General features: G+C 40.7%; 2 protein-coding genes across 3 annotated transcripts; one reads left to right on the top strand and one right to left on the bottom strand.

The window, feature by feature from the left end:
* The first annotated feature begins 40,043 nt into the window (after window positions 1-40,043).
* RUBCNL (rubicon like autophagy enhancer) lies at window positions 40,044-67,843 on the top strand. Of its 2 annotated transcripts, none has more exons than XM_061170851.1 (14): window positions 40,044-40,201; window positions 44,201-44,475; window positions 47,684-47,766; window positions 48,225-48,435; window positions 52,145-52,246; window positions 52,703-52,763; window positions 53,336-53,465; window positions 55,139-55,284; window positions 56,759-56,823; window positions 61,936-62,174; window positions 63,249-63,310; window positions 65,506-65,659; window positions 66,634-66,724; window positions 67,669-67,843. In XM_061170851.1, exons 1-14 carry the CDS (start codon window positions 40,107-40,109, stop codon window positions 67,788-67,790), a joined length of 1,836 nt encoding a protein of 611 aa, XP_061026834.1. In that variant the 5' UTR covers window positions 40,044-40,106; the 3' UTR covers window positions 67,791-67,843. The 2 variants fall into 2 exon arrangements, with proteins under 2 accessions (XP_061026834.1, XP_061026833.1); XM_061170850.1 differs by lacking the exon at window positions 40,044-40,201 and adding an exon at window positions 42,261-42,460 and having other exon boundaries at window positions 43,845-44,475.
* Window positions 67,844-76,985: 9,142 nt separating this feature from the next.
* Window positions 76,986-141,445, bottom strand: LRRC63 (leucine rich repeat containing 63). The gene is made up of 15 exons (XM_061170919.1): window positions 141,361-141,445; window positions 134,452-135,129; window positions 133,906-133,974; window positions 130,613-130,773; window positions 124,523-124,621; window positions 119,275-119,411; window positions 113,109-113,192; window positions 111,318-111,557; window positions 101,353-101,547; window positions 94,512-94,570; window positions 94,079-94,223; window positions 88,328-88,505; window positions 80,933-81,157; window positions 80,763-80,843; window positions 76,986-77,264 (listed from the first exon to the last, which is right to left on the bottom strand). The coding sequence occupies exons 1-15, from the start codon at window positions 141,443-141,445 to the stop codon at window positions 76,986-76,988; spliced, it is 2,715 nt and encodes a 904-aa protein (XP_061026902.1).
* Between the last annotated feature and the right edge of the window lie 2,734 nt (window positions 141,446-144,179).

Below are 144,179 nucleotides of genomic sequence, written 5' to 3'. Positions count from 1 at the left end.
AGGGTAGGACTCAAGGCACTGATAAAGAACATGGGCTCAGAGGTTAGGCTTGCCCTAAGTCACATGGCTTATGAGTGATGGAGCCAGGACTAGAACGTGGCCCCGTGACTCCCAGTTCCACACTCCATTCATTGCATTGCACGGTGCTTCCTCTTGACAGGGAGCTTGACTCCTGTGCTTGATATTTCGGCTGTCTGTGTACCACATACACACAATATTTCAGTAAACATTAAGATAGTATTTAGATACTACAAGCAACCCTCACTGACCAGGTGTCCCCACCCCCAACGAAAGTAAACTAAACAAAACAAACCCACCAATGAAAACAAATGAACAAAACCATCAACCACACTCCCATAGGATCAGTACAGTATCAGGAATATTATGGAGGAATCTAGAGTCTAGGGGTTGCATTTGGATCCGTGCTCTGCCATTTATCTGTTTATGGCCCTTGGCAATTGATTCCCCTCTGCCTTCACTTCTTCATATACAAAATAAATGAAAAATTCTGCGTGTTGAGAGAATTCGATGAGTTCTGGTATGTAGTCAAGTATTTGATTAATTTTATCTATTATTGTTATTATTTGAAGAATTATTTCAGTTATCCAGATTGGACTGTCTACATTGGTGAAATTCACTGCACAATTTAAAATGTTTCTTTGCATTAGCTATAATCTTTGATAGGTGATTTCTTTAAAGTAAAGCTTATTTCACCTACTATGCTATATACAGCAGCAAAACTGTCTGGTCCCTCTCTTTCTCTGTCTCTGTCTCTCTCTCTTTTGATTTCAAAGTTAAAAAACAGTTTCAATACCATCATTCCACGTAGGCTAAGCCCTTCTGTATGTCCCATTTCTGAGGTTCAGAGGCTCAAGGTAAGAAACTCTTTAAAGAACTGGCTAAGACTCTTGTCAATACAGAAAAAGGAAGCCCTGCCTATTTGCTTCTCAGAGGTTCTCTAAATGGACTCACCCCAAAGGGAAGCTGGGTCTTGGGGCATTATTTGGCTTTGATTACTTTTACTTCCCTGCTCCATCCCTGTGACCTCTTGTCTCCTTTAATACTGACTCATGATACAAATACCCCTTGATGGATCAGAGAGCTAATAGTGCCTTCCGGCCAACTAGCTTCTATAGCCAAAAAGAGCCAATAGCAATCACAGCTCCCTGAGCTCCTGGATTCTACTTTTCACTGTTGGATGCAGTGGTACTTCTCCTTTATCTTAACACACACATTCTCCTAGTCCAGTGGGATTTGCCTAGCCCTTAGACAGTGGTTCCATCAGACAGTGTTTGCTTTCTCCCCAGAAAGCAAAAAGAATGTCTCTCTCCCAGAGCAAGGGATTAAATCTTTATCTGGAAGAAGTCAACAAATAGATTTGTAGTGAGATCTTTGAACTAAGTCTTAAAAACATCTACCCTTAAGACACCATTTGAAAGCGAAACTCAGCTGAAAGTTTCCTAGAAAAAAGCAAATGAAAAATTGTGTGGTACTAAACAAATCTGACTGTTACCCAGGACAACCTTGAGTTTAGTAAAACAGAGGAATCTCAGAACAGGCGCCTGTCAATACCTAAGCATGTGACTCCTACAAGGATTAGCAACTGTGACCCGGGTGTGTAGACAGAAACTTGGGCTGATATTTCCCGACTTTGCACTACAGCGTCCTGGTAAAACTGCAGATCCACAGTCTGGTAGACTTCTCTTAAATTCAAACCACATGTAGAGACATTAAATAAGCATATGTCATAACATATTTGGGTAACTATAGGGCAAACCGAAAAGTTGGCAACAGATCTTAAGAAAGTTACTCAATTGTCTGGTAAGGCAAGGCGGCTTTTGAAAGCCCGGCCACTTGCCATTTCTTTAAGCCCTTGATGTGAGCAGCTGCAGGATGGATGATGACTGAAAATGCTGCTCTTCTTTCCTGAGCGGGTGAAGATGGGGCCTGGGGTCAAGCCAGGGATATGTGTCTGCACTGCATCTAAGAAGAATGAAGCCCAGCCAAGTCCCAGCCTCTGCACCAGATATGTTGGAGCGAAGGGTGAAAAGCCAGACAGCTCATCCAGGCAACTGGGCCTCAACTCCTTCCCTCTGCAGCTTTGAGGGGCACACTGGAAGGCTGTTGGGTTAATTGGGAGCCGGTTCTTGAATCTCTCGTCTTTCCCGAATTCATTATTTTACAAGGGTAGTCATTTACATAGGATGAAAAATACCAAATATCCCCCAAGCACACTAACCCATCCCCCTTCCTGGTGTCATGGCAGCCAGGAAATACAAAAGTGTTTATTGAGACATTTGGATTTTCAGGTTGATTAGAAGTTTCTCTGCTTTTCTGTGATTGCTGTGGCTGCTCAAGGTGATGATAGAAAGATAGGTATATATGTTTAAAGTCAACAAGCCAGACTCTAGTCTCATCTGTACAGCTACTGCTGTGGCCACTTCCTGTATGTGTGGTTCGGCAGGAAGAGATCAGGGGAGCCTGGGAAGGGAAGTATTTCAAAGAGAAGGATATTGTCAGATTTCCCAAATACCGCAGATAAATCAGTAAATATAGGACTGAAATGTGTGCGTGGGGCTTTTTAAAAACAACTTTTTTGAAGTTTAACTGGCATACAATAAGCTGCACATATTTAAAGCACATAGTTTGATAAGTTTTCGTATATGTACACACCCTAAAACCATCACCACAATCGAGCTAATGAACACGTCCATCACCCCCTAAACTTCCCTCTGCTTCTTTGTAACCCCTGCACCCCACCCTCCCCTATCCATCCTCCCCAGGAAACCACTAGTTAGCATTTTCTGGAATTTTATATAATTGAAATCATACAGTATGTACTCTTTTTTCATCTGGTTTCCTTATTTTGGGAATTGGCCTAATTGTTTTGAGATTAAGACTCATCCATGCTGGAGCATATATCAAATAGTCTCCCTCTCTCTCTCTCATCCCCCGCTCCTGTCTCTCTTTCTTTTTGCTGAGTAGTTTTCCATTGTGAATATACCATGGATAGATGGGTATATCACTATTTGTTTATCCATTCTCCTGTTAGTGGACATTTGGGTTGTTTCCCATTTTCAGTTACTACAAATAAAGCTGGTTTGAATATTCATGTTCATGTCTTTGTAGGAACATACGCTTTCTTTTCTCTTGGGTAAATACCTAGACTGGCTCATATGGGTATGTGTATATTTAACATTTTTAAGAAATGGTTGCACTGTTTTTCAAAGCGGTTGTACCATTTTACCTTCCCATCAGCAGTGTTTGAGAATTCCAATTCCTCCACGCCCTTACCAGCACTTGGTACAGCAGGCTTTTTAACTTCAGCCATTCTAATATATGTTGTCCATGAACTCTGACGATCGAATGTTCTGATAATCTTCAGAAGCATCTGCATTATGGGACTTCCCTGGTGGTCCAGTGGGTAAGACTCCGTGCTTTCAATGCAGGGGGCCTGGGTTCGATCCCTAGTCGGGGAACTAGATCCCACGTGCATGCTGCAACTAAGAGTCCGCGTGCCGCAACTAAGACCCGGTACAGCCAAAAATAAATAATAAATAAATATTTTTTAGAAAATGAAACCATCTGCATTATGCCTGTGGGTCCACAAACCAGACAGCAATGGAAGGAGGAGACAATGAATACAGGCGATTTTCAGAGACTTCTGGTTACAAGGGAAGGCTCCAAGTTCATGTGAAAGTCATGGTTATACACTCAAAACAAGTCCACTCTACATCTGAATTACAACATTTTAAGGTTTATTATTTGCCAGTTCACAGTGTGGGCAGTTAGGTGGGGCCTTAGAGGATAAAATATTTCTTATTTAATTTTACCAAATCATAAGGCCACGCTGCTTCTTGAACAGTTACCAAATCATAAGGCCACGTTGCTTCTTGAACAGTATCTAAGTATTAAGGTTGGATAAAACTCAGCTGGAGTTCCTCACGGTCCTTTAACCAAGCTATAAATATGTTACATGTGTCTATTCTTTTCAACAGGGCACACCCAAACAGAAGACAAAACAGGGAGGCTGGAAAGGAGAGAAAAAGACAGAATGAGAAACAGGGTGACTGACCATCTGTCCCAGTTTGTGGGGACTGTCCCAGTTTTAGCACAGAATGTCTTGAGTCTGTGAGTTCCACTTTAGTCAGAGCTAAAGCGAGAATCAAATCAATACAGCCTGAGGGCTTGAATGGAGGAAAGAAGATGTCACACAATCTCAAATTGGTTTAGAGAATATTTCTCATTGCTCCCTAAAAATGAGAAACGTCACTTTCACAAATCACCAATGCACTGTGTGTGGAAGTCATACAAAAGCTAGGGGTTCATAAGGTGGAAAAGGTTTCAAACCAGTCAGTCAAGTGAATAGACGTAGTGGGAGCAGGGACAGGCTGAGTTCAGGGCTCCTCCCCTGCCCACCTCCCTCCATTCTGTGACCACCAGCTTCTGCCCTTTGGGATGTCATTGTGGGTTGAACTGTGTCCTTCCCCCACCTCCAAATATGTCCAAGTCCTAACCCCGGTTACCTGTGAATATGACCTTATTTCAAGATGGGGTCTTCACTGATGTAATCAAGTTAAGATGAGGTCATACTGATTAGGGTGGGCCCAAATCCAATGACTGGTGTCCTTATAAAAAGAGAGAAATTTGGACACAGAAACACACACAAGGCGTGACAATAGTGGCAGGGATTGGAGTGATGCATCTAGAAGCTAAGGAATGCCAAGGATTGCTGGCAGCCACCAGAAGTTAGGAGAGAGGCATGGAGTAGATTCTCCCTCAGACTTTCCAAAAAGGAAGCAGCCCTGCCCAAAACCTGGATTTCAAATTTCTGGCCTCTAGAACTGTGAGAATAACTTTCTGTTGTGTTAAGCCACCCGGTTCTGAGTACTTTGTTATGGTAGCCCTAGGAAACCAATACAGATGTGCTTCCACATGTGAACCCCAGTGATCATTTGTGTCCTGAACATTTATTTAACAGTGGTTTATTGAGTAACTACCATGTTCCAGGGTCCATGTGGGCATTACAGGAGGAGCAAAGTAGAATACCAAGGCCTACCCTCCTCCTTTGCCTGAATTATCACGTGTACTTTCCTAGTCTCCATGCAGCTGTTACCTCTGCTAGAAAGTGATTCCCCCATTTTATCTCCCTAGGTGGGTTCCAATGGTTTTCAAGCATCTCTGGGCATCAGAATCACCTGGGGAGCTTTTTAAACACACTCATGCCCTGAGAGCTGAGATTCTGAGTCCCTGAGCTTGGGAGAGAGCCAGGGCATTTTGTAAATTCCACAAGTGCTTCTAACATACAAGGTTGAGACTCTCTGGAAGGGTGCTTCGCCTCTGGGCTTTCACAGCACCCCAGGACTGCTTCAGCCATAGCACTCTCCACATTATATTGAAATGATGTGCTTCTTTTCATCTACTAGAAGAACATTTCTCAACTTGGGCCGCACAATCAAGCCAACTAGAAAGTTAAGATTCCACATGTGCCTGACCAATCCCAGACCAACTGAATCAGAATCTCCCCAGGTGACTGCAATTTGCAGCCAAGTTGGAGAATTACTGCACTAGATCACAAACTCCTTGGGGGCAGGTATCTAGCCTTCTTGATCCCAGTAACTCCATTGCCAAAACACTGCTGGTGCTTGCAGCTGCCATAAGCACACCAACAGATGTTCCTTAAGTAACTTAACTCTGCCAGAAAATGAGTTTATAACCTAGCAGGGAGGCTAAGTGACCCTCCCAGAATGCATACTTGAATGGCTAAGCGCTCATTTTGAATATGTAAAGAAGCAGGCCATGAGGTAGACAGGCTGTAAGAGATCACCAACCCTACCCTGCTTGGTTCCATGGCTTTCCAAGATCAGTGTTCTAAAAATGTCTTAGCAGGAGACTCTGAAAGTAGGCCACTGACAAATGTGTCTGGGCTTCTCTGGAGGCTCAGGGGCTCTACTCTGCTCTTGTCTGTCTCTGTGTGCTCAGGACAAGTGGAATATGGCAGCCATCCCAAGCTAAGAAGAGAGAATCCAGTAGCATCCTCCAGCTTTCAGGTGCTTTGATGTACTTCAAGCGGTATGCGATACAGCACAGTGAACGCTCCAAACCAGAGATCTGAGGTTTCCTTGGGGAAAAGGCAATGGGCTCAGGAAACAGAATCGTGTGACTTCAGTGGAGAACTTTCTGGTTGTGTTGGCCTGGATCTGACCTCTGACACGTCCCTGGGATCAAGCTCCAGGTCGACCCCCCCTTGGAGTCACGTTCTCTGCTGGGCTCAGCCGAGCCTGGCCCCCTGCCTTGATAATGGGTCCGGTAATCTCAGCCCTTTAAGGACCAGGCTGTTCCTGATCTTTCCAATTTTCCCAGGTGGATAGAGTCCTGACCCTGAGCCAAGTTCAACAGCTGAACCTCACTCAACCGGCCTCATCTCTGCTTCTTTTCTGCACTTGACAACTCCTTTCAGAACACGGGTCACGTCTTATCTTGTGGTCTTTCTACTTGCTCCAGGAGAGCATTTCTCATCATTCTTGAGTACTGCCCCCTCCCCAAGCCATTCTCTATCATCCTGTCTTATTTTCTTGATAGTACTCTGTGGAATTACCTGCTTAGTTGTAGAATTACTTACTTATCATCCGTCTCTCTTGCTCCTTCACTACATCCTAGAATATAAGTTCCAGGAATGCACGGACTATTTTGTTTACACTAGATTTCTCAATAAGCATGCTAATGAGGGAATTCCCTGGTGGTCCGGTGGTTAGGACTCGGCGCTTTCACTGTGGTGGCCCGGATTCAATCCCTGGTTGGGGAACTAAGATCTCACAAGCTGAGCGGCCAAAAAATATATATATAAGTATTTTAATGAATCCTTAGGCTAAACTGCCGGTCACTCTGTTATTTCTTACAGAGCCTGTCTGCGACCCCAAGTGCTGCTGCCATGACAGTAGGTGTGTAATTTCCAGTTCCCACCTCTCTCTCCCTCCCCAGCTCAGTTGGCCCCATGCCAGGAGGTTCAGCATCACATCTCCTGAGCACTAAGTTTCCATTCTGACAACTTGCCAATATTCATAGATGTCTGGACCTCTGCTTGCCTGCATAGCCTTGTTCTTACCAGCAATAGCTCTGCCCACTGGACCTTCAGCCCCCATCATGACCTCTGGTCTCCCTGGCTGCACTGTGCTTTCTGCCTCACTCATGTTACTCCCTCACCTTGCTGCCAACCCTCCTCATTCCAGCTCCTGCCCTTGCTGCCTGGGGTCCCAGGATGGCCACGGAGAAGACGACATCAAGGTCAGTGTCACTCTCAGCCTCGAGTCCTAAATATGAAGGGCTTTCAGAGATCTCCAAGTGAGAGCTTCCCTCTGGTACAACCCAGAGTATGCCAGTCACTGAATAGTCAATGGTCTCATCCTTGAGAGAGTGTTTACCTTCCTAGGGATGATTAAAGCAGCCATCTGTTTCATATTCTTTTTCAAAATTGTGAAGTAAAACACGCACTCAGAAAAAAATGTATAAAGCACACATGTGTCATTTAATAATAATTATATAGCAAACACCTACATGGCTACCACCTAGATTAAAAAATAGAACATGACCAGCAATCAAGCAACCCCCCGATGCTTCTACCCAGTTGCAACCTGTCCCCACCCCAAGTCCTAGTGGGAACAACCACACTGACTTTTGTGTTTATTTCTTCATTTTCCTTTGTAGCTGTACCACTTATGTATACATCCCTAAAAAATAAAGTTGAGTTTTGTCTATTCGGAACTTTATATGAATGGAAACAAAACATATGTATTTTTTATGTTTACTTCTTTGATGGTCACAATTTTTTCTGAGAAAGTTGTTCTTAAAACACATTTTCCTTTTTGGCCATTCTGCCTGTACTAGCAGAATCTAGCAAGAATCACTATTGCTATGTTCACCCTTTTCTCAGTCCAGGCTTCCTTGGAATGTGACCTGCAGTTTCCAGGCAGGGTTTATTGCTATGTTTTCCAGATTGCTTGGTAATAGTAAACCCAGTTCTGCACCACAGACTCTAACTCCCTCCTAGCTGCCTACTACTCACCCCTTCAACCAAACAAAGAACATAAGATGCTCTCTTATCTCTACATCTGCACATTTGTAATAGAGATCCAAATGCACAATGACTTGCATTGGCACCTAGTATGTAAATATACAAGCTCTTATTCTGTAGACAAAGAAAGAGAATTCCTGAGGCCATTGTCCTGAGGTAGGAAAAGAATATTGAAGAGTTAGCCAATCTTGGATAAAAACAATCAACGTGGAGCAGCTAACAATTAATCTCTTATAAAGAGAAGCTTTTCTCTAGGGCTTTCAAAGGGAACACACTAATGAATTTTGAAGTACCCCAATTCTAGAGCACATTCATATCTCTTAGAATTGAGATCGTCTAATTCTAGAGTATAACGATTTTTTAAAAGTAGTGATGTTAGTGAGTTTTTTTATTCAAGCTAAATCTTTTGGGAAGCCTGTTTTGTGCAGTGGTATTTATGTCACACAATCTTGTAAATAGGACCTGAGTGTATTCTCTGGGTTGCCGTGAGTAACGAAAGTCACGCCTCTTGACCTTGTTCCAAACGTGGCTTTCTGTATCAGTGGTGTCACCCAGAACTGACTTAAACTCTGAGTGTGATCATTCTGAGGCAAAGAATGAATGAATGAATGAATAAATAAATAAATAAATAAAAACCTCTTATGTTGGCAATCAAGTCAGATGCTTCCATTGTGTTTCCAAGAAATTGTTGCATAAATCCACCCACTGCTCTGAGCTCATTCATGCTTTGCACTAGGGTAGTCTGGCCAGTGCGTGGTGGTTACAAAGGGCTGCATCAGCAGATTCTATTTCTTACCCAGGCTCCCAGCTGCTGAAGAGGAGTTGGATTTATGCAATCTTAGCGAACTACTCTTATCCTCAGGCAAACCCGCACAGCCCGGTTGCCTCTGTGTTTCTACCCCTCGCACAGCCAAACATTCTCCTACCAATGAGTTAAGGAATGGGTGAGATTAGCTCTCACGTGACCATTTGCAGGATATCAAATACAGGAAAAAGGAGGAAATGAAACACGAAGTTTAGACGACCTCTTGGTGCTCAGCCAAACTTCCTGTCAAGACCTCTCCTTCCTGGAGCGAAGGCACTTGGGTAGCTCCATGCGGAGGGAGATTGGGTGACTGCAAAAAGCAGCTGAAGGCTGTCTCTGGCAGCCACAGGTCAGGGTGCCATGGCTTCTGGAGACTACACGCGGCAGAGTTTAGCGTAAAAATACCCTTCAAAGAGTCGATGCTGGGAGTTCAACTTCGGAGCTGATTTTACCTCTGCAACCCGGGAACATACCCAAGTGGGGCTGGGAGGTGTGTTTTCTCTGTCCTCTCATTTGCTGCCAACAGATTAAAAAAAGACAAATCCCGGACTTCCCTGGTGGTCCAGTGGTTAAGACACCACGCTCCCAATGCAGGGGTGGGGCGGGAACTAAGATCCCACGTGCTGCGCGTCTAGACCAAAAAAAAAAAAAAAAAAAATCCCAGCACAAAGTAAAGTGATTAGACGTCCTTCCTTGCCTCCTCCTACCGCCTTCTCACCCCTCCCCCAAAGAAAGTCTCCCTTTACTTCCGTTTGCCCTGGATAAAATCTAGTCCATGTATTATACATCCCCGTTCCACCAGAATGTAGTGCGGCATTTTTTTTTTTTTCTTAATGAAAGATTCCTTAAATTCTGCAGTGCTTTATAAGTTTCGAAAGTAGTCAGCTTGGTATATGACTTCCTTTTAGTGTTTTGGATAGGATACTGAGATGTTTGTAGTTATTACGGTTTTAGGGTCAATTCTCATCCTCAGCCGCTCTGTTAATAAGAGACGACTATCAAAATGAGACTAGCGGTGAACAGAGGGTTCCTCATAAACCCATCCCCAGAGGGCCAGGCAGAGCTCACAGCGGAGGGTGGCAGGTATCCGGGGCTGGCTTGGGCCAGAGAGTGGGGCTGGCTCAAGGGCAAAGCTGGGCAATGCAAGAAGAAGAGTTTTTATGGAAGACAATCAGTCGACACCTCACCTTTTGAAAATAAAAGGAAGAGCTAGATATGTTTAGGATTTATGGGAAGAGTTTACATTTAACTTAGTTTTTTTAAAGTTTTGCATTGCTTTTTTAAAAGATTTTAAAATTTTTATACAATTTTTCAAGGTTACTTTCCATTTACAGCTATTCCAAAATATTGGCTATATTCCCCTAGTTGTATAATACATTACTGAGCTTCTCTTACATTCAGTAGCTTGTACCCCCTACTCCCTCCCCCCATCGGTACCTATTAGTTTAAGAAGATGTGGTATATATACACAAAGGAATACTAGTCAGCCATAAAAAAGAATGAAATTTTGCCATTTGCAGCAGCATGGATGAATTTGGAGAGAATTATGCTCAGTGAAATAAGTCAGAGAAAGACAAATACTGTATGATATCACTTGTATGTGGAGTCTAAAATATACATTTCACTTAGTTTGAATATCCCTTTCTTTCAACTGTAAATACAAATCTCCTCTCACATTAGAATTCATTCATCTACAACTCGGCATGGCCAAGAGGAATAGCAACACATGGTAGGAGTTAGCTTATCAAATGAACAAATAATTCATTCACCATCAGGGCTTTTATTCTTTAGGATCCTCTAGGAATATGTGAGTGAAAAGCTAAATATGGGAATCAATGTAAAAACTTACCAAGTGTTTATCTCCATAGACAAACACATCAGTCATCGTGTGACCCCCTTCAAGGCAAAGCTAAGGGGTTGTGAAAAAATGGAGACCCAGTCAAAGTACTTATCTGCTGTCATTTCTTGTATATCTTCCACTTCAGATATTTAAACCATTAAGGTATCCTTTGGTCTCTAACTATACAAATAGAGCTTGACCCACCCTTTGCATTAGAAGAGCAAATTATATCCCCAGAAAGAGAATATATATTAGGCAGTACCTGAGATGCATTTCATTCTTTCTATAAGATTCCCTGTGGTAGAATGATAATTTTATCATCTGAAGCAGTGAGTGTTGGTTAAATAAATTGTGGATCAGTCATGTGATGGACTATTACCCAGTCACTGAAAATCAGGTTTTTTAAAAGATATTTCATGAATTGTAAAAATGCTGATGCTATAATATTACTTTTAAAAACTGGATAATACTGTATATACAAGATAAGTTCCCATTTTGTAATATGTGTGTATACATATGCATATGTAATATAACATATATGTACATATAGATGCAAAAATATAAAAGGAATATAACAAAATACTTAGAGTGGCTGTCTATAAGTTGTAGGATTATGTATGATTTAGAAATTTAGAATATTTTTCCATTCCAGCTATTCTACAATGGATATATTTTACTTAAATTTAGGGGAAAAAATCCACGTTTTGAACATTTCAAAGAATTGTAACTCCCAAAGTGTCTAATCTATTTTCTGGAACACTAGTGAAGGTGATTAAAGTAGATGTTGATAAGGCCAGGAAGATAAATTTGATAATTTTGCAAACTATTCCCTTTGGTTTCTTGGCCACATGCTACCCCAAATCTGCAGAGTTGTCTCTAAAAAAAAGCTACCGAAAAGTGCTGGAGAAGCAGCTCGAAGTCCTTTTCCTTTAGTTGGTCAGTGGCATTATCACTGCCAGGAGGTAACTGATGCCCAAGAATAACCTGAAGGTGCTCACTTGCTTACAACTCCATTGAACACCCTCTGTAACTGGTGAACCGCCATGTGCTGGCATTGAGGGGATTCCTCCCAGGAAGCCTAGAGATCTCAGACTTGCACCGACAGTGTGGGCTTAGACAGGAACTGCAGGGACCTGGTGGCCCTATGCTCTACTTCAGCTCTACCTGGATCTACACAAAGGATTGCAGAGTGCTGGAAATGGAGACCACAGGGACAAATGTGTGTTAACTCTATGGGAAATAGGAAGACTTTTTTTCCTATGATTTAGATGCCTTTAATAGATAATTAGTCATCTAAAGCAAAAACAGGACTGTACTAAATATTCATACTATCTATTTTAACTTTCAAACTGAGGTTTAGAGACCTTAACCATCTCGCCCAAGATCAAACAAAGACATCATTTGTACTCCGTTGCTTTGTGTCATTGACACAGAACACAGTTCCTTTCCTAAAAGTATGTGGAGGGGAAAAAAAATGTATTGAGTAATTACTCTACTTAGCTGCTTAAACAAATGCTTCTTTGTTTAAAAAAAAAGACATTTATTGGGACCCATTACCACATTACCAAGTTACTCATAAATCTAAATATAAAAGTCTATGAAAAAGGATGATGTTGATTCACTAAGAGGGAAGTGACCTGAGGTCTGATGGACTGGGACAAAGACCACACCAGTTGGGCTTTATGAGAAGTTAGATGGGAAGTGACTGGCTTTTTATGACAATGACTCGAGGAGAGAGGACAGCACTACAGGGAAATGTGTGTTTCAAACAGATTATGTGGTTTATGATTTCCATTTGGATTAGGGAAAAAAATCAATGGACACAGGATAAATAGCTCTAAAAGAGGAAATCGACAGTAACACAATAATAGTGGGGGACTTTAACACCTCACTTACACCAATGGACAGATCATCCAAAATGAAAATTAATAAGGAAACACAAGCTGTAAATGACACAATAGACCACATAGATTTAATTGATATTTATAGGACATTCCATCCAAAAAGAGCAGATTACACTTTCTTCTCAAGTGTGTACAGAACATTCTCCAGGATAGATCACATCCTGGGTCACAAATCAAGCCTCAGTAAATTTAATAAAATTGAAATCATATCAAGCATCTTTTCTGACCACAATGCTATGAGATTAGAAATCAATTACAGGGAAAAAAACATAAAAAACACAAACACATGAGGTTAAACAATACGTTACTAAATAACCAAGAGATCACTGAAGAAATCAAAGAGGAAATCAAAAAATACCTACAGACAAATGACAATGAAAACACGACGATCCAAAACCTATGGGATTCAGCAAAAGCAGTTCTAAGAGGGAAGTTTATAGCTATACAAGCCTACCTCAAGAAACAAGAAAAATCTCAAATAAACAATCTAACCTTACACCTAAAGGAACTAGAGAAAGAAGAACAAACAAAACCCAAAGTTAGCAGAAGGAAAGAAATCATAAAGATCAGAGCAGAAATACATGAAATAGAAACAAAGAAAACAATAGCAAAGATCAATGAAACTAAAAGCTGGTTCTTTGAGAAAATAAACAAAATTGATAAACCCTTAGCCAGACACATCAAGAAAAAGAGGGAGAGGACTCAAATCAATAAAATTAGAAATGAAAAAGGAGAAGATACAACAGACACTGCAGAAATACAAAGCATCCTAAGAGACTACTAAAAGCAACTCTATGCCAATAAAATGGACAACCTGGAAGAAATGGACAAATTCTTAGAAAGGTATAACCTTCCAAGACTGAACCAGGAAGAAATAGAAAATATGAACAGACCAATCACAAGTAATGAAATTGAAACTGTGATTAAAAATCTTCCAACAACAACAAAAAAAAATCTTCCAACAAACAAAAGTCCAGGACCAGATGGCTTCACAGGTGAATTCTATCAAACATTTAGAGAAGAGCTAACACCCATCCTTCTCAAACTCTTCCTAAATATTACAGAGGAAGGAACACTCCCAAACTCATTCTATAAGGCCACCATCACCCTGATACCAAAACCAGACAAAGATACTACAAAAAAAGAAAATTACAGACCAATGTCACTGATGAATATAGATGCAAAAATCCTCAACAAAATACTAGAAAACAGAATCCAACAACACATTAAAAGGATCATACACCATGATCAAGTGGGATTTATCCCAGGGATGCAAGGATTCTTCCATATATGCAAATCAATCAATGTGATACACCATATTAACAAACTGAAGAATAAAAACCATATGATCATCTTAATAGATGCAGAAAAAGCTTTTGACAAAATTCAACACCCATTTATGATAAAAACTCTCCAGAAAGTGGGCATAGAGGGAACCTATTTCAACATAATAAAGGCCATATATGACAAACCCACAGCAAATATCATTCTCAATGGTGAAAAACTGAAAGCATTTCCTCTAAGATCAGGAAGAAGACAAGGATGTCCACTCTCACCACCCTTATTCAACATAGTTTTGGAAGTCCTAGCCATGGCAATCAGGGAATAAAAAGAAATAAAAGGAATACAAATTGGAAAAGAAGTAAAACTGTCACTGTTCGCAGATGATATGATACTATACATAGAGAATCCTAAAGATGCCACCAGAAAACTACTAGAGCTAATCAATGAATTTGGTAAAGTTGCAGGATACAAAATTAATGCACAGAAATCTCTTGCATTCCTATACACTAATGATGAAAAATCTGAAAGAGAAATTAAGGAAACACTCCTATTTACCATTGCAACAAAAAGAATAAAATACCTAGGAATAAACCTACCTAGGGAGACAAAAGACCTGTATGCAGAAAACTATAAGACAGTAATGAAAGAAATTGAAGATGATACCAACAGATGGAGGGATATACCATGTTCTTGGATTGGAAGAATAAATATTGTGAAAATGACTATGCTACCCAAAGCAATCTTCAGATTCAATGCAATCCTTATCAAATTACCAATGGCATTTTTTACAGAACTAGAACAAAAAATCTTAAAATTTGTATGGAGACACAAAAGACTCCAAATAGGCAAAGTAGTCTTGAGGGAAAAAAACGGAGCTGGAGGAATCAGACTCCCTGACTTCAGACTACACTACAAAGCTACAGTAATCAAGACAATATGGTACTGGCACAAAAACAGAAACATAGATCAATGGAACAGGATAGAAAGCCCAGAGATAAACCCATGCACCTATGGTCAACTAATCTATGACAGAGGAGGCAAGGATATACAATGGAGAAAAGACAGTCTCTTCAATAAGTGGTGCTGGGAAAACTGGACAGCTACATGTAAAAGAATGGAATTAGAACACTCCCTAACACCATACACAAAAGTAAACTCAAAATGAATTAGAGACCTAAATGTAAGACCATGCACTATAAAACTCTTAGAGGAAAACATAGGAAGAATGCTCTTTGACATAAATCACAGCAAGATCTTTTTTGATCCACCTCCTAGAGAAATGGAAATAAAAACAAAAATAAACAAATGGGACCTAATGAAACTTAAAAGCTTTTGCACAGCAAAGGAAACCATAAACAAGATGAAAAGACAACCCTCAGAATGGGAGAAAATACTTGCAAATGAATCAATGGAGAAAGGATTAATCTCCAAAATATATAAACAGCTCATGAAGCTCAATATTAAAAAAACAAACAACCCAATCCAAAAATGGGCAGAAGACCTAAATAGACGTTTCTCCAAAGAAAACATACAGATGGCCAAGAAGCACATGAAAAGCTGCTCAACATCACCAATTATTAGAGAAATGCAAATCAAAACTACAATGAGGTATCACCTCACACCAGTTAGAATGGGTATCATCAGAAAATCTACAAACAACAAATGCTGGAGAGGATGTGGAGAAAAGGGGACCTTCTTGCACTGTTGGTGGGAATGTAAATTGATACAGCCACTATGGAGAACAGTATGGAGGTTCCTTAAAAAACTAAAAATAGAATTACCATATGACCCAGCAATCCCACTACTGGGCATATACCCAGAGAAAACCATAATTCAAAAAGACACATGCACCCCAATGTTCACTGCAGCACTGTTTACAATAGCCAGGTCATGGAAGCAACCTAAATGCCCATCAACAGATGAATGGATAAAGAAGTTGTGGTACATATGTACAATGGAATATTACTCAGTCATGAAAAGGAACGAAATTGGGTCATTTGTAGTGACGTGGATGGATCTAGAGACTATCATACAGAATGAAGTAAGTCAGAAAGAGAAAAACAAAAATCGTATATTAACGCATATATGTGGAACCTAGAAAAATGGTACAGATGAAGCAGTTTGCAGGGCAGAAGTTGAGACACAGATGTAGAGAACAAACGTATGGACACCAAGGGGGGAAAGTGGCCGGGGGGGGGGTGGTGGTGGTGGTGTGATGAATTGGGAGATTGGAATTGACATGTATACACTGATGTGTATAAAATGGATGACTAATAAGAAAATAAATAAATAAATAAACATAATTAAAAAAAAAAGAGAGAAACCATAAAGTAAAGTGAAAGGAACAATTGCAAAAATGTAAAAAAAAAAAAGAAGAAGAAACTGCCCTTCCCCCCCCAAGTATAATTTTTTTGTTGGTTCCAGGAATTAATTAACTAATTAATTTGTATTGAAGTATAGTTGATTTACGACGTTGTGCTAGTTTCAGGTACACAGCAAAGTGATTCAGTTATATATATATATATATATATATATATATATATATATATATATATTCAGATTCTTTTCCCTTATAGGTTATTACAAACCCCCCAAGTATAATTTTATTCAAGGAAAAGAATACATTAAAAAGAATTTTCATTTTTATCTATCCAATACGTTTGATGGCACAAATCACTATGACTGGACCTAAGCCTTTCCAAAGACTTCAAGCATACACAGGTTCATGAAACAACATACAGATTTTTCCTCCTTGCTCAACAGTATCAATGCTGACCAGGGGAAATGTGCATACAGGTGTGTGTGTGTGTGTGTGTGTGTGTGTGTCTACATGGCTAGTGAAGCAAACAACTAACAAAAATTTGTTTTAAAGAGCTAACATTTATTAAGTTCTTACAGTGTATCAGAAACTGTACCATGCATATTTTAAAATATTATCTCATCTAATAATCATAAAAACCTATATAATAGGTATTATTATCCTCTTTTACAGATGGGGAAATTAAGTTATAATGAAATTATCATCATTAGGAATCAATAATGTTTTGAATGTTTATTATATGATAGGCTATACTAAATAGTCATATACCTATTTTAATCTTCATAATCACCCTATTGAAGTAGATACTCTTCTCATGTAGTACGGTTTACAAATAAGCAAACGGAGGCTTAGAGACCTTAAATGTCATGCCCAATGTCAAATAAACATACATCATTTTTACTATTTATTGCTGTGTCCTTGATATAAAAAATTTAGTCCCCATTAGTCCTTAGCCTATCTCTGAGAAATACATTCCAATACCAGATAGACAAATTTGGGCAAGTTACTTTTGCATTCTTGATAATCAGTGAAAGGCTGGGATAAAGAGGATCCCATGTCTTCAAACTTGCATCTCAGTCTATTAAGGCTGCCCATTTTTCTTTAGTTTCCATAATAATGTGATATACACTATTGTTTGGGACACTGGGAAGCATAGATTCTAGGAGTTAAGGAGAGCCTGATTAAACATGAAGCATTTGGGGGGTTGAATCTTAAGGAGTATGAGTGTAGGGCAAAAATAGAAACATAGCTCTGGTGCACAAAAGAGGTATGATCGGGCTTCCCTGGCGGCGCAGTGGTTGAGAATCTGCCTGCCAATGCAGGGGACACAGGTTCGAGCCCTGGTCTGGGAAGATCCCACATGCCGCGGAGCAACTAGGCCCATGAGCCACAATTACTGAGCCTGCGCGTCTGGAGCCTGCGCTCCGCAACAAGAGAGGCCGCGATAGTGAAAGGCCCGCGCACCGCGATGAAGAGCGGCCCCCACTTGCCACAACTAGAGAAAGCCCTCGCACAGAAACGAAGACCCAACACAGCCATAAATAAATAAAAAAAAAAAAAAAAAAAAGAGGTATGATCATCATACGAATAGTTAACTCCCCCTTGCTGGACCCTGTGCTACGATCTGGATGTCTAATGCTACATGCTAGATGGTATTAGTATTACGTTCATTTTGCAAAGAAGGGAAGTAAGCCTCAGAGAGAAGTATCTTGCTCAAGGCACGTAACTGGTAAGTGGCAAAGAGGATGGGAACCTGTAGATGTCTGTCTCTGAGGCCCAGCACTAAACACCCAGCTTAGCATTTCAGAAACTGAACTGAGGGGAAGGCTGCTGGCTGAGGAAGAGAGACTGGGTTTCTATACCAATCCTGTTCCAGCTTGTTCTCATTGTTAACTTCGAAAAGATTTGAGTCGGGAACCAAAAACCATAAGAGGAAGATGAGGATTTATGGAAGAAAATAAAATGGATAAGATGGTAACTGAAGTCAATGAATCAAATGTGTGACATAAATTTTTAGCTTGGAAAAAAGCAGTTAAAGTAATAAAGAATTGGACTTCCCTGGTGGTCCAGTGGTTAAGACTCCACGATTACACTGCAGGGGGCACAGGTTTGATCCCTGGTGGGGAAGTTCCATATGCCGTGTGGTGTGGCAAAAAAAAAAAAAGTCACAGGGCTTTCCGAAATTATCTACCTTATTATCCTCTTTTTCTGATAGGGGAATCCAAAGTACCATTGCACAGATGATGGTCTCGCATTTTATTTAAAGACTTCCCCAGAACTACCAACCTTTAATGTCAATAAGTTCATCCTTACGTCTGATGGTGAATCACCTGTTGAAAAAAGTTTGAGAAAATCAAGATCATCACTCCAGTAGGTGGGAGGGTCCCATGACTCAAGTTATGCTGACACTTTCATCAAGAGCTCTATGCACTGAGAGCCTGTTTTCTTCCTATCCTGTGGTCTTTTTAGGGTGATTCTAAAAGCACAGCTGATTCCTCTTGTTTGTTCTCTCTTGTAAATCATGAGTTGGGAAAGGGTCTGGTATTTTGCAACTGTAATGCAGCCACAAATGTGGCTGCAATCAATGTGAAACATAAGGCTTTGTGTGTGTGAGCATCTGGGTCCATCTGAGTAGTCGTTCACAATACATTGTGAATCTCTAATAAATACAAACCATAACTAATATAAAAGACAGCTAAATTGTAGGTATTATTGAATATATTATTTCAAATACCAATCATATCTTTTATGATTAGTGCTTCTTGTGTCCTGATTATGTAATCTTTGTTCACTTTCAAATCATGAAGGTATTCATTCTCCTATGTGTTTTTTAAAAGAAGGCTTATTGTTTCCCATTAAGGTCTGTGATCCATCTCAAGCTAATTTTTTGTGCATTGTGTGAGGTGGAGGTCAACGTTCAGTCTTATTCCACATGCAATCAAATTGCCCAGGCACCATTTATATTTATCTGAAAGGACCATACTTGCCCCACTGAACTGCAGTGGCACCTTTGTTGTCAATCAAGTGACGATAGATCTCTGAGTCTGTGTTTGGACTTTCTCTTTTGTTCCCTTGATCAATTAGTCAGTGAAAGCCTTTAGCATTCACTAGTGAGTTATACTGTTTTTCTGAGGTTGGAAGGAAAAGAAGACCTAAGTTTAATAGAGTTTAATATAGTAACTAAATTATAAAGCCACATAAAATTTTAAGAAAAGTTCCTGGGAGGTGAAAAGGTGTATTGAATACAATAATATCTGATGGACCAAAAAATTATCAGCATGTAAGTATTCTGGTCTTTCCTCACCATATGCACCCTGTAAAACAAATCCTGTATTTGCCTGTTTAGTTTCTCCCACTTTGTCACTTATACGAAGAGTCTTGCTTGTTTGGAAAGTGTCTACAAAGGTTTATATAATATAAAAGAGAGAAGCCAAAAGTTGTTCGACTTGTGTGTTGAGAGAGAGTTTAGGTGACCTTTGGAGAGAGAGCGGGATGCTTGGGAGTAGATTCTGGGTGTAAATGAATTGTGGGAGGTGAAGGAAAGCAGTGAAGTGGGTGGATAGTTAATGAGTAGGATTACCTTTGATGATCCTCAAGAAATGCAAAGAAAGGGTTTTTGTTGCATTATAACTTTTGTTGGTTGTTGAAATGTGTTGAAGTAAATTTAAAGCCATTTAAATTTTATAAGAAAGAAAAAAACAGAGTCACAAACATATAAGCTGATTTAGGGAATTTGAGCTGCTTTTAGAATTATGCCCATTGGCACTTCAACGAAACTCACATGGGCAAGGTAGCCTTGTTTCATGGATATTCCAGACAAGTGCGATTAAATTCTATTGTTTTCTTTAGAATAAAAGCAAATTAGTAAGTGTTTAAGCAAGTTTAGCACAATTTTTATAACTTTATGAATTCTATGATTACAAATCAGAAAATGTTGTTTATCAGACTGTAACTTGATTTTTGTTACCACCATATTTAAAGGGATTGTAAACCTCTCTTGAAGTTCAGAATAAGCTTTTTTCTTCTTTTTTTTTTAGAAGTGTTATCTAATAGCCTACTATATTTGCCTTAGAGACAAATGCCTCTGAGGATTCTGCTGCTGTCATGTGATCCAAGGAAGCAGTGACAGGAGCCTTCTCTCACCAGAATAGCGAGAGTAGGTGTATATGCGTATCTGGGTTGACAGAGGTGAAGAGAGGTTAATTTGCACAATGGGATTCAATTCCCCTTGGTAAAAACTAGGGGAAAACTAGGTCGTGCACTTTGGGGGAAGAACATCTCATTCCATCCTAAGGAGTTAGGAGCACTCCAGAGCTGGAGAGGAGCACACAGCACCCTGACTTTCATTGAGGTCACTCCCTGGTCCCTGTCTTATTGAATTAATCTAATAGGATGATAGAATGGGGAAGGACTGATGTGTCATTTTGTCAAGGAGACACCCACGTCCTGTTCCTCATGGTCTTTTCTGTCTTGGATGGGTGAGAGAGGTGACTGAAGTTGAAGGGTTTTTTTTTTTTTTTTTTTTGGTAAGAAATAGACATTTACTCTAGTACTTTTGGAGTAAGAACTCTGTATTCTGATAAAACTCCATTCAATTTTGTAATTGTTTGCTGAGCCCTCACTGTATGATGCGCTCTGTGTCAAATGAAGGAAGCCACAGTGAGTTGAGTAACTCGACGCAAAAAGTGGCATTTGGAGAGAGAGGGGGATCCTTGGGAGTAGATTCTGGGTGTAAATGAATTGGAGGGGAGGGGGAAAAGGAATGCAATGAAGTGGGGGTGGAGACTTATGAGTGGGATCACCTTTGATGATGCTCAAGAAATGCCAAGAAAGGGTTTCGGTTGCGTTGTGATTATTGTTGGTTGTTGAAATGTGTTTAAGCAAATTACCTTACTTCCTTAATCCTCCCCAAATCTCATCCTAGGGAGGTAATTCTACTGACAGAAGAGGGAACAGAAGCCCATCATCTTCATATCCTCTTCCTTCTCGTTATCCTCATCATCATCACCATCATCATCATCATGTGATTGCTATAGTGTGATCGACATCTACCTTGTGCTGTTCTAAGCGCTTTTCACGTGTTACTTTACTTAACTCTCACGACCTATCTATCAAGTATATATTTTGATAATAATAGCTACCATAACAGGGAACTCTACCTAATGCACTGTGGTAACCTAAATGGGAGGGAAGTCCAAAAGGGAGGGGATATCTGTATGTATATGTTTCATCTTGTTGCGCAGTGGAGGCCAACACAACATTGTAAAGCAACCACGCGCCAATAAAAATTAATAAAAAAAATAAACAAGCTCCATCCCCCACTCAGAGAAGAAAAATACTCCAACTCTTATGGTCACTACTCACTCTTAAAAGATTAATTTAGCAAAACTGAATACCCACCACAGTAATGAATGTAATTCAGCGGGAGAGTGGCTTGAGAAAGCTAGCCACACTGGAAAGCATTATGTCTTAAATTAATGACAGATCTGAAGATTATTTTCAGATTTGGTCAGCATTTTTGAGAAGTAATGATTAGCCAGGGTGGGAAAAATCCAGATTAGTATTAAGTGTTTGCACGTTGTAAGGCAGAATAAGCTAAATCCAAGGCTGGGACTTAATATTCAGCCTCTCACCATCCGCTTTACTAGCCAAAATGGACACACGAGGTCAGACTGTGCTGTAAAACTTGGAGAATTAATAGTGTTGGTACGTTAAGGCCTCAGTGACGTTGGATCCATCACAAATAAGAGCTAATCATAAGAGCTAACATTCATTAAGTGCTTACTATGCTGAGTCAATGGAAAAGCACTTTGCATGTATTATTGCATGTATGCCACAAAACTATACAATAAAGGAGGTATTATTACTATTATTATTATTATTCTCACTTTTAAGATGAGTGAGGATATTTAAGAAAAGAGAGGTTGAATAATTTGCCAATAAACACAGCTGGTACATGTGGATCCAGAATTTGATTCTGAACAATATACCTACAGAGCCCACACCTTTAACCACTATTCATTGCTGTGGCGAGGACCAAACATGCACACACCCACACATATACACCTGAAGCTCCTCCTACATTTGTGCAATGTGACAACTCATTTTCACAGGCGTTATCATAGCTAATCCTCCCCTAATAATAATAATGATAGTCAACATTTACAGAGCCTGACTTTGCTTCAGCCTCTGCTGTAGCACTTCACATCTATTCATTCACTGAATTCTTAAAACAACTCTATGAGATACCTATTCTTATTAGCCCCATTTCACATATGAGGAAACTGAGGCACAGAGACACTAAGTTTCTTGTCCAAGGTCACAGAGCTAAAAGTAGCAGAGCCAGAATTTGAACCCATGAAGTTATATGAACCTGAAGATGCAAGTATTATTATGCTTATTTTACAGTTGAGGAAACAAATTCGATAAGACTGGATGTGATTTGTTTCAAAAAGGTGGTGTTAATCTATTGTTGCAAAACATTGAATAAACTAGTATGTTATTTTGTAAAAATAATAATAGCTACCATATATTGGATGCTTCCTTTGTGCTAGATAGACACTGTGCTGAAATACTTTACATTTATCATTTCATTTATAGTGTACAATGGTGTGTATATATACTATAATGACCAAGCAAAGGCTCTAAGAGTCCTGTGTTTCTCTCTGTGATGTCAATTTAAAGGAACCTAATTTATTTATCTGCAACCTTCCTTCACATCCCTAAATTATCCAAACCACAGCACAGTGGTCATTTTTGAAGAATGTGATGTTCTTGGCTTGGTGTCATCCTCAAGAACTGGAGAAACCTATCCTGCTAAAGACAGCAGGAAAAAGGAATTTCAATGCCTATTTGGTAACTAAGCACACAGACGGCAAGATGAGACAGAGAGTTCTGAGCTAAAAGTGCAGAGAGTCTGAGCAATGGTCCAGAACAAACGAAGCACTCAGAATGAATGACCAAGGACATTGCCACAATGTTCTCTGCCCGGGCTATTAGGTCACCCCAGGAAAACACACAGCCATTTTGAGGATGGAAAAGAGCTTTGTGTGTGCCCTCCAGCTGCCCCCTCGCCTTCCTGCAGGCTCTGAAGAAAATCAGTGGTGGATGCAGACAAGAAATTCTGTTTAGGCCTTTGCTACCGAAAGCGTGGTCCATGGCTCAGCAGCTCTGGCATCACCCACGAGCTTGTTGCAGCATCTGGGGCCCCACCTGAGAGCTACTGGATCCGAATCTGCATTTTACGAAGATTCAAGGTAATTCCTATGCACGTTAAAGTTTGAGAACTTAAGAAATATTAGATCACCAAGGAAGGAAAATGCAAACATCAGTCCCACCATTCAGAACCCTTTAGTAGCTCCCACTGCCATCAGGATAAGGCTCCAACTCCTTAATGGGGCTTTAGACTCAGTCTCCAGGCACCTCTCCCTCCTCTTCCCTCTTATATTCTACCCAAACTCAGCTTAGAGCAGCTGTGCGAACCAGCCAGGCTTTCTTTTTCCTCTATGTGCTGCATATATTTCTGCAAACTGAAATAGGAGCGTTCTAAAGCCAAAGAAATATAGTACCAGTTAGGAACAATGAACATACAAAAAAGCTCTCCTGGCCCGTAGGAGCCTGGCGAGTGTGAATGTGGCCAAATCAGGGCGTCAGCTCCGCACACAGCTCCATGTGAGAAGCTCATCTCTTCCCAGAAGGGTTCTTGAGTCAGCAACTTTCAACTGATGGCATTTTCCAAGGGACCTTTTTATTCACACTTGCTTTGACTCTCTGGCAGCAGCTCCAATACCAGAGAATGACAACAGGAGTCTCGGGAGCTCTTCTTAGCTCACCAAACGTTGTCATGATTCATTGACATGCTCTCCTTGCCTTTCCTTCTTCAAATAGGCCTAGTGTTTGGTGCTGGACATGATATGGGTGTCAGCTGTGTGGACAAGAATGTCACAAGCTCTTTCACCAGCCAGCCTGAAGAGCTTCCACACGCCTCGGAATAGAAACGAAGCTTCCTCTCGCAGGAGGGAAGTTACTACCCGAGGCTAAGACTAGGCATTGATTTTTTTTTTTTTTAACATCTTTATTGGAGTATAATTGCTTTACAATGGTGTGTTAGTTTCTGCTTTATAACAAAGTGAATCAGTTACACATATACATATGTCCCCATATCTCTTCCCTCTTGCGTCTCCCTCCCTCCCACCCTCCCCATCCCACCCCTCTAGGCGGTCACAAAGCACCGAGCTGATCTCCCTGTGCTATGCGGCTGCTTCCCACTAGCTATCTATTTTACGTTTGGTAGTGTATATATGTCCATGCCACTCTCTCACTTCGTCCCAGCTTACCCTTCCCCCTCCCCATATCCTCAAGTCCATTCTCTAGTAGGCCTGTGTCTTTATTCCCGTCTTGCCCCTAGGCTCTTCATGACTTTTTTTTTTCCCTTAGATTCCATATATATGTGTTAGCATATACGATGGAATATTACTCAGCCATAAAAAGAAATGAAATTGAGTTATTTGTAGTGAGGTGGATGGACCTAGAGTCTGTCATACAGAGTGAAGTAAGTCAGAAATAGGCATTGATTTTTAAATTGAATTCACATTTTCCCTGTAAGTGGAAAAGAGAGCTGGGTATTCTCATCCCAAATTCTCTGTTACTTCAAGTCCATATAATTTAACTACCAATTTCTTGATAATAGAGGCATTCACTCACAACTAGTTATAGAGAGATGGTTAAGCCTTAAATTTTTCAGACTATCAATAATACACCAGTTATGGCTCACGGTCTCTATATTTTGCCCAAAACTCATTGATTCAACAAATATTTTTAAGGGTCTATATTATGTTCAGAGCACTTTGTTGATCAGAGAGAGGGAAAAAAATTGAGATATTTTCAGGGGAGTGCAGGAACCCATTTGGCACGGATACGAGACTGCAGCTCCAGAAACTGCATTTCATCAGTGCAATCAAAATCACTCAGTCTCTTGCGGTCTGTACTATCGCTGTAGTAGTAACAATTCTCTATCGTAGAGGTGTAGCAGTCTCCTATTGCTGATTCACAATATTAAGAATTTAGTGGCTTAAAACAATACAAACTTGTTATTGCACAGTTTTGGGGGTCAGAAGTCTAAAATGGGTCTCACGGGGTTAAAATCAAGGTGTCAGCTGGGCTACATTCCTTCTGGAGGCTCCAGGGAAGAATCCATTTCCTGTCTCTCCCAGCTTCTAGATCTTGCCTGCAATTCTTTGGCTCATGGCCTCCTTTCATCTTCAAAGCCAGCGATGGCTGGTTGAATCTTTGTCGCTTGCATCACTTTGACTCTCCTGCCTCCCTTTTTTACTTATAAGGACGCTTGTGATTACAATGGACCCATGGGGAATCATCCAAGTCAGCTGATCAGCAGCCTTATTTCTATCTGCAACCTAAATTCCGCCTCCCTATGCAACGTAACATAACTACAGGTTCTGAGGATCAGGATGTGGACATCTTTGGGGACCACTGTTCTCCCTATCACAGGATCTGATTTAATCTGATGAAACTCACTGGAGATTTATATATAAGCAAGAATGATAATTTATTACTATTTACTGTGAGAAATATGACTCTGGGGAAATGGAGTAGGTGGGAATGCCCATATTGGCTGGTCAGCATCTCATTTCCCTGTAGGCAAATTGACACAGAAAATCAAGTTTTAAATAGAAGATAGCTTGGAGAGCATGAAATCAGAACATCAAATAAAGCTGAATGATTTTAATGGCTGCTGAAATGAATCAGTGAGAGAGAAGCTGTTGGTTGGATCCATCTATGTTATAGAGACGTAACTTCCGTTCATCCATTGGTATTCATTGTACTGGCACGTCAAATTTTTAAAATTTTTTAAATGTCATGAGGCAAATAATTTCTTAAGAAACTCAGTTGTTTTGTTCTTACTGCTTTGCAGAAAAATCTGACTGAATGAGACCACTTTTCTCTTACCTCCCTGGAAAGGGCCAGCAGGGCTTTGAGCCTCCCAGGTCAGAGTTAAGAGATTTTTGTATTTGGTGTAATTGTGGTTTTGTCATACGATAAGCAAAAAGGCAGGAGTTGCCTGAGTGGGAAGTAGCTTCTTCAAGTAGGAGCTAAGGAAAAGAGATTCTTTTTATTTACTTTTTACTTTTATTTTTTTATTTTTGATGGGAAGGACAGAGAGGACCTGTGAGAGAGGCTCAGACTCTCTGAAGGGACATTTGGATGCTGAGTAAATGCATCCCTAAGAGCTTGGCGAAGGATCCTTGCACCCACGTTTGGCACAGAGTGATGGAACTTCCCAAATTAATAGACTTCAACAATGAGAATCATGCAGTGACCATGATGGAACAAAGACCAGAAATCTTTCCTCGGACGTTACATAAGCACCTGGGCTCTTGAGAAAATCTAGGGAGGGAGCAAGGCTCTCTAATACACGACAGATTTTTCTTGCCACTTATTCAAGTAGAGACACCAAGTTAAACTTAATTTAATTTAGAAAAAAAATTTAGAAAAATAAGGTAACTTTGTTATGGTAACAGAATTTTGGAGAAAAATTCAATACCAGCCATACAGGATTTTATTTAGGTGTTTCAGCCTTTCCTTGTCAAACCGTCCATGTGGAAAAGAAGGCTCCCACAGAAACTAATGAAATGTCAGGCATGAAACACTGAAGGGTCAGCTCTGGGAAGCAGGTGTGAAAAATATAAGACGTGGTTAATGGCTTGAGTTACAAAGGTAGGAAAATATGAAGAATTCTCCCAGAGCAATTAGTGGGCCATTGTGGATCTTAGAGTAATTGAGGCAGGGGTGAAAGAAGAGACTGAAAATTGGGTTGAGACCACAGTAAAGAACACTTTAAATGTTGACTAAGACACTGAACTTTGGACACACTAACTGTCCCCAAACATGGGATAATCTTAGCTGAATGTCTTTCTCTTTTGTAGGACGGCATTCAAATCACACCCCACAAGCCACATGAACAGTTGGAATTTTAATGAAACACCGAAAACATATGAAGTACAGGACTAGGTCCTGGGGAGCAGGCATCGTGGGGGAAGGAATTCAGAAATAAGTAAGGTCCTCTGGGTCCACAATCTAGTGGGCAAGACAGAATACAAACAACTTAATATTTTTAGTTCTAACGCAGATAACTGTTTACCATTGCACTCATGCGAGACCTCAGATTTTTGTGCATACCACAGTTTTCATCACGAAAATAGACCAGAGAACAGGTGCAGCTTCTGGTTCTACTCCTCCAGCTGAGAGCATCTTCAAAAAGGAAAAGCAGGAATTGTGTGTTGAAGAGAGAGAGAAGGAGGACTAAGGGACAATATTTACTCATTATCTGTCAGGCCAAGGGCACAGGCCCCTCATCCTGACATCTCCATGGAACAGGCTGACCCTGGGGATCGGGGTTTGCCTGAAGCTGTGGGACTGTCGTGCCTGGTATTCCTTGAAGCAAAGAGTATTTTCACCCGGGGCCACAATCCTTTTGTTTTAACTGCCTCTGTCTCTTACAAGTAAAGAGGCTCTTTCAGGGCATGGTATCTCTGAGAATGCCACTAACAAACCCCAGGCTACCTATCACAGCAGAAGCAAATAGTAAAATGGCAGGACTCTTCTTCCTTCCAAATGGGAGACGTGCAACAACCCAAAAGCTGGTCTCTGACACCCCTAAAGGAAAGCAAAAGAGAGCAAGATTTATTAAAACTTAAGAAACTAATCCCCAGAGGTCGGAGCCCCTCTCTTATCATAGTGCTTTCACTTGGGCTTTTACTCCAAAGAAGTATCACATCGGGATAGTAGATTTTCAATACGTACATATGTATTTATTATAATAAAATACATATATATTTCATTATGGTAAATATACATAACACTATTTTAAACATTTTTTAAGAATATAATTCAGCGGCATTTAGTACATTTGCAGTAATGTGCAACCATCACCGCTATCCATATCCAGAACTTTCTCAGCATCCTAAACAGATACTCTGTACGCATGAAACAACTCCCCATTTTCCCTCCTCCAGGACCTGGTACCCTCTATTCTATTTTCTGCCTCCATGAATTTGCCTATTCTAGCTTCCTCATGTAAATGGAATCATACAGATTTGGGGTTTTGTGGGTTAAAAAAAAAGTGGGTATCTCTCAGACAGACAGACAGGAAGAAAAGAAATGGAGACAAGCCAAATGCAGCTTCCCTTGGCTCTTCCACTCCCTGGTGCGTGTCCTGGCTTCCCTCCCACACAGGACGGTCCCTGCTTCCCTGCACGTCTGCATGGTGACCATACCATTAGGCGCCTTCTTTTTTTTTTTTTAATTAATTAATTAATTTATTTTTGGCTGTGTTGGGTCTTCGTTTCTGTGCGAGGGCTTTATCTAGTTGTGGCAAGCGGGGGCCACTCTTCATCGCGGTGCGCGGGCCTCTCACTGTCGCGGCCTCTCGTTGCGGGTCACAGGCTCCAGACGCGCAGGCTCAGTAGTTGTGGCGCACGGGCTTAGTTGCTCCGCGGCATGTGGGATCTTCCCAGACCAGGGCTCGAACCCGTGTCCCCTGCATTGGCAGGCAGATTCTCAACCACTGCACCATCAGGGAAGCCCTAGGCGCCTTCTTGAAGCTCCTTCTGCCGTTCATCTCAGCTCAGTTCCTTCCTGTTCTGCACAGAAGCTGATTTCCCCTTTGCTGGCTCTGTCAGCTGAGCTCAAAAGCAGGGTCGCGTCTCTGCTCCTGGCACAAATAACTTCTTGTGCAGCCTGGCTGGGTTTGGACGGGCAGCTGCCAGGCTTGTCATCTCCTACAAGGCCGTCCCGGTCACAAAGGAGCTTTGTGTGTGACCAGCGGGTGCTGGGCGGGAGCCCTGCTGGCTGAAGCGCTAAGTTCTTCCTGGTACTTGCTCTCACTGCCCTTGAGACCTGGGGCCTGGAGGGCACTGTGACCTGGCAGATGACCTTCCCCATGAAAAATAAAACTTGCCTCTGCTTCTCCCGCATGGTTCTTGGTTTGTAATTATCTGTGACTTCTCCAGGACTGACCAATCAATAAGGCAGTCTTGGAAAGCCTATCCCTCAGCATTTAGTGACTGGAAAATTCTACTTCCAGATCCCTGAGGGGTCAGGGCAGATTTCCAGTGAGTATTCCTAATTTGAAAAACCTGTCCTCGAATTTTCTTAATTCTAGAGATACTCCTCCAGAATGTGGGCTTCCTTTATCTGTGATTAGATGTGGAATGTGTACATTCAAATTCATAGGCTGCCCCACACAACAGTGCATAGGCCAGGCTACTTACCTCTTTACCTGTTAGTAAAGATGATTTCAAAGTGGCTTCAGAGGGAACTGACCAAACCTTACCGTCTTGGTCCAGAATCTCCTAGTCTCCCTACAAGAATGCTTTTCTTGCCTGAGACTCTCCAGTCTAGCACCTACTCAGTTTTTTTGTTGTTGTTGTTTTTTGTTTGTTTGTTCGTTTTTGACTAGTAGACTCTCTGATTTACTTTGCATGACATTTGCCCTTGTTTTAAGATTCTTTCTCTCAGCGTCCTCCTGATTCCTCCTTTAAATATTCCTTAAAAAGGCTCTGGCTTGGCCCCTTCTGTGTCATTTCATTCTTCCTCTGTGTCTTGCTAGTGGCACGGTGGCAACTGGACATGGGGTTTTGTGTTAGATACATCTGCTTTCAAAGCCTGACTGTGCTACTCCCTGGCTGTGTGACCTTGGGCAAGTAACTTACCCCCTCTAAGCCACAGATCCCTCCTCTGTGAAATGGGAATAAATGATTTGTTATTCTCGGGGATGTTGATACGACTGCTGAAAATAATCAGGAAAAGTACCTGGCACGTAGCAGAGACTCGGCAAACGTTAGCACACATCCCATGCCCTTTTCTTTTTTGATCTAGTTTAGTGTAAGCCCTTCCCAGTCGGCCTTCAGCAGACTTGAATTCCTGAGACAGAACCCCAAATGTCCAGAGCTCTTTCAGGTCTAAGCCAGTCTGGGCTCCACACCGGCTGCCCTCACGGAAGCGGGTGATTGACAGCTAGCGTTCACCCGGCCTGTGGTCCTGGTTCTCACTTAGGTCTCCATCTGAAGAAGCAGCGTCTACGCGGCGCCGCCCCTTCACTAACTCCACGCCAGGCTGCGCCAAGGAGGGGTATGTTTCAGAGAGACCCCCGGCAAATAAAGCCAAAAATACCTCTGACATGGTTCCACAACCTGGAAGTGACAAAGGACAAAGCCAAGGAACCAAAAGTATTGCGGTGCGGGTTTGGTTTTACCGAGCAGAAAGGCCAGGACTGGCTCTCACCTGCGTGTTGTTACCGGGGCAGGTAACTGGGAGATTCTTTCCCCTAGAGACGTTAGGGCGCTGCTGGAGCGCGCTGAAGCTCCCTAGGGGCCGGGGGACGTCGTGCACTCAGCCGTACTGTCAGGGCTTAGGTTTCTATTTGTGAAAACTTTCTGTATTGGTTGCTGCTTCTCGCCAGCCTCCACCGCGATTTGCGTGCTCTGCACGGCACAGCTGTGATGGGTTTCCAAACCCTCGCTGCAAGCGGACAAGGACGATTAGGTTGGACGAACGCTGGCGGTGGCGTCCTCGGAGTGGGGTTCCGCGGGGAGCAGCCCGCTGAGGTCAGAAAGACGCGGCTCGCGCTCCGGGTAAGTTGCAGGTCCCCGCTGGGCCCATTGATTGCAGTGCAGACTTGAATCCAAATTACTAAGGAAGATCATCATTTCAGGCAATTGCACTGACGCTGAAGACCAATGCTTTGAGCTTTGGGGTTGGACATTTAAGTCCGCCAGGTGTGTGATTATCTCGTTTCGACCCCGGAAAGCGCGGTTCCAGCTGGGCCCCCAGCGAGGGGTAGGGTGGGATTTCCAGAGGGAACCGAGGGAGGAGGGAGCACAGCTGCTCCGGCGGTCCCCAGCTCGCATCACCCAGGGTCCGGTGTCGGGGGGAGCGCAGGGGGCCCGAGTGGCTTCCAGCTCGCCTCTTTGGCGTCTCCCCGCGAGCAGCAGGCCGGGGAGTGGCGCTTCGCTTCCCTGGGGAGCTTCTCGGATTGCTGCCAGAGCCCCGGATTTTTTGGTTGGCGCGGGGAGATGGGGGTGGCGGCGTCAGGGCGCCGCTTCCCCCCTCCTCGCTCCCTCTCTCGGCCGCTGGGGGGCGCAGTGACCGCGCCACGCGGCTCGGAGCCGCGCCAGAGAGGAGACGCCGCGCGGCGCCCACATGGTTTTCCGCCGCTTGGTTGAGTCGGGCGGCGCCGGGGACGCGAGAGATGCGGGAGGCGGGGGGAGAGGGGGAGGCAGCTGGAGGGGGGCGGGGAGGGATGCCAGATAGGCGAGCGCAGAGCGGAGACTCGGGGGACCCCAAGGTAGGTCAGGGCAGTGCCGAGTCCCGCCCGCCCCGCCTCCGGGAGAAAGTAGGAGGGGGCATCTGGGTAAGGGTGGCGGATTTTTGTGGAGTTGCCTTGCAGGGGGTGAGGGTGGGGACGACCCTGTGCTCGGCTTGGGGCCGGAGGGGCGCAGGACCGCATCACCAGGCACTTTTGCGCAGGGCGACTCTCAGTAAGCGCGAATCCTGCGCCCTGCGTGGTCCCGGACGCTGGGCTCCGGACTCGGTGGCTTTTCCCGGTTCCACAAAAAGCGCCCACACGGCAGGCGAAGGCCCGCGGAGGAGCACCCACCCGCCTAACACGCCCAAACCTGGTGGCAAGCAACTTTTGGCTGCTTTAACTGAACTAGGTTAGAGCGCGAAAGCGCCGCGCAAGGTTTCGTCCGGGCGCCAGGTGTGACATCCACCTGCTGAGATTGCAGCGGGGAAAGCGGATGCTGCGTTTCACCCTCACCCCGCCTGCCCGTGGCCGCGCGGGAGGTTTGCTACCGACCTCCTGCGAAATTGATACTGTCGGCTTGGAGAAGGTAGAGCACCTTCAGAAGAGGGGTCCTTTAGCCTTAATGGGAACGAAGACTCAAAGGAAAGGGGATATTCGAGAGCTGCCCTGTGTTATGCCAGTGCAATTTGGAAGGATCTTTAAATTGAAGATGTGCCGGCAAAGTGCAAAGGACTGAGGGTCGGCAGACTTGGGTTTCTTGGACCCTGTCCTGAGGCCGAATAGCAGTGAGGTCTCAGCAAGTCAGGAAACCTCGTTGAACTTCAGTTTGCTTGTGTGAGAAGCGTGGGGATGGTTCCTGCCCCACCTCACCGGGTGGTTTGGAAGAGAATTGGAGGCAGGGTGGTATTTTGAAAAGTATAAAGTGTGGTTTGTACAAATTAAGCATTGCTGCCCACGCCTTTTTCCTGGCCACCAACGGAACCTTGCTCATAGCCGAGTTAAGGCAGGAACTTCGCGGCAGTGCGGGCGTTTTCCTGGTTACCTGTCAGAGGGGCGAGATGTGTGTTTCTCAATCTCTTGTTGCAGTTCCTCTTCATGGCACAGCCATCGTGAAACTGCCCAGCACAGTGTGACATCAGGGCACAGGAACTTTGCCTTGTTCATCAGCTTCTTTAGGGCGGGTACAAAGCGGGGGAGGTGCTCGGAGAGTGCACGAAAGTTGAAAGTCTTTGTTCGAGCGGCTGGGGGTTAGATTTGATTGGACATGTTCTTCGGGAGGTCAGGTTTAGCTCTGAAAGCATTGTTGGCTTTCTGAAGTTGGAGTTGTTTTCTGACGCGGGAAAAATTCTGTCAGAGCCAAGGATAGACATCCAAGAATAAGCATTTTAATTCGAATGCCTTTAGAGGAATCTAAGTAAAGAGCTCCGGAAATGCTTCCCACACAAATCATAGCACATAATAGCAAGGACAAGTTAGGATAGTTTCTCTTATTACTAAATTTAGATTCATATATCTAATACTGAAAGGAGAGATTCGCATGGTTGGTTGTGTTACTGTTAAAATTTAAGCAGTCCATTTGAGATAAGCGTGTCCAGCCTTCCAGAGGCTATAAACGTGGGCAATACTAGAGCCTGTATGTCATATTGTATCTTTTCATGATACCAAACAAGACCTCTGACTGGCTTTTCCATTTTAACTGAAAGGAGTTGAAAGGTGACTCATTTAAGAGATTGGGAAATAAAACTAGATTGTCTAATACAGAACAGTAAATCTTTATCAAATAACACAAAGGGTGATAATAAAGCTAACTTTTATAGACTATTGTGTGCCAGACTCCAATATGCATGTTACAATCCATTTAGTTCTTACAAAAGTCTGTAAAGAAACTGAAGCACAGAGACGTTGAGTCCCTTGCCCAAGGTCACACAGCTAGTAGTGAGGAATTTCTCTCAGACTGGCATAACAATTACATTTGATTGGTACTCTTGTGTTTGTTTCTTAACTTCTGCACTGGGTTTTCTCCCACACATACAGGCAGTCAGGAGTGAGACTAAGGGCTCTGGAGCAGGGATCCAGGACCCTGAGCTTGCTGCCAAGTTGCTGTGTGGTCTTTACTTTCTTTTTCTGAGCCTTGGTTTTTTCATCCACAAAATAGTGATAATAATCCCAAATTGAGTGAACGCTTTATTTCTCACCTGAACATGGAGTGTGAACTGTGAAAGAAATACTTCTCAGCACGTAAAGGGAAATTTCAGAGTCAAAGTGTTTTTGTCATCGGTTAACAGTAGGCTGGCAGGTGGCAAATGAGTAAAAGCTGGAGGAGACTACACACAATGTGATTTACCCAACAATTATGTTTGAAAATTGTTTTAAAAAATTCTTTAGTTCTGTTCTTGAATCCTTAGCATTACATTTATTAAAAGAGATAAATGCAAATCAGATCTCAAAGTTTTTCTGGCAAGTAACATTGAATAACACTCACAGCCAGCACATGCTTTTCTCTGGTTGAGTTCAGGTGATGAAAATTGGAGGGTGGAGGGTTTTTTTTGTTTGTTTGTTTTTTAATCCTTACATTCTACATCCTTTTATTCCAACAAGCTATAGTGGGTCAGAGAACAACCGAGTCCTGAAAATATATGTAAGTTACTTCCCTATCCTCTCTTTCTTTGTTTGGAAATTGTTCTTAGAAGACAGCTTTTGGGACAGCCAGTTTAAATCTGGTAGGTGAGGGAACTTGAACTTCTGTATATGCTTATATTAAGGGTATTTTAAACAATACGGTTCAGTTGTCAAATCATTTGAACTGTCCTGTGACCTATGTAAAATATTTTTGGGGGGCGGTTCTCACTCTTAATTTAGACTGTGGTCTTGATGGAGATTTGGGCTGAGGGAGGGAACCGTCTCAATGTTACTGATGTGGCCAGGCTCACAGCAGCCAGTCCGCGCTCGGTGAATTTTGATGATCTGGAGTGATGTTTGGATCTGTGCTATTTAAAGGTCTTCCCTTCACCCCTGTGCTGTTGTAGGTAAGAATGTGGACTTGGAGCGAGACTGCCTGGGTGGGAAACTGGCTCCATTGACTAACCGTGCCTCAGTTTCTCATCTGTAAAATAAAGACAGTGTTGTCATATCTACCTCATAGGTTGTTAGGAGGATCAGGTGTGTGTGTGTGTGTGTGTGTGTGTGTGTGTGTGTGTGTGTAGAAAGCCTAGAACAGTGTCAGGCACATAGTAAATGCCATCTAAGTGTTAGTAATGAACTGATGATGATGAATGCTCTCAGAGGATGAGTGCTATGGAAAAAGAAACAGGGCAGGTACTTCCCTTGTGGTCCAGTGGTTAAGACTCCACGCTTCCACTGCAGGGAGCACGGGTTCAATCCCTGGTCAGGGAACTAAGATCCCACATGCTGTGCAGTGTAGCCAAAAAAAAAAAAAGGCAGTAAATGGGGATAGTGTATACTTGTAGGGATGCAGTTTTTAACAGGGTGATAGGGAAATTCTCAACCCAAAGGTAAATTTGAGTAAGACAGGGGGGTAGAAGGGTGTAGGGGTGTGGAGGGGTATAGTGGTGTAGGGTTGCAGAGGAGTATAGAGGTGTAGGGGTACAGAGGTAGATAAGGAGGTCAGAGAGGTAACTTAGGGACACACGGACAGATATATAGCACATGTAGAAGGGTCTTTTTTAACTTGGGAATTTTCTTATGGAAAATTTCAACCATTAAGTAGAGAGAACAGTCCATGTGCCCTTCTCCCACCTTCAACAATGATCAACGTGGCCAGTGTGTTTCATCCATATCCCCCCACTGGCACTGTTTTATTTTAAAGCAAATTCAAGAAATTCTATCAATTATTTCTAAATCCTTCTGTATATATTTCTGAAAGATAGGCACTTAACCAAACATGACCATGATACTTAATATCTTTGACTTTGTTTTCCCATCTCTAAATTGGGACCAGCAGAACCTCCCCTGCAGTGCTTGTGTAAAGATAAGGGTTGACGCTTGGAGCCCTCAGTGTAGACAATCAGTGCCCCGTTATTCAGCCATCATGCCAATGGTATTGTCCTTACTCTCCCTTGGGTTTTTTTTTTTTTTCCTACATAGTTCAGTCATGGCATTTTCACTTCTACTTACTCTCTCTCTCCCTTCTCCATGCCTACCTTAGGCACATTTATTCCGTACTCCCTTTATCTACTCTCTTTTTCCCCTTTTAGCTTTCAGTGCTTTTGTTCTCAGCCTGACTTACAGCTTGTGCTCCTTTGATCCCTGTGGCCCACGAAATACCAGTGCTCTGTAGTCTTCCCAGACCTTTTTGAAGGGAGATGGGTACTTGGCCCATTTCATTTTTTCAACAGCATTATTGAGATTGAGGTAGAATTGATATAACATAGAATTCACCCAATTAAAGTGTACAATCCAGTGGTTTTAGTGTCTTCGCAGGTATGTGCCAGAATTCCCACAGCTGGTTTGAGAACATTTAGAACCTCAAAAAGATACCTTTTACCTGTTGCCCCCTATCTTCCCATCCCCCAAAGCAACTGCTAATCTACTTTCTGTCCTATGGATTTGCCTATTCTGGACATTTCATTCATTCATAAATAAATGAATACATAAGAAATATTTTTGTCACTGGCTTCTTCCACTTAGTAGGATGTTTTCAGGGCTCATCCATGTTGTAGCATGCATTAGTACTTCCCTTCTTATTATGGCTGAATAATATTACATTATATGGCTGTAGTGTACTTTGTTTATCCATTTTTCAATCGATGAACATTTGGGTTGTTTCCACTTTTTAGCTATTATGAATAATACTGCCATTAACATTCATGTAGGTATAGAAACATCAAATCACTGTTTTGTAACAGGAACTAACATAGTGTTGTAGGTCAATTATACTTCAAAAACAAACAAATTTATAGAGAAAGAGATCAGACTTGTGGTTGTCAGTGATGAGGTTGGAGGGGGAGGGGAGGGGGATTGGATGAAGACAGTCAAAAGGTACAAACTTCCAGCTATAACACAAATAAGTGCTAGCGATGTAATGTACAACATGATTAATATAATTAACACTTCTCTATGCTATATATGAAAATTGTTAAGAGAGTAAATTCTAAGAGTTCTCATCAGAAGAAAAAAAGTTTTTTCTATTTCTTTAATTTTGTACCTATATGAGAGGATGGAAGTTCACTAAACATACTGTGATAATTGCTTCACAGTGTATGTAAATCAAATCATTATGCTGTAAACCTTAAACTTATACAGGGCTGTATGTCAGTTACATCTCAATTTTTAAAATTCATGTATTAGTTTTTGTGGTAACACATACTTTCATTTCTCTTGGGTGTATAGCCAGGAGTGGAATTGCTTGTTCAAATGGTAACTGGATGTTGAACCAGCTGAGGAACTGTCAGACCGTTTTCTATCAATAATATGGCTCCCCATTTTAGTTTGCCCAAATATGGGAATCTAGCTATCTTTCAAGTGCAGGTACCCACCCTTACTTTGGGTAAATTTTTGTATTAATATTTTTCTAAGTCTTATTTAGTTATCTAATTATATTCATGTACAAGTCTTTTTTGTTATTGATGTTTTTTGTTGTTTCTTTTTTTAAAATTATATTTTGGCTGCGTTGGGTCTTCGCTGCTATGCACGGGCTTTCTCTAGTTGCGGCGAGAGGGGGCTACTCTTCATTGCAGCACGTGGGCTTCTCACTGCGGTGGCTTCTCCTGTTGCAGAGCACGGGCTCTAGGTGCGCGGGCTTCAGCAGTTGTGGCACACAGGCTTCAGTAGTTGTGGCGCACGGGCTCAGTAGTTGTGGCTTGCGGGCTCTAGAGCACAGGCTCAGTAGTTGTGGTGCATGGGCTTAGTTGCTCCATGGCACATGGGATCTTCCTGGACCAGGGCTTGAATGTGTGTCCCCTGCATTGGCAGGCGGATTCTTAACCACTGTGCCACCAGGGAAGTCCCTGTTATTGATTTTTGAGTAAAGCATTACTTGAGCAGTGGTCCCCAAAGTGGAAGTTATGTACCTCTAGGGTACAAGATGATTCATTGGAAAACAAGAACAAAATGGTATGTTCTTGCATCTTTTCAATGATGCTTTATAATTATACAGTGTATTAGAATATCTGTGTATGTGTAAGATTTATAAGTAAATAGTCCTATATTGGAGATGTAAATGCAAAGATTTTTTTTTTACAAGTAGGAAATCATATAAAATTCTGGGGACAACTGTTCTAAAGGCATGAGCTCAAATATATGTAGCTCTGTGGTTATTAATCCCATGCTTTGTGACAATTCTGATGGGGAAATTCTTAAAATTAGTTTGCTAAAGAAATTGAAAATATCCTGCTAATTTCAGCCCAAATGGAACATGTAAATACCAGTGGAAGGAGCTTTGGATCAGGTGTTGGACTTTTATTTTTATTCTACTTCTGCTGATTACTAATGGTGAGACTTTGGGCAAGTCCCCTAAAGGTCTGCATTTCAGTTCCCAAATTGGCCTAATAACACCTGAAATATCATAAATTTTCATTGTGCAGAACGAGAGTGGTAAGTGTGACATATGCAGTGAACACAGAAAGTTAGTCATTTGTGCATCTTGTGCAACCCTGCAGTTTTCTTAGGCAAATGTCTGGGTTTCCTTGACCTTTTCCCTGGCTGGGTCTTCCCCTTCCCACCCCACCCTGCTTTCTGTCCTTCCTCTGTGTTCTTCTGACAACAGACCTTCAAAATTAAGGGTCATTGCCAAAGGTTGAGTTGGACGGAGAGGAGTCGTGGGATGCCACCAGCCACCATTGCGGTATGGCACTGTTTCCTTCCTGGTGCTTTTCGTATGAGAACACAGCATTCAGCACATGTGCAGTGAAGGTGCAGCTGTCTCAAAACTGCAGTTTACTCTGATTCCTGGCCACTGTCATGGAAGCTATGGAGTTGCATTATTGGGCATCTTAAAGGTTTCTGTGTGATCTGTGATCGCTTGAGTCTGTAGACATCCTTGGAGGACATTAGCCTTTGCTTAAAGTCAAAGCATGAAGGGAAGTAGATACAGAAAGATGGGAAGAGGTTCTGGGGTCTGTGTTAACCAAAGAGCTCACATGCTGTGGTTAAAGATCATTTCATTCTCTGCTTTCTTTTGTCTCTTACCTGGCATGCTCAGTAAGACACCATAACACAGGGAGAAATGAATTTGACCTTCACCCTCAACTCTTGTTTGTGATTTCTCTTCTCTAACACCCTTTATTCTAAGGAAATGGTTGGCAGATATTTTAGGTCGTGGTCTCCAGTTTCTTCTACAGGGTGACATCTGTTCTTGGCTTCCTTTCTTGGGCAACGGAAATAACTAATATAACCATGCTTAGGTACTGTTGGTTAGTTTGTTCATTCTTTTATTCATATACTCAATGTATTTATTGAGTACCTATGATATGCCCCTGTTCTAGATACTAGGGACAGATCAGTGAAGAAAATTAAAAGTTTTTGAAATCCCCTCAAAGATTTTACATTCTAGTGGGTGTAAGTCACTGAGGTTAAATGAAATGAGGATTAGTGCTGAGGAGTAAGGAGAGAAAGATAGTTGCGAAGGGGGAGAGGAACTATGGGGGAGGGGCAGTTGCCATTATTTATAGGGTGACCAGGGAGGCCTCACAGAGAAGGTAACATTTAAGATGAGTCTTTGATGCTCCCAGTTATGTATTCAGGTACTAGTGCTGAGGCAGAGAAAATCCTAAATCCTAAACCTGACATGCTTGCTCCTAGCCCTGGAGTATCTTTAAGATTGTTAGGGGTATTAGGAGCTAAAGCCGTCTCGCTACCATCAAAGTGCTGGCTGCTTATGGTCTGCAAGACTTTTGTCTTGCAGCTTCTCTATAGAGGTTCACAGTGAGTCATCCGCCCCTCTTGCAAAGGTTGCATCTTTGCAGCAGACACTGTACCTCAGCAGTGGCCCTAGTAATGCAGTCATTCTCAATGGGACCAATGACTCCAGTGCTCAGGGACCTTCCAGAATGACTTGGGGTGTTGCGGGTCGAGTCCTGGAGTCTTTCCTTTGTCTAGGGCCTTTGCTGCTGCACATGTGTTAACTAGTAATCTGGCCTGTGTTTACCTTCAGTAGGAAAATCTCAATAGAAATGACAGTAAGCTTTGCAACTGGCTTTCTCTTCCTTTAAAATGTGTTTGGAAATTGATTTTATCTTTGCACCTAAGCATCTCTGATTCAAGGGAGCTCATTTGTGACAGTGGGAAGGACTTTGAGAAGATGCCAAGCATTCCTTAGACCCATGTTACCTGCTGCCAGTCAGTGCCTGAAATTTATGAATGTGTCTAGTCCCTGTCTCCCCTCCACCAGAATGTAAGCTACTGGAGGGCAGGAAACTTACTTTAGTCACCACTGTTACCCCAGTGCTACCAGAACAAAAACACTGCCAGTCATGTAGTAGACGCTCAATAAATATTGGTTTAATTGAATAACAGACTACAAGCAATGTGGCAATAAGCAACACAGCCAGCAACATATCTTGGTATCTCCTGAATTATCTGTTGCCCCAAAGATCAAGAAATGGAGATGATCTCTCATCACCAGGGTCTGGACTTCATTTCCAATCATTGCTCTCTCCTCTGTGTCAGTCTGCATGTCAGAGAAACTCATGCTCCTTAATGAGTGTCCAACCTGGCTTGTCATCCTTTCTCTGCCACTGCCCAGCTGTGACCTTAGATATGGCTTTGAATTTCTGTGGGCCTATTTCAGCTCTAAAATGTTCTTATTCTATAACCTGGCAAAGCCAGCAGCTGCTGGCTATTTGTGTGAAGCAAGAACACCTTTCTAGAAGGAAGTAGAACAAGCACCTGCTTCTGAAAATTACTTTTTATAAGGAAGTCTGGTTTTGCTCAGTGCAGTTGATTCCATATCTGGGAGGCTCATAAATAACGTCATTCTCTTTGAATTATTAACTTTAAACTGTTTATAAAAACACAGGTATCACTACTGCTTACCATTTGTTTGAGGTTGTGTGTTTTTCATATGATTTCATATCTGTAATCATCTCTCACACACAAAACCAGATACGATGTGCAGAAAACTGAGAATAAAACGTGACTGACATAGCTTCATTCTCTTGGAAATAGTAAGATTATCATGGGCTATGGACTCAGAACTAAAATTGACACTAGTGAAAGAAAAGATCTAGTAAAAGAAAGTCAATCAAAAGCAACATGAATGAAGATATTCATTGCTGTATATTTTATAATTGTGAAAAACTGAAAAGTTTCGTCAATAGGAGTCTGGCTAAGAACTTATGGTACATTTGTACCATAAAAAGTGGTAAAATAGTTAAGGTAAAGAATATACACCCTCAATGGGACTTCCCTGGTGGCGCAGTGGTTAAGAATCCGCCTGCCAATGCAGGGGACACAGGTTAGAGCCCTGGGCCAGGAAGATCCCACATGCCGCGGAGCAACTAGGCCCGTGAGCCACAACTACTGAGCCTGCGCTCTAGAGCCCGCGAGCCACAACTACTGAGCCCGTGTGCTGCAATTACTGAAGCCTGCGTGCCTACAGCCCATGCTCAGCAACAAGAGAAGCCACCTCCCGCGCACCGCAACGAAGAGTAGCCTCCGCTTGCTGCAAATAGAGAAAGCCCTCACGCAGCAACGAAGACCCAACACAGCCATAAATAAATAAACAAACAAACAAACAAACAAACAAACAAACAAATAAATAAATAAAAATTAAAAAAAAAAGAATATATACCCTCAAGACATGTTGCTGAGAGAAAAAGAAGGTATGTTTAGGGTATGTTTAGTATGATCTCGTGTGTATATAAAAAAGAAAATAAGACATATCTTCTGATCTGACATATGTATGTTAATTCATAGAAAAAGGTCTGGATGGAATAAAATGGTTGACGGTGTTATTTCTGGGAAAGAAGTAGGATTGGTGGAGGCTTGGTGCAGTGACACTGCTTCACTTTTTACTCCAGGCTTCTGTGTTTTTGGCATTTTATAAAACCATAGTCATGAGTGGGTTTTTTGGTAATTATAACACTCGAAATTACTGGAGAGGAAAAGATGTGTGACAAAGAGAAATTGGGGCACAAAGTGAGATTTGAGGTCGGGAGAAGGAAGATGAAACACTTCAGGTAGTGAGTGCTGGCCGTTATCACCAAATCCTGTGATATTTTGTGACTGGTGATTTGGAGCTTGTGCCGTGTTCTCAGGATGATATGTATATATAGATGTCCAACATCACTCCAAAAACTATGACCTACAATGGAGGACCCACAAATCAAGAAAACCCAGTTTCCACATTACCTTCTTTTGGTCTATTTGCAAGCATTGGGTGAGAATTTTGTATCTTTAGGAAACATTGATTCACTTCCATCCCTGGATGAGTAAGTCTGCTACCATAATAGAGCAGTTGTATCGACCACAGAAGTCTTTCCTCTACCCGTGACTTTATTTCTAAATCACTCTGCTGAGTGATTTATTCACTCAGTCTGTAACTTTCACTGAGCCCCCATCTGCCACTCTTGGACAAGGCCCCTGGTTTCCTGGAGCTTCTAGTCAGGGGGGTAGACAGAGATGACCGTAAGTATCAGGAAGTGGGAACTACTGTGATGAAAATTAAGCAAAGTGATGTGAGAAGGCGTAACCAGGGAACTACGTTAAGAGAGGTAGTTAGGAAAGACTTCTTTGAGGAAGTCATTCATAAACCCAGGCACGCATAACACAGGAAGGAGCCAGATGTGTGATCATTTGAGGGAAGAGTGGTCCAAGCAGAGAGATTACAACGGGGCCCAGAGAGTGGGCAAGAGCGTGTGGGACCCAAGAATTTGCTGCGTGGTTGGGACTTCCGGAGGTTGGACAGGAGAGAGAGGTCTGCAGGACAGGATCATGTCATGCCTGGAGGACAAGGTAAGGATTTTGGATTTTATTCCAGATTTGATGGGAAGCTATGGGGGCGGGAGTCGATTAGGGGAACGGTTTAGGTTTATAAAAGATGTCTCTGAATAACTTGATTATAAATAGGTGAGAGTGGAAGCACGGAGACCATTGGGAAGATGGCAGGAGGTCCAGTGGGAGAAGATGCTGACTTACACTAGGGTGGTGGCTGTAGATATAAGCTTGCTGGTAGGTTAAAGATGGAGAGCCTGGGAAGGTAGGGTCAGTACTGACTCCTACATTTGGGGCTTCAGCAACTAGGGGGTTGCTGAGATGGGGAAAACCAGGCAGGAGCAGATTTGGGGGGAAAAAATCAGTGTCTATTTTGGATATATCAGGTTGTGATGCCCCCTGGACAAACGTCAAATAAGCAGTAAGATATGCTAGCCCAGAGTTCAGGGGAGGTCAGGAATAGAGATCCATGTGGGAGCCGCCTATACATAATGATGGTGTTTAAAGCCCTGGAACTTTATGAGGACCAAAGTCTCAGGCTCACTGCAGTGTGCCCATGGATTTCACCCTTCCTTTAGGGTCAGTGCCCAAGTAGACACCTCCATCTCTAAACCTTCCCCCTGCCAACCTTGCTTTGGCTGTTGAAGGCTGTTTGGAGCTTTACAACGTGAAGGACAGTGGGAGAACATTAGGAAGACACATGTGCTGGGCCTGTAATTAGTGACAAGAGCGCTTCTCATTTGTGTGGCTCCAACATTGTAATCACTACCTAATTTACTAAAGCTACAAATGGAGCTGAAAAGTGAGCGGACCATTTTAAAGACAGAGTCTAGGTTTGTAGTGTGGTCTTTAGATATTATAAGCTAATCATAAATTCGTATTGCTGTTATAATCTAAGTAAGTATTACAAACTCATGTAAAGTTATACAAAAGAAAGTTTTCAGTGCTATTGGTGGTTCTCAGTTTCACATGCCACTTGCCTACTTTGTTGAAATACAAACACAAACTAAATAAAAATAAGAAACTATGAAAATGTGTCTTTACTTCCAGATGGCATTCCCATTTTGAGTTTATTTAATTTTATTGGAATACTGCATGTATGTATTACATTTTTACCTGTTTTTTTATGAGCAGTATCCTTATACGACTTTATCCTGGTATAAAAATAATATTTTTATGCTTTGAAATCCCTTTCCTATCCCAATGTCATATCCCTTACATTTGCTTCTAGTTTTACGGCCGATTCATTTATTAATTTTTTCCTTTTAAATCCAAGCGGAATTTACTGTGTTGTATAGGGTGAAGTACAAACTTTATTTCTTGTTTCTTTGCTTCCTTAAAAGAATTTGGAGTTAAAAATATGATCGAGCCCTTGTTTATCGTGAATGATTCTTGCTCATTGCAGGTAAGCTCCCCAGCCCTCTAGCTGACCAGGTGGTGAGTTCAAGGTCCTAATCCAACAGCACAAGGGAATTCACACCAGCCCTGAGCCTCGAAGATGGTGTCACAGTCTGCAGGCCGGCAGGACTCTCCTGTGGACCCCTGGGAAGGAATCAGCAATGACCCTGGCGACATTGATGGTTCGCCCAGCCTCCTGGACACGGACCACCCCTCTTGCGCATCAGACATCAGGTTTACGAGGCACAGAGCTGCCTGGATTAACCCCCAGTGTGTGCAGCAACAGGTGCAGGACTCGCCCCCCCAGGTGCCAGCAGTGGGGAACAGAGAGAGCCGTGCTGCCCGGGACGCTGCCTCTCCCTTGGGCCCTTCACCGTTACCTCTTGGGGACTCCGTGGCGGAGACATCATTGTCGAAGGGCACTGTGGACTCCATGGGCAGCTCCTCTGCCCGGGGCTCAGCTGAAAAAGGCAGTGACTCCTCTCTTACCTCAAAGGAAGAACGGGCAGTGCTCCCAGGACGCTGTCCTTGGACGCCTCTGTTCACAAGCTCCAAGACTGATTTGGCTGCTCGCCCGTGTCGTGAGGCTGACAATGCTTTTTTCAAGCCTTCCCAGCTGACAGCTTCCACTGATGCAGGTAACTCTGGTGGGGACTGCCCTCCTTCCTGTCTGTTCTCACACCAGCTCTGCCCGGGGCTGAGGCCGGGTGTTCCTCGCCAGGGAAAAGCTCCTGGGTTTCCACTTTGCCCACGATCCAGGGCAAGGGCTCAGTTCATGCTGTCTTTGGCCCAGGGCAATGGGTCACGATGGGCGGAGTCAAGGATTCCCCTCCTCCTTAGACTGCAGGGAAATGTCATCTTAGCTCAACTTAGTTGATGATCAGTGTCACCTGCCTTCTTGGAGCAGGTGTGTGCCCTGCAGGAGAGCACCAGCAGGGCTGTGCATTCAGTGTGGGGATGGAAGGTGGTCCAGACAGAGTGGGCTCCAGTTCACACCAGTGCTGAGGTAGGAGAGGAACTCGCCTCCCCTGTTAGATTTACCTGGACAGGGTGTGGCTAGAAAAAAAAGTAAGACTTAAAAATAGTAACCACAGTTCCTCCAAACTGGACAAAACCTTTTTCTGTTAAAACCAGGGCCCCCCTTGCTATGAGGTCACACACATATTCCTAAAATACTGAAATTCCTAAAATGAGATAATCCATGCCAAACACCACTCAAGAGTCAGTAAATTAGCAATTCTTGTTAGCATTGGTGGCATGCTTAGTTTATTTTTAAATATTCATTATGCTATATTCACACTTTGCATTAACGTGTATTTCTGTTGGAATCCTAGTTCAAATAGTCAATGAAGTTTTTTCTTTCAAAACAGTTTTAAAAGCTGCCTGCCTTTGTGTATATGTGTGTGTGTGTGTATTTATTTCTCACTAGCAGGAACCAGTCCTCCCCCTTTCCTAAAATACGGGGTTTATTTGTTCTATTGAAACTTTTGAAAAGTCAAAGATGGTGACAATCTTTAACATATTATTAATAGTTTAAGAAGAGCAGATTTTGGACAGTGTTTCAGTGGGCTAACTTCGAGTTAAGAACCAAATTTGAGCAAAATGGCACAGTCTGATTATAGGCCTTTTTTCTCTTTTCGCTCACCTGGCCGGATAGTTCTCAGGAAAAGAGTGACTTGTAAATTCACTGGTTGAAAAGTGAGAGATTAGTTTCCTACTAGGTTGTCTCAGGGGAGAGTGAGGAGAAAACAGAGAAAATTGAAAGCCCTCTCTCCCACAGGCCACCACCACGACAACTTATAAAGTGACGGAAGATGACCTGTAGGGCCTAGTGTACCCCTGCCCCAAATCATTTTTCGTATTCCTCTACAGGAAGTGGTTCTGCAATTTCAAATTATCCTTTCTCCAAGAAAGAAAACAGGCACCCCAGCCGCTTTGTCCAAAAACAGTGACTCCCAGCAATCTCTCTAAGTACCTTTAAAAACCACTCTGTCTTTTGAGAGTATCTCTTAAACTTGGTAAGGGGATTCATTCCATGGGCTTAAGAAAAAGAAGTCCCGAGTGAGATGGTTCTTTCTTTCCTTGATATGGGGGCAGCAGTGGGGAGAGCAGGCATTTGCCACAAGGCCTGGGATTTTCCTGGATCTGCTGCCTCTCAAATGGCAGCAGCAGGGTTTTCCTTTCTTAGATTATTTGGGAGGGAAAGACACCTGAGCCTGTCATCATTTCCTGGGGCTGTAAGAAACAATTCCTTTTGTCTGCATATGATCTACACATTTACAAAGTGGTTGCACATTCCCTATCTCCTTCAGTTTCCTAATAAGGTAAGCATCCCAATAATGATAATTATCCCAATTCCAAGGATGAGGAAATTTTACTGCAGAGGCACAGCTGGTGAACGGAGGGCTGGAACTAGAATCCACTGTCTGATTTTTCTCTGTGGTTTTTCCTCTATCCTCAGGGTCCCCAAACTATGACCTGTAGCCAAACCCCGCCAGACTCCTGATTTTACAAATACAGTTGTGTTTGTTTTGTCTATAGCTGCTTTCTCAGGACAGTGGCAGAACTGAGTAGTAATTGCAACGGATGCTGTGTGGCCCTCAGATCCTACAACATTTACTACCTAGTCCTTTTCAGAAAAAGTTTGCCCACCCCAGATGGCTTCTGAAGCTAAGAGGTCCAAAGTTTTCCATGCAACAGTGGAGTTCTTGAAGACGAGACAGAGGGGTTGGAGGGATCCTGCTTGCCTCTCTGTTTGCCACCCCGAGAGTTTTAAAGCCTTCAAAACATCTGTAGCATTTTGTTCTGATTCACCAGGTTGGGACAACAGCGCTTATGGCTCTCACAGAAATGTTTTGCCGTACAAGCTGCAATAAGATGTCCCATGACAGGCCTCATTTTTGTCTTGGTGGTGTTCATTGCCAGTAATGGAGTGGCTTAATAAGGTTGCAGAATGGATGAGTCAGCCGAATATATCCTCTGCAGCTTCTTCTTGTTTTTGACTGGAGGAAGAACGTTTTAGAGAAGCAGTGCTGACCTTTTTCAGATAGATTTTGTTTCTGTAAACAGGAAGTTTTAGGTCAAATGCAGTGAGTTGGAGGAATGATCCCACAGTTCTTAAGGCCCTGCTTCTAGACTGTTCCTTCTCACTCTCCATCTCCTGTAGGTAGATTCCATGATCCTCTTCTCTTTCTACCCTCTTTCCTCATTGGTCTCCTCCATTCCCATGGCTCTCTGGGAATCCTTCTCTGAGGATTCCTCCCAAGTTACTCCGGAAGCTTCTTGCAGAAATGATGACCCTCTGCCATCTGCAAGGTCTACCATCAGAAGGGTCTTTCTTCTTCTGTCGTCCTAATTTATTCTAGAATTGTGATGATTTTTATTTTTTATATTTATTTATTTTCTTATTTATTTGGCTGTGTCGGGTCTTAGTTGCGGCATGCAGGATCTTTCCTTGCAGTGCACAGGCTCTTTGTTGCAGCGTGAGGGCTTCTCTCTAGTTGTGGCATGTGGGTTTTCTCTCTCTAGTTGTGGCGCAAGGCACACGGGCTCCAGAGCGTGTGGGCTCCGTAGTTTGCGGCATGCGGGCTCTCTCATTGAAGTGCACGAGGTCAGTAGTTGTGGTACCTGGGCTTAGTTGCCCCGCGGCATGTGGGATCTTAGTTCCCCGACCAGGGATCGAACCTGCGTCCCCTGCATTGCAAGGCGGATTCTTTACCACTGGACCACCAGGGAAGACCCTGTGCTGATTTTTAAAACAGCATTTAAAAGCCACTCCCTAGAATTGTTCTTAGATAATCTTTGACCTTCTTTTTCTCTATTTTTAATAACTTGCTGTATTGGCAGGTGCTATTCAAGTCGGCGGAAGAACCATTTCTTCAAATTCCTTCTCACCAGAGGCATTTGTGCTCCCTGTGGATGTAGAAAAGGTGAACATAGCTTCTTTTTTCTTTTTAAAACCACCAAGAGGGTTAATCCCTTAGAATGTGCTGTTCTGATTTCAATCTGGAAACTTCACTGGATGAGGCATGGCAAATAAGTTTCATTTCAGCATTTGATTGGTAGTGTGTGCACTGAGCTGGGAAGTTTTCCATGATTGACGAATGATGTCTCCCACTGAGGCACCACCAGTCTAGGGTTTCATATCACAAGAAATTCAACTTGGGTCATCTTTTGGTTGCAGTGGGCTAAATCTTCTGTCTCCGGAAGATGTGGGCTGTACTTGATGTAATGACCTATGATAACGCAGTTAAATAAACATTTATATGTCTACGCATTAACTCCACTTAAATACAACTTCTTGATTTTTCAATCTAATACACCCTCAGTGGAAAAAAAAGTTGATTATGCTTGTGAGAATTTTAACTGATCATCTTTTCTTCTGCAGGAAAATGCTCACTTTTACATTGCAGATATGATTATATCAGTCATGGAGAATATGAAGTGTAGTATTCTGAGTCAACAGCACACAGAGACCTGGAATACAGGAGAGGCCAGCGGGTCGCTTGGGAACGAGCAGGCAGACTCGGAAGTGACGTTTTATAGCCACATAAAGCAGGAATCTGGCTCTTCCACTTCGTCCGACAGTGGCTCTGAAGGCAAGTGGGGTAAATACGCGAAAGCTTCCGCTGTATTTGCCACGTGCATCCCCTCTGTCAAACCCTCTGTCTAAAGCTTCTGGAGTAACCTGTACAATGCCCACCATTTCTGCCGCTTGGCTTGGAATTGGTCACTGTGCTCCGTTCAGTTATGAAATCGATGTGCTTTTTTCTTGGGCGCCATCCTGCTTTCCCTCTTCCTCTGTCTTGTCACTCAGCATCCCTCTTCTTACACAGGCTTCCTTCCCCCCTGTAGTCCTCTTTCATTCATTCCGATAACAAGGATCCCATGATGCGCTGGGTGCTGGGAATCCGCAGGCAACAAGATGTGCTCCTTCCCCCAGGGAGCTGTCGCGCTGAAACAGAGGCTGAGGAAGGGATGCGTGATCACTGGGCTAACAGAAGCAAGGGCCCAGTGTGGCGAGTCACGGGCTCAGGGCATCTCTCTTTATTCTGGGATCCAGGGAGCCTTCCTGGACCGGAGGGGACCTAAGCTGAGAACTGAAGTTAGGACTTAACCATTTTCTTCCCATTTCCTAAGTCTGAGTCCTGCTTCAGTCCTAGATTCCTTCTCTATATTTACTTCCTGGGAGATTTCATCCACTGCAATGCTTTTCCATTATTCCTTCTCTCTTGATATCTCCCCAGTTTCTTTCCAGTCTTTCACCTCTCTTCTGAGGGCTTGCTTCACAAGCCTGGGAGCTGTTGAACGTGTTTACCTGGTGGGCAGGTAACTAACTTAACTTGTCTAAACTAGTCATCTATCACTCCCTTACAACCCCCCTCCTTTCAAAAAAAAGATGAAAACCAAAGCCTACTTTTCCGTGGGACTGCCTTTACTTAGCATCTTAATCAGGAACCTTCCAGTGATGAGGGAAGCACCGGCTCCATGTGTAGCACAACGCCTGGCACAAAACAGGTGCACAATCAATAGATGTCGAATATACTACCTTGCTCAAATTTACAGGGATTTTTTAAAAAAAGGATACAAAGCATCCTCATCGAACCCAGTGGTGGCCAGTACAGAACTGACCAGTAGAGAGGCAGCTCTGGCATCCGTCTTTTCTGGGGTTTTGTGGCTTCTCATTACTTCTCTTCGTGCAGTTGTTTCATTCTCCTTTTCCTGCGGCCAGACTTCTACCCTCCCCCTAGCATCTGGTTTCAGCTCGGCAGTCCCCCTGATGGCTCAGTCAGGGTCTCACAGCTCAACCTAGTCTTGCAGGACCCCAAGTCCACATTCCCAGGGAAGAGCACCTGGCTGGGCCTGCTTTGACTGGGTGTCCACAACTGGTCAGCCAGCGGTGGCCAGGGGAGCCGGGGAATGTGATATGGACCATTGTCCCCCTTGAGGCCACCCGTGGGGAGAAAAGAAGGGATTCATATTCCTGTACACGGGGCTCTACCTGTGACTCTTCTTCCTCGTGCCCATGCTCCGTCCTGTTTCTACAAGGGAAAAAAATCAGTCCTGACTTAACAGTAATACAACATCCTGCCACCTGTGTCCCAGTCCCACCTTTTACCTGGACCATCACAGCAGCCTTCTGGCCAGTCATTCTGTAACAGCTGCATCTAGGTCCTCCGTGTATGTTTGCTGCCTTTGATTTTCTCTCTTTACTTTCAGCCTCTTTCCCCTCATGGATCCTACACACATCTGTTCTCCTAGAACACAGCTTCTAATCCTCCAAAATGGCCTGCTGTGTTTGTTCCACATTTTACCCTGGGATTTCAGCCTTTGGGGTGCACCTGCTCCCCGCCTCTCCAGCAGGCATCTCCTGCCATTTGCTTCCCTGTGCTGTACCATGGGCTCCAGTTTTACTAGCCTGTTCTACTCGCTGGCAGACATTTTTCATAAGCTCCTGCCTGCCTCCCTCCCTTTGCTTCCCTGGGCTCCCCTGGATTGCCGGTTCCCCAGGAACAGCACACTAGTTCCTTCCTCCTTCCCATTCTTTAAAAGCAATCTCCCACCACCAGCTCTGTGAAATGCACCCTGATTTGTATCACAGGGCAGGGGTACCATTCATGGGAAATGAATCATAAGCTGTGCTCCAGGATGCTCTGTGATTATCTATGTGCATGGCTCCCCCGGCCTCTGAACCTATGAAGGCCCATGACACGCACCTTGCTTTCTTGTGGTTAAGTGTGTCGGTGTCTCAGCCCCCTCATGAGATCTTAAGCTCTTTGAGAGATGAGAATTTGTCTTATTTATGTTTGCATTCAATATAGTGCCTGGCCTGAAATATTTTATAAATATTTGTTGAATGGTTGACTGGAAGCTTATGCTTAGCTGAAATTTTTTAAAAATATGAATATGTTAAATGAAATTTAAAAATATTTCTAGCACCCAGATAAAAATATCACTCTTGTGACATTTATGGTCATAGAGGTTACTCCATGAGGTAAGGCAGGCATTCAACAAATTGCAGGTTGATCAAGAGAGTATTAAAAAACAAACAAACAAAAAAACTAGACAATATCAGCATGCACCTCACATAGGGTGAGCGATGCTTCCTGGAACTTTATCAGTTAAGTATATTTTTGTGCCTGTGCTAGGTTGCTATGTAAATTGTATGTTACTGCTGATTGTGATCGAAAGAGTGTGAGAAACACAGAGGTGGGTGAAATTGCCCCCATTTAACCCATGAGGAAACCAAGCTGAGAAGTTGATTGTCCCCCAGCTAGAATGGTTTTTCAATGATCACATTTTTCAGTGAGGGTATTTCTTGAGGTAATAACATGATTTGCAAAATCATTTCCCAATTATTTGACATTTAGGTAGCTTTCAATATTTTAACACTTTAAACGGACTGCAGATAGCTCCTTTGTGATCAAAACCTTCCTCTTTCACTTTTTTTTCTCTGTTTAATGACATTCTTAGGATAATTCCCCAAACTGGTATTAGGGATAGAAAAGCATAAACATATTTGTATTAGTTTCCTGGGGCTCCTGTAGCAAAATATGACAAACTGGGTGACGTAAGGCAACAGAAATTTATCCTCTCACAGTCGTGGAGGCCAGAGATCAGCCATGAAGTTGTTGGAAAGGTTGGTTCCTTCCGGAGGCTCTGGTCCACGCCTGTCTCCTGGCTTCTGGCAGTTGCTGGGGATCCTTGATGTTCCTTGATGTGTAGACGCATCCCTCCAGACTCCGCCTCCGTCTTCACAGGATGTTCTTTCTCCGAATATCTGTGTCTGTGTCCAAATCTCCCTCTTTTTATGACACCAGTCGTATTGGATCTAGGGCTCGCCCTGATCCAGTACGACCTCAGCTTAACTTGATTACAATGCAATGACCCTATTTCCAAATCAGGTCACATTCACAGGTTCTAGGTAGACATGATTTTGGGGGACATGTTCAACCCAGTACAATGTTTGTTACCTATACTCTTTGCCTCACTGTGGAAAAAAAAGTGTTTTTCCCCCTCTTTCATTTTGTGAAACTTTGTATTATGGAAATTTTCAAACTTACATAAAAGCAGGCAGAATACTCCTATGGACCCCAAGAGACTCTGTAGTCTGTTTCACTTAATCATGTGAATATAAGAACAACACAAAAAGAGCTCCCTGTACTTTTTAATTCTTACAGCTGAATTTTAAAATTTTTTAAAAATCAACTAGCCCTTTCATTCCCCAATTTCCATTTAGCTGGGTGTTGCAGGTTGGGCAGTCCTTTTTCTTCTTGTTGGTGAAAACTCCTTCCTTTCTTCTTCTAGGTTGTGCTGTGTTACAGGTCAGCCCAGTGGTGGAAACACCTACTTACTGTGATGTGATGAAAGAGGACTGCAAATGTGACTTGGATGAATTCGTTGTCATAGGTAAGATTTGGAAACTCATGATCTGTGACTAGGTACCCTCCTCCCCACATACATACTGACACTCATCACACACAGTACTGCATTGTGTGGCATTCAGAGAAGCTCCTCCCAAGATCAGACAATGTCCCTGATATAAAAAATAAGATGTCTCGATATTAATCTCTCATCTCATTTGTAGATTTGAATGCAAAAGCAGGTGCTCGTTATGATCTGATATCTGTTTGGCGCCTCAATTATATTTTGATGAAATTTCAGATGGGCATGTTTTGAAATCCCATCTTTGGTCATTAGCTGTAGTCTCATAGTAGAAACGCAAAAGAATGTGAAGTATGGAGATGCTGAATAATTGGTCCTTTCTGAGATGCAGGCAGCTATTTCTGTGTTCTCATAAACTTGACTACGATTAAGTGAAACAGATTAAAAGACCTCACTACCCTTTCTTTGATTTTCCCACAGAACTTGGAGATTTCAGCAATGCCACAGAGACCTGTGGATGTTCCTGCAGCTCCTCTAAGAGGTATCATCTGCACACAGGCCCCCGGGCCATCACCTCTGAGGCACTGTGGACCCCAGGCCTCTGACATCTTGGGCCAAATTCAGCCAGTTCCAATAACAAGGATTACTGCTTAGAAATGAAACAATCACTACTAAAGTTCCTACAGTGTTTTTAGAGTGTTTAAAAGACTTTTGTACACATTCTTATTAATCCTCATGGGTGGGATGGGGGGGTTTTCTTAAACCCCATTTTATGGATGCCGAAACTGAGGTTCGGACGAGATGTGCCTCAGGACGCCGTGCTGTTAAATAGCAGAGGTAGGACTTGAACTCAGGTCTTCTGACTCTACATCTGGTGCTCTTTTCACCACCCCTCCCCACCTTGGTACCCTCAACAAATACAAGCTGCCCTGTTGAGCGTGGAGGAATTGAGTCGAGTAAGATAACCGGCGGTGGGCGGTTGACGCACGGTCTGCTGTACGACACCTCCTCTGGTTTTTGGAGAGGGAAGGATAGTTGAAAACCTGAAGCACAAGACCCTTAACACACTTCTCATGAATATAGTGTTCCATTTCTGCATCTCTTACATTTTAGTGTCATTTATGAGCCAAACTTCAATTCGGCTGAGCTAATAGCCAAAGAGTTATACCACCTATTCAAGAAGTGCTGGATGTCAGAAGTTAATTATCAGCTGGCAGGCTCCCTGAATGCAGCTGGCTCCATAGTAAGTATCAACAGAAGTTGACCTTGAATCAAAAGTTCCTAAATTCTCATTTTGCCTGCTGTTCACATCAGATGTTTCTGTCTTTCTTTGTTGCTGGGTGCTGATGAATCTGATGTTTATTGAGCGCTTGTGATGCACCAGGGCCTGTGCTCAGCAATTCATGTTTTAATCCTCACAAGTCTCCTATTAGGTAGATGCTATTGTTATTTTAATTTTCAAGTGTTAGTTCCAGACCCTCAGTGGGGCTGGTCAGCGGTAGATCGGCGGGAGCCAAGCCCCAGGCTGCCTCGTTTGAAAGCCCAGGCTGGTTCCCTTCCACACTGCCCGCCGAGCAGGCCACCCACCGGGGCAGAGGACTGTGTGGCAGAGGCTAAAGTCGGGGTGGGAGGAAAGCACTCTGGAAGTGCAGGGAAGGCAGTGTTCCATTTCATCAGGCGAACTTGGGAAGGCTGATAGGCGATCTCAGAATTCAAGGTAAGCGTCAGGCCAGGCAGAACTGTAGCAGGTAGGGGCACGTGAAGGGCACTCTTGGCAACGGGCAGCTGGAGCAAAAGTCAGGGGTGTGTTTCCCTTTTTTGGCCATGCCGCAGGGCATGCGAGATCTTAGTTCCCCGACCAGGGATCAAACCTGCGCCCCTTGCAGTGGAAGCTCAGAGTCTTAACCACTGGACCGCCAGGGAAGTCCCCGTGGTGTGTGTGTTTTTTTTTTCCTCTTAATATTTTTTAAAATTAATTAATTTATTTATCTTTGGCTGCATTGGGTCTTCGTTTCTTCCGGCGGGCTTTTCTCTAGTTGCGGCGAGCGGGGGCTACTCTTTGTTGCGGTGCGCGGGCTTCTCACTGTGGTGGCTTCTCGTTGCGGAGCACGGGCTCTAGGCGCGTGGGCTTCAGTAGTTGTGGCTCGCGGGCTCTAGAGCGCAGGCTCAGTAGTTGTGGCGCACGGGCTTAGTTGCTCTGCGGCATGTGGGATCTTCCCGGACCAGGCATTGAACCCGTTTCCCCTGCATTGGCAGGCAGATTCTTAACCACTACGCCACCAGGGAAGTCCACATGGTGTGTTTCTTGAGCAGAGTGATTCGGTGTGGTTGGAAAACGTGTGTTTGTGTGTAGCTGGGTGTGTTTTGGGGACAGTTAATCTTAATCTTCCTTGGAAATTAAGCTCAAAAGCGACCAAACTATGGAGGGCATAGATGCTAAGTTCAGGAGTTTGGATTTTAGATGCTAAGAGGAAAGTATAATGGTTGGGAGAGGGGCCTCTGCACCTGTATAAGCCGGGAAGTGTCTGCAGAGAGCTGCTTCTGGAAAAGTCTGACTACAACAGGGGACTCTGATCCGCAGCATTTGTCAGCCTATTGACTAAGGAGGGTAAGGTTCTGCTGTGCACGAAAGCATTCCAGGTCACACTGACCTACTTACAGCAATTCGAAGTCTGGAAACAAAAGAGCTAACTGAAAATACCAAGCAAAGTGATCTCAGCTGCGTGGTGTCTTAAGCAATTCTCCTGCAGAGGGTTTTAGACCAGGGCTGTCTGCCCAGGTCCTTTAGTTCAGATGAAAGCAGTTTTCATTTCTCAAGGTAAATTTGAATGTTGGGAACACATCTGAATGTTCTTTTATTTCAGTTCCTGAAATATGCTTGCTGCTCCTAAATCCTCTTCTGGGTTATTTATGCAGGTTGTAAATGAAGAATGTGTCCAGAAAGACTTTGAATCCAGCACGGATGTAGTACAGGAAATTAAATTGAAGTCGAGGATCAGAGAGACTGGAGACTGGGCGCCCCCTAGGTTTCAAATCATATTTAATGTTCATCCACCACTCAAGTAAGTCTGGGTTGCTGCTTGGACCCTCCAGTCACGTTAAAACAAGTGGTGATGGGTCCCACCTGACTCGTTCTGAAAATAGGTGAAGGCAAAAAATAATACACCAAGGGACAAAGAAAAATTTGTTTTAGGAAGAGTAAAGTTGGGCATATTTTTTCTGAGTTAGCTTTCTTGGCACCCTGTTTGTCATGGGCTTTTGGGTTCTGTAAGTTTTGACAACTTGAGAATTTAACTATGTGTCCTTAATTATGAACATTACGTAACAATTGAAAAGTAAATAGGCTCATATTAAGTGGCTAATAGTGAGCCTTAAAAATTACATACGATAATTTTAAGACTAGACCACTCTATTTTCCAGTGCAATGTGAAGTAAAAATCAATGAATTACTTTTTTTTAAAGGAAAATTTAATCTTGAAAAGCGTACCTATAGTTAAGAAACATAACAGAATGCAAATAAAAATATCTTTGTTCTCTATGAAGTAACAAAATCCTAAAAGACAAAAAAACTAAGATGGTGCAAAAAAAAGGAAATAAATACATTGTATATAAATATATATAATAATTAAAGTAGTGTTTATTCTGAGAGTAGATGACACTGTAGACAAAGGGACATTGTAACGAAATACAGTTTTTTTCATTCCTCTTGGGTGGTATTTAATACAGTGTACAAACTGCAGCGTTATGAAGGAACTGGTAAGGGTCATTGCCTTCCCTGTGGAGGTGCCTTATAGACTGACTGTTTATTTTTTTCTTTCGAGAGAATGCCAGGAAGTTCTCTGGGGCTGCTTGGGCAGAAGAGCCCCCTCTCCAAGCCTTGTTGAGGGGTCATTTCCCTTGGTGTGGGATGTCTTTCCTCTGGGATTTCCCTGGGTCCTCTCAAAGGCACATAAGTAGGGGTCCACATATTTTTACCGTGGCCACTTTTGCTGACCCTAAACTGTATTAAAATTTTACAACTTTCTCCATATTTCCAAATCCCATGTGGAACTGTGACACTAACAGTTCAATAGCAAACACTTCAGTAGACTATCTTTCACCAAAAATGTTTGATAGCATTGTCCTATATTACCTCTTATTCATCTAAATGTCTTTGGATCCATCTGTAAACTGCCCAAGTACATCATCTCTTGGTGTCTCGTCCCCCTGAACTCTCTCCCATGTATTACGTGCCTCTAGTTCTCCGTGGAGAGAGAATTCTGTGTATGCCCAGTGAGAAGTCTCTAAAGACCCCTTGGTGGAATAGTTACTTGTGATACTGACTTCTGCTTTGGTGGCAGCAGGGGCTTTTAAAAGACCTAGAGATTTCAACTAGAAAACTCTATTGAATAATTCTATTTCTTTCCCAAATGAAAAATGATAAAATTAAGCCCCCATGCCAAGAAAAGTATGATGATGTCAATTTCTCTTCCAATCAGTGAAAAATGCCCCCTTGGCCTTTTCTGAAATGTAACTCTTATCATTTTCTGCCCTCAGGAGGGATCTCATGGTAGCAGCCCAAAATTTTTTCTGTGCTGGCTGTGGAACTCCAATAGAACTTAGTAAGTATGGATAATGGGTTGCCTGCTTATTAGGTGATAACAGTTTTTTCTTAAAACATAAGTATGGGTATATTTTTCTCTCAAATGCATACAAGCAATAATTACACAGCAACAAATCTTTTGTTCAACAATGATTTGAGTCATAAGCATGTGAATGAAATTTACACAATTTCATATCCATACCCTTGCATTTTTAAATACTGTAAGTTAAAAAGCACCCCCAAATAACCAATTCTTATATTTCCTGTTTATCCCTCTATACATCCAAAGTTGGGCGGTGCATTGTTTTTGTCAGAGATGCCTTTGATGAGAAGTTATAGGCGCTTCATGATGCTGCCCTCTCTTTCGTGAAGAGGCCACCATGACCTACAAGGCTCTGTGACTGCCCATTACCTCTCCGACTCTTATCTCCTAGCTTTCTCCCCATCGGGCATTGAGCTCCAGCCACAGGGCCTCCCTGTTGGTCCTTGAAGGCGGCAGGCTCGCTCCTGACTCAGGGATTTGCATTTGTGCTTTTTCTCCCTGGAATGCCCTCCCTACAACGTCCCCCTGACTGGTTCCCTTCCTTCCTTCCCCTCTTCATTCACAGATCTTCCCTGGCTACCCTATCGAAACTGTCCACCTCACCACCCTCCTGGCCACAAACACACACATATACACTTTATATTCCTCTTCCTTTCTATTTTTATTCAACCACTTATCTCCCTAAAATATTCTTTCCTATTTTACCGATTTTTCTTACTATTGTCTGTCTCCCTCAGAAGACTCTAAGTTCCATGAAGACAGATACGTGGTCTGTTTTATCCATTGCTTTATCTGTTGCTCCTACAAGTGTTCCTGGCACACAGTTGGGACTCAAAATATATTTGTTGAATGATTGAATGGCTTACACAGGAGCTAGCCAGACTCCTCTGAGAGGGTTTGAGGGAGTGGCCCCAAGGCCTAGAAAATTAGATTTCACCCCGTCAGAAAGGCGAGTTGCTCACTTGAGAGTGGGAATCACTTGTTTTGTTGTGAAGGCATCCATAGGTCTAACCTGAGAAGGCTGGGAAGAGGAGCTTTGTGGGAAAGGGTTCCTTTGATAGGCAGTCTTGGAAGGAAAAAGACTTTGAGCATCTCCACCTCAAGAAATAAAAATAGAAAGCAGAAATCTATCTGAACTTCCTTCTGCCATGTTGAATGATAATGCCTGCCATGCATCACAGTTGTAACTAGTTTTCTTTGAATGACCCTCTTCCCCGCTCGTCTAGTGGGGACCATGTCTCTTTGGTTAACCACTGTATCCTGGTGCCTCAGTAAATACTGAATGCATGACTCAGAAACTGTGAATGCATGACTATGATTCCACCAACTTTTAAAGTACTTCCCAGAGTTTGTTCACATGTGGAGACGTAGGCCTGCTGGTCCTTCCCTCATGGAGCTTGCTGACAGGAGGTCATCAGCCAAGTAAATAACAGGGTGATGCCTGCGACGAAAGAGAAAGGCAAGAGTGCTATGGGATTTACAGCCAGGGAACTTAATCTGGGCTCAGGGGGCTGGGAGTGAAAGGTTTCATAAGGAAGTGATTGTCCCCAAAGGAGAGAGAGAGAGAGAGAGTGTGTGTGTGTGTGTGTGTGTGTGTGTGTGTGTGTACAGGTTGGGGGGGGTCACCATATGTAAAGGGCCCAAGGCTACTGCAAAGAAGTCCTGTATGACTGAAGAGTAAGAACAAGAGCAGACAACATGCTCCAGAGGTAGGCAGAGCACAGAGGGCCGGAGCGTTAGCAACCGTGGAAATCATTTTGGACTTTTCCCGTGAACTTCCTATAGTTCTTAGGATAATTTTAACTTTTCATTTCGAGATATTTTTAGACCTACAGAGGAGTTCCAAAAATAGTACAAGCACATCCCATATACCCTTCACCCACCCTTCACCTTGTAATAATCATAGTATAATTATTAAAACTGATACATTAGCATTGATACAATCCTAGTAACTAACCTACAGGGTTTATTTGGGTTTCACTAATGACCGCTATCCGTTCCAGGGTCCAATCCAGAATTCCACATTGAATTTAGTTGTCGTGTCTTCTTACTCTCCTCCAGTCTCACACAAACGGAATCATTTGAAACGTTAAGCAGCAGAAAGGATGGTATTTTACCATTTAGAAGGTCCTAAAAACAAGGACGATGAACAGTTATCCCACCAAAGAAAATTAATAACGATTCTCTAATATTGTCTAATACTAGTCCAGATTCATTCGTGGTCCTCAGGCTGATGTTTATAGCTAATTTGTCCACCCAGTTTCCAACCAAGTTTCATACATTGCATTTCGTCATTATTTCTCTTTAGTCAGCTTTATTCTAGAACTGCACTGTCCAGTGTGGTAGCCACTAGCACCTGTGGCTACTGAAAATTAAAATTAATTAAAATGAAAAATCCAGTTCCTCAAGCACACGGGTCACATTTCAAGTGCCCAGCAGCCACCTCTGGCCAGTAGTGACTGTATCGGACAGCACAGATCAAGAACCTTTCTGTCCCCACAGAAAGCTCTGTTGGACAGCGCTGTTCTAGAATTTTTCCCTCTTATTTTTTTTCTATGACACTGACTTTTCCTGAGATGAGAACAGCTGTGGTTCAGAGCAGAGTTTCTCAACCTCAGTGCTGTTGACTTTGTTATGTGTGGGGGATGGGGTGGGAGAGACTATGCTGTGCATTGTTGGGAGGGGCATGGGGGAGACTACCTCGTGAGTTGTAGGAAGTTGGGTGGCATCACTAGATGCCTCTAGCAGCTCCCCAGTTGTGACAACCAAAATTGTCTCTAGACATTTCCAAATGTCCCTTAGGGGGGAAAATCACTCCTGGTCGAGAACCGCCCAGGTTTAGGGTGCTTTGTTTTGTTCTGTTTTAATTCAAGGACTGAGGAAACCAAAAGAGATGGACGTAATTCATTCTGTATTGATAGTATAATGCTTAGTATGTATTCAATGAAATTTGGTGAATGAGTGGCGGGATGTTGAAACGTTAGGATTTTAGATGTTAGGGAAAGATGCATTCTAACAGGAAAATGCATTGGCCCCTTCTGTCCGCCTCTGTCTTCACATCTTGCTAAGTTCGATCAGAAAAATAGAGTTCAGGGGCCAGGATATCCGTGTTTTTCCCGTTTAATATAAAACGTGTTGAGGCCCTATCATACGCAAAATAATACTCATTATTCTTCATATCAGAGATCTTAATCCAAGGTGGGAAATAGACACAGTACAATAGACTTTTCAAAGTTTCAAATTTGAGAGCTCAAACATAAATCATTAAGCACTTGGTAAGTTCTTCATAAATAATTTGTCAACCCTAGAGAAGTGTCATATGTTAATTTAGAGTTTGACAATAGCGTATGTACCTATGTACTTACTGTTGACCCTCATCATTCACGAATTCCGTATTTGCAAATTTGCCTACTCCCTAAAATTTACTTGTGACTCCAAAATCAGTACTCACGGTGTTTTCACAGGCATTCACAGGTATGTGCATAGCACCGAAAAATTTATCGCCTGAAATGTGAGTTGCCCGATGCACTTGCTCCCAGCTGAAATTGAACAAGGCAGCTCTGCCTTCTGGTTTCAGCTCTCATGCTGTAAACAAGTCCTTTTCACAGTTTATTTAGTGCCATGTGTTTTTACATTTTTGCATTTTTGGGTGGTTTCAGCTGTTTAAAATGGCCCCCAAGCATAGTGCTGAAATGCCGTCCGGTGTTCCTAAGCACAGGAGGGCTGTGATGTGCCTTAAGAGAAAATCAGCTTCCTTCATGAATGATAAATGTCATCTTTGGCTCATCTTAGACCCTAGGCGTGAGGGAGGAGCACATAGGAGGCTTAACTGAACTGCCGTTTTCTTTCTTAAGCCGGGTGGTGGGCACCCAGGTATTGGTTGCATTAATTTCTATACCTTCTGTTTGTCAATATGTTTTATTAACAATATTTCCAAAAGTAATGCATGTTCATTTTAGCAAATTAAAAAGTGCAAAGAGCAAAACTCCTTTCTTTCCCCCACCCTCTAGAAGTATTCAGTGCTGGCTTTTTGGTGGGCACTTTTTTGGACTGTGTGTGGTTATTTTTAAAAACAAAATACAGATCACATTATACACACCTATACCTGGACGTCCACTGCCCACACTCTTCCCTGTATTTCATAGGCCCTCGGGCATCTCACTGTTGAGTGTGCCATGCTTATTCAACCAGTTGCTTCTTAATGGATATTTAGATCGCCCCCCCATCTATTATAAATGTGCTGTAATGAACACTTTTCTCTGTTGCCACACGTGCAAGTTAGCATTTCTGTCTAATGCTGCAGAATTAAGATTACTGCCTCACGTTTAAGAATTGAACTGTATCACGGAAATGTCCTAAAAGGTAGCTCTCCTGTCAGCCCGGAGAGTGAGTGCCCACCACTCTACACTTCACCAGCTCTGGATCTCTTAAATGTGTGACAGTCTGAGGCAAAGCCAAGTATTTCACTCATTTTATATGCATGTCTTTGTTACTGAGACTGAGTGTTTTTTACATCTTTACTGGTTGTGTTTCCTCTTCCTATGTATTCCCAGCCTTTGTGCATGTTTTTATTTTTTTCCTCACTGATTTGTTCAGGAACTCTTCGGGGTGCTACTTCCTAACAGTCTACGTAGAGTGCGTTATCATTTCCAAAGCATCTTTCATATGTGTGATATCACGGAATCCAGTTCTGAGTTGTTTTTGTGGCTTCAGGACAGTTAGCCTGAAGAGATTCGGGCTTGTAAGAGTCTTCCTGCCAGTAAGGGGTTGAGTCTGGACTCCCACCAAATCCCCAGACCCTGAATCACATATTCTTTTGGCCACACGTCAGTTTAAAAGGCCCATCTTCCAAATCCAAGAGTGTTTTGGGAGGGTTCTATTTCCCAACATCTGTTACACGAAAGCAAAGCTCATGAATGGCCATGACTCAAGGCCTCCGGTGTCTGCCAGAGCTTCCCCAGCACGGCTTCAGCGTCGTGAAAACAGCGATCTGAGTCTTGCCCTTGGGTGGGAATTGGAGGTGGGGACAGGCAAGGGTGGGTTTCCAGTGTCAGGTGATCAGCGCTTATCCTCCTGTGTGTCCCGCAGAGTTTGTGAAGCGGCTCCGGTACTGCGAATACCTGGGCAAGTATTTCTGTGACTGCTGCCACTCGTATGCGGAGTCGTGCATCCCTGCCCGGATCCTCAGGATGTGGGACTTCAGGAGGTACTATGTCAGCAATTTCTCCAAATGGCTGCTGGACAGCATATGGCACCAGCCCATCTTCAATTTGCTGCACATTGGCCACGGCCTGTATACGAAGGCCAAGCAGCTGGACAGAGTGAGGGTGAGTAGCTGCCTTTCTGGGGAAGGGAGTCCAGCGACTGAAAGGATCCTGTGGCCATAAATGGACATCTCCCCCAGCTCAGGGCATCCAGACAGACCCTCTAAGGGGCGGATTTACCATCCAGCGGATGGAGCTTATGCTTCAGAGACCCTCGCCTGCTTGGGCTCTTTCCGTGGTCCCAAACCGAATTTCACATTTATGCATAGTTTTCATTTATACCTAGCTTTTGAATTTTATTATCATTTGAATAAAAATTGTATGTGTTTAAGGTGTACAACATGACGATTTGGTATACGTATACATGGTGAAATGATTGCTAGTCGAGCTAATTAACCTATCCATGCCCCCACACAGTTACCTGTGGGTGTGTGTGGTAAGAACACCTGAAATTTACTCTCTCAGTAGATTTCCAGTATTTAATATAGTCTCGTGAACTGTAGTCATCATACTGTACATGAGGTCTCTAGACTTTTCCTACATAACTGCAACTCTGTACCCTGGACCAGTATGTCCCCATTTCCCTCACTTCTTCCCCCTCAGGAACCATCCTTCTAGTCTCTGCTTTTATGTACTTGACTTTTTTAGATTCCACATATAAGTGAGATCATGCAGTCTTCGTCTTTCTGTGTCTGGCTTATCTCACTTAGCGTAATGTCCTCCAGGTTCATCCATGGTGTCTCAAATCGCAGGACCTCCTCCTTTTGTATATAGTTCGGTGTTTTTCTTAAAGAAGGCCCCCAACATTATATAAGCTTCAGGTTCCCCAAGACCTGGGTCCCTCCTGGACCCTCTGTAGGTCTCTGGACTCAGTAATGAACCCCTGCTATAATGACTGTGTATTTCAAAGGCTTATTTTCTAGAGTTGTAGCATTTCAAGGTTAGAAATGACATTTAATTTTGACTTATACATTTCCAGTGTTATTTTTTTTTAACATCTTTATTGGAGTATCATTGCTTTACAATGGTGTGTTAGTTTCTGCTGTATCACAAAGTGAATCAGCTATACGTATACATCTATCCTCCAGTGTTCTTTTATCACATTTACTTTTCCCCCTGTTTGGTTCCTCACATCAGGAAATCCAGGAGCAGCTATTTCATATCGGGAAGCTGTTGAAGACCTGCAGGTTTGCTGAAAGGTGCTACTGTTGGCTGAGACTGGCGGGCAGGCCTGTGAATGGGAGGTCTGATAACCCCACACACTTGCTGATGATTTGTGCCTCCAGGCCCAGCTCCTCCAGTACATAGCAGTCACCTTGTGACTCTCCTTGGGGATGCGGACCCCCTCTTGAATGTTGCTAAGCCTTCTAACTCACTAACAGGGAATTTAACATGTTAAGAAGAATGGACCAGTATAAGGAAACAACTCTAGCCAGTGGGCTATTATTATTCTTATCATTATTTTAAATTGTGATAAAATACACATAACATAAAATGTACCATCCTAACCCTTTGTAAGTGTCCAGTTAAGGGGTTTAGTACGTTCACATCGCTGGCCAACCATCACCACCATCCATCCACGGTACTCTTTTCATCTTGTAAAACTGAAACTCTGTACCCATTCAACACCATCTCCCCAGCCTCCATTCCCCCAGCCCGTGGGAACCACCGTTCTCTTTTCTGTCTCTATGATTTTGACTATTCCAAGTACCTCATATGAGTGGAATCAAACAGTATTTGTCGTTTTGTGACTGGATTATTTCATGTAGTATCATGTCTTTAAGCGTCACCCCACGCTGTGGCCTGTGTCAGGATTTCCTTCCTTTGTAAGGCTGAATGACATTGCATTGTATGTATATTCCACCTTTTGTGGATCCATCCATCCTTCTTGGGTTGCTTTCTTTTGCTTATTGTGACTAGGTTGCTATGCTGATAGAGAGGCATGTCAACTTTTATTGGCTGTGTAATAGTCTGTACTATGATGTGGTATTAAGTATTGTCCTATTACTGAACGCCTCATACATTTTAAATATCTTTTGTTATTAAAAAAAAAAAGCACTAAGCTTTAGCTGAATCTCTGACCACATCCATAGGTATGGCCTGAGGATGAACTTCTGAAGGCCATGGCCATAAAGGCACAGGCATGAATTCATTTAGCAGAGATATTTTTAAGTGGAGGAAGAGTAGGTTACTCAAGGAGTTAAGATTATTTGTTCTAATAGTTGGGATCATAGGTTTTAAAAAATTGTTGTTCTGTTTTAAAGCTGCTTTCCGTTTCTGATCTTTATTTGATGATGCTGCATTGCTTTTGAATTACATTTCTCCTGGAGGAACTTGTTTTCTGTAGTGGTTTGGCCTTGAGCTCCACCTCATGGCATTGGGGTGAAAGGTTCATTTCTTTTCAGGGCCTCAATTTTCTCTGTAACATGTAACAACATTCACAATCTTACCATCTACGAAAATTTCTTGAATATTCACTCTGTGCTTCAGGTAAACAAGCAACAGTACACATGTTAAGGGAGAGTCTGGGGAGAAAGTCGGCACAGAGACATCTTTGCCAGAGTGTGTGTCGGTCACTGTGCACGTGCCCTGAGAGTGCTGGGGGCGGGCAGCATGTAGTTCATATGGGACAAGGTGGGGAAGCGAGCAGACAAGGCTTTCTGGAGACAAAGCCTGAGCTCGAAGAGCAATTCAGAGCGAAGATGAGGGGTCAGGGATCCTTTGGCCGAGGAGGTAGTGTGAGCGAGGACCCTGGGCTGGGCAGAGAATTAAACATGGTCTGGCATCCCTAGAATGTCAAGTCCAGTGTAGGCGGTGGCTGGCTTGGGAATGCAGTGCATGGTGATGCTGCTAACTGAGTTAGGGAATTCCAGAGGAGATCAGGAGGGCTCGGAGAAGATTATGTTCAGTTTTGAATGCCCTTGGGACATCCAAGTGCCTGCAGTTTGATGCCTGAATCTTAATCTCAGTGCTGGACCAGTGGTTTGGGAGTCATAGTAACTCTCCTGAGGCATCACTCAGTGATGCTGATGGACTTGAGATTTAGTGGAAATGAATCAAGTGGTAATTTTTATCTCAGTACACGTTTTCAGGACTGGAAAAACAAATTTTCAGTTTTCTTTTGCTCAGCATGCACATGGGGAGGCTGCCAGAGACACTTTTCTTGTTCAGCTTTTTGAAATTCGGCGTTTATGGAATTTTAACTTCCTGGCTTCCGAGCAGATTTGCAAAATGTAAAGTGGGGCGTAATGTTAACTTGTTCCTGGGGCTATTTTTTTAAAAGTTGAGTTCAAAATATTCAGTGTGAGTGCCAGGAAAAAACACCCCCCTGTTTCTGCCCTGGCCTGTGTCGGGGGTGGGGGGTTTGATTTCCCCTTGGTTTCCTTTCCGGCAGCACATTAAAGGAGTTTGAACAGGTGCCAGGACACTTGACTGATGAGCTTCACCTGTTCTCCCTGGAGGACCTGGTCCGGGTCAAGAAAGGGCTGCTGGCGCCCTTGCTCAAGGACATTCTGAAAGTTTCCCTCGCGCACGTGGCCAGCTGTGAGGTGAGGTTTGTCTGCCCTGGTGGGTGCATCCCTGAACTGTCCCTTCTGTGGCCAGGCCTGGGCAGGGTGTTCTGCACTTGCCTCGTTTAACCCTCACAAACTCTGAGGAAAGTGCCAGCAACATTATTTGCAGATAAGAAAAATGAGGTTCAGAGCTGTTAAGTACCAGACCAAGAGCATCCTACTGGGATGCAAGCCTGGGCCAAGCGACTTGTAGTCTGGGCGCCCAGTGCTGCATGGGACCTCCCTCGACTCCCATCTGCCCTGACGTGCCAAATGCAGCTGTGTAGACTCAGGATCCAGTGGATCAGGAGCTCTGTGTCTTCACAGACTGACGAATGGCAGGGGAGCTATCAGAAACAAAATGAGATCCTTTAAGAACACATATTTAAAATCATGATCTTTCTCTGGTGCCTCAAACTGCCCTGATGTGCAATTTCTCCAGACAAAACAAATGCACATTTATTGTTCTGATTCTTCCATTGTGGCAGGATATAGCATCCCGTTCCTTCTAGAGGCTAGAATCATAGACATTTAAAAATTGGTGTTTACAGAACTCTGTATGTCATTAGAACTCTTGTATAGTTAAGAGTAGTTTACAGTCTTGGCTTATAGAATACCAAACTGAAATCTTTACATCATCTGCCGTAGACAAGATTTTTAATTGTTACGTATATCTATGACATTCAGTGGCCTTGTGCAAATATGATATGTTGCTTAGGCATATCTTTTGTCCCATGCAGAATGTTTCATTTGACTTCTATGAAAATTGCAATTCACGAATTTATATAAACGTTTTAAATGCAGAAACTTGTTACTTCCACAGTCAATCTGGGGGATGCTAGGATAAAAGATTTCAATACCTGGGGAAAAAACTGGTGTTTATAAAGTTCTGTGAAAGTGGTAACTCAGCTTCTGCGTCAGGAAAAACATTGCCAATGAGGACTCTCACTTTTTGACTCCTATTCTTACAGCTGTGTCAGGGAAAGGGCTTCATTTGTGAATTTTGCCGGAGTACAGCTGTCATCTTCCCATTTCAGACCGCAACGTGTAGAAGATGTTCAGGTATCATAATGCGATAATACCTTAAGCTTTATAGTAGCTTAATAACTTAAGCGCAAAGTTAAGTTTGATGACTTAAGCACAAACTTAACTTAAGCTTAAAAACAGCTTAATAACCAAAGCACTGTGTTATTTCTTTAAAGTATAATAATGCTGGTGTGTGCTTCTATGTTGAATTGGAGCCAATAAAGGTTTGGGTGCATAGGGAGGAGTATTTGAGTGGGGCAGAGATAACGGATGATGTCTTATGGAACAGGGTTTGGAGAGAGGAGGTGTTCCCTGTTTGGCCTGTCCCCCCAATTCTTCCACATCAGGGCAAGTTACAGCTGCCCCTGTTTTGTAATCGAATCACAGTCAATCCCAAGTTCACCAGGGCACTTCTCAGGTTCAACACCTGCGAGAGTATGAAGGCAGCAGGGTTGGGCAGAGGGAGAAGTTGAACTGTGGTGGGGTTGCCATGAAGACTCAGTGCATCTCAGGGGAGCTGGGATGGTTTTGCGGCATTTTCCCAAACTGAAGACAGAGAGCCAGCCAGGCCTTTAAACCTCATATTGACCAGTCACTAGATGCGGGCTGGGGCCAGCAAGGGGGCATGACCTTGATCAAGCCAGCTCTCTTTAGTCAGGGCCATTTCCAGAGAAGGGATGCCTCCTCCTGAGCCATCAGCCACTGACACTCTTAGCACCCTGGGGGGTGGTCTTTGGACGGATCTGGGAGACACTGCAGCATCCACTACATCAAGCTCTCTGAGCCTCATGTTCTACTGGCCCTCATGACCTACTGGGGACTTTATTAGTCCCTCTGAGTTTCAATCTGCCTGATTTCTCTTTGGAAGACTCTGGTTTCTGGGTTCAGATCCCCTCTCTCCCCGGGATGGGGATGAGCGTCTGTACATATTTGAGAAAACCAGCTACCTGTTTGCTGACGGTTGTCCTCCTTGCTTGCAGCATGCAGGGCTTGCTTTCACAAGCAGTGCTTCCGGCCCTCCGAGTGCCCCCGGTGTGCGAGGATCACAGCAAGGAGAAGACTTTTGGAAAGTTTGCCCTCTGTGGCGACGTCATGCCCTTGACTATCGTGAGAAAGACTGTGAAACACTTATGATCACGTCTCCTATTGATAAGACTGTTTTATTATTGACTATTGTCTATTAAGAAAAAAGATGGCCAATATTCTCTTTATTATATATATTTAATATTTTACAAGAATGCAGATTCTTTGTTATTAAGCGTAGGGTTGTTACTGGTGATTTTGTTTACAAATGTTCAATGTTTTTGCTGCTACTGGTTTTTTAAGGTTTTTTTTCTTTTGATACTTCTTACATTGTATTTGAATAGTTGTATTTAGCTAATGGTGGAGCCTATTTTTTATGAATTGTAACTGACAAGACAAATTACTCAGTTCTTCTTCCCGTAAAGCTTGTTTTGTGAAAGGGATTGGTACTTTCAAGGAACAAAAAGGCAACCAAAAATCTGTTTGCTCAGGCTCTTTTTTCCAACTTAAATCCCATTTTGTAATTGTATCAGTCTTACAGATCTACTTATTCCAGGGTTTGTACAGAGGGTACGTATTACTTCTGCAGTTACATCTGTATCAAGATGAGTTTGAGATGCTTAGCGGGGCATGCAGGTGCCGTTTGAAGTAGTTGCCTCTAGATGGCGCTCGTTCAGGTGGCACAAATCAAACCTGTATTTGTCACCTCTGTTCCACAAAGTCAAGGGACGCATGGGTGGATAGAACTTTATCCCTGCCCTTCAGGGTTTTGTCTCATAGATATAAAGTTGACCATAAGATACTTGAAGACTTAAATACGCTGTGGGGAAATGCTGTTAATGAACAATGTGATTCTAGTAATAACTTTAAAATCATAGACATTCCATTAACAAGGTTAAGTGAATCACTAAACCTTTACGAATTTCTTTTTCCTAATATTTCTTATATTTACATGCTTTTCTTCCACCTCCTATATACTTTCTCCTGCCTGAGAAAGGGCCCTGGGGCTGGGTCCCTTCTCGGCACATCTTTAGTCTGGAATGTGGTGTCATGTCCCCAGGATTCTCACACGCTAAGTAAACCTACTCCGAATGAACTTGTCAAACAGCACAGGCAAGCAATCAAGTGGGACAGGTCATTCCCTCACCCCATCCAGTCGTGTGTGTGTGTGTGTGTGTGTGTGTGTGTGTGTGTGTGTGTTTCATTCAGTGGGATGATATTGAGTACTTGCAAGAAATGAGTGTCTACTCTAAATCTGGTGTCTTCTTATCCTATCAATTGTTTTCCTGTCCCAGATGCCTCTGCTGGAGCTGTGCCCCCATTCATTATTTAAGCTAGGTCTCTTTTATTTTTTATTTTTTTAAGTTTAAAAAAAATCTCAGTGTGTTTTAATTAATTAATTTGGCTGTGCTGGGTCTTAGTTGCAGCACGCGGGATCTTTGTTGCCACGTGTGGGATCTTTAGTTGTGGCATGCGGGCTCTTAGTTGTGGCATGCGAACTCTTAGTTGTGGCATGTATGCGGGATCTAGTTCCCTGACCAGGGATCAAACCCGGCCCCCCCCTGCATTGGGAGCGGGGAGTCTTAACCACTGGGTACCGGGGAAGTCCACGCTAGGTCTCTTTTAAATAGAAATTCAGGCACATAGGATAAGATAAATGAGATGAAATTTAAGACACTGTTTCATTTTTACCCATAGCTTATATTCTGTCTTAGGAATCTAGGATCTGAGGGGCATGTTGATATTCCTTATAACAGTCCTACGAGGTTCATGTCAATATCTCCATTTTACAGGTAAGGGCACTGAGGCTTAGAGAAGAGAAGTAACTTACCTAGGTTCCCACAAGTTATGCATGCTGCCTACCTCCAAAGACCATGTTCCAACCCCCCACTTCTTCCGTGGTATCTTTTTTAGATTATACAAAAAAAGCACTTTAACTTCTAAGTGCTGGTCAACCCTCAGTTGGTGGCATTGGCTGAGTACTTTCTCACATTCTTCCCTTGCGTTGATTTGAGGGAGTTGCTGTGGCTTATGCATTGCTTGAAGGGCTTCGTGTTCAGGCTGCCAGGTCTGTAAGGCACTGGTGAGTGGGTGTGTGTGTGTGTCTGTACATGTGCGTATGGGTGTGAGACACATTTTTGATGTTGAGGAAGAGTGCACAGGAGCTACCAGGAAGTGATGCTTTTGGGTTTTATTTTGAGGAAGAATGAGGCCATTTAAATAACCAGTCTACAGGTTTGACTGGGCTGTGGTTCCTCCCTGCCCTGGTAACAGAGGCTCCTTCCCAATAAGGTACCTGTTGGAACAGAGAAGTGGCCTCAGCCCACCCCGGAGGGACGAAATTAGTTGTCACATATATTGCTCTTTTTTTTTTTTTTTTTAATTTTTATTTATTTATTTATTTATTTTTGGCTGTGTTGGGTCTTCGTTTCTGTGCGAGGGCTTTCTCCAGTTGCGGCAAGCGGGGGCCACTCTTCATCGCGGTGCGCGGGCCTCTCACTATTGCAGCCTCTCTTGTTGTGGAGCACAGGCTCCAGTCGTGCAGGCTCAGTAGTTGTGGCTCACAGGCCTAGTTGCTCCGCGGCATGTGGGATCTTCCCAGACCAGGGCTCGAACCCGTGTCCCCTGCATTGGCAGGCAGATTCTCAACCACTGCGCCACCAGGGAAGCCCCATATATTGCTGTTTAATGGGATTTACTCCTTGCCTGGTTTTCCCATGGCTGCTGGAAGGTAGATGAAGACCTAATGTTTCTCATCAGACCATCGCCCACCGTGAGGCACTGAGGTTCAGTCCCAGGATCTCAGGGATCGATTTTCTGCCTTTATACTCTTTACTTGGAAAATCCCAATAACATGTCCTTTACAGTTGTGATTCTCAGCTGCAAGTAGGGAGTTATCCCAGGGGACATGGGGCGAGGAGGCTGAGCCATCCCAAAGTCGTTCTGGTGTGATGACTTGGGTAAGAATCTTTGGCCAGAACTATGGACCGAATCCCAGATCTGCCACTTGCTACCTGTGTGACTCTGACCATGCTACTTAAATTATCAGCACCTAAGCTTCTGTTTGAAAACTGGGGGATAATAACGAAAGATAGTGGATATGAGGATTTGACATGAAAATGAAGCACCCAGCAGAGGCAGGAGCATGGAGGCAGGCACGCAGCAGGATGAAGGTCAGGAGCAGCCCTGGGAGGAGAGGTGCCTCGAGGTGCAGGCAGGGGCCTGACAAAGTGCAGAGAGAAGCACAGGATTTGCCTCAACTCTGGGGTTAATCTCTCAGATCCTTAGTCCTCTCAGCCAGGAGAGCTGGCCCTACGTGTGTGAGGAAGCAGAGAAGCGTGTTTTCTCAGGTTTAGGCTGAGGTTTTCCAGTTGTGTTTGCAGTCTGCCATCTGTGACATCACTCGTGAAAGCACATTTTAGTTTCTGATGAAGTGAAAAAGAGAACTCTGATTCCTCTTTCCAAACCAGTTGGGGAATTATTTAAAGACAGAGATCCTTAAATGTTTGTTTTGAGGAAGCACCTTATAAAGGATGTTGACAATGAGACAGTGAGATTCTCTCCCACGTCCCCCTTTGGAAATGACCTTGAGAAATCTCGTGACGGAGGCTTCCCGTATGTGATATCTGGTTGGCGTGAAACCAGCTGAGCCGTGGCGGCAGGGACTGAGGTTCCCAACTCCTCGCTGACGTGTCTACACTGTTCCTTTCAGCGAGAAGAGGAAGGCGGCTGCAGGGAGGCCGCCGGGATGCGTTAGGTCACCAGTCCTGGCGTCCAGCGCCAAGAGCCTGCAAAGCAGCCTTCCGCCCACAGAGCCCTCCTGCCACACCTAGGCAGAGGCAGAGAAGCTTCTACTTGCTCATTTGGGAAGTGTCCCCTTCTGCCACCGCCCTATCCCCACTCTGTCGTTCTTGCCCTCGGTCCCATTCACTTTAAACAAGTTGGCAACATTAAAAACAAATTAACGAAGCTATTCCATAGGCCATTTGTTGATGGGGGTACTTTCGCCAGGCACATAAAGGTACCTTTGGGAAAGGGCTAGACTCCAGACTCTAGTTACCTGGATCTGAACTCCTTGCCCTGAACTCTTCTCATTATGGACCCCACAAGTGGCAAACAAGAGCACCGTGCCTTCCCACTGAAGGGGGAGGCCTCTGGGGACAGCTTCTCTATTAACATTGAACAGAAGATGGCTTATTAGTAGCTGGTGGGCAACATTTATTACATCAAGTTAATGGACAGTGGTTCCCATGAACCATGAGCCTATGAGAAAAACCAGGGAGGGGCTTCCCTGGTGGCGCAGTGGTTGAGAATCTGCCTGCCAATACAGGGGACACAGGTTCGAGCCCTGGTCTGGGAAGATCCCACATGCCGCGGAGCAGCTGGGCCCGTGCACCACAGCTACTGAGCCTGCGCGTCTGGAGCCTGTGCTCCGCAACAAGAGAGGCCACGATAGTGAGAGGCCCGCGCACCGCGATGAAGAGTGGCCCCCGCTTGCCGCAACTGGAGAAAGCCCTCGCACAGAAACGAAGACCCAACACAGCCATAAATAAATAAATAAATAAATAAATAAATAATTAAAAAAAAAAAAAAAAAACCAGAAAGAAAGATGTGTTTACAGCTTGCAGCACGTCCACCAATATTGCCCCTCTCTTCCTGGGCACATGGTCCTAGCCCCATGCATCTGGCTCAGCCAATGTAGCAAAAGAGGGACCAGTGAAATTCAAGTGGAGGTGATGCCCATTACTTCCGGTCTGGCCTTGAAATATCCTCTTTCCTTCCACTCTTTCATTTCTCTCTGCCCCAAGACCCCTCTCAGATGTTCAGCCTGAGAGGAGAGACCTAATCTGGAGGTGTTTGTTTTTATAAATGTGGATTGGTGGTAGCAGTGGGGGACCCAGGGTGTGGGTAACTGTAAGGGAGAACAGGCAGGTGTGTAGGGGGAGGATGGCTGTGGACCCCGGCCTTCCCTTAGTTTAGTCCAGTTCCTTTAACGAGGTCCCCTGGTGCTCCAACTAGACTTCCCCGTCCTGAGGACCTCAGCCTCACATTGACACAAGCCAAACTCACCTACTTATGACTATCCCCTCAGCCTTCCCAGCTATACTAACTTAGGCTAACAGGTTATTGTGTTCTCCCAGTTTTGTACCAACTTCAGGGCTGGGGGCAGGTAAGGACTTCAAACGATAATTCTTTCACCCCCAGCTTTGTCTGTGTTAACAGCACCAGAGCCTGGGATGTCTGGAAAAAGGGAGAAAATGAATATTTACTGTGCATCTATTATGTGGTAGAGACTGAGGTTTTCTATTCTACAACTAAATAGCCAGAGAAATTCTGTCTGGGGAAATGACGTTGATTCTGAGCCTTAAATAACAAAGAGCAGAAAGACATGCAAAGATCTGTGGCCTGAGCATTCTTTGGCAGGAAGAATGGCAAAGGCTAAAGACACAAAGTACCAAGGAGCCTGCTGTGTCCAAAAACCAGAAGATCATGGCTAGAGCAACCCAGGCAGCGATCAGAGAGCAGGCAGGAGCTAGATCACGTGAGGCTGCCAAGGCCATGGGAAGGAGTCTGGATTTTGTTCTGTGTGAAGCAGAAGCCCATTGGAGGATTACGTGATTATTATGCTCTGCTCTACATTTAAAAGTGATCATCAATGTTATGTGGCAGCCTGGATGGGAGGGGAGTTTGGGGGAGAATGGGTACATGTACATGGATGGCTGAGTCCCTTTGCTTTGCTCCTGAAACTATCACAACATTGTTAATCGGCTATACTCCAATATAAAATAAAAAGTTAAATAAAAAAGTGATCACCCCGGAGAAGGGCATGTTTAGGGGAAGAAATGGCGGCTGGAGGCAACCCAAGTCCAGGCAAGAGCTAATGGTGCCGAAAACTGCAATGGCAGCAGTGGAGTTGAGAGAAGCTGATGGTCTGTTGTCCAGGCATCAATGTTGTGATTAAGACCTCGAAGTATACTTATGCTCAATTGTGAGAAGAAATGCAGTAACAGAATTACATCTTTGGCCATGACCGCAGCTAGGCACCCACTCAGCACTTGGGGAGGTTGGTTGAGACTGATAATCTCCTCTCTCCCTCCTTTGTTTCTATGACTGTTAACATTGTTGAGGAAAGAGAAAAAAAGAAGAAAAAAATATCATCCATCTCTACAGCAGGTGGCAGCACTGCTTTGAGTTTGAGGCTCAAGCAATTCAGCGTGTACATCAAGGCTACCAAAATCAACAGCATTTCAAGCTCACTTTGGTGTCTCCACAGGCAAAGCAGCAGCAAATCAATCATTATCATCATCTAGAAAATCACCCTTTAGGAAGGTGGTCGATCAGTTTGTAATTTAAACATGTCATTTTCCCATAAGGACAACATATCACCTTTTTATAAGGACGAGTTGGTTTATCCTATCTTTCCAGCCATTACAAAGCACCACACTGCACCAGGAGTGATTTCCTGGTAAATCTACAGTATCTTTACCTCTTTAAAGGTGGAACTCCCAGGGCTGTTCTTAGACCTGGGGCTGGGGTGGGGGGTTGGAGCAGGGGTGATGGGCAGAACAAAGCTTAAGAGCCTCAGGATCCAGACCACTTGAGTTTCAAGTGTCTCTTGTACTTACTAGTATGGTACTAGTCTCTCATACTTACTAGTTCTATGACCTTGTGCAAGTTATGTAATGCTTGTGTCTCAGTTTCCTCATCTGTAAAATGTACATAGCAGCGTCTGCCACATGGGGTTGTTGCGAAGATTAAATGGGTTGTAAGTGTAAAGCATCAGAGCAGTACTGGCTGCATTGGGAAGCACGATACAAGTGATGGTGAATATTGTCGCTATTGCGTGTGTGCATTTCAAGGGTGAGAACAGCTTTGCAGAGCACAAGCACTCATCACCCCAAGCGAGGAGCAACTGGCCACAGAATACCTCCTTATTTTCCCAAGGGTAGAATCCAGGTGGTCGAAACCCCAAGTTGGAGTGGACAGAGAGGCATAAGGTGTGTCCCTGCTTCTAGAATGGGCTACACGTCAAGCCCATGGAGAGGCAGAGTGGAACCTAAATTTGCACCTGGTCCAACCTCCCGCTCCTGTGGCATCCTGGCCTCAGAGAGCACAGTGTGTGCTCTCCCAAAGTCAACTGACCCCCTGTCATTTACACCCTGATCCTAATTCCACATTCAAATCATCCTCAATAAATGGAAATCTGCCCCCATTCCAAAGGAATTTTCTTGAGGGAAAGAAGGTGTGAGATGCCAACTTTGGCCCCAACACTACCACTGTTAGGAAATCCACAAGGAAAAGTGACTATCGGAGAATTCAGTAAGGAAAAGGGACTCTTTCTGAACTTAGCCGTTTTCTTCCTTTTGGTTGAAAAACAGAAATTCATTACAGTAGGACCACAGGGTCAGCCATGAGCTGGTCTGTCCTTCAGTGAGTGTCTAAGTGCCCTGGGTCCATGAGCTGCATCAATAAGAGAAAAAAAAAAAATGTGTACAGTATTTGAATATCTGTGAAGCAGCACCAGTGACAAAGATAGGGCTTCACAGAGCTGAGTGAGGGCTGTCTCCTGATCCCGACCCCAGCCTACATTGTCAGTGTCACCTAAGAGAGGCTAGGATAGGCCTGAAGCCCAAAGGGCCAGGGTTGATTTGGAAACATAGGTCTTACATGCATCACTTAAGTTATACGACTGACATAAACAAGTCACCTCACCTCTCTGGGCCTTCATTTCCTTGCCTTTAAACTGAGCAGAAATGAACTAAATCACTGTTTCCAGCAGTGAGTTCCCTGGAACATTAGTCCTTTGAGTTGCTCCATGAAGAAAAGAGTTCTGTGGTCTAAAGCAGTCGCTTCAGTCTTGCCCCTCAGGGGACATCTGGCCACGTCTGGAGACATTTTTGATTGTCACAGCTTAGGAAAGGGGGGCTGCCCTGGCTTCTAGTGGGTGGAAGCCAGGGGTGCTGCTAACTACCCTACAATGCATAGGACAGTCCCCAAGACAAAGAATTATCCCTCCCAGAGCGTTATAAGGTTGAGGAACTAAGATATAATGAGAAACCCTGGTCTAATGAGCTTGAGATTTACGGAGCGTATCCCATCACTTTCTTTCTCCACACACATTAGCATGATGAAGACAGAAGCATCACCATACGTGCTCTTTGACCCAGAGTTTCTCAACCTCGTTTGATCATGGGACACTCTGCCTCCCTGCCCCCACCATCACAGACCCATAACTTTATTTTCCTCATGCAGAACGACCTCCAGACAGTGGGCCCTTTGGGGAGATGCTGGCAAGATCATCTCCAACGTGGTTTTTCCATTTTAAAAAACATTTAAAGGCATTTCCCTCTGATGAGGCAGCATAATGTCGAGTTCTGAAATATAGCTTGGAATCCTGCTTCTTGAGTGGGATCGCTCTGTGAGCTGTGACTTTGGATGTGGTGGATAGGTCTCTTCAGCCTGGGGTTCCTAAGTCTCATCTGAAGTGGAAGTAGTAGCATCACCACCAGGCAGAGCTGCCACAGGGTTAACGGAGATAACGGCCAGCAGCCACAGTTACTAAGCCCTCAATTCAACGTTAACCATTATCATCTAAGTGTTTTGTTGGTGCTCTGATTTTGTGATTTCCTCAAGGCTCTGTGGCTGTTCGAGGTGTCAGATGTGCCCACAAGAGGGCGCCAGCCACACAGTTTTGCCTCCAGGCATTTTCAAATCCGGTTGGAAAGCCCTGCAGGCAGTTTTGCCCGCTTCCTAAGTCTGATTTCTCCTGAGCTGCTGAACCACAGATGTGAGAACCGATAGAGACCCTGCAGATGACGGAATTCGACCACCGGATTTTGCAGTTATAGCCACAGGAGGCTAACTGTGGAGCTGGTGAGCATGACCTACAAAACCAACATAGTGGCAGGAAATCTACTCCAGGAACATTCTCTGTGGAGTTGGATGGCAGGACGGAAACAATCTTTCTGGAAAGAAGAACGGCATCAAATGCGTTAACAGCAGTGCCAAGCTGAGGCAGCTGCTGGTGTGTCTGTGTGTGTCTGTGTGTCTGTGTGTGAGAGAGAGACTGAAAAAAAAAAAAAAAGGGAAACACGGGATTCTGTACTGTTCCTTTCCTCCGGACGAGCTCGGAGGACTGACGTATTCAAGATGGCATTTGACAGGCTGAGCCTGAGAGCATTTTTCACACCCAGGGCCCCTTTAAGGGAACCTGCTCCACCCACAGTCCCTGGGGCTCGGACACCCATAGTTTGTCCTCCTCCCTCCTCTCCAGTCACACCTGAGCCCAGCGTGTCCAGTCCTTCAACTGGCTGGGACCTGTGGCTCCTCGCCCGGTGCGGTGGATGAGCTGGGTCCCCTGTTCCCTGAGATCTAAGTTATCAAAAGACAGAGGTGATGAGCCGCGGGAGTGCAGCTGACAAGTCATGAGCCGAAAGGGGCAGGGGTGGCCTGAGTGACCACACCAAGCCGGCAGGTGAGGGGACGGGGCTGAGGTGTCACAGAGGAGTACACGCACAGCAAGAGGCGCAAGGGCCGTGGGCGGGACGAGACCCTGTGCCAGGGAAGGGCTAAAGGAGATGGGGGGTTTCTGCAGCAGCCTGTCCCCCACTTTTTTTCAAAGCAATTTGTTTGGGTCTCTAGTTTCCTACAACTAAATTGCTTAATGAAGATAAAGATTTGAAGGCGGTGTCAGACTACAAACCTCATGGCAAAGGCAACATTGATGGTGTGTGTTTATGGAGTGGAATCATATTGCAAGAGAGCCTGTGCGTATGTATGTGCTCAGAGGGAATAATCCTCCTCCCCCTCCTCCTTCTTCCCCCTCCTCCTCCTTCCCCTTCCCCCTCCTCCCCCTCTTCCTCCTTCCCCCTCCTCCCCCTCCTCCTCCTTCCCCTTCCCCCTCCTCCTTCCCCTTACCCCTCATCCCCCTCCTCCTCCTTCCCCTTCCCCCTCCTCCCCTCCTCCTCCCCTCCTCCTCCTTCCCCTCCTCCTCCTTCCCCTTCCCCCTCTTCCCCTCCTCCCCCTGCCCCTTCCCCCCCTCCCCCTTCCCCCTCCTCCCCCTTCCTCCTCCTCCCCCTCCTCCCTCTCTCCCTCTTTCTCCTCCTCCCCCTCCTCCCTCTCCCAGTCCTTCCCCTTCCCCCTCCTCCCTCTCCTCCTCCTTCCTCTTCCCCCTCCTCCCCCTCCTCCCTCCTCCTCCTGCTCCCCCTCCTCCTTCTCCTCCAAGGTCTCCTCCTCTTCCTCCTTCACTTTCTCTTTCTCTCCCTACTTCTCTTTCTCTTCCTTAGCTCTAATACCTTAATTTTCTAAACGTTTTTATTTTGAAATAGTTTCCGAATTACAGAAAGTTGCATTTTGCTGATTACCTGCCCTGATAGCTACAGGGCTGGTTCCCTTTGGTCATTAAAATTTGAGCTTAAACATCACCACTATGAGACACCTGTCACTCTTAACTACTTCACCTTATTTTAATTCTTACTATCTGATATTTTCCTTTCTCACTTAAAAAAAATACGTTTATGGTCTATTTTATTCCTTCCTATACAGGGCTTGTACATAGTAGCTGCTCAATAGAGATTTAATGAATGTTTGTTAAGTGAATGAGTGTGCTGACTTCAATTCTGTTCAGATCAGTATTTGCTGGTTAATGGTCCTAGCTTGCTTCTTGTTTGGTATGTGTCTTGTCTTTCATATTGCTTTCAGTTTTCTCTTATATATTCTCCACCGTCTTTCTCTCCATTACTGTCCACTTATCTCTTTGTTCTCATTCTTACTAACTTCTTTCTTCTTGATGGGGTCTCTCTCTTGCTTCCATGCTTGTTGCCAGTCTTCAACCTTCAGGAGACCTTACTCATATCTTTCAAAGCCAACTTTTCAATGAATAACCCCTGCACTCAGCCCCCTCCCACCCTGTTTGACATCCCCTTGGGCCATGGTCAGTCAGAAGCAGTGTGGATTCTAGAAGACAAAGAAGAGCAGACAAAATCATCATTCATTCAAGTCATCTGCCAAGAACCCGCAGAAAGAGCCCTGTGGGTCCGTGTCTTTCGTTAGAGGTAATTAACTCCAGAGACAAAAGGTACCTACTGTCTGGATCTCATTTAAACTTAGCCCTCCTCACATATCCTGGCAAATTTCACAACACTGATAATGCAATAGGAGCAAAGGGGGGTAAATATATGTGGAAGATAGAGCCATATATCACCCAACAAAGTTTTAAAGGCAAATGAGGAAAAAATATTGCTTCTATTCTGAAGCTGTGGAAGGAATCTTAATCTTTTTTTTGTAATACTGTGTCTGAACTAAACTCCCATGTTACATCTATATTGAAAATGCACTCAGAGAAAAATTTGGTTTTCATTGTATATTTCAAATATTGTTTTTAAAAAAATGACGGTTGTGTGCTGCATAAGCATGGCAGATTAACTACATGCTCCTTACCACCCTCCCTCCTAGAATCTTATTTAAATGACTGTAAAGGTAGTAAAAAAAACAAAAACAAAAACAAAAATCCAAGAGGACAAAGTGAATTGGGTAGGAAACAGCATCGGATGAGAGAGATTTCAACACAATTTTGGGTGATGGAGGATTTGCAAAGAAGGGGGCAGGATGGGAAGCCAAGGGTTCCTCTTCGGACCCACAGAAAGGCTTCCCAAGGTATGCAGTCCCACAAGGCAACACGCTGAGAATGGGGATTATCTGGAAGTCTGTCCATGGAGCAGTTCGCCATCCTTCCCATCCTCGTGAAGTCTGGCAACTGCCCTCCCCACCCCTCAGAGTCTGGAGGCTTATTCTCTAGAGAAATTGACCTTAAGAAACTCGGGAGAATCATAGTGAAGTGGGGTGGGGAGAGATGGGATACAAGTTGAAAACAAGGAAATTAAGTGAAAATCTGCCCATTGCATAGTAGGCTCTCATCCCCCACCCCACACTGCGAGGATTCTTCTCTGAAGCCTGTGAATAAACCAAGAAAAAAGATCCCAGGCACCAACACTGGAGGACCTCCCTCCCCCCAAATGAAAACGGGAACTTGCCAATTGATCTCCCTGTGGTGACGCCCCACAAAGACTCACAACTGAACTTGCAATTAGCTTTGCACTAAAATATGAAAGAATAGGCAAGATCACCAGACATTTTGTGGGTAGCTACAAAATGGAAGAGAGAGAGAGAGAAAGAGAAAGAAAAAGGAAGGAAGGAAGAAAGGGAGGGAGGGAGGGAGGAAGGAAAGAACAAACATGGAGGAAACAGATCATGCTGAAAACAGAAAAAAATAAATTAACATTCTATGGTGGAGGAGGGAAGGTAAGATTATAAAGGGATAGCACAGGCTGATCTTGGTGGTGATGTATCTTATGTGATAAAATAACATAGAATTATACACACACATTGTACCAATGTCAGTTTCCTGGTTTTGATATTGTGTTACAAGTTCGTAAGATAAAACCATTTGGGGAAACTGGGTAAAGGGTACTTGGGACCTCCTGGTGTTACATCTTTATACATCTTTGCAACTTCCCAACCATCTATAATTATTTCAAAATAAAAAGTTAAAAAACGAATATCCTCAGTGTGTTGAGAAGGTATTGCATCCCAAACAAGAATGAGATACTATAAAAATAATCAAAGGAAGACAAATTTCTTTGAGGTTAAAAATGATACAGTTCCAAAAAATTAAAGGGCTGAAAAATAATACTGAAAAAGTCACATAAAACAGAAGTGACGGTAAAGCAATGAGAAAAGTTAAAGAGAAAAAGAAAAGAAAAAAAAAAAAAAACTCTTGGCCGTAGGACAAGAATAAAGGGACCCACAGAGTATAGATAAGTCGTATTAAAACCAGAGCCCAAGAGTGAAGGAATGCCACATCCGCTACTCAGACCCCTAGGGTGCCTGTGGATCCAGAAACCCTCTCCAGATCCAGTCCCTGTAAGAGCACGTGCTTTCAAGTTTGAAAGACAGCCCACCTTCCCTATTACTTTATTCGTATCCTTATATGAAGTCCCTTTACTTGAGTTAGCTTGAAGTCTTGTGTTGCTTGCAACCAAATGAGTCTCACCATAAGAAACATGAAATACGCTGCTGAGACTTCGTCGTCTCCATGTTCACAAAACAAAGTTTTGTCATGAGTTTCATACAACTGCAAGAGGAGAGTAAACACAAATGCATATGCAATAACTATGCTGGTACAAAGAACGCATTGTACTAAAAGTACTGGCTTTCCCGGACAAGTGATCGGTACACGGTAGGTATTCTCCTTCTGTATTGCTGATCTCGCGCGAGCTGGAGGGGCTTTGGGCGCAGCCGCTGCCTCGCCTCTGCAAGGCAAGCCGGGAGAGCCATGACAATGCGCATGCGCTGCGCCAGGCTCTGCGCGCCCTCGGTCTCCAGCGAGAAGCGAGGGCTAGTGCCTCGTGCAAATTTAACTCCTGTGGTTTCTCTCTGCCTGGAAACCTACCGGGAAGGAGATGCTGGAAGATGCCGTTTAGCTTAGCCAAGTTGACACCTAGAACCACCATAGGTATGCCACTATTATTCTAAGTTTCCCCAGGGATTTTCTAAAGTAGCAAACTAAGATGGCGAATTTTGAGTTTGGAAAATGTTTGGTTTTAACAAAATCTCAGAACTGTGAAGGGAGTGGCTGGAGGATGCCAACTCCAATGATGAAGCTCAGGGGATGAGAACTTTCCAAACCCCAAGCAGAGTTGAAGCTGGATTTTGCCTAAGACAGGAAAAGGGCGGGGTTGGCGGGGCGGGGCGGGGCGGGGGGGGGGGCAAAGTTGGCCGACGGAGTCGGGGGTGATCCAATATGTTACCTAACTGAGTCGTAGGGACCCTCTTCCGGGCCCTAGCCCCACAGAGGCCCTCTGTCTCTGCAAGGGAGGGTTCTTTTTCCACTTGGGTTCAGTAGGTGAATAAGGAAACCGAAGCTGAGATAGCAACACAGCACAAGCTTTATTCAGTGGCCAAAGAATGAAGAAGCGGGAACTAAGTTCACAGATCAGCTTCTCACCTACCTGGGGAGAGTGGTTTAATTTTAAACACTAAAGGCAAAGGGAGGAGGAACGAGGGGAGGCATATGCATTAGTCCTCTGGAGAAGGGGCAGGGCTTTTTCTGAGGGAGAGGGGTGCTACCCCCTTTTTATCCTTTTTGGGTCCTTATTCTTAGGTTTTGGCTGCAGGTGTGTGTGTTATTTTATGTGCTAATGTAGTAAAATCAGCGTATAATGAGACTCAGGGTCCGTTGGAGGTCAGATTCCTCAGCATCTTGGTCCCAGCTGGTTCCGTCTGGTTTTGTTTGTAGCTTCCTTTCTTATCGCTGGACCTTTTAACTTAAAGATTTATGGTATACTCTAATAAAGATGTTAAAAAATACAGAAAGAAAGAAAGAAAAAAAAAAGAAAAAAGTATAACTCCCACATCAATGATACATTATTAATAATAGTCAATAAAAATTAATAAAATTTTAAAAAGATTTATGGTAATTACTGCTAAAGGTTGGGGAGTTGGCAGGTTTGGAGCAAGGACACTCCTGCTAAAAGTGGAGGTTGGAGGGTTGTGAGCAAAGCCCTTGAGCAGTTCTGGCAAATACAGTATTAGAAAAATGTTGGCCACTTGCTTGAGGAAGTTGTGAGAAAATTAATCATATCTCTGGGCACGTGGGGGAAAAAGTCACCCATAAAAAATAAAAACTCTGGGCATGCACCACAAACAGGCATGACTTATCAATGTATCCTGCTTGTATCGATTGTGAAACTCAAGCCAAGAAGTGAACGTGCAAAATGATCCAGAGGCATCAAAAGCTCTAGAGTCATGGCCAAAACAAATGCAAGATTGTCTGAACCCAAGGCTCACTGGGACTCCCAGTGAAAAATTAACTCCTAGTAAAGATGAGTACAATTAAAAAAAAAAAATTCTATTCAAAGAGGAAATCAGCTATCATGAAAGAGAGTTAGCATATATAATAAACAAGAGATTAACATGCTGAGAATTTTAAATAACAGGATAATCTGAAAGAAACTATAAAATAAACATATTTATAGTGATCAAATTTTTAATAAGCTTAGAAATCATAATAACAGCATAGGTTCTATGAAAAAGAGTTAAGAAAGAATCAAATAGAGTTTCTAGAAATAAGTCATTGAAAAGAAAAACTTGTATGAATTAAACAGCATATTAGGAACAGCTGAAATACTGTAAGATAAATTTGAAGAAATCATCTTGAATGCAGTACACCAAAATAAAGAGATGGAAATATACATGAGAAAAGTTCAAAGACATGGGGAACTAAAAGATTTAAAAAAATTACATCTAGAAGGAAAGCATAGAGGGAAGGAGGGAGAGGCCAATGAAGAGCCAATGGCTAAGAATTTTCTAGAGAGGAACAGTATGCAGTCTCAATTTGAAGAAGCATTCTGAATTCCCAAGCATAAAAAATAAAACCAAGTCCACACTAAATATATTAGGGTCAAACTTCAGAATATCAAAGACAACAAGGAAATGCTAAACACAATGAGAGGATCCATAGGTTACCTACAAAAGAATAGTAGCCATGCAGAGAACAGACTTGTTATCAACAATAGATGCAAAAGATAAATGTCACAGTGCTGAAGTGAAATAGTCATCAGCCTAGAACTCTGTACTCACCTAAATTATATGAGAGTGAAGTGAAATAAAGGCGTTTTGTACATCAATGCCTACCATGTAACAGAAAGTCTTCCTGTAGAAATTCTTCCTGTATTTAAAATATATATTTGTTTTTAAAAATCAGTGTTTCTCATAATACACTTTATAAATGTTAGCTACTGTTGATTCAATTCCCTGGGCGGAACAAAAAAGCAGAGGAAAAAACGCCAACTTTCCCAAGTTTACCAAACAAGTTAAAGACAAAAATCCTTGATCTTGGACTTCCAGCTCTAGAACTGTGAATAATAAACTTCTGTTGTTTACAAGCTACCCAGTCGGTGTTGTGTTGTTGTAGCAGCCTGAACGGACTACCAGATAGGTAACAAATAGTCTGTGGACTGACGGGTCCACAAAACATGCATTATGTAGCACCGTCCTGCAACACAGTGGTTTCACCCAGAGGATTATTCGATTTTAGAATTTTAGAGCTGGAAGGAATGCTAGACCCCATCCAATCCAAATCCTTGGTTTTACAGTTGAGGATACTGAGAACCTGAAAGTTTTAGTAAATTGCCCAGAGTCACACAGTGGGTGCAATTCAATATGAAGTCAAGGCCAAGTGTCCTAAGTCTTTCTCCTCACCAGCACTCCCTGCAATACCCAAAGGAAGATGAATTTCTTCGGAGGTTCCTGCTGAATAGTCTTCAGGCTCCATCTGACATGGGATTTAGTAGAAGGGCCAGGGTTGCCTCCTGGATGGGGGCACGATGTGGAGGCTGAGAATGTGCTTTCAAAACAGACAGAAAGGGGTCATGTTCCAGCTGTCTCTTACTAGAAGAATATCTTTGGGAAAATTACTTAAATTCTCAAAACCTCAGTTTCTTATATTGTAAACGTCCCACCTTGACGTTGACTGTGTGGATTAGAGATACAAAACTAAAGTCTCTGGTGTTCCCTCTTGTGGTAGGCAGAATAATGGTCCCCCAAAGATGTCTCGGTCCTAATCCTTGGAACCTGTGACTATGTCATGTCACATGGCAATGGGAGAATTTAGGTTGGCAGGTGGAGTTAAGGTGTGCTAATCAGCTGATCTTGAGATGGAGCGATTATCCTGGATCATCTGGGTGGGACCATTGTAAAGAGGATAAGAATCCTCAAAAGACGGAGAAAGAAGAGGAAAAATTAGAGATGACAGCGAGAGACAGAATCATCGCTGGCTTTGAAGATAGAAGGGTGTCATGAGCCAAGGAATGAAGGCAGCCTCTAGAAGCTGGAAAAGGCAAGAAAATGGATTCTCCCCTAGGGCCTCCGGAAGAAACACAGCCTTGCTGACACCGTGACTTAAACACTAAACCCAGTGAGACCCATTTCAGACATAAATCCTCCAGAACTGTACGATAATGAAATTGTGTTGTTTTAAGCCACTGATTTGTGGTCATTTGTTACAGTAGCTGTAGGAAACGAATATACCTTTCATCTGAGCATTATTCCTGCTTTCCTAGAGCAGCCTTTACTTATCTTTTGGAAGACATAGCTTTTTGGAGGACATATCTCATAGTGGTATTTGGGGGCAGAATATGCTCTAACAAAGCCAGCCAGAGCAGAAAGCCAGCTTCTTTTGAGGGTGTAGCTTCTCTCCTGCTGTTTCTCAGTTGCTTTTAGCTATTTGGGTTAGAAACAGTGGTTTCATTTGGGAGTCATCACACTTGGGAATTCAAATGTACTCTAAAATAGCTAATCATCTGATTTTTGTTTTTCTCTTGCCTGATCGTACATTTTAGTTAGAGCTGCCCTCTTGCAATGCGTCAGGCGCTGTTTGCCAGGAAAGGGTTAAGGGAGCAGCAACAATGAGGTTCCGTGGTGCCTGGCAGTGGTGGCAGCAGGCGGTTTGTGGTCTCTGCCCCTTGCAACACCCACCATCCTGTTTGATGCAACCCTTTGATGCAGTGTGAAAGGCAGCGACTTGCTCTGTTTGACCCACTTCCTTATACTTGAGCACAAGTAGTGGGATTTGCATGTTTCGTAACTGGGTATTCATTACATTGCATAAAATTCTCAGCATGTGGAGACACCATAATATGACCATTGCCAGTGATGAGTTTATATAAAAAAAGGAGAAAATGCAGCGCGAGGCTCAACCTAGTTTTGACACATACTTGCCCGCTTGCTTCCAATCACATGGGTGTGTCGCCCTCAGCTTCTCTGGTGATACTGATGCTGGCGGGGACCCGCTGGCTGTTGAGAAGAGGAACAAACTTTTTGTGGTTCCTCAGAGTAAAGAAGCTGTTGCTATTTCTGAAACAAGCTGTAGAAGTGTGGGATACTTTTAGCTTCCCCCTTTTCTAATTTTTTTAGAATAAAATAGCTAAGTCTGGCTCCAGGTAAAATAGTGAAGCATTTAATCCATTTCCTTAAGATTTATGGCAATCAAATTTATTTAATTTTATTACAAAATTAAACGAGTAGAAAATAGGAAATTTTAAACAATTAAAATAACCACAATAAGATACCAGTTTCCCCTATCAAATGATTAAATATTTTAAATGACAATCCTCAGTGTTTTGGTGAGCGTGTGGTGGAAAAGATGACGTAGATTGCTGGTGTGTACATGAGTGAGCACACAAATTTTCCAGAAAGCAAACTGGCTTTCTGTGTCAAGAGCCTTCAGCATGTTTATATATGTAACCCTGAAATGATACTGTTCAGAATTCATCCTTTTTAAACTCATCCTTTCAGTTTCCTTATCTCTAAAATAGAGATATTAATAGAGACTATTTCATAGGGTGATTTGAGAATTACATAATGGAAAACTGGCACACAATGTGTGCTAGACAAATGTTAGGCATAATTATTGATGAAAAAAATAAGAATCTTTCCAGATAAAGATTATTACAATGTGGTGGCATAGAACTTTCAGATATTGGTGCCCTGTGTGCTTGGTCCACCCACTGCTCATTCAGCTCTGGAAATAGATCTCATAAGATGTCTCAAAGTTACGTAAACTGGAGCTTTCAATTTAATTCAGACATATTGTCATAAAAAGGGTTAAGGACTTCTTTGACGTAAGAAAACTACACATATAATTTGTATGGATTGCTTTTAGGGTAAACTTTGTTTTCTTTTTTTTTTTAAGATTTTTTTGATGTGAACCATTTTTAAAGTCTTTATTGCATTTGTTACAATATTGCTTCTGTTTTATGTTTTGATTTTTTTCGCCATGAGGCATGTGGAATCTTAGCTTCCCAACCAGGGATGGAACCAACATCCCCTGCATTGGAAGGTGAAGTCCTAACCACTGGACTGCCAGGGAAGTCCCTAAACTTCGTTTTCTGAGGGAACATTCTAGTGAGCACTCAGTGCCTGGAATTGTGTGTTTCATGTGGGCTGATTGAACTTTATCAGCAGCAGGTTTGTAGGATTAGGATCTGGGTCTATTTGAAGGTTTTCAAAGGTCTTTGATGACGAGCCTTCCTGGCCCCTAAGGAACGGGAATTCAGATTGGTTTGGCTGGTAATGATTGGGCTGTAGTTTGGGTGAGCAAATCAAAGTCTGCTGTGAAAGAAAAGAGGAGAATTCGGCTGTTTGGGAAGACAATAAAGGGAGTGTGCAACAGGGACTCACAGAAAATAGAGAAGAGAGCGCTGCAAGTAGTGTTTATGGGATGGAGAGCTAGTTACCTGGGACTTTAGAGGGGATGGTCAGAATGGGGAGGGGCTGCCCAGGGAGGGAGAGGGGGAATTGGGGAGGGGAGTAGACTGATAGGCCTGTCCTGGGTCCTTCTCATGCAGTTGGAGCCGCCTTGAATGGTGTCTCCATCACTGACCCACAAGCGTTCACACATATAGAGACCTCCGTCCCCTCCACCACTGAGCTGCATATAGGGTAAACCTGGGCTCCACCTGCCCTGTGCTTTGTCAGCTGAAAGATAGACCCTCAGGCTGGGACAGTGCTTAATGGCATCCCCATTACCATTATAAGATAATATTGTTTTCCTATTTTTTAAAAACCTGTTTGTCTTTTACACAGGACATGCTATCTGCTTGTGTCCATTGTGAACTATAAATAGTTGTAATTCCATTTGCTCTGTAAAAAGGGGGTCAAGGAGATAGATCCAGTAGTCATGATAACAAACACCCTCTGTTATCATAATGGAATGAAAACAGCTGCAGTCTAAATTCAGGGACGTTTGGGGGTTCTTTGAGAAATCACCAAAAGGAATACTGTACATCATTTTGGGTCTCTTTCTTGGTGTATTGCCAAGTGGACAGGGAAAATGGAATTGGAAAGTTCCAGTTAAGGCAGTTCTTTCTATGACACATGATGTTACAAAAAAGTGCCCTTTCCTGGATGCTGTTGCAAGGACTGTCTATTATCGTGCTTTCTGGGCCAAGAGAATCTTCAGTTAAGGTCAATTGGAAATCTGGTGGCTGAGCAGATTTTTCCCAAATAGATAATGACTTTTTGTAATTGTCTCTGTATCTGTCCTAGGCCTTGTGGAGACTATTGATCTCTGTGCTGAGCCAAGTTTTGCATTACTATAAATTACTGGGGTAATTCTTACTTTTTAGTGCCTCGCTCCTTAAATTAAAAGTGTATGACCAAAGCAAGAGTGACTCAGGGATCAAAAAATGCAATTAGTGTGCATCTCTTTTTAGTACAGAAAACACCTACCATTTAAAAGCTATGTGAAATTGAGCTAAAAAAAAGTAAAGGAAGAAAATCAAGCTGACTGTTATTTGTACAGTTTCAAGTAAGCCCATGGTTCTCACTGAACTTTTTAAACTTACGGTAAGTGGCTTAGCTGAGTTGCCAAGGAATATGCCACTTGTCCCCATAAAGTTTCAACTCTGGCTTCTGCAGAATTTTCTAACATCAAATTCCTGTATTTGAAACCCAGTGAAAATTTCATTGGTTCAGGTTTTCCCAGTGATCAAACATACTCAGAAAATTGCTGTGGAAATGTTGTTAAGGAGGGTCAGACAGCGTTTCAGAACTGACGCTTTGAGGAGACTGATACTTATTCTTCTCACGCTCCAGGTGCCAGGAAACATCCTTTCCAATTTTCAGAAGCAGCCGGGGTGGAAATTCTCTCAGAAGGGACAGGTGGTCCCAGTGTCCTGCACTCGTGCATTGTCCTTGGGCCACAAGGGCCCGATGGCGAGGGGGCTGCAGCTGCCTTTTTGAGCGAGTGGGACCCAGTCAGGGCGGAGGCCGTTGTCGGGAAGGGGGCGGCACTGAGTAACTTGACCCTTTCTCTGCACAGCCCTTTATATCCACGTCCAAGGGCTGGTTCTTTCCCTGCCCCTGCATGGAATTTCTGCTAGATTGAAAAGTCCTCCTGCCCTCTGTGTTCTAAGCAGTATCATTTCAGTACCAAAGCAACCAGTCCAGTGAAGTAATCACACTCTGAACTCTTCGGCAAGTAAGAACATATTGGGTCAGGCCTGGAACCCATGCGGGGGAGGGGCTGTGATCCACTGCATCTGTCACCCCTCACCACCCTCCCCCAACTTGCTCTCCGATTGCTTAGCTACAGTTTCTGACCTTTCAGAGAGGTGCCCCGGCGGGGAGGGGATTAGGAGAAAAGGACACAGTCTCGTGTCGCTGTCACGATCTGACATTGTGCCACGTGGGCTTGGTGGATGCTCGAAGCCCGCTCTTTCTGGCAGTTTTGTGGGTTTCTTGGAGAGTCCGCCACGCCCAGGAATCCCCCATTGCGGCTCCCACTATTCAGGCAATGCTTCCTTCAGTTGCCGCTTCCACCTCCCTCAAGCCCTGTACCTCCAGCAGTAGATCCCCCTGCAGAATCATTTGGCTCCACACCCCAGTAAAGCTCCCAGAGAGAACCCTTTCACAATGACCCCAGGCCTGATGCTCCGTCTGGTCACCTGACTCAAAGGGAAACTCCTGCATCCCTGCCCCTGAGTGTGGTCCTGCCGCTCGTGCCCAAGCTGTCCTGTCTCTTTTATCTTTGCTTGGCCACCTCAGGCCTGTAGCCACAGTCTCTTCCCTTTAGAATTCTCTGTGCGTGTCCTTCACCAGTGCCTTGTGTTCGTGAAGTTCCAGTGAACATAAAACTCATCAAGCAGGCCCTAGAAACCTCTCCCAGTTGCCTTAAGGCAAGGGGGAAGCTACCTCCACAATTTCTTTTAGGTAGCTGGAGGATACCTGTCTGTCTGCTTGTCTGTGACTATCACAAATCTAGTTTTGTCCACCTTATTTCCAAGCTCTATATAACGTTTTGACTTGAAATGTTACGTATAACACCTCAATTTGGAAACTTATTTTAAGCATTCAGGCCCCCGCAAAACAGAAACACCCAGAGTCCCACTTTAGCATCCTGTTAACAGTTGCTAACCAGTATCAAACAATAGCTTAGAACCCAAGAAGTGATATCAAATGCATTTATAAGGTGGTAACATGTAAACAAAGAAAAGCTTAGTCTGGCAAGTTATACTGACAAGGATTCAGAGGCAGGTCAGGACCTAGCAGGTGTGAGTGTTAGGATTGATTAGTAATGTCTTCAGGGAGCTGGGGAATATGATGATGCGGGGCTAGGTGTCTGCCGTCCCAGAAGATGTTGGGAGCTCAATAACAAAGCAGATCTTACATGCTGTTCCCAGGCTATCTTGGTTTGCTATTTAGAAGATTTTTTTTCTTTGAAGAGGTGTACAGAGGTACAAAAAGGAAAGTAATTGGACCAGGAGTGGTTGCTTTCTTCCTTGCCAGTAAGCCAGATAGACCAGTGTCTGGTGAGGTGAAAGACACTGGTCCCCTGCCCTACCCCACAAGTGGGATCACAGCAAATCAGTTTGCTTAACCTTGTTCCCAGCCTAACATATAATCCTAAGTGATATCAGGTTTAAAAGAGCAGCTTCAAGGGAAAAATAAGTGAGCTCAAGACAGATGACTTTAGCAGGGGGAATATTACTCTTTGCTGGTATCGTTGATTGGAGTCACACAACAAGCTGTATTTGTTAGGGTTAGGTTTGGCTGGAGATAACAGCAAATGCAAAATATCAGTGGCTAAACCAAGCTAGAAATTAATTTCTCTCTCATATACAAGATATGCAGTACCAGGTCTGATATTGTGGTTTATGGTGTCATCAGATACCTGGGATCCTTCTTTCTTTTCTCAAGGTCGACCACCTCATGGCCCAAAATGGCTCCAGTTGTCTCGTTTTCATCCTAGGCTGGAGGAAAGAGGAAAGGGCAGAAAGTGTCTTCTCTTGGATCAATCTGGTCCCTTTAAACAGACGTCCTGGAGCCCTGTGGAAACTTTCATGTCTCATTGGCCATAATTTTGTCATCAAATCTAGCCTCAAGAGAGCCTGGGAAATTCAGCATCTTATACTGGGAGGCAATGTGCCTAGCTAAAAATCAAGATTCTGGTCCTAACGAGGAAAAGGAGAAAGGAAATGCTGTGGGTTATCAGTCTTCTGTGCCACACAGGTAATACTAGAAAAGCAATGGCTTTAAAATCCCTCCATTCTTTTGGTATATGAAAATGCTTTGCAAATTATAAAATATTTAGGCAATGTAATCTGGTTTCTAATGGGTTGTAAGAGTTTGAAGTGATGCAAAGACAGGGCACTATTTGGTGCGAAATTAAATGATCATATTAGGAGTATTCAAAACGTAGTGTTTTTTTCTCCTGATAAATAACTTAAACATTGTGACCATATATCTGAATTTTTTTTTTTAAATGAGAGTGTATAGTCTGGCATCTCATCTGAGTCTGGCAATAGATCAGAATATTGTGAAATCATTTTGCAATATGTTATTAGACTCACTTTCTGTTCTGTTGAGAATTTATTCAATTGAATAAAAACATAGAAGGTGCCTGCTATGTGTAAGGCATTGTAGTAGAAAATACCTGAAAAACTAGCAAAAGGGAAAATGGCATACCCTATTTTTAAAAAGGAAAAAAAAAAACCCAATCCATTAGAATGTAAATTTCATGAGGACAGGAACTTTTGTCACTTTCATTCACTGCTATAACTGAAGGGTCTAGGACAGTGTCTGGCATACGATAGGAACCCAATAAATATTTGTTAATTGAATGAATGACTGAATGCATCCTAGAAAATATTGACCTGTCTCCTACTCTAAGAAAACAAAACATAAATCAACTTGAAAGTATATATATGTATGTTTTTCTTTATTTTTTTTTAGGCCACGTCATACGGGACCCTAGTTCCCCAACCAGGGATCGAACCCATGCCCTCTGCATTGGGAGCACGGAGTCTTAACCACTGGACTGCCAGGGAAGTCCTTATATATATATGGTTTTATAAATATGTTTCTGAGGAGTGGTATATTAAATCATACTTAGAGCTAATAATTTAAAGATGCCATATAAAGATTTTCAAAGAATGCGTTTATAAAGAGAATAATCACCCTTATTTTGTTTGTTTGACAAATCTAGATTTTTTTAATATGTGACACTTGCATAAAGTGGCCTCAACTCCACTTCAGTGCCCAGAAGAGAACAGAATATGACTTAAAACTAATATAGTTTTTAAATATCATATCAGCTCTATAAAACTAATTTTTTCCTATGACAAAGTTATAGTCTTGGTGAATTAATGAATGAAATAAAGATTTTTTTCATACTTCTTCCTCCTATAAAGTATAAATCAAGGGAATCATTCTAGAGACTTCCCTCCCTCCATCATGTTCAACATCTACTAATTTTATATTTTAAAAATATTTTTATATATTTTATTTTATATTTATATTTATATATTTATTTATATTAATATTTATTTATATTTTATTTATATTTTATATTTTTATTTTTTATATTTTATATTCTAAATATTTCTTGAAAATTCTCCTCTCTGCTATTACTCTTGTGGCTAGGTAGAAACCTTAGCACCTTCTCTGGATTTTTTCATCTGTTTCCATATTTGATCATGTTATTCTTCTGTTAAAATCTTTCAGTGACTCTTCAGCAGCCAGCGACCCTCCTTAGCATGGCATGGGAGTCTTATGACCCCACTCTGCTTATTTCTCTAGCCTTATCTCCCATAATGCTCTGCTATACACTTTACAACAGTAACCCCTTTCATTTGGTTCAACTAATGTGTCCTCAGGAAGTCTTCCTTGAATCCCCAGAATTGGCCTTGTGTGACCTCACTGTGCTCCTGTGGCATATGGGACACACCTCTGTCATAGTACATGCCACATTACACTTTATCCGAAGGACATATACTTCATGGTACCCGTCATCTAGTAGGTACTCAATAAATCACTGGTGAATTGAACTCAGCTGGAAAAAATTTGATCTCCAGAAAACATTAGTTTGAAAGTTTTATTTAAATAATAGTTAATGTGATTATTATTTATTTTCTTCTTCCATTACAAAACTACTAATCTTCAGGTCTCACCAGAAGTATGCAGCAGGACACTCTGAACCCTTTGGCCTCCCACAAATAATATGTTCCCCAACAACTGTTTTCTGGTGAAACATATAACATTTCTTATTGGTGAAAAATAGGACTTCCTCACATGTTAGAAAAAGTGGTTAGATAGTCCAAATGGGTTGGCACTCCTGATTTGTGGAGGTATGGATTTCTGAGATTAATTGCATTGGGAACATTTGCATTGCTGGCCTAGCCAAAGGAATCCTATTCAAAGATTAGAAGTGCTTAACTAAGTGCAACTTGGAGAAAATAGAAGAATCAATTTTTTGTCATTAATCTCTACATCGTCCCCCCCCAAAATGTAATGAAAACAACAAATAAGTATAATCAGAGGGGCTTCCCTGGTGGCTCAGTGGTTAAGAGTCCGCCTGCCAATGCTGGGGACACGGGTTCGAGCCCTGATCCGGGAGGATCCCACATGCTGCAGAGCAAATAAGCCTGCGTGCCACAACTACTGAGCCTGCACTCTAGAGCCCGTGAGCCACAACTGCTGAGGCCCACGTGCCGCAACTACTAAAGCCCACGTGCCTAGAGCCCGTGCTCCGCAACAAGAGAAGCCGCAGCAATAAGAAGCCCGCTCAGCACAACGAAGAGTAGCCCCTGCTACTCTTCGCAAGTGGCCCCGCTAGCCACAACTAGAGAAAGCCTGTGCCTAGCAACGAAGACCCAACACAGCCAAAAATAAAAAAAATTAAAAAATAAAAATAAAAAGAATAATCAGAGATCCTCAATTGACATTCAATCAACTGGAAATGTCATTGTGTCAAGAATTTAAAAAGAGAAGAAATTGGAGAAATGTGTGTTTAAAATCCATTAAAAAAACAAACAAGCCATAACGCCCTTGAAGGCAGCCATCATGGTACAGGAGGAGGGAGAACTGGGCTGGGCCTGAGGAGACACATTCTGATGTTAAAAGTAAGAGCTACCCTTTTCTGAGCTCCTACTCTGTGCCAGGTCCTGTACTAGGTACCTTATCAGTACTGTACTGAGCCGAGAAGCCTTGGGCCTCTCAACTTTTCTTGGCCTTATTGGAAGTAAGGACTCTGAATCTGGGCTTTGGGAAGGAATCAACTCCCATCCCCGCCCATCCTGCCCCATGGTGGCTGCCCACATGGCAGGGGCTGCTGACTAGAACAACTCCACACACATATGCCACCCTCACTGCGGCCTTCCAACTGGGTGTCAACCCTCACTGCTGGGAAGTGGGAGGAGAGAGAAGTTTGGGAGGGATGGAGCATTAGCGGAGGAGGGTGGTTGGGCTGTAGAAAGCCTATTCGCTACAGGACACTTGTCTGCCCTTCGTGAGCAAGTCAGGAAGGACCTGGCCTCCCGAGCCTGCAGGAAGCAGAGGCCCTGGGTGGTACCACCTGGAACGCTCACCGCAGCTGCATCAACTTGGGCTGGAGAAGGCCCCGGGGAAGCCGTGGTGGAAGACTGGTGCTTCCCCATGCCTCCCTCTGCGATCTCTGGCAGACAGTGATACCATAGAGGATCTTCACATTGTCGCTCATGGGGTGTTGTAGGAAAGGCAGTTTATGGGAGTCAGATTATCAAGAGTCCAGACTCAGGATGTATGATGGCAGGTATATGAAACTAAAGCTCTGCCTCCATGTGCAGGTTATGGTTAAAGAGTGACACCAGTGAGTGACCTCTGAGCGTCCGCTGCCCAGGAGATGTTACATGCTTCTACCTCCTTAGATTCCGAGCAGGAAATGACAATGTCCAGTAAAGGGGGCTTAGAAGGCCCTACTTGCCTATCCCCACCCCCTGCCTTTCGCCATAGCTGGCGAAAGCAGACTGATTCCACTTGTGGCTGAGAGAACAAAGCAGAGGGCAAGCAGAGCTGGCATCCAGTTTTTCAGAGCAAGGTATAGTATTCCTTGGAGCTATATTGATCAAAACGCTGAGCTTGAACATAATATTTTTTGAATAAGTGCATAAGCACTTATATCTATGATTAACTCCCAAATAAGATGCAGACATTTTATCATAAACAGTATGGGTCACACAGAAACAAATGCCCCAATAACTGAATTATTACGCTTATTATTACATGAATGAAGTCACAGTGTATGTTTCTGAATGGGGAGACTCTGTATTGTGTGGATATCAGTTTTCTTCAAATTCTAACTGAAATCCAAAATTTTTTATTTGGTGAGGGGGAGAAGAAATAAAACAAAATAATTTTTTAAATTATAATAATTTTTAAAAATATAATTATACAAAGCAAAATAATTTTAAAAATTATAATACTTTTCAAAAATATAATAGTTATTATACCTTTGTATAAAAACAAAGGTATAAGAATAACTAAAAAGTATTGAATACGGGTAACAATGAGTGGGAACTTGATAAATGAAATATTAAGATGTGGTTTCAGTTAAAACAACTAAAGCAGTAATGGTGTTGGCATCACAGAAGCAAATTAATGGAACAGAATAGAAAGTACAAAAAAAGTGGGCCTAACTATGTAAGAATTTAATGTATCACAAAGACAACATTTCATATTGGTTGGGTAAAGATTCAGTAGGTAATGAAAGAGAACACAACTTTGCAGCATTCTAGAAAGACTTGAATTTTGGAACCATACCCCAGTTAATGATTCTAAAGTAATTTCGAGATGGATCAAAGATTAAAATGTAAAATACGTAAAATATAGATCAATATTTAGGTAAATTTGGGAATAAGGAAGGACTTGTTAAGCTTAGCAATATAAAACAAAAACATAAAAGAATAGTTTGATTTGGACCAACATCTCCCCATTTTCCCAACCCTTTCCTCCCACACCCCCGCCATCCCTGGTAAATACCATTCTCTCTCTGCTTCTATGAATTCAGTTTTTTTAGATTCCACATATATGTGAGATCATTCAATATTTTTCTTTCTGTGACCAACTCATTTCACTTAACATAATGTCCTCCAGGTTCATCCATGGTTTTACAACCTAAAATATAAAAATCTTCGCATCAAAAAAAAACAAAAACCCACTTCATATAAAAATAAAAGGCAGGCAGTAAGCTAAAAAAATATTTTCATCATACAGGACAGAGGGTTAATGTTCTCAATACATATAAACCTTTATAAATCAATAAACTAAACATACCAATAGAAACATCAGAAAAAGATGTAAATGGAAAGTCAAAAAAGATGATAAAATCATGACTATTTAACATGGACCCAAAATCAACTTTATGAGTAGTAAAAGAAAGTAAACGAATCATGTATACTTTTTGTCTAATTGGCAAATGAATATACTAGTTAATTAATTCACTAAAATTAGTGATGTTGTGGGTTTGAGGAAAAGGGCATTTCATGAACTGCTGGTGAAAAGGTAAACTGGTATGAAGGAGCACACTTTCATTCTAAGAAGAAAGACAAACTTATGCAGATGTCTGCAATTTTTAAGTCAGAAAATTATATTAAAACCATATAAAAGCAAGTATAACTTCTGGAAAATATTTAGCTTATAAATTTTTATTAACTTGTTGCTTATAATTGATAAAAACTGAAGACAATTTATTTAACAAGAGAATATTAGACAAGTAAGTTAGGGCACTTCCATGATGACTTATCAATATTGGATATACTAACATAGAAAAATATTTATGTATATGTTTATATATATATGATATATATATGATATATATATATGATTGAGGGGAGAAAGACCCACAAAATGTCACTATTAGTAGATCCCATGAACGGGGCTACTCTTCGTTGCGGTGCACGGGCTTCTCACTGCGGTGGCTTCTCTTGTTTCAGAGCGCTGGCTCTAGGTGCGCGGGCTTCAGTAGTTGTGGCTCGCAAGCTCTAGAGCACAGGCTCAGTAGTTGTGGCGCACGGGCTTAGTTGCTCCGAGGCATGAGGGATATTCCCAGCCCAGGGCTCGAACCCGTGTCCCCTGCAGTGGCAGGCAGATTCTTAACCACTGCGCCACTAGGGAAGCCCCTATACTGATTGATTTTTGAAGGTTAAACCAGTCCTGCATTCCTGGGATGATTTTTATAGATGGGATCTCAAGGATGACAGTGTATGGCTGAGATGGAATGAGAAGACAATAAAGTATTCTACACCAAAATCTGCATCTCTTATTTAATCAGCATCTGCCTGTGAGCCTTCTGGCCTCTGGAGACCAGTGATTCCCAGCCTCAGTGAGCCTTCGAACAACCTGGAGAGATAGTAATTATGAAGATTCCTGGATACCATCCCCAGAGATTCTGATCTAGTAGGTTTGGGGTGGATCTGAGAATCTACATTTCCAAGAAGCTTACAAATGTTGCTAATATAGAATATAATGCAAAAAAGTGTTTTTTAAGCCTACTGGAATAAGGGAGGTTCTCCTATATACAAATGCATGCTTATATGTGCTTATAATTTCTCTGGAGCTGGTAGCATTGTTTGCCTCTGAAAACTGGCTTCTGAAAAAAATTCATATGAGGCAGACTGACTTTTCACTCTCACCTAAATATTTTTTGGACTGGGTATTATATGCTACTATTATTCATTCAAAAGTAAGTAAAACAAATATATATTCCCCCCAATTCCCTATTAAATATAAATGCGCATACCTTTTGAACCAGCACTTTCACTTCTAGGGATATATCCCACAGCTGTATCTAAACGTGCAAATGACAAGATTATTCACTGCAACATTTTTTTTTCATAGCAAGAGTTTACAAAAATTTGAAAGTTCACTACTAAAGTGAACTGGTAAAATAAACTATATACAGTGCTCAGTGGAATAATATGCAATCATAAAAAATAATATAAGCTAATAATATGCTGATGTGAAACTATGTGACAATATTAAATGGAAGGGTGCGGAAAGGAGCATGTATTATTTTAATATTTTATAAATAGTAGGAAATATATATATTTATTAGCTTACATGTACATAAAATATCCTGGAAGAATATAAAAGGCTTGATATCGTTGGTTGTCTCTGAGAAGGGAAATGAATGACAGGGCACTGGGGTTAAAGAATTTTTAAGATATACTCTTTTGTATCTTTTAATTTTAATACCTGGTAAATATTTCTCTAACAATACTTGGTAGATATCTTTCCGTGTCAGGCAGAACAAAGCTATCTAATTTTTTAAGTGGCTGAATGATATTACCTTGTTGGATTTACCATATTTAACCAATTCTCCACTGATGAAAACTTAGAATGTTTCTAATTTTTCACTATTGTAAATATCATTGCAGTGAATGTCTTTGGATATATTTTTGTACACATGCAAGTTTTCTTTTTTTAATTATTTTTTAATTTTTGGCTGTGTTGGGTCTTCGTTGCTGGGCACGGGCTTTCTCTAGTCGCAGTGAGCAGGGCCTACTCTTCGTTGCGGTGCGCGGGCTTCTCATTGCGGTGGCTTCTCCTGTTGCGGAGCACGGACCCTAGAGTGCAGGCTCAATAGTTGTGGCACACGCACGGGCTTAGTTGCTCCACGGCATGTGGGATCTTCCCGGACCAGAGCTTGAACCCGTGTCTCCTGCATTGGCAGGTGGATTCTTAACCACTGCATCACTAGGGAAGTCCTGTGCAAGTATTTTTGAGCAATAACTTCTTACAGTTATTAGGATAAAAAATACACATATTAAATTTTGATTGTTATAGCTATTTAAATATTTAGTTCATCTTTTTGTTGTTATTTGTAAAAAGTCTCTGATAGCTCTAGATTTTAGCTGCCCAAAACATTTTTCCTTTCCCCAATTTTCAGTTCCAGAACCCTTCTTCCTTGTAAAGAATCTATTTCATGTGTTTGGGGAGGGGCTAATTTCCCTTTTCCCAGTTACAGAAATGGGCATGTGACTCAGCCAATCAGAGTATTCCATTCATGCACCTAGAATGATTTGCTCATATATGGACATGCGAGAACCATGTTGAACCAGTGAAAATCATCCCCAATATGTTTTACAGTAACAGTGGAGATAGATAGTGCCCTTTTCTCTGAGGTTCCTGACATTCCAGTACACGAACCTGGAATCATCAGTGGTCATCCTTGCTACCTAGAAATGAGACAGACTTACAGAAAGGTGTTGCTAAGAGGTAGATGATAGATAGATAGATAGATAGATAGAAAAATAGATAATGCCTTGATGACACAGTTCGTATTGAATTTGCTGTGCCTGAAGACTCATGCACAAATGACTACTAATACATTTCCTTTTGTTGCTTCCACTGGTTCTAGTGGGTTTCTGTCATTTACAATCAAGATTCCTGGTTGAATAGTCTAGTTCTCTGTCGGTCGTATGTATTACAGATGTTTTCTCCAGTATGCTGCCTTGTCTTTTGACTTTATTTGTGGTGGTTTTGGCTATACAGGAATTTTTAAAAATTTTACACAGTGAATCTGTTCATCTTTTCTCTTGGGTTTCATTTCCTACTTAAAAAGATCCTTCTCATTCTGATTTTTTATTAAGACCCTGTTTATCTCTTTATGTTTTCAATTTTGACCTTTAGGAATCTGGAAATTAATTGTTGTGTGTGGTGTGAGGCAGATACATAATCCCTTTTTTTTAAGTAGAGTAATGCATTATTTCAGTATGTACATATACACGTAAACCTGTCAAAATGATTATCTCTTTTTCATTGGGTGTTGGCATTACAACAGAGATTTTATTTTCCTCTTAGGTTTAGTTTTATTTTCAAATATTTCTATAATGTATGCCTTTTAAAAAAATTTATTTATTTTTGGCTGCATTGGGTCTTCGTTGCTGCACGCGAGCTTCCTCTAGTTGCAGCGAGCGGGGGCTACTCTTGTTGCAGAGCGTGTGCTCCAGGGCGCACGGGCTTCAGTAGTTCTGGCGCGCGGGCTCAGTAGTTGTGGCTTGCAGGCTGTAGAGCGCAGGCTCAGTAGTTGTGGCGCACGGGCTTAGTTGCTCCGCGGCATGTGGGATCTTCCCGGACCAGGGCTCGAACCCATGCCCCCTGCATTGGCAGGCGGATTCTTAACCACTGCGCCACCAGGGAAGCCCCTCTATAATGTATGTCTTACTTTCATATTTAAAAAACACACTGTAAGTTATTTTTTTAAAGATCTATAAGAGATCACTTAGATTCTAGGTTTGTACTAACCATGAAGAAATAGCGAGATTGAGCTCTAAGTATGTTTCATGTTTGTCCAAGTGTCTAGGTATATTTGTGTCTCTGCAGTGTCTCTAAGATATTGTAATTTCCCATGAACCCTATTCTTTCCTGTTTATTCTTATTTCAGTATGACACCACCCAGTTACTCAAACCAAGAAACAACATTTTTTTAAATAAAAAATAAATATACTTTTCCTCCAAGAAATATTTCAGGGACAAGTGTAAACATGAGTAGGCTATATGCCACTAGGATTTAGTGAATTAGGATTTATTTTTTTAAACCTTGTTTCATAATTATGGGTATATTACATTTTTAATGAATTTATTATCATGCTATAAATATCCCCTTCTGGATTACATGTGTGATATGATAGTTACTTCTCCTACATTAATAATTTTATTCTTTTGCTGGAGAATACCTTGTATACTTCTCAGGCAAGGTTTTCCTATTTCTGCATAAAATTGAATTAATTCTCAAGGAGAAGAATACAGGCATCCCAATTTATTGAATTCATTAGTCAGAAAAATTATTTTGCCTGGCTTATTTTTTTTATTTAAATGATATTACTACATGATATGCACAAACTGACATAGAATGTATTTTCTGACATTCTCTAATGATACGATAGTTGTATAAATTTAAATCATTTCATCAGGTTTCATTAGCAATGACATTTTAGATTTAAGTTAACTGCACATAAAAGATATGCCATATGTAAAACAATTCTATGCCTTTCTAAAATTGTTTGTTATCTCAAAATGCTCTTTTACCTTCCTCTTACCAAATACTAATTCTTAAAGCCTCAAGTTCTGCTGTATCCATATGTTGCTTTGCAATGTAATTTTGTACGTTTTACTTTATTTTCTTGCCAGGCTATCACTGAAAGCCTACTGAATGCTGGCACTAGCCTATGGCACTAGCTTTATGAGATGGCGGTGAAGATAACTGAAAGATTGTACCAGTTTTCTTAGAGCCTGGGTAATGAATTCAAACAACTAAGTATAGCACTGGAATTAATCTTTTATTCCCCAAAGCAGTCCACAGTTGAGATGGTTGGCACTGGACAAATTTCCACAGAAATGCACAAATATTGAGAACTTGGGTACATGACTTTGAATCCATATGAGGCCCAAACCCCACTGATGACTTTGATTACTATCTTATCCCTGAGAATGGATGCATAAAAAGGGCCAATTGTAAGATAAATACTTTTTGCAAAGGATTCTAACATTTTTCTTTTTATAGTAAACATGCTCTGAAAGAAATTTTCTAGATCTTCTTTGAAATCCCCGAAGACTTTTTACTAATCATTCTTAAGTAAATATTCTGCAAAGATTCCCTAACAATCGCAGACTTTCATTAGGAGCTAGGATTACAAAGAGGATTCACATGAGAAGACGCTTATCTTCCCCACAGAACCTGTGCTCTCAGAGACATGAATGATTATATACGTAAACTTTAATGGCTTTTAAAGTGGGACTCATAAATCACTGTATGATTCATCAACCCGGGATTTAGAGATATTCTTTTACCAGGAACATTATCGAAAACAAAATTGCTTTCCTTTACTTTTCTGTAGCAGGAAGAGGAACAGACATAAAATATAACAGGAAACTGTGTTACTCCAAAAATATTGCAGGATCGGATGATGCGAAAACCTTCACCAAACATTGGACCATGACACTGTTCACATCGGGATGTGCTGCAATGAAGGAAACATCAAATCTACTAAAGGAAAGACATTTTGTTTGATGCTATGTAAGACTCAAAGTTCTATAAAATATGGCCTTTCTCATTATCAATCTTACCATCTCATTGAGGAGCTAAGACATACGCAAGTGAAAAACTAAATGCTAAAAAATAAATATATGTGTATAAAATAATCCTAGTTCTCTAAAACAAAAAAAGTATAGATTCATAGTAAGAAAACACCCTAAGGACAAGTCCCAAATGGAAGACAGTAATTATCCTTGGACCTATTCTCCTATGTGATCACAGGGAATTTTAAATTTCTTCATAATGTTTTTCTGTATTTCCCAAATTTTCTATAATAAATACATATTATTTTTATAACTCAAAATAAATATATCATTTTAAAAATAAAGGGACTGTTGTAACCTAGTGTAGGATTAGTGTCCATGTATATTTTTAAATGCTCACAAATCAGTTAAAAAAAGACATCAGCCCATTAGTATATTAAGAGTAGCACATGAATGGACTATTCACAGAAGAAGAAACTTGAACATCCAGAGAACATTGAAAAGTAAAGCTTCTTAATTTCATTAGTAATCAGGGAATACAAAACAAAATAACAAAAGAATACCATTTCATAAATCATCAGATAGGCAAAATGTAAAAGTCTGATAGTGCAAAGTTTGGTGAGGATACATATAAATTGGTGGAGTATAAATTGGTGTAATCACTTTGGAACAATTTGGCAGTTTCTACTTAGGTTGAAGATGCACATACTCATAGAAAGAGTAGAGTGATGGTTGCCAGGGGCTGGGGGAAGAGGGAAATGGAGACGTGTAGGTCAAAGGGTACAAACTTCCAGTTATAAGATGAATACATTCTAAGGATCTAATGTACAACATGGTGACTATAGTTAATGTGGTATTATATACTTGAAATTTGCTAAAAGTAAACCTTGAATATTCTCACCTCATAAAACAAGAGTTAACTATATGAGGCAATGGATGTGTTAATTAACATTATCTTTGTAATCATTTCAGGATGTGTATGTATATCAAATAATCCTATTGTACAATTTAAATATATACAGTTTTGTAAAAAAAAAAAAAAAACAAAGACAAGAAACAAGCCTCCTCTGGCTGGGAATTGTAAGGGAGGAAAAATATCTTTTCCTCTACACATCTTAGGTTCATTGGCTGGGGCTCTGGAAATAAAATTTGTCAGTTTAAACTTGTCAAACAGATTAGCAAGAGAAAAAAACAGTTTAATTATGTACACGTACATGGGACTTTCTCAAAGAAATGAGACTCAAAGAAGCAGCCAAATGATTGAGGCCTATATACCATCTTAGGCTAAACAAAGGAAAAGGGGATTTGGGCTTCTGGGCTGAGAAGCCCAGTTATGGGAAGGCAAAGGGTGGAAATATATGGTAAATAAGGGTTGTCTTGCTATACAGCTAAGAGTCTCTCAGGTGATAAGAGTTGTCTCCTGAAGTAGTTCTCTTCCTGGTGTGAAAACATTTTATAAATGGAAATTTCCAAAAGGGGAAATTTATATTCTATTTTAAGGTAGATACTGGGAGGTAAAGAGCTTTTCCTGCATCTGCTAGATCTCAGTTGCCTTAAGCTCAAAATAATACCTATGTCAAAGAAGCATATTTTGTGCAGGAAAAGAAAAAAAAACTAACATATTTTGGGGTGGCATATTCTGGTAGCCTTAAGAAAGTGGAAGAATTCAGAAGGTCCAATATTTGCTGTAGTCCCAGAAAGAGCACAGAAAAATAGAAGATAGAATTTTCAAAGTAATAGTATAAGAAAATTTCTCAGACTTAAAATACATGAGTTTCCAGATTGAAAGGATACATCAAGTGCTGAACACGTTGAATTAAAAAAAAAAAAATCTCACAAAGGCACATCATCATGAAAATTTTAAACAACTAGCAAAAAAGAAGATTCAAAAAGCTTCCCCTTCCAAAAAAATGGTATAGGTTATGTATAAAGGATAAGGAATAAGAAAGCTGTAGATCTCAAATAAAAAATAGAAAAGTAGAAGATGATGAAGCAATGTCTCCAAAATCCTGAAGAAAATGATTGAATCCAGAGTTTTATACCCAGCCAAATTATCAATCAAGTCTGAGTGCAGAATAAAGGCATACTCAAATGCGCATGGTCTTAAATTTTTATTTCCATGCATTCTTTTGCAGGGAGACACTGGAGGGCTGGCTTCACCAAAATGTGGAGGTAAACAAAGAACAAGGTATCCAATGTGACTATAGTAAAAGAAATTCCAAGATAATAGTGAAGGGAAGTCTTGGAATAACAGTTGTGCACCAGATCTAGACAGCAACATTTCTAGATTAGGGCAGAAAGACACAGGGCTCCAGGATGATGTATTAAAAAAAATTAATAGGACTGATAGCCATATCTGATACATTCATACTGATAAAGATTTAAATAACTCTATTAGAATTTTCATGGCAGAATTAATGATAAACACATAAAGCAAAGTAAATGAATAAAAGTCAATTACTCTTTCTAGGAAAAACAAAAAGTTGTACAGTAAAAGAAATATATTCATAGTACACTGTGTAGCCTAACTATGCATTACTTAGATTTTATAATAATTTAAATAATAATTATTGATTTAACTTAAAATCATTATTTTACTTGAGAAGTATTAATCATTTATTATGTCGCCAGAACTATCCTAGGTACTGGAGATAACATTAATGAACAAAACTATCATGTATTCTTCTCTTCATGGAGTTTACATACTAGAGGACCAGCCTGATATTAAATAAAATAATTAGATAAAATATAAAATGAGGTGATGGTAAGTGCTACAGAGAAAAATTAAAGCAAGGAAGGGGGAGGAATAAGGAGTGCCAGTAATGTGAGGCATAGGATGCTTGAAATTTTAAACATTTTGTAAATAACTATATTGTGAGGTTGGAGGAAGAAGACAGGTATATATGAGGGCTGATAAGAGTCCTAATACCTATCTTGCTTAGTAGGAAATTTAGAGATAATAGCTAAAATTGAAAACACAAGAAGAATGACTCAAGGATGCTATTTAAAAATATAGAGGCAACTCCAAAATAAATCCTCATATATATGGTCAAATGATTTTCAGTAAGGGTGCCAAGACAATTCAGTGGGGAAAGGACAGTCTTTTCAACAAATGGTCCTGGGAAAACTGAATATCCACACATAAAAAAAATGAAGTTGGACCCTCACACCATATCCAAAAATTTACTCAAACTGGATCAAAAACCTAACTGTAAGAGCTAAAACTATGAAACTCTTAGAAAACAATATAAGGGAGGGACTTCCACGTGGGGCAGTGGTTAAGAACCTGCCTGCCAATGCAGGGGACATGGGTTTGAGCCCTGGTCCGGGAGGATCCCACATGCCGTGGAGCAGCTAAGCCCGTGCGCCACAACTACTGAGCCTGCGATCTAGAGCCCGCCAGCCAGAACTACTGAAGCCCGCACATCTAGAGCCCTGTGCTCTGCAACAAGAGAAGCCACCGCAATGAGAAGCCTGCGCACTGCAACAAAGAACCAAAGCAGTCAAAAATTAATTAATTAATTTAAAAAATATATATATATATGGGGAAAAGCTTCATGACATTAGATTTGGTAATAATTTCTTGTAAATGACACCAAAAGCACAGGAAACAAAAGAAAAAATAGATTAAGTTGTACTTCAGCAAAATTAAAAACTTTTGTTCATTAAAGGACACCATCAACAGTGTGAAAAGGCAACTGACTGAATGGGGGAAAATATTTGTAAATTGTATTTTAAAAGGGGTTAATATCCAAAATATATAAGCAACTACAACTTGACAAGAGAAAACACAAACAATCCAATTTAAAAATAGGCAAAGGACCTGAATAGACATTTCTTCAAAGAAGATACACAAATGGCCAAAAAGCACATGAAAGGATACTCAACATCACTAATAATTAGAGAAATGCAATGAGAACCACGGTGAGATACCACGTCACACCCATTAGGATGGCCAATATAAAAAACAAAAACAGAAGCAAAACAGAACGTAAGTGTTGGAGAGGATGTGAAGAAATTGGAACCCTGTGCACTGCTGGTGGGAATGTAGAATAGTGCAGCCTCTATAAAAAGCAGTGTTGCTGTTCCTCAGAAAACTAAAAATTCAATTACCATTTAATGCAGCAATTTCACTTCTGGAAATAGAAGAAAAATGGAAAGCAGGTATTTGAACAACCATGTTCATAGCAGTATTCACAATAGCCAAAAGGTGGCAGCAATGCAAATGTCCTTCAACAGATGAATGGATAAACAATATGTGGTGTATCCATACAATGGAATATTATTCAACTTTTAAAAGGAAGGAAATTCTGACATATGCTACAGCATGGATGAAGCTTGAGGACATCATGTTAAGTGAAATAATCTCATCACAAAAACAGACTAATATAGCATGATTCCGCTTATATGGGGGGTTTCTGGAGTCGTCAAACTCATAGAGACAGAAAGTAGAAGGCTGTTTTCCACAGGCCAGGGGGAGGGGGAAGTGGGGAGTTGTTCTTTTATGGGTATAAAGACCGATTCCAGTTTTGCAAGTTGAAAAGACTTCTGGAGATTGGATGCACAGAAATAAAAATGTGCTGATTGCTAAACAGTACACTTTAGAATGATCAAGGTAGTAAATTCTGTGTTATGTGTATTTTACCACAATTGAAAATGAAATTTTAAAAATATGAGAGCAAACACCCAGAGGAGAACTGCAAAAAGAGTTTGGCAATAGGTGACTCTGGAGGTAAAGAGTGAAGGGGGATAGAGATGCGGGCAGGGGTGATTTTCATGATAAGCCCCGTAGTAAACATTTGATCTTTTAAACTAAATACTTGTGTTGATAAAAGATAAAATTATTTTAAAGAGAGGAAAATTTGGTTGAGCAAGTCACCTAAACTCTTGAGGAATGTCATCTTCAGAATAAGGGAGTTTAGTGGCCTGAGTTGTTATTTCCTTATATCCTCTAACTAAATAGTTCTATTACTGTCCCCAAGTAAGTGATATATACTTGAGAAAATACGCTGGTACTAATAAAATCACATGGAAAATTAAATTGCAATATTTAATATAATAATTTTATCAAAAAATTCAAAGACTTTTGCACAATAATGAAAAATGGAAAGCTATAAAGATGTTAAAAAACATATTGAGTTATCTCTAGTAAAGATGACTTCCAAGTATTAAGTATGATCAAGGCTATATAGTTTAGTGGAACTGAATAATACTTTTGAAACTTTAGTCTATATCTCTAAGTAAACATTTCTATCATTCTCGTGCGCAGGGAAGTTATGGTAAAATCCTATGGAACATGAGTCTTCTGACCCAACTCTCAACAAAGGCAGATTCTCTGTCTGATTGAGGTGATAGAATGCAGGTAGAGACACAGGGAGGCAAAATGCAAAGAGAAATTGTAGGGGTCAAAAAAGCTCACAGCTGCTAATGGGTAGGGCCCAAGTCACTGGGGTGGTGGCAGAAGCTGGGCTTGGAGCAGCCTAGGCGCAGGCATTGTACAGAGCCCAGAGCTGAGCCCCCATCCAGACTCAGCAAACGTAGTACTCGGGACAGAGGTTGGAAATTAAGGATCAAAGCCAAGAGTAGACGTTAGAGGATGAGGGTGGGGTTGGGTGACAAAAACCTCCTTCATTGTTTCTATCTTTATTAATATCACGACAGTTGTCCTTGATGAGATTGAACCCCTCATCGTTTTTACTCCTCCCTCTCTTACTTGCCTCACATACTCAGGCAGCCATTGAGTTCATGGAATGTCTCTTCAATACAACACATATTTCCAAATATATAAATTTTACCTGTTCTTCTAAGACTCTTTTCAAACACCATTTCATTCCTAAATCTTTTCCCTATTTTCCCAGCTGTAGTTGTAATCTTTCCTTCTCTAGCCCCTTTTATTTGTAATTCACTTCTCACTTTTTATTTACATGAAAACCCATCCTTGTAAAATTTCCAAAAAATATAGAAGTATACAGGGAAAAAAAGCACAGAATTTCCCCTTTATTCCTCCTTTAAATCACTCTAACTCCCCTTTGCAGAATAACTAAAGCTCATATTTGGTGGTGTTCCCTCTAGCTCCGAGACACATGACTATTTTCTACATAAATGGAATGTCTCTTGTGTATGTGTTCCCTCTGTATGTATGTGTCTGTACATACAGCTTGCTTTTCTGATTTAACAAAATGCTTTGGACAGCTTTCTATGTCAATACATTTTGTTTTACTTCATTCTTATTAACAGCACCATAATGTTCCAAAATATGGATACACCATTTTATCTTACCACTTTTTTACTGATGCACACTTAGTCTGCAGTTTTCATCCCTCTGCCTAACTGTGTGTTCACATATAACTATTTCTATAAGACATATTACTAAAATTTAAATTTCCTTTTTAAGGAATATGTAAGATACTGTCAAATTACCTTCCACAAAACTTTCACCAACTTGACAGTGCCACCAATGGTGCATGCTTATCCTGTTTCTGGGCATGCAAGGGCAACACTTAATATCAATCTTTTTAATTTTGATAAAACAGGTAGGTAAAAAACCCTATTGTTGCTATTTTACATTGCAGTTCCTTGTTTACTAGAGAGATTTAACATTCTTTATGTTTATCATATATCTATATATCGTCTTCCATGAATTGCATATTCCTATCATTTAACAACTTTCCTATGGGTTATATCTTTTCTTATTGATATGTGGGAGATATATGTTTAAACAGTTATAAGCATTGCAATATCTTCTTTCAGTTAATAGCTTGCCTCTTAATATTATTGATGGTTATAATATTATGTAGAAACATCTTTTGTCAAATTTATGAAACTTTGCTTTACTGTTTATATTTTTGAGGTTTGTTTAAGGTATCTTTCTCTACCTTGAAGTCATACAGATAGTCTCCTATACTTGCTTGTTAAGGCTTTAACATTTTGCTTTTCATATTTAAGTCATTAATCTAATTGGAAATGATTTTGTAAATGATGGTAACATATACATAGCAGAAACATATACTTCTTACTTATAGATGATCAGATGTTTCAGTGGCATTTGTTGAAAAGTCTATCCTTTCCCTACTGATCCACAGTGCTATTTTTGTCTGACGTCAAGTTTCACGTGTACATGAGAACATAACTGGGCTATGTATTCTTCATTGGTTATATTGTCTTTCCTTGCGTGTAATATCAACTGTATTTCTCTACTTTTATAAGTCTTTATATCTGATAGGCAAGTCCCTAATATTAGGCTCCTTTTTCAGGCTTGCTTTGGTTATTTTGGAGTCTCTGCTTTTCCATACACATTTTGTAATCAGCTTATCAAGTTTCTCAGAAAATTCTGTTCAGATTTTGACCAGAATTGCATTGAATCTATAGCTCTATTTGGGGAGAACTGTTATATTTTTGGTATTAAATCTTATTATACCTGAGTGTGTGTATCTCTCCCATTTAATTCAGCCTTCTTTACCTTTTTGTAAAGTTTTAATCTTTTTCTCCATAAATATCTTGGACATACTTCACTTGATATATTCCTAGGTACATTATGTTTTTTATTGCTATCATAAAAGGTATCTTTTTAAAACTCACATTTCTAACTGTTTGATGTCTGATTTTAGTTACATCTTCTTTTTAACACCACACCATAGACTTTGTTGTTACTATTACTTTATAGATCGTAGAGATCATATTTGTTTACCCCATATTTTCTCATTTCTTTTCCCTCCGTCCCTTCTTACATCTCAGAACATACTTCTGGAGTTATCTTCCTTCTTTCTGATGCACATTCTTTGCAAGTTTCATTTCACTAAAGTGAAAATCTGGGGGGAATAAATTCTCTGTTTTATTATCTGAAAATCCATTTTTCTCCCTTGTTCTTGAAAGTTAGTTTTGCTGGGCTAAATAACATTTCTTCAGTTATTGTTCCACTGTTGCTAGCAGTTTATTTGTTGTTCTTTGTAAGTGACTTTTTTTCCAGCTGATTTCTAAGTCTTTGTCTTTGGTGTTCTTCACTTTCACCACAAGGTGTTTTACTTCGCTTGTGTAGAGTGTTCAATATCTGTGAATTCACTCCTTTCATCACTTCTGAGAATTTACAGACACTACCTCATTGAACAATGACTCCCAACATTCTCTGGGACTCTAAGGATATGTTAAATTTTCTCCTTTTACTGTCCATGTCTCTTTGCCTCCTGTCCACATATACACAATAATTTCTCCAGATTTCTCTTCATATGTGGATAATTGTCTGTTAAACCCACGCACCAATTTCAACTATTACACTTTTAGTCTCTAGAATTTAATTGCGTTTAAAATTTCTTTCTCATATTTGCCTGGTCATATTTTTGGTCTTTTATTCCTTAACCATTTAAAAAATTATATCTTACTTCTTTAAACTCTTAAAGTAGGTAATTCATATTCTGTCAACAATTCTAATATCCTAGATCCTTGGAGATTCATATCTGTTGATTGTGCTAATTTTTACTCTTGGTGGTTTATTTCCCTATGTATTTGAAAATTTTAATTTTGAGATAATATTCATTTGAAATTAATTTTCTGGAATCTTTAATGTCTAAATTGAGGATGTTTCTCTCAAAAACATTTGTTCTGCTGAAAGAGAAGTATTACTGCTCTGGGGCCACCAGCCCCTTTGGCGGTACAGATTTAACTCAGGAATACCATGTTCAGCTTCCCTACTTTGTGGTGAATTCAAATCTCTTGGTCCCATATATGTTTACAGTCACTAGTTAGGTTTTAATTCTTTTTAAATGTTTTTGTCCTTGGTGATTTTCTTACTTTCTCATGTGCATTCAAATCTCATGAACATTGACATAGTGCATTAAAATCAAAAACTTTGGCACCTGGTTCCTTTTTTTATTGATAGATTTTTAATTACTTTTTCAGTTTCTCCAATGGTTACTAGTCTGTTCAGGTTTTCTGTCTTTTATTCAATCAATATTGGTGATTAATATACTCCTGGAAAACCATTTTACTTAGACGTACAACAAATATTTGTTATATCAGGGAATCCTCTGGTGGTCCAGTGGTTAGGACTCAGCACTCTCACTGCTGTGGCCTGGGTTCAATCCCTGGTCAGGGAACTAAGATCCCGCAAGCCATGCAGCACGGCCAAAAAAAAAAAAGTTGTATCAGTAATACAAGCACTGATGATCGGTAGTGCAGTAAAAAATAGTTTTACACCATCTAAAAGGAAATAAGAGGTGAGCCTGAGTGGACTCATAGTGTGTGGGCTTTAAGAATCCTAGTCCTGAGATAGGCAATAATTCCCACACTGGCTGTCGACCCCTGAGGAAGAGAAGTTGCCCTGTGTGTGTCTGCTCTATTCCTGGTCTCTATGAAGTTAGAGTATAATAAAGCATTTCCCTTCATAGTGTGCCTGGCACTAAAGAATCTTTTTTTGGAAGAATCCCCTTTGTCCTTAGTGGTTCATAGAAAAGACTTATACTACAACTGTATAGATATTGCCAGCTACACCTCAGCAATCTGTACCTCACATTGGATTTAAGTAATAACTTGAGAAGGTGGGCTGAATTCAGACTACAGAATTATGCCTGAAGAGCCAGAAGGAGCAATCTGAAAGATTGCATATGTTTTGGTGTGTGTGTGTGTGCGTACAGTAAAACTATCATCTGGCCCTGTAATAAAGAATATTTTAAATGCTTAAAAGTGTGGTTTGGTAAAAAGAGCTTCAGAATTTGCTCACCATTTTAGTAACTTTTGAATTTCCACTGGGATCACATTATAATATTTATGTAGATTATTCTTTAAAAAGAACAAAGAAGTAAGTTGAGTAAGACGTTGTGGACTATTCATAGAATTCTCTTTCCAAAAACTAGGATGAGTGAAATTATTCTCAAATAGGATTTTTTTCAGGTTAAGCTTCAAAATTGCATGTGGAAAACTAGTCAGTTCATTTCCATCAACGATCAGTTTTTCAAGTGATCTGCAAATAAAGGAAACCATATATTAAAAGACAGAAGAAGAAATCTGTCCCAATGTTCCCAAAAATTGGTATAAAACTTAGTAGTAATAAAATATGTTAAGTATTTCCTTAAAATCAAGAGAATTAACTAAAAAGCAACCAAACCAATATATTATCATGGAAATAAGTGCATTTGTGTAGAGTTAAAGCACATATTTTGGGTCTTTGCAAAAAGTCATCACTATGGAAAAAGAAATAATCACAAACAGAAGAATGAATGTTATACTACATAAAATATAATATAGTATAGTATAGTGATACAAAGAAAGAATTTATTTTCATAGACAAATTAAACATTAACACGTACTTTTTTTCATTCAGGTAAAGGTCTCAACTATTGGTGGAAGGCAGCAGTGGGGAAACAGACCATCATGCTGGGGGAAGCTTTTATCTTGCTTTTATAAAATATTAGAGAAAAATATGTTTATGAATTTTGAGGAAGGAAAGATAGCCTGTAATAGACTCAGAAAGTTCAATGGAGTTCCAAAATTAACAAGGGAGAAAAAAAGAGAACAGATAGAATCCTGAAAAAAATTCCCCCCCCCCAAAAAAAGAAATATGAAAAGGAGAAAGTGAATAAATAGTAAATACAAAGTAAAACAGAAGGTAAAAAATTAAATATATCATAACAAATGTGAACAGGCTGAATTCTATTAAAATACCAAGATTATTACACAGGAAATTAAATAATTGGTATAAATATTAGAAAAGCAGAAACAAAATGATCTCATTTTACTGAAGATAAGATAATGCTCCTAGAAACCAAATAAAATCTAGTAAAAGTCAATCAGAACTAAGATAATTTTTTACATAGTTTGATTTTAAAATGTAAAGAAGTAAATAGCTCTTCTCTATTCTGTTGTATTCTTTATTTCTCTATTCTGACTGGCGATAGTCAACTAGAAATTGGAATTACAGAAAATATTTCATAGTAGCAACACAATTGTATGTTTTTGGGGGGAGGAGGGGCTTAGAATGATATTAAATGATCTTAAAGATCATAAGCTAAACAGACTAGTTGAGACTATTATTGAAAAACAATCTCCATACTAGTTATTAAAATTATTCTAAAGTCATAATCAAAATAGTATGGTACTGACCTAGAAGGTCAGAGATCAACTTCAGAGACTTTTTAGAAATTAGTACAAGAAAGAATCAGAGCTTAGTATTAAAGCACTGTGTATTACTAGCATTTTGTGTATATGTATTTCCTTACAGAAAAATCAACTGATAAGAATTACAGGTGCACACACGGATAAATGGACAAAAGCAGCTTGTCATTCTGTTAAGGTGGTCATCAATACTAGCTTTTAAATAATTACTGAAAATGTTATGTCTTAAAAATACTAAACACCAGTCATTCAATTTACATTTTGGTAAACCTTATGCTTCCCATATTATGTTTTACGGCTATTGAATAAATGAAAGGACTCAATTTTATCCATCACAATCATCACCTAATATATCTTTAAGGGGCATATGTCTTATGGGTACTTACTACTTCCAAAATACCTGAGTTTCTGGATTTCATTTGGAATAAAAGCAATACTATTGTAGGAAATATCAAGTTCCTCAAGATTAAACAAGCAAAATAACCTTAAATAGAAAGAGAAAATGATTATATGTTTACCATTACTGGGCAGTAATAAAGAATTTAATTCTTCAGTAAATAGAAGCATAGAGAAACTGTATTTTTCTAAGATTTTTCAACTTATACTTTTTTTTTATTATAGATGGTATAATTACAATGAAATTTCCTAAAAATGATTCATCTATCCCTTAAGACTGGTTTGAAATGTTTAGAGTTGGTAAAGCCCCATCTAGAAAAAACCACCTCTATTAGTTCCCTAGGGCTGACATAACAAATATCACAATCTGGGTGGCTTAAAGCAACAGAAATTTATTCTCTCACAGTACAGGAGGCCAGAAGTCTGAAACAAAGGGGTTGGCAGAGTTGGTTCCTCTGGAGGCTCTGAGGGAGAAACTGTCCCTTGCCCCTCTCCTAGCTTCTGGTGGTTGCTAGCCATCCTTGGTGTTCCTTGGTTTGTGGCAGCATAACTCCAATCTCCACCTTTGTCTTCACATGGCCTTCTTATAAGGACACCATTTATTGGATTTAGAACCCACCCTGATCCCACCCTAATCCAGTATGACCTCATGTTAACTAGTTACATCTGCAAAGATCCTATTTCCAAATAAGGTCACATTCTAAGGTTCTGCATGGACATGAATTTTTGAAGAGCACCATTCAACCCAGTGCAGTTGGATTAAGATTTTCCTGGTGAAATATATTTGGTCTTTCTTTCCATTAAGCAAAGTACTTAAAAGTAAGAACCAAAGAACACAAAGGCTAACGCAGAGAGTCCTGTCTCCTGGGGGGTGGGAGTGGGAGTTGCTTCTTGGAGACTGGAATTGAAGTATGACATTTACCAAAATCCCTAGTAAATATTCCCCTCTTTGTGAATGCTCTTCTCAAATACCTTCCTGTTTTCCTTAAAGGATGAAAAATTACTTGCATGATTATTAACTAAAGCATCATGAGCACAATATTTCATTAACTTCCTACTATTTTAGTGTGGATTATAATGGTCCTCATGATCTGTCCCCAGACTACTCATCCAACTCACCTCTCACACTAACCCGCATTCACCTCAGGCCCAGGATTTATTTGCTGAATTTCCCTGAATTAGCCCAGTTCTCACATATCTCCAGTTCCCCCAAATTTGACTCTTTGATCAGTGTCTTCCATTTTTTAAGTCTTGGCTTAGATGTCACCTCTTCCAAGGAACTCTTCCTGCATCTTTCAGAATGGGTGAGCTGCCTCTTCTGTACTTCTCTGCTTACCACTATCATAGAATTTATCACACTGTGTAATAAATGTCTGTCTCCTAAACTATGACATTCTGGAGGCCAAGGATTCTATTTTACATTTCTGTATATCCAGTGCTTTGCCCAGTGCCTAGCATATCAAAAGTGCTTACGAAATCACAATTGAATAAAACGTATGGTGACCCCAGTTAATATAAAATCATTTGCTCTGAGAAATTAATGAGATTGAATAGAAAAGCAAAAAAAAAAAAAACTTTTCAGTTCAGTGTTCATCTCAGACTTTTTTTCCACCTCTGTAAAGAAAATGTTAATACCATCTGTTCCGTTTTTTTAATTCAAAATTATGTTATTTCATTTTCTTGCCTCAGGCAGTTTCTAGAGTCATTTTGTCTTCCCTTATTACTTCAGTACAAGCAAACTAGTCTGGTTCTAGGCTTTCACTGTTGATGATAAATTCCTGTTGATTGTGATGTTTAATTGGGCTTGTAGACAGCACTGAGAAAGCTAATTAAGAAATTTCATAGGCTCTAGAGTTGAAATTTATCTCATCTATATATGATTTTAGAGAGCAAATCTGTTTAGACAGCCTCAGTTTGGTTTGATACTCTATACCCGACTAGCAACAAATCTATCACAATTTTCAGGGTGTATAGAATGTTTTACATTTATTTCATTGTTTTATTTATCAGCACATCATTGAGCAATGAGATGCTTAAACTAGAGCCTTGCTGTTGGCTTGGAAGATTGTGCTAGCATTAATATTTGCATGTCATAACATTAATCTCCACCACAGCAACATAAATATTATTTATTGAGAGCCTACTATGTGTTTGTGGCAGTTTAGAATGGTCTTTCACTGGACCACAGCAATATTGTTAATATTATTTACAGATTTAAAAAATGGAAGCTACCTTGATTCCTTGCAATGGTAAATGGGAGTGTTCAAAAAGAATAAAATACCTAGGAATAAACCTACCTAAGGAGGGAAAAGACCTGTATGCAGAAAACTATAAGACACTGATGAAAGAAATCAAAGATGATACAAACAGATGGAAAGATATACCATGCCCTTGGATTGGAAGAATCAACACTGTGAAAATGACTATACTACCCAAAGCAATCTACAGATTCAGTGCAATCCCTGTCAAATTGCCAATGACATTTTTCACAGAACTAGAACAAAAAATTTTACAGTTTGTATGGAAACACAAAAGACCCCAACTAGCCAAAGCAAACTTGAGAAAGAAAAACAGAGCTGGAGGAATCAGGCTCCCTGACTTCAGACTGTACTACAAAGCTACAGTAATCAAGACAGTATGGTACTGTCACAAAAACAGAAATATAGATCAATGGAACAGGATGGAAAGCCCAGAGATAAACCCACACACATACGGTCACCTTGTCTTTGACAAAGGAGGCAAGAATGTACAATGGGGAAAAGATAGCCTCTTCAATAAGTGGAGCTGGGAAAAATGGACAGCTACATGTAAAAGAATAAAATTAGAACACTTCCTAACACCATACACAAAAATAAACTCAAAATGGATTAAAGACCTAAATGTAAGGCCAGACACTATCAAACTCTTAGAGGAAAACATAGGCGAACACTCTTTGACATAAATCACAGCAAGATCTTTTTTGACCCACCTCCTAGAGTAATGGAAATAAAAACAAAAACAAATGGGACCTAATGAAACTTAAAAGCTTTTGCACAGCAAAGGAAGCCATAAACAAGATGAAAATACACCCTCAGAATGGGAGAAAATATTTGCAAATGAAGCAACTGACAAAGGTTTAATCTCCAAAATATACAAATAGCACATGCAGCTCAATATCAAAAAAACAAACAACCCAATACAAAAACGGGTGGAAGACCTAAATAGACATTTCTCCAAAGAAGATATACAGATTGCCAACAAACACATGAAAGGATGCTCAACATCACTAATCATTAGAGAAATGCAGATGAAAACTACAATGAGGTATCACCTCACACCAGTCAGAATGGCCATCATCAAAAAAATCTACAAACAATAAATGCTGGAGAGGATGTGGAGAAAAGGGAACCCTCTTGCACTGTTGGTGGGAATGTAAATTGATACAGCCACTATGGAGAACAGTATGGAGGTTCCTTAAAAAACTAAAAATAGAACTACCATATGACCCAGCAATCCCACTACTGGGCATATACCCTGAGAAAACCATAATTCAAAAAGAGACATGTGCCACAATGTTCACTGCAGCACTATTTACAATAGCCAGGACATGGAAGCAACCTAAGTGTCCATCGACAGATGAATGGATAAAGAAGATGTGGCACACATATTAATGGAATATTACTCAGCCATAAAAAGGAACGAAATTGAGTTATTTGTAGTGAGGTGGATGGACCTAGAGTCTGTCATACAGAGTGAAGTAAGTCAGAAAGAGAAAAACAAATACTGTATGCTAACACACGTGTATGGAATCTAAAAAACGGTACTGATGAACCTAGTGTCAGGGCAGGGGTAAAGACACAGTCGTAGAAAATGGGGGGGGGGGCGGGGGGAAGGGGAAGCTGGGACAAAGTGAGAGAGTAGCATTGACATATATACACACTACCAAATGTAGAATGGATGGCTAGTGGGAAGCTGCTGCATAGCACAGGGAGATCAGCTCCATGCTTTGTGATGACCTAGAGGGGTGGGATAGGGAGGATGGGAGGGAGGCTCAAGAGGGAAGGGCTATGAGGATATATGTATACTTATAGCTGATTCACTTTGTTGTACAACAGAAACTAACACAACATTGTAGAGCAATTATACTCCAATAAAGATATTTTTTAAAAAACTGTAAAAAAAAAAAAAGCTATAAGAAGTTAAGTAGTTTATCCAAGTCAGTATGAAATCAAATTAGTACTCCCTGTTCTTCAGGTATATGGATACAAAGTAATTCAATCCCTATCTTTAGTCAATAGCAATATGGGAAAATAAATTTGTGCATTTCCAGAATCAGCTCTTACTTCAGGGTTCACAAGTATGTTCTTAGGTTCTTTATTCCGAACAGCTTCTCTTTCCCAAAGAACATCCTGGCTAATTAAATCAAACTGAACCAAAACAAGGCAAAACTTTGATTCTGTTAGTTAAAAGTAGTAATTTTCTATGTCATTTTCCTCCTGGTATCCACTGAGAAAAAGATAAGAACTTTTTTTTTTAACCTTTGTTACAGTTATGGCTTCATAACTTAAGGGAGTGAGGTGTGTGTACATATATGTATGTGTGTGTGTGTGTATACACAGAAACAATTATAGATATGTGTGTACACACAGATTAGTATACATACATAAGTTACCTATCTCTGTCCACTGAGAGTGTCTAGAAGCAATATCATCCCAATAGCAGTGGGAATATCCAGCACCCAGGTCTTGTTTTTTAAATACCATCCTCCAATAAAAAGGAAATAGGGTTTCCTAAGAGAAATGGCTGATTCTAGTATCAAGGCAGGGAATCAGGGCAGTACAGTTTATGTTACTGTGGAAAGATAGATGAGTCAAACAAAAATAAAACTCATAATGCAATATCTTTACTTCCTTAGTATTTATTCTTTCTTTTAAAATACATTTTATGTGTAATGTGTGATGCGTATATAAGCGTTTTTACACAGAAATGATATAATTTTTACATACTTTAAAATTTTTCAAAATGAATAGTTTTACAGTGTATTAATGTAGATCTTGGGTTGTTAATTACAAACAATGCTGGATGAACAGTTTTATAAATGAATTTTGTTGCACTTTCTTAATTACTATAAGAACCTTCTTTTGCAAAATGTTATTCAACTATTTAAGAGTCCTGTGCTCTTAACTTTTTGCCCTTAACCTACATTCAATTTGTTAAAATCTAACTGGAAGAGATATCTTGTTTTGGCATTTGGTTAAGGTTTTGGTTCAAAACTTTCATTAAGACTTAAATAATTACCAGTCCATACGTGGGGGAAAAATCCATCTCTTTTATACCTGGATATCAGCATTCCTATTAGAGTTTAAAGGATCTTAGACATCATACAGGTAATTTCTTAGTTCATAGATTAGGAAATTGAGGCCTAGAATGGTTGTGTCTTTCTCCAGATCAAATAGATAATTCTCAACTTTGAAGTTAAAAGTCTAGAATTCTTTTTTTTTCTCGATTTGTTTTTAAAAAATAAATTTATTTATTTATTTTTGGCTGCACTGGGTCTTCACTGCTGCGTGCAGGCTTTCACTAGTTGTGTTAAGCAGGGGCTACTCTTTGTTGTGGTGTGTGGGCTTCTCATTGCAGTGGCTTCTCTTGTTGCGGAGCACGGGCTCTAGGCACATGTGCTTCAGTAGTTGTGGCTCGCGGGCTCTAGAGCACAGGCTCACTAGTTGTGGCGCACGGGCTTAGTTGCTCCACTGCATGTGGGATCTTCCCAGACCACGGCCCAAACCCATATCCCCTGCATTGGCAGGCGGATTCTTAACCACTGCGCCACCAGGGAAGTCTCAAGGCTAGAATTCTTAATTCCAAGTTCAGAGTTTTTTCTATATCCAAAAAGGCTACCAAGGGATAGGTGTAAGTTTCTCACCTGAGCTTCTTAGTATGATTTAATCCATACTCGATAATGGATGTCTAGATATGTATTTACTAGCCCCAGATTAATTGCCTTCTATGTAGCTGGTAGGTTTTCTTTTTTTTTTAACACAATAATTAGAAACAAATCAGCTAATTGGAACTGAATAAAAATTATCAAATGGCTAAAAAGTAGCTAGCTGCTTTCAGGAGGGAAATTGATCCTTTTCTAAATTATATGCTCTTTATTTTCTGTGTTTATAATCTCAGACTATCAACCTTACCCAGGTGGAAGCGTAGTAATCAAATTAAAGGCGATGTTGAAAGTTCTAAGGAACTTAAGTTGTCGAATTGTAGAAGGGATTTCTTTGATAGGATTATTTCTCAGATTCAGTATTTGTAAATTTTCAAGACAAAATATCTGAAGAATGGAAAAGAGGAATAAGCATGAGTAGAATACTAAAGTATGCGAATCCTTATTTTTTACATTTTATAAACCCTTTGAACTAATGCAGTCAAATCAGTATGGTAACACTAATTGGCTGTGTCATATATCTCAATAAATACATTTGGTAAGCCTTGAAAATAACTAACTAGCATTCATATGTATGATATGGTAAGACAGTGCAACTACAGTACTCATATACCCTTGACTCAAGAATGTTCCTTTTCTAAATGGGAAAATCATCCTGTTTGATCAAGCTCACGGTTTCATAAGAGGCAACCATGTCAAGAATGAGGAATGTAGGAGATACCTGCAGAATCAAGAAAATAAGTGGAATTAACCTTAGCAGTCAGTGAGGTGTCTGATATCATAGCCAGCTTGATTCACTCTGATATCACAGTAATTTGTAAATACTGATTTTTCATATGAAATTTAAAAAGAGTATGCCATTTAAATCCACAGTCTTTGCTTGATTTATATATTTCTTGCTCTCTAGTGAATCTTAACAAGCTTTTACATTAGCTCTCTTTAACATTAAGTTAAAACTTTTTATATCATGAAGATTTAAAATTGGTGGAGTAGAGCATGTTTATTCTTGCCATCAGAAAGTTTAAGTCCTCCAAGTTTGTTTTTTCTTTTCAAGATTGTTTTGGCTATTTGGAATCCCTTGCAATTCCATATGAACTTTAGGATCAGCCTGTCAAATTCTGAAAAAAAGTCAAGTTGTAATTTTCATAGAGAGTGCAATGAATCTGTAGATCAATTTGCAAGTATTGCCATCTTAACAATGTTAAGTTTTCAGATCCATGAACATGGGATGTCTTGTCATATAATTATGTCTTCTTTAATTTCTTTTAACAATGCTCTGTAGTTTTCACAGTATAAGTTTTGTGCTTTTGTTAAACTTACTCCTAAGTATTTTCTTCTTTTTCGTGTAAGTAGATTTGCTTTATTAATTTTATTGTCAGAATTGTTTGTTGCTAGTATGTAGAAATACAATTGATTTTTGTATATTGATCTTGTACACTGCACCCTTGATTAACTCACTCATTAGTTCTAATAGTTTTTAGTGAATGCCTTAGGATTTCTATATATAAGACCATATCAGCTACAACAAAAGATAGTTTAAACTCCTTCCTTTTTAATGCGAATGCCTTTTACTTCTTTATCTTGTCTAATTGTCTTGGCTAGAAACTCCAGTACAATACACAGTGACATGAGTAGACATCTTCATCTTGTTCCTGATCTTAGGAAGAAAATTTTCAGTTTTTCACCATTAAGTATGGTTTTGGCTGTGGGTTTTTTGTAGACACCCTTTATCAAGTTGAGGATGCCCCCCTTCTATTCATAGATGTTGAATGTTTTTATCATGAAAGGATGTTGGATTTTGTAAAATGATTTTTCTGTCTCTGTTGATATAATTGTATAGTTTTTTTTAACCCTTCACTATATTAATGTGGAATCACATTGATTGATTTTTGTATGTTTAACCAACCTTGCATTCCTGGAATAGATCTCACTTGGTTATGGTGGAAAATCCTCTTTTTATGTTGCTGAATTTGGTTTACTAGCATTTTGTTGAGGATTATTGCATCTATATTCATGAGCTATTGTTCTATAGTTTGCTTTTCTTTCCATATCTTTGTCTAGTTTTGGTATCAGTGTATTACTGGTTTAATAGTTTGAATGAGAACGTTTTCTCCGATTTTTCGTAAGAGTTTGTAAAGGATTGGTGTTAATTCTTTTTAAGACATCTGGCAGAATTCGCCAATGGAGCTATCTGATCCTGGACTTTCCTTTGAGGAAAGTTTTAAAATTACTACTGAAACTCTTTCTTTTTTTCATAGAACCATTCAGGTTTTCTATTTATTCTTGACTCCATTCTTGTGTCTTCCTAAATATGTGTCCACTTCATCTACATTATCTAGTTGGCTGGTATACAGTTATTTGTAGTATTCTCTTAAAATCTTTTTAAAATTTTTCTGTAAGGTTGGTATGATATCCCATCCTTCACTCCTAATATTAGTAACTTGAATCTTCGTTTTTTCTTGGTCAGTTTATGTCAGGTTAGTCAATTTTGTTGATCTTTTCAAAGTAACAGTTTTAGGTTTTGCTGATTTTTCTTCATTGTTTTTCTATTCCCTGTTTCACTAATTTTTATTATGTCCTTCCTTATTCTTTCTTTAGATTTATTTAGCTCTTTTTCTCTTGTGGCTTAAGATGGAATGTTAGGTTTTGATTTTTTCCTTTTTATTATTATTATTATTATTTATTTTTTTTTTAACTTATTTTTTTAATTTATTTTTGGCTGTGTTGGGTCTTCGTTTCTGTGTGAGGGCTTTCTCTAGTTGCGGCAAGCGGGGGCCACTCTTCATCGCGGTGCGCGGGCCTCTCACTATCGTGGCCTCTCTTGTTGCGGAGCACAGGCTCCAGATGCGCAGGCTCAGTAGTTGTGGCTCACGGGCCTAGTTGCTCCGCGGCATGTGGGATCTTCCCAGACCAGGGCTCGAACCCGTGTCCCCTGCATTAGCAGGCAGATTCTCAACCACTGCGCCACCAGGGAAGCCCCCTCCTTTTTAATATAGTAATTGATAGCTATAAATTTCCCTCTGAGTACTGATGTAGATGCATCCCATAAATTTTGGATTGTTGTGTTTTGATTTTTATTTATTTCAAAGTAATTTTTAATTTCCCTTTTGATTTCTCCATTGACTCACTGGTTATTTAAGAGTGTGTTGCTTAATTTCCATTTATTTCCAAATTTCTTTCAGCTACTGATTTCTAATTACATTTCATTGTGGCCCAAAAATATACTTTCTGTGACTTTCAATTTTTTTTTAATTTATTTATTTTAAATTTTTTGTAGACTAACCTATGGTCTCTTCTGGAAAATGTTCCACTTGAATTTGAGAATTATGTATTCTGCTACTTTTGGTTGGAGTGTCCCATAAATGTCTGTTAGGTCTTATTGGTTTGTAGTGTTGTTCATGTCTTCCATTTCACTTTTCATCTTCTGTCTAGTTGATCTGTGTGTTATTGAAAGTGGGGTATTGAAGTGTCCAACTATTATTTTTGAATTCTCTATTTCTTCCCTCAGTTCTTTCAGTTTTTGCTTCATGTGTTCTGAGGCTCTGTTGTTAAGTACCTAAATGTTTATAGTTGTTACAGCATCCTGAAAGATTGACAAAATGTCCCTCTTTATCTCTAGTGACATTTTTTGTTTTAAAATTTATTTTGTCTGATATTAGTATAGTCACTCCAGCTTTCTTATGATTGCTATTTGCATGATATATCTTTTCCTATACTTTTACTTTTAACCTCTTTGTATCTTTCACTCTTAAGTGTATCTCCTTTAGACAGACTATCACTGGGGCTGACAAACTGTATTTTTTTATTGGATTGTTTCATGTATTAACATTTAATGTTATTATTGACATGGTTGGATTTACATCACAATTTTACTTATAGTTTTCTAAATGTCATGTCATTTTTGTTCCTCCTTTACTGGCTTCTTTTGCATCAACTGGATATTTTCTAGTATAACATTTTAATTACTTTAATGATTTTTTCCCCACTGTATTCTCTTCAGTTATTTTCTAGTGATTGCTTTAGGGGTTGTAATATACACCTTGACTTACCAGAATCTACTTCAGATTTACACTAACTTAATTCCAGTGAGATATGGAGATGTTGTTCCTAGATAGCTCTATTCCCTCTTCCTTTTTTTGTACTGTAATTGTTATACATATTACATCTGTATATGTTACAAACCTAACAATACATTATTATAATTACTATTGTACGTGATTTTGTGTCTTTTAAAGAAGCTAAGAGAAGAAAGGAGACCAAGTATATATTTATATGGTTTGTTATATTTACCATTTCTGCTTCTACCTTTTCCTGTCCTAAACTATTTCAGTAGGCTCTGTCTCTGCCAGAGTCTACCATCTTGAATTTTCCATGAAACTTGTCCAATCACCACATGTATGCCAGCCTCTAGTCTTCTATTCATTTCACTTACACTATGCTAATAACTTGGCATCATTTGCCTACCCCTAGTACGGCCCTTCCAAGCCTGGATATTGCCATTTTCATTGGAACATTTTATCTATAGCTATACAACACTGATCTGCATTTTAATGGCAAGTTCTACTTATTTCTGTCACTTTAAAAATGAGTGCTTTATATTTTACACCTGAAAATCTCCCATATGGTTATACATTCTGCTTGAGTGGTTAGAGTATTCTTTGGCAGATGCACAAGTCTCATATATGACTGTTTAGAAGAAAGGTTAAAATTAATGTGAAGAACTAAGATCCCTATATTCCTTGGGAATTCTTGTCAATTTGTCTTAGTCAAATTAATAAAACTAGTGTGATATACTAGAAAAGAACAAATAACTCTTCTAGTGAAAATAAAAACACAATATTGTAGAAACTGTGGAAAATATATGTTTCCAATACTACATGTTTGAAATAGAAAGCAAGTCAATTTGCTAGAAATCAATTCACTAAAAGTTAATACTCTGGAAATCAATTCACAAAACAACAAAACACCCCGTGACCAATGAAACAATGACAAAAGACACTGAAAACATAATCTGTCCTAATTACTTATAATGACTTGTTTATATAATGACATTGAATCATCTCATCCCATATCTGATTATCCTTGGTATGTTTTATTAAGCAGAATATCCTATTTCAGCCTATTGTAATTAAAACTTGTTACAACATCATATTACCTTGCCACTAAACATTGCCTTTAAAGCTTCCAATTAACATGGATAAAGTGTATCTTAGGTTTTTATTCAGAATCAGAAAAATAAATAATTTTATATACATTATACAATTATGAGAACATATTTGAGAGCCTGACCATAACACAGTCTTTGAGGATTGTGTCATGGGACTTGCTAAGAAAAATGTACTATACTTTTGGTACTTCTAAAAGTAAGGCTTTTAGGATGCAATCCAAAATATATTTATTTATAGTAACTCCAGGGTATCATAAGTGTCTATTTTTAAATTATAATTATTATTAATAAGAAATTATGACAATATATACAATAATAAAAATGGACTCACTTCTGTGGGAAAGTAACAGATGTTATTATATGATAAATTAAGATATATCAATTGGAAAGCCAAAGGTGTGAGGTCTGGACAATTCAGGAGAAAAAAGCCCTAAAAGAAAGTGACAAGAGATAAGAATTAATTATTTACCATGCACAAAATATTTTATACAAGTGTTTAAAAAAAGAGCACATAATCTAAATGACAATGTTTGACCTAATAACAAGCCTATAATAATCTTCCATTCATTTATTTTAGTCTTTCATGATAATAATTTCTTAAATATGTAAAGAAACGAAATAGAAAAACTAAGTATTTACCTATGTAATAAATATAGTGTTACATGTGTGAAAGGCATTATTTCAGTTAATAACAAGCAAACATTTATTGACTGTCCACTACATGCTGAAATAAGTAATTAAATATATTTTATATTTAATTCTCTTTACCCCCTCTTTTTTTCATGTCTCTACTTCTATTTCTCTGTTATCTTTCTATTAATCTAACATCATCTTAAAATTTCTTGCTTAAATATGCCAATTTCTGATTGTGGAAAACATATGCCTTTGTTATGGACTAAATGTTCATATTCCCCCAAAATTCATTTGTTGAAGCTCTAATCCCCAACATGATGGCATTTAGAGGTGAAGTCTTTGGGAAGTAATTTGGGTTAGATGAGGTCTTACGGGTGGAGCCCTCATGATGGAATCGGTGTCCTTATAAGAAGAACAGTGGACCAGAGATCTCTTTCTCTCTGCATGTTAGCATACAGCAAAAAGTCAGCTGTGAAAAAGAGAGTGCTCACCAGGAACCAAATTGGCTGACACCTCAGTCTCAGACGTCCCAGCCACCAGAACTGTGAGAAATAAATGTCCGTTGTTTAAGCCACTCTATGGCATTTTGTCATAGCAGCCCAAATTGACCAAGACATGCTTAGTGCCCCCAGTATCTTTAATGCTCCAGGAAAGTTGGTACATTTGTTTCTTAAGGATCATAGAATCAGTAGTGTTCAACTGAATGAACCAAGGAACTCTAATGCTGAAGGATCAAACCTCAGCTTTTAGTGAAGGGAGGCATTGCTACCAATGCATTAGGTTATGGCATGCACTGTATGAGAGAGATAAGGTTCATGGCTAAAGAATCTTAGAATTGACAGTACTGGTTTCAAGACTGACCTCTCATTAAAGTATCAATATTTGTAAATGTCTAGATGTTGGTAGACATATACACCTATAGAAGAGTAGGTGTTCTTTCTTCCTGTCACTAAACATTCATCTCTTCTCGGCATAACTAGTAGTACACTAAATTATGTAGCAGGAAAGTGTCTGTCACAGTCTGTAATCACTAAGTGTGCTCAGATAACTAGTGCCTTTACATTTTCTTCTGCCTGGAAAGCTCTTCCCCCATCTATTCCCATGAAGTATCTTCTCACTTCATTCACAGCTTGCTTATAGGCAGCTGTCTGCTCATAAGTCATCACATCCTATCACAAATAGCAACCTCTCAAACCAGTGCCCCATTGATGGTTCTCTGTCCCCTCCACTTGCTTTATTTTTCTTCATAACTCTTATCACCAGAGGACAGACTATATATAAATGTATGTATGTATGTATGTGTGTATGATCTCATCCCACTAAAGTATAAGCTCCATGAAATAGGTATTTTTTTTTCTGTTTTGCACACTGATACATAATGAGATACATAGTTTACCACTGGGTACATAGTGGGTTATTAATAATATTGGCTGAATGAGTGACTATCCAGGACCTTCTTATTGCCTCATGGAATCCCAGGGACCTTCACTGTGGATATACTACGAGGTCTGCCCAGCATAGGTATGCTGGATCTCTCTTTTACCATCCCATCATAAAACCTGTTTGCTGCAGTTACCATGATAAGGATGTGAAGAATTAAACAACACCAAGAAAGTGGAGGCTTTCTCAATCTCTTGAATTGCTCTAGCAACCTTTAAGCATTGATGCACTGAGTCTGTATTAAATTAATAAGTACATTTGTTTTGTGTAAATTCTATTCATGTAAAATCTGTTTCCTTAATAAGCCCATGAGATAGATTAGAAATTATGACTTTTAATTCTTTTATATCACCCCCACAGAGCTCAGGATTCTACCCTGGAGTCAAATATTCTTTTAAAATAATATTGATGACTATGTAAGTAGATGTTTCTCTTGACTAGCTCCATTTAACTCTTTAGAAGGTATACTCTTCCTCGATTTAAAGCAGGAATCAGTGAGCTACAGTCTGCCACCTGTTTCTCTAAATAAAGTTTTATTGGAACATAGCCACACTCTAAGTTTGGGTGTTGTAATACGGCTGTTCTTGTACTACACAACAGAGTTGAGTAGTTGTGACAGAGACCATGTAGACCTCAAAGTCTAAAATATTACTTATCTGTCCCTTTACAGAAAAACCTTGCCAACCTCTGATTTAAATTAATTCACTTTGGGACTCAACACTATTTTTCTCCAAAAGTCATTTGCCTAATCCAAAGCTGTGGTGGCAAACTATAGCCAGTCTCACAGGGCTAGGGAGACAAAACTTGGAATTCAGGGCTTCCCAAGGAGAAAGGACTTCAGACTTGATATGAGGTGGCTAAAAGGCTACAGCCTTAGGAAAGAAGTTTAACAGGAAATCTCTACAAAAATTAAAGTCCAGCACTAAACCAGCTGATTTTGATTAGATTAAGATGAACATCCCCTAGCCTCTTTGCCTGTCAGAAGCAACAATAAAAAATTTTTGGAAGAAGATAACATTATCTAGGGCCTCAGATTATTTCTACACAACATCTATCATGCAGTCAAAAATAAAAAGACATGCAAAAAGATAATACTTGGACAAAAATCAAAAGAAATGATAGACAATAGAAATAGGCCCACGGAAGGTCCATATTTTGGATACATCAGATGTGTTAAAAAAAAAAAGTTAACTGAGATTAATAGGCTCGAAAAATCAAATTATAAGATAAAGAATTTAAAGTTCAAAGAAATTAGATTATAAAATAAAACAACCAAAATTAAGGACTTGATAAAGGGTTTAACAGCAGATTTCACAAAGCTGAAAAGAGAATGAATGAACCAGAATTTAGGTAAGAAGAAAATGCTCAGAATAAAGCACAGAGAGTAAAAGGGATACAGGAAGAGAGTAAGGGATATATGGGACAGGATGAAAAGGCCTAAGATACATGTAGCTGGAGTCTGATAAGAAGAGGACAAAAGGAATGAGACAGGAGCAATATCTGAAGAGATAGTAGGAGAGTTACATGGGCCTCAAAAAATGAGTTAGCAAGTGTTCTTCCTTGTCTGATTTCTGAAGGAGTTAGCCTAAACTGATATTATTTCCTTCTTCATTGTTTGATAGAATCACCAGTGAGGCTGTTTGTGCCTGGAGCTTTCTCTGTGTGGAGGCTCTTAATTAAAATTTCAATTAGGTTTTTACAGGTGCAAGACTATTCTGATGTTCTAGTCCTCGTTGTGCCTGTTTCAGCAAGTTGTGTTTTTCAAAAAATTTTTCCGTTTCATCACAGTTGTTGCATTTATTGGGAAAATGTTCTTATTATTTCATTATTTTCTATTTTAATGTCTGTAGGAAATGTGGTGATTTCCCCTTTTTAAATTTTGAATTTGGTATTTAGAGTTTCTTTTTTTCTTAATCATATCATGGATTTAGCAATTTTATTAATTAATTAACAAAGGATATTGATCTGTAGTTTTCTTGTGGTGTCTTTATCTTCCCTTGATATGTGGGTTATACTGATAGCATAAAATGTGTTATATGTTGTTGATATTTTTGCTTGTTAAAAAATATATTTGGTCATCTGAATGACCAAAATATATTTCTCATATATAGTTGGACTTTATCCATGGTTCCTCGCTACCAGCTCCCAAAACCCTTGGAATTTCCTGAACAATAAGAGCAATGGGAGCATCTTTTGTCATAATACTTATTCTCTTATCTTCAGTTCCTGAAATTGCTTCAGAACCATAAAGGCGAAATGGATGTCTTGTTATTCATAACAAACCCCTTTCCACCACAACTGGATTTATGTTGGTGAGGTGACTTTTGAAAAAGCTCCTTAGAATGGGGGCTGGGTGTCAGAAGAACGAACCATGTGATTAGAAGGTTGGAACTTTCAATCCCCTCACCTCTGAAGAGGAAAAGGTATTGAAGACTGAGCTCAATCAGCAGTGGCCAATGATTTAATCAATTATACTACTAATGAAACCTCCATAAAAACCAGAAGGACAGGATTTGGAGAGCTTCCACGTTGGTGAACACATGGAGATTTGGGGAAAGTAGCACCTGGAGAGGGTGTGGGATCTCCACACCCTTTCCTCATACCATGTCCTATGTTTTTCTTCATCTAACTGTTGATTCACATCCCTTAATATCCTTTGTAATAAACCAGTAATCAAGTAAGTAAATAGCTTTCCTGAGTGCTGTGAGCCACTCCGGTGAATTAATCAGGAGGGGGTCGTGGGAATTTCTGATTTATAGCCAGTCGATCAGAAGTATAGGTAACAACTTGTGATTGGCATCCTGAGTTGGAGGGGGTCCTTGGAACCTCCAGTCTGTAGCTGGTTGGTCAGAATCACAGGTAACCACCTGGGCTTGTGATTGGCATCTGAAGTGTAGAGCAGTCTTATGGGACTGAGCACCTTACCTGTGGAATCTGATGTTATCTCTGGGTAGATAGTGTTGGAATTGAGTTGAATTGTAGGACACCCAGCTGGTGTCCAAGAACTGTTGGGTGATGCGGGATTCTCCCCCCACCTCCACCAGCACAACAGTGGAATTGGGTGGTGTTCCTTCCTCTTTTATTTTCTGGAAGATTTAGAGAAGTATATATGTTCCTTTTTCTTTAAACGATTAGCAGAACTCACCCATGAAGCTATCTGGTCCTGCACTGTTCTTTGTTGGGAGGTTTTGATTATTTATTCAATCTCTTTACTTTTTATAGGTCTGCTCAAATTTCTATTTGTTGTTGAGTCAGTTTTGGTAACTTATGTTTTTCTAGAAAATGTTTCATTTCATCTAGGATATTTAATTTGCAGGCATGCAATTGTTCATAGTATTCTCTTATAATCCTTTCTGCTTCTGTGAAGCCAGTAGTAATGTTTCCATTTTCATTTCTGATTTTATTTATTTGTATCTTCTCTCTTTTTTTTCTTAGTCTAGCTAAAGGTCAACTTTGTCCATCTTTTCCAAGAACTAACTTTTGGTTTCATTGATTCTCTCTATTGCTTTTCTATCCTCTGTTTCATTTATCTCTGTTCTAATCTTTATTTCCTTCTTTCTGCTAATTTTGGGTTTAGTTTGCTCTTTTATTCAAGTTCCTTAAAGTGCAAAGTTAGGTTACTGATTTGAGATCTTTCTTTTCCACATACCCCTTCCCCACACATACCCAGTACATCTCCCGACATCAACATCTCACACACCAGTATATTTGTCACAATCAATGGACTAACATTAGCACATCATTATCAACATAAATCCGTAATTTATGTTAGAGTTCAGACTTTGTGTTGTATATTCTATAGGTCTTGACAGATGTATAATGAAATGTATCCATTATGACAGTATCATACAGAATAATTTCACTGCCCTAAAAATCCCCTGTGCTCCTCCTATTCATCCTTCCCTCCCTCCCTCCCTCCAAAATCCCTTACAACCACTGATATATTTACTGTCACCATAGTTTTGCCTTTTCTGGAATTTTTGTTGTTGTTGTTATTCCTCGTTTACTACATTACTGCCTCCTTGGTGTTTAATTAATTTTTTGTAATCTGTCATGTTGATTCCTTTCTCATTCCCTTTTGTGTACATTTTTAAGATAGTTTCTTAGGAGTGGTTACCATGAAGATTACGATCAGCATCCTAAATTTAAAACATCTAGTTTGGATTGATACCAAGTTAACTCTAATAGCACACAAAAGTTTTGTTACTGTACAACTCCATCACTCCCTCAACCACCACCACTTTATGTTGTTCCTTCAATACCATGGAGAATAACCTAAGTTAGGAAACCTAAAACAAAAATGACCGATAATACAACAGGAAATTGCCATTGAGAAGATGTAGTATACCTTAAGATTAAGTGCATTTCTTCCATGAATTTGACAGTTTACTATGGCCAGGTCGGTCATGGCTGTTACTGTTTCATAGCATGTTGCCACAACAGTCTTAAAACCTTCACCATGTACGATATGTGCCACTGAGGTTTCGATTTTTCTAGATTTAATGCTACCTAAATAAACAAAACAAGACAGGAAACGTAAATGTGTCATCACTTAGAGTGAAAGTTAAAAGGTATTCATGTTATGGTAACAGTAAGTCATCATAAATAGGTTACCTGGATGCCTCCTTTGGAAGAGATTCCCCATAACTTTCACCCACCCAACCTCATGTTGGAGATTCCCCATAACCTCCATCCACCCAACCTCAGTTGGTTCTGTTGGCCAAACTTTTTAATATTAGATAGCAGACTAATATTAGATAGCAAACTTTTCTTTCCAAAAGAAAACCATAAGCTTATAGATTTCTACCTCAATAATTTAGGTTCCATCAGTCTGAGTCTTGTTGTACTATATGTAAAAACATCTTATTTTACGATGAATTACATAAACAACTTCTTGCTTCACAAAATGAATAAAGGACATCATATAAGCATATCTCAGGTAGAGATCACATCCCAAGGAGCAGTCTTGCTTTTTGCCTTAATATCGCATTGATGCATGATTCAAATACCCTATGTAACTCAGCTCTTCCCTCAGTTTAAAGACCTCACACAAGAAAGGGGAAAAAAAAAAAAACTCAGGAGTAGCCAAACAGCGACCACCTACATTTACTTTATCACAACCCTTGTGGGTTTCACCTTTCATCAAAAATGGCCTATTCAAGCACACACCCAGGTGTGGCAGGAAAATATTTTGAAATATATTTTACACTCCCAGCCATTCTTGCTGTATTACTTGCTGCAACATATTTTATCATCTCAGTAATTCTTATACCATTGCTTCAATGAGAAGAAATGAGGCATCCTAGACCAAAGAAAACAATGTTCAGTTGTTAATTTCTAAAATAGGCCTGTGTGCCCATTTCAGGTCAATCGATGTGAAAGTTAACCACAGAATAAAGAAAGATGTATGATGTGATATGGAGATTCCTTGTCTTGTGGGAGGGAATGGAGCAACAGGAATGGAGAATGAGTTAAGAATTAAGTCTGTGGCCTGCTTCCTGCCCACCCACACTTATGGGCTAAGCTCAAGCAGTTGATTTTTGAGTGAAAAGGAGGGAGATGGAGGTGCAGAGGTGGTTAGAAATTCCCTGACAGATCTCTGAAGGATCTCAGGATGCTTAAACTTACCTGGGAACTTTTCAAAGAGGGAAACACCAGAGTGGAATAAACTCCCTAAGTCAGAAATGATAACATGACTTGTTTAGGCCTATGATGTGGAGGAGACCCAGTGGTTAATTTATGTCACAGACAGGGATAGGGAATGGCTGGAAGGGTAGTGTGCTCAGAAAGTCTTATGGTTGCTGTAGTTAATGATACTACAGTGTATATTTGAAAGTTTCTGAGAGAGTGAAGCTTAAAATTTCTTGTCGCAAGAAAAAGTTGTCAGGTGATGGGTATTAACTGAATTTATTGTGAATCATTTCACCATACTGTATATTCATGTATCAAATCATTACGTTGTATACCTTAACTTTATACACAGTTGCATGTGAATTGTATCTCAATACAACTGGGGAAAAAAGAGAAAGTTTTATGGCTGGAGTGTTCTTCTGTGTATAATCTCCTACTAAACACATCTGTGAATCATTAATTTGTTATATTACTTTTTCGGTTCTAAAATTTTTATATGACTCTAATTTTTAAAAACAGAAATTCCAGTTCTCTGATAAAATTCTCCAACTTTTTATTTTCTTCAACATAGTAATCATAGTTATTTTAAAATCCTTGTTTGAAAACTCCAATATCTGATCCTATGGTTCTCTTTCTTTTGCCTCTTTCTACTGGTTTCCAGACCTTTTATCCTGTTTTTAGGATGCCTTGTGATTTTTAAGTTTAATGCTGGACATTGTGAATGAAAATTTTAAAGGGTCTGGATAATATTATCTGTCTCTAATAAGTGTTAGGTTTTCTTTGACTAGGCAGGAAGTACCACTTTGATTTATCAAGGATTGGTTTTGAGTTTTGTAGGGGATAACCTATTTTAGTTTTGTCCTTTCTCCTAGAGCATCATTCTTATTCCCAAGGCATAGGTCTTCTGGGTCTGCAACTGAAAGCCCAGTGTGTTTACCAAGGCCCCTTCATTTCAGCAGAGCTTGAACTCCAATAATTGTCTTCTGTGCAACTGTCAAAATCTAGGCTCACTTCCTTAGCATCTCAGCTGATGTTTTCTGCTGTGTTTCTTAGCATATTGTCCTGTACATGCCCAGCTTAGAAATCAGCCAGAACTCTTAAGGGAGTTTGTATGCAGATATTTGAATTCAGTTCTCTCCTCTCTGATATATTACCCCTCTATCCCAGCTATCTTGTCAGCTCTGAAGTCTGACTGCTATCTCCTCAATCCAGTAAAACTGTCACCTTCTTTCTACCTGTGCCCTGTTCTCCAACACCACAGATCCTCTCAAGCAAAAGCCAAGGTAAATGTACAGCTAATTCAGCTTATTTCAAAGATGGTAACCACTCAAGTCATGCTTGCAAGGGTTACTCTCCAGTAACTTCAATGGTTATTTTATATATTTGGGGGCAGCTTTAATAACTGATTTTGGTGGGAGGGTTTGTCCAATACAAGCTACTCAATCTTGGCTAGAACCAAAAGTCATTAGGTTATTTAAAAATCTGAATCTGATCATTCTAATAGCTGGAACTCCTGTGGGTATGCTTCTACTGCTTACTATTTCTGCTAGTTTTCATTCATTTTGTTTTTCTTTGTGTACCTGATAATTGTGAATTGTTTACTACACACTGTATTTGTGAAATTGTTTATAGAAATAGTGTGAGATGTAGGATGATGTAATCTTTCTTTAAAGATGATTTTTCATTTGTTTCTGTTAGGTAACTAAGGTCAAAGCACTTAAAACAGTGCTGGCACATGGCAAGCAGTTAACTGTCATGATTGCATGTCTATCTTCCCCATCCAGATTAAGAATACTCCTTCTTTTATGTTCCCAACATCAGTACAAAGTTGGGTTTATAGTCAACACTCTAAAAATATTTGCTGAGTAAATAGCTTAAGGAATGGAAAATGAGGTGGGACATATGTGTGAATCACACACATATACACAAACACACAAAATCACAAATACTTTTATGGAGAGATAATCATATATACAATTTTTAAAAGAATGATATAAACCTAGCATTTACCTTCACATACGCACAGCATGCTTTGCTTTGGGACACTTTCTACATGTTCATATTCTGTTACACGACTTTCTAGGAAAAAAATTAAAAATAGGATAATGTTTAAATTCGTGTGAAAATTCATGTTGAGGGTATTATGACTTCATCATAATTGTTCATCTTTTAATGAATTGAGGTTATCCATGGAAAAGTGCCCATGAAGGCATCCATCAGCACTGGCATTCTGCTTCTAGAGTTCATCTAGACCACCTTACGGATGACTGTTCATTCATACTGCTCCTTTATATGAGCTTTTCTGATCCTTTGAACTGCTTTATCTGGTTCCCATCACCACCATCTGGGTGGAGTTCCCAGTTTGCCCTTGGCAGACCTGCAAGGTCAGGATTTCTGCTACTGCATTCTGCCCCATATATTAAATGTACAGGCGAAAAGGGATCCCACCATCCCATTCTGCAGACCCAAGGGGGAACCACCATATGCTTGGATGCCTTCTCTCCCTTTTGCTCTACTTGACCCCATTATTACAGACCATGTTCAGACTGGATTTACCTATCACAGACTGTCTTAGAGGTTTCCTTGGTAAAACTGGCGTCGGTATGAAAATGGGACCTGGAAAATCATTAATATTTAGTGTCACCGTACGACATTGTAAACGGTCAGGCTGCTGACTTTCAGCTTTAACAGGTATAGTCCTCGGTACAGGGATTGGCACTGTTGCACTTAAACGTAACAGGGGCTGCTTAAAAGTATAGGTACTGCTCTTTTGTAAAAACTGGTCAGAATGAACTTCCTTGAGTTTGGGAGTGGGCACTGAAGAAGGGGCACTTGGAAGTTTGGAGAACTCTGAGGAGAGAATCAGAATCTCTTTTAAAATGTTAGCATAAATATTTGTTATTTTTAATGGCTCTTCTGATTTTCTGGAACTTTCCATCTTGCTTGTTACTTTCCCAAAAACTCGACTTGAAGCTGAACGACACTTGGGAAAAAATATGGAACCAGTAGCAGTCCCTGGAATGTGCCAGTAGACACGCTTAGAAGATTTTTTGGTTGTTGAAATAGTAGTCACTCTTTTTTGTACACGATGATCAAGAAAGAGATTTTGAATATTGACAGGGGGTTGTGACTGATCTCTTGGAACATCAGGAAAGCTAGTTTTATCTCTTTCAAATGAAGCGGTTTTATCTGGAATGAACCGTACACGTGGTAGCTTAGTTTCACCAGTCTTTCCTAAACCAGAAAAAGAAAAAATAAAGCAGAATTAGATTATGTTTATCAAGGTGTCAGGGGCAGAACTATTAATGTCTCAGCATTCATAGCTTTTCTTTATCCACTCACCGTCTCTCACCTTATAAAAACGTTTCTGTATACACTCACTCAGCTATCAGGATTTTTGCTTACCTTACTGGGATAAAGTTTGCGTGAACAATTGGAGAATCAGGAAGGCTAAATTGTATTAGATTTAGAAAGAGTAGGGAGCTACTCCTGGAAGAACAGAATGGATGAAGAAGAGTAGGACATAAAGGGAGATTTTTGAGCAGTTGCCACTAAAAACTCTGGCAATATGGAGAGGTAAAAATGACTCAGTGAAGTTTGGCTATTTATCATTTATCATTATCGCTTCCTCATTTGAAACTTCTTTGAGCAAAGATTTACATTTCTTTTCAAAGCCAGATATCAGACCAAGATGGCTTTGGAACATGATAACATGCTGATACTGGCTACAAGGTACCATGAGTTCACTCAGGTTACAACCAGAAGTATTCTTATCTCTCTTAGGTCCAGAAAATGCACTGTGCCTGCATTCTTAGGGACCTCACTATATCAAATTGTGCTTTCTCTTTCTTCTGTGACAGAATGTTAAATAACATTTTTCTCTGTCATCTCAGTTGAGTACAATAAATGATGAGGACCTCAACATTCTAATGAGAAGATAATAGATTCATTAAGGCAAGATTTGCAAAGAGATGGCCAAAACAAGCCCAGCTCTCACCTGTTGTCTATATATGAGAGATGGCTAGAGGTTGATCTGCATTCGCAGAGAGGATTTCTTCTGAATCGAGCTATTGGCGTGCTATGTGTTTCCCTGATCTTCCCCTCCTTGTGGTGGGTGGAGGAGGAGGATTTACCCCGACCTCAAACCAAGTGAGGGGGATTCTCAGAGAACCATTTACAGAGAACAGGAGTGTATGCCACAAGGAGAAAATAACATCTCACCACTCCCTGCCATGGTTCCCCCAACTCCCTTATACCTACAGAGTAACAGAAATGTATTGGCCCTTCCATTGCTGTGTCGCAACTTGTGTAAGGCAAGAGAATCTTTGAATCTACTTGACCTCTACCTTCTGGCATTTCATGGGGGTACAGAGACTGATGACTGATTCTCACCTTCACTCTTAACTCCTTAACTCTTTCCCACTCCTAGCCACACCTATGAAGATACAGAAACTATGAGTTGGGGAAGAGAAGTAAAAGAACAAGGTGGAAGAATCTATCATGCCCCTGTTTCCCTTGGCTTGTCTAAAAATTAGCAGACCTAGTCTGAGCTGGGAGAAAGGGCAAGGTTTAATTGCATGCTAGATGAAGGTGTTGATTTAGATTGGACTTGTTTAATATCTAAAAATGAGACAAGGCTAATAGATGAAAGTGACTAGAAAAGCTTTGGTAGAGAGATGTGTGCCATGTGAGTTTAAAGGGCAGTAGTAGGAGAAGGATAATGTTTCCTTCCTGCTTACATGGAACTTATCAAAGCTAGCTCATTCCATAAAATGGTTACACCACCATCTTCAACTTTCCTTTCTCTCTCTCTCATATTAAAACAAAACATGATAACTTGAGCAAAATCTAGGTGATGTTAGGTGTGGCAATGACTTTTTTTCTTAATTAATTTTTTTATTGGAGTATAGTTGATTTACAATGTTGTGTTAGTTTCTGCTGTACAGCAGAGTGAGTCAGTTATACGTACACATCTATCCACTCTTTTTTTTTTAGATTATTTTCCCATATAGGTCATTACAGAGTATTGAATAGAGTTCCCTGTGCTATTCAGAATGACTTTTTAGATATGACACCAAAACAACAATCCATGAAAGAAAAAATGGTTAGGTTGGACTTCATTAAAATTAAAAACTTCTACTCTGTGAAAGACATTCTTAAAAGAATAAAAAGACAAGCCATGCACTGAGAGAAAATATTTGCAAAACACACATCTGATAAAGGACTTGCATCCAAAATAAAGAGCTCTTCAACTCAACAGTAAGAAAACAAGCCAATGAACATAGCTACTCCAGCTTTTTTTTTTTTTACATCTTTATTGGAGTATACTTGCTTTACAATGTTGTGTTAGTTTCTGCTGTATAACAAAGTAAATCAGCTATACGTATACATATATCGCCATATCCCCTCCCTCTTGCGTCTCCCTCCCACCCTCCCTATCCCACCCATCTAGGTCACAAAGCACCGAGCTGATCTCCCTGTGCTATGCAGCTGCTTCCCACTAGCTAGCTATTTTACAGATTGCCAAAAAACACATGAGAGGATGCTCAACATCACTAATCATTAGAGAAATGCAAATCAAAACCACAATGAGGTATCACCTCACACCAGTCAGAATGGCCACCATCAAAAAATCTACAAACAATAAATGCTGGAGAGGGTGTGGAGAAAAAAGAACCCTCTTGCACTGTTGGTGGGAATGTAAATTGATACAGCCACTATGGAGAACAGTATGGAGGTTCCTTAAAAAACTAAAATAGAACTACCATGTGACCCAGCAATCCCACTACTGGGCATATACCCTGAGAAAGCCATAATTCAAAAAGAGACATGTACCACAATGTTCACTGCAGCACTATGTACAATAGCCAGGACATGGAAGCAACCTAAGTGTCCATCGACAGATGAATGGATAAAGAAGATGTGGCACATATATACAATGGAATATTACTCAGCCATAAAAAGAAACGAAATTGAGTTATTTGTAGTGAGGTGGGTGGACCTAGAGTCTGTCATATAGAGTGAAGAAGTCAGAAAGAGATATTACTGTATGTTAACACATGTATATGGAATCTAAAAACAAAAATAGTTCTGATGAACCTAAGGGCAGGACAGGAATAAAGACGCAGACGTAGAGAATGGACTTGAGGACACGGTGGCGGGGGTGGAGGGTGGCGGATGGGAAGCTGGGATGAAGTGAGAGAGTAGCATCGACATATATACACTTCCAGCTTTCTTTTGATTAGTGTTAGTATGGTTATCTTTCTCTATCCCTTTACATTTAATCTATCTGTGTTTTTATATTTAAAGGAAGTTTCTTGCAGACAATATATAATTAGCTCTTGTCTTTTATCTACTCTGACAGTTTCTATCATTTAACTGGCACACTTAGACCATTCACGTTTTAACGAATTACTGACATTGTTGGCTTAATATCTACCACATTTGTAAAGTTTTCTATTCATTGCAGTTGTTTTACTTCTTTGTCTTTTTGAAATCTTCTGTTCTCTTTCTGTCTTTTCTGGTTTTAGGTGAGAATTTTATGAGTCAGTTTCTCTCCTTCAGTTTCATTCCTTTCTTAGCATATCAATTATACTTACAAAAAATTTTTTGAAGTGGTTGCCCTAGAGTTTGCAATATACATTTACAGCGAATCTTAAGTCTACTTTCAATAAACACTACACCGCCTAATGGGTATGGCAAGTATCTTTTAACAGAGTAGTCCCAATTCTTCTCTCCATTCCTTATAACACCGCCATCATTCGTTCCATTTATCCTTGTGCTATAATCACCCAGTACATCGTTGCTATTCTTGCTTAGAACAGAGACTTACCTCTTAGATCCAGTGAGATCACTTATCCTTCTCTGACACTCTTCTTTTTTTAGGTAGACCTGAGTTTCTTTTGTTGCTCACACGGTGTGGAATACTTTCTCTTACTAACCAATTTAAATCATTTTCCTTTTCCAAAGTCTACCTTAAACCTTATACAATCCATCCTTCTTGATTAACACAACCCATACTTACTGTTCTCATTACTTAATTCAACAAACATTTAACACCTCCCATGTGCTAGCTGTACACATAGTGCTGAGGGTACAATCACACAGCACAAACCGTACTACCATCAAAGATCTCATGATTTAATATAGAAACTAGGCAGGTAAACAGTTACACTAGAGAATAAGAGCTCAGTAAGGGGGTAGATAGGGGATACTCTGGGACCATAATGGTAAGCACTCTGACTGGGTGTAGAGAGAAGAGGTGCTTAGGGAAATCTGCCCAATGAAGATGATATCTGTCTTCTCAATTTAGACTTCCCTATTTTCTGATACATTTCCCCATCCCCATGATTTCTTTTCTTTTTCTTCTAGTATGTTAAAATTCCACTTTTCCAATAGACTCCTCTGCCGTCAAAAACTACACCGGTCTCCTCTATAATTAAACATATTTCATTTCACTTTCACTAATTCCTCAAGTCTTAGTTCACACCCCATTCCTGCCCCAGGGTTTCTCACATTTATGAAATACTACTGTCTGTACCATTAATTGGGCATAAATTCTATGCTCTTTGTATTGTTATTTAACGTTCTTACTCTATGTGTATCTCATCTTTAGAGTTTAACTAAAGTTCTTGAAAGGTCCTGAAAGGCAGGGACCAGATCAATCGTGTCATTCATTCCCTACAGCATTTAGCATTGTATGCAAACTGCAGGTATTTATTTCAGGTTTTTATTTCAGTGTTTGAATATTCATTTTTATAAATTGTATTTTGGTCATTTTAAGTATTCATTCATTTATTCAACGAGTATTTTGAACATCTACCATATGCAAAGCACTCTGACAAGAACCTTTGGAGACACAGGATTACTAATAGTTAAGGTCATTGAATCTCCAAGTTGCCAAAAGCAGGAAAGCCCCCCACAAAAAAGAATTGTCCAGCCCAAAATAGCAAGAGTGAGAAACTCTGTACTAGAGGATAAACTTCAGCTAAAAGATAAACGGAAAAACTACAACCAAAGAACTGGTAGTGAGCAGTATATCTACATAACTGTGGGTATTATTATTACAGAACAGATTGTAAATTCAGAAATGTAGAACATTATAGAAATGTAGAAATGATATAACAAAAGTTGGTAGGGAAAGTGAGAGAGGAAATTGGATGTAACATAGGTATGTTGATTCACACATCTTTAACAGCCATGGATCAAAAGGTAATGATTTAGCATTGTAAATCAAGTTACAGACTAGGCACATTTTAACAGTATAAATGTCGACACTAAAATAATATAATCAACTAAAATCAGGGGGTAGGGGAGACTGAAAAGGGGAAAGAAGAGGAAATATGCTAATTTTACCATTGCTTATAAGTAAGGAGTTAATAAATACCATATACAGAAATAGAGGATTAAGGGTATTATATAAAGTTATAATCATAAAAGTGGCTCATCTTTACTTCATAGCACTTATCACAGGGTAATTTTACATTTAGTTGTATGATTATTGGATCCCACCAGAGGGTAACTAATAAAGAGGATTGGCAGAGTTGGTTTTGCTCACTATTATATCTCCAGTTCTTAGCACTGTACTTATAAATACACTCAATTCTCATGATTTGTGGCAGTTCTGTTCTATAGTCTCAGTGAGCACTGAGTTATCCAACACTGAACCATTACTTCTTGGGAAAATACGGGGTTAGGTTCCTGCAAGCCTCTGGTCTCAACATTATCAGCAGCCAATCAATACATAACCTTGTTTTATATGTGCTTCTATTTAAAGACACTTCATTTAATATAGATTGTTCATTCATTAACATTGAACTCTCAGCCAACAACACTGTAACTCAGGCCTGAAGGAAGCTTCTCTAAGGCATATATTTTCTCCATAAGGCACATCACAGCCTTCTTGTACTATACTTAGGGGCTATTTTAGACTGTTAAATCACCAACAAAAAGTACAGAATTCAGAAAACATGGCACTAACTAGACCAGGAAAAGGGCAGTTATTTATAATATGAGAGCTAAAACAAGAAGGCACAGCCATATCTTTCTTTGACCTCAGCTGGGAATATGTGTGTTTTCAATGCCATGCATGTGTCCGAGAATTATCATATATACCCCCCTCCTGCACAGTTTCACTATTATAAAAGGAGTGAGAAAGAGCTCTATATACTGCTCCGAAGTGTTCTTCATGGTATATTTTGGAGCTAAAAAGACAAAATATAGTACAGTGTACTGATTGGGGGGTTACAAATAGATTCTAGCAGTTAGGTAAATTCACTCCTACAGAATCCACAAATGATGAGGATCAACTGTACTTGTAGAAATGAATTGGATGTTACCATCTTACCACAAACATTTGTAAGTTGCTGGTTATTAGTGAGTGTCTTTAACTATTGTGATTCTGAGCTGTGCAGGTTGAGAAACTTCTGTAAAAAATAAAGTTAAACATCTGAGTAATGCACATACCTGCACGGGCTTTCTTCTGACATAAAGACAGCTTAGGGAGATTTGGAGGTAAGGGTCTTCTAAGAAGTTGTGGGTGGTTTTGCATTTTACTAATAAGCACTGTTTTTCACAGCTGTTGATTGAGAATTGAAAAGTTTTTGAATATGTTTGAATTGTTGCTGAAAGATAATTCATTCGAATCCAGATTACATCCTAATGAAACTTGTTCTGCACTAATACTATACTGGGTCCAAGCAGAATTCCTATAAAAGGAAAAGAGGGTAAGAAAATAATTTCTTAAAACTTCTAGAAAGAATCTAAATAAAATATAGGCTTATAATTAATACAAAATTTAAAAATACATATACCATTACCAATCAGGATCATTCTAAAATTTCACATGTTAGCAAAAAGTTCAGTCAGTGTTATTTCAGCTAGTAAATACTGATTTTCCAGAACAGTAGAAATGACACTCATTTTTTTTCTACCTCCAAAATATTATCAGTTTATAAATTTGGAAAGAGTTTTTGGTCAAAAAGGTGAGGAAGTCCTTCCATGGCCTCTGAAGACCCACAATACCTAACTCTTAACAAATAAGTTGTTCCCTTTCTGTAATAATGACTTATTTTAAATTTCAACCACTACACTTGGGCCATAACTATTTAACCCAAAAATAAAATGGCCTTCAATATAATGAGATTTTCCAGGATCGCGGTCCCGATTAGTACTGTTTTAGAAATGATGCCAGAAGATAGAACCAAATATGTGTGCTTAGTCGGGACAATATCAAAGTGCCTGGGACATCACTATTCCGTTGACAGTCTAGACGGGTACGCTCTGGAGCTGCACAAATGGGCCGCTTTATCCCCCCAGGATGACTTGCACAGAAGCACTCAAGGTACGCTTCCTGGTAGTACGTCCCACTTGATGCCTGTAATTTTCCGTTCTTATTATTGGAAGAGATGCTTGGAAACGTTGGACTCGTACGCTTTCCTTTAGGGCAATCAGCTGCTTCTCAAAACAATCAGCTTTTCCTTTTTTGATCTCCTCTTCCTGGGAATTTAGGCAGGTTAAGGTCAAGTGAGGTCGCAGGTCTTCCCGCGGTATATGCTGTCCGGAAAGAAAGCACCCAGGCCACCCTTACCCACCCGCCAGGTGCGACCCGAGGCCAAGCAGACAGGCCCTAGCAACCGGAAGCCCATAAACCCGTCCCGGCCGCCGGATGCGCAGGCGCAGGGGGGAGGGCGGGGCCGGGCGGGGAGCGCACCCGCCCGCGGAGCACTGCGCAGCCGGTCCCGCCCCACCGGGCGGCGTGCGCCGAGCCCACTCGCCGATGCCCAGCGGCTGTGCCGGGCTGCAGGAGAAGCCCGCTCCACGTGCACCTGCTGTACGGAACCCCGTGGTGACAATCGTTATTACTGTTTTTATTCTTAATGACAATGACCACTATTATGTATTTACTTTCCTCGCTTGCAAGGTGCTTAACTCGGGTGTCTCGGGTCCGGGCTGGCATTCTTTCATGCTGCACTTCTGCGCAGCCGGGTCCCGGGGCTGATTTTACAGGGCCCACGAATAGCGAACATTCTGTTTTGTTTCTCTTCCTTTAATGCAACCTGTTTTGTCTTTCTGATCCTTTAAAGTTCCTGGATGAATAGGAAATGTGTAGGCATAGGGGCATTAAGGATCCAAGAGAGCTTTAAAAGAAACCCATTTCTCACTGTCCTAGTTATTTGTTCTGACTATCGTGTTGTGACTTGTGTCCTGTGTCATGTTGTTGATGAACCTGTACGTACAGTGATCGATACATCGTGTGTGTTTGCATGTATGCGCACGTGTTTCTCTGGAGATTTGACGGAGAAAGTGCGAGAGAGAAAACTCATTAGGTAGGTGTGTAAATCCCAGCTCAGAAAGTGAAGTAGATGGAGCTGTCTTCCAGTCTTGTGTTTTGTTTTGTTTTGCTTTATTTCGTAAGTACAAGTGTAGGAACTTTAGTACAGTTGTTGGAAGATGAGACTTGTGTGTAGATCTTTGTAACTTTGGGGATCTTTCAAGATTTACTCCCTAACCAAGTCTTCCTTTTTCTGCTTAGGAACAAGCATATATTTTTAAACAGTCAGTGAAAAAAGTGGAAAAGTAAAAAAGTATTTCATCAGACTCTGGGAAATATTCTGCACCTTGTTTTCCTTTGTATGTGGTTTCTTTTCCTTGTAAGATAACTATGTCCCAATTAAGCTGCTGCCCAACACCATGAATTTATTCCACTTTTAATCCACCGCATAGATTAATTAGCTTCTCAGAAAGCTAAGAAAGTTGACAGTAGGCAGATCTGTTTGCTAGGTTTTGTCTCAAGTAATATTTGTTGTGCATATTTTGTAAGTGTGAAAAATGTTTATATTTTTAACCATGAAAAATATTTATGTTCCAATAGGTAAATTGAGTCAGGTTCCTATCCTCTTAAAAGTTGTTTGAACCGTGAGAACTGCTGGGATTCAGTTTTACTGACCAATGCTTGGCCTTTAAAATTTATGCTTAGTATTGCATAGTCAAAATCAAAGCGATGCACTTATCAGTAGTTTTTTTTAAAATGCTTTGTCACACATGGAATCAGGCATCAGGCTTCATTCCCTGCAGATTTCTTCTAGCAAATAGCAGGCAGAAACTAGGGCTGTTTAATATGTAACCTCCTTAGGTGTGAATATTTTGTCTTCCACTACTTACTACTGTTACTTAGCACCAAACATTTAGGTAAATGAGATCGTGATTATGAAAATTAAATTCATGGCTTGGTGTGTTTTATGTGCATATATCTGTTTTTATAACACAGATTACGTGCTTCATCT

The sequence above is a fragment of the Eubalaena glacialis genome, chromosome 16 (assembly GCF_028564815.1).
Source record: "Eubalaena glacialis isolate mEubGla1 chromosome 16, mEubGla1.1.hap2.+ XY, whole genome shotgun sequence".
Lineage (NCBI taxonomy): Eukaryota > Metazoa > Chordata > Mammalia > Artiodactyla > Balaenidae > Eubalaena > Eubalaena glacialis.
Note: the sequence above shows the minus strand (reverse complement) of the source record. Positions and strands in the feature narration are given on the sequence as shown.

Excerpts from the sequence above, each read along its gene's own strand:
- RUBCNL (XM_061170850.1), top strand. The coding sequence starts at position 43,938 with ATGGTGTCACAGTCTGCAGGCCGGCAGGACTCTCCTGTGGACCCCTGG. Across the intron at positions 48,436-52,144 it reads GTCCGACAGTGGCTCTGAAG|GTTGTGCTGTGTTACAGGTC; the intron begins GCAAGTGGGGTA and ends TTCTTCTTCTAG. Across the intron at positions 56,824-61,935 it reads TGGAACTCCAATAGAACTTA|AGTTTGTGAAGCGGCTCCGG; the intron begins GTAAGTATGGAT and ends TGTGTCCCGCAG.
- LRRC63 (XM_061170919.1), bottom strand. The coding sequence starts at position 141,445 with ATGCAAAACCACCCACAACTTCTTAGAAGACCCTTACCTCCAAATCTC. Across the intron at positions 113,193-119,274 it reads ATTACTACGCTTCCACCTGG|GTTATTTTGCTTGTTTAATC; the intron begins GTAAGGTTGATA and ends TTTCTATTTAAG. Across the intron at positions 77,265-80,762 it reads CGTATTTCATGTTTCTTATG|GGTCTCGTCCCGCCCACGGC; the intron begins GTGAGACTCATT and ends TCCCTGGCACAG.